At 34.4% G+C, this 132,663-nt stretch overlaps 6 protein-coding genes across 7 annotated transcripts; 3 read left to right on the top strand and 3 right to left on the bottom strand.

Annotated features, from left to right (window-relative positions):
• The first annotated feature begins 20,840 nt into the window (after nt 1–20,840).
• On the top strand, nt 20,841–22,373 carry LOC111421592 (dolichyl-diphosphooligosaccharide--protein glycosyltransferase subunit 1). Its single transcript, XM_071198446.1, has one exon. It carries the CDS (start codon nt 20,910–20,912, stop codon nt 22,278–22,280), a length of 1,371 nt encoding a protein of 456 aa, XP_071054547.1. The 5' UTR covers nt 20,841–20,909; the 3' UTR covers nt 22,281–22,373.
• A 30,416-nt stretch (nt 22,374–52,789) lies between these two features.
• LOC111419816 (uncharacterized) lies at nt 52,790–67,352 on the top strand. 2 transcript variants are annotated; one of them, XM_023052686.2, is made up of 7 exons: nt 52,790–52,879; nt 53,584–53,741; nt 57,726–57,882; nt 58,025–58,137; nt 58,196–58,422; nt 64,990–66,218; nt 67,112–67,352. In XM_023052686.2, the coding sequence occupies exons 2-7, from the start codon at nt 53,589–53,591 to the stop codon at nt 67,261–67,263; spliced, it is 2,031 nt and encodes a 676-aa protein (XP_022908454.1). In that variant the 5' UTR covers nt 52,790–52,879; nt 53,584–53,588; the 3' UTR covers nt 67,264–67,352. The 2 variants fall into 2 exon arrangements, with proteins under 2 accessions (XP_022908454.1, XP_022908452.1); XM_023052684.2 differs by having other exon boundaries at nt 57,947–58,137.
• A 5,224-nt stretch (nt 67,353–72,576) lies between these two features.
• Nucleotides 72,577–87,356, bottom strand: LOC111419812 (regulator of G-protein signaling 17). The gene is made up of 5 exons (XM_023052681.2): nt 86,783–87,356; nt 86,288–86,346; nt 74,781–74,965; nt 74,652–74,726; nt 72,577–74,587 (listed from the first exon to the last, which is right to left on the bottom strand). Exons 2-5 carry the CDS (start codon nt 86,342–86,344, stop codon nt 74,158–74,160), a joined length of 747 nt encoding a protein of 248 aa, XP_022908449.1. The 5' UTR covers nt 86,345–86,346; nt 86,783–87,356; the 3' UTR covers nt 72,577–74,157.
• Nucleotides 87,357–87,759: 403 nt separating this feature from the next.
• LOC111419811 (zinc finger transcriptional factor charlatan) lies at nt 87,760–106,065 on the top strand. Its single transcript, XM_023052680.2, has 4 exons — nt 87,760–87,889; nt 96,748–98,204; nt 98,265–98,357; nt 104,332–106,065. The coding sequence occupies exons 2-4, from the start codon at nt 96,793–96,795 to the stop codon at nt 105,371–105,373; spliced, it is 2,547 nt and encodes an 848-aa protein (XP_022908448.1). The 5' UTR covers nt 87,760–87,889; nt 96,748–96,792; the 3' UTR covers nt 105,374–106,065.
• A 3,091-nt stretch (nt 106,066–109,156) lies between these two features.
• On the bottom strand, nt 109,157–110,310 carry LOC111419809 (tubulin polyglutamylase complex subunit 2). The gene is made up of 3 exons (XM_023052678.2): nt 109,923–110,310; nt 109,515–109,870; nt 109,157–109,459 (listed from the first exon to the last, which is right to left on the bottom strand). The coding sequence occupies exons 1-3, from the start codon at nt 110,170–110,172 to the stop codon at nt 109,172–109,174; spliced, it is 894 nt and encodes a 297-aa protein (XP_022908446.2). The 5' UTR covers nt 110,173–110,310; the 3' UTR covers nt 109,157–109,171.
• A 1,578-nt stretch (nt 110,311–111,888) lies between these two features.
• LOC111419817 (N-alpha-acetyltransferase 35) lies at nt 111,889–118,366 on the bottom strand. The gene is made up of 9 exons (XM_023052687.2): nt 118,261–118,366; nt 118,111–118,196; nt 117,901–118,049; nt 117,609–117,832; nt 117,400–117,550; nt 113,427–113,616; nt 113,191–113,369; nt 112,940–113,137; nt 111,889–112,884 (listed from the first exon to the last, which is right to left on the bottom strand). Exons 1-9 carry the CDS (start codon nt 118,275–118,277, stop codon nt 111,955–111,957), a joined length of 2,124 nt encoding a protein of 707 aa, XP_022908455.1. The 5' UTR covers nt 118,278–118,366; the 3' UTR covers nt 111,889–111,954.
• Nucleotides 118,367–132,663: the final 14,297 nt, after the last annotated feature.

The raw sequence follows: 132,663 nt of genomic DNA, 5'->3' as shown, positions 1-132,663 counted from the left end.
ATAACAAAAATTATAATTATAAAACAGGACAAACTGTGGTCCTGTTCATCATACTTGGAAAGCTGTGATAAGTGCTCCTCAATCATGTTTTTAGACCATATTGCATAAATATGCCAGATTTATTAAAAAAATCGGCTTCAGCAAAATATTCTTCACCTTTGTATTCTTCTTCAGATGCCTTGACGCAAACATTATAGCGTCTCGGCCACAAACGAGCTCGGCTACGCTTAAAATGAAAAAAGTAAGTTTGATTCAATTTACCAGCTCTCGCAATATTTATTGAGATTAAGCTGCTTGTGTGGAAGCTTATAGTATATATCAATTTTACCACTATACAGGTTGAGTTAATATTCATTTCCCGTAGCCTCGGATACAAAAAACAGCTTCGAGATAAGATGGCAGATCCCAAATGCAAAACCAGCAGGAATAAGTATCTATATATCTGTGGGTGATACCGGAAACAACCACGAGACTTTATGAATGGAATGCTGCAATTAAAGTACTCCGGGAATTGCTTCGAATGTGAATTTCGTGAATTTCCAATACAAGTTGTATTTTAGAAGATATATATGAAGCATTGGAGAGTTATTATCAACATCTTACATTGAGGATGTTCTCTGTTTATTTATTTATTATAAATTTTTTCTCTTTTGGAGGTTGTATAGTATTCCTGTAACAATAATAATTTGTTTATTTTGGAAATCGATCCAAAATTTGTTACACCGTTTCGTAACTGGTTTTGTTGTTTGGTCATTAAATTTGGAATGTTTTTTAATTTAAATTAAAATATGCTAGGTATGAGGATTCACACAGTTTAGGTATTCTCGAGGTCTAGCCAACATTGTAAACTGCAAGAAAATGTTCATTGGCTAAATTCTAATTTTCTAGAAAATGTCTGAAATTGCACTGGCCATATACACTATTGCACTGGTTAATTGTGCTAACTAATTCCTTATTTCATTTTTATTACATACCCTCATCCTTTTAATTTCCTCATCCATATATTCACTTCTTTGGCATATACTTATAAATTCACGTATGACGAACAGCCATTTCGTAAACAAATTTGAATAATAAGCTTGCGAAGATAAATTTAAAACTGAGAAGAATGCCATGAACTGTTTCAACACGTATAAGCTTGCCGTGCAAAATCAAGCTCAGTCAGATTTTATCGTACCATGCCTAGACCTGACAGCGCCATCAGTTTTGGGGCATAGACGATCTCACTTCTTTGTCTGCATTAGCTCTGCATGCAAATGTGACAGTTTTGCATCATAGTGTTACGGGGGATGGATTGCGCCGAAGAAGAAACAACAGTTGTTGAATAAAACGAAATAATTTATTTACAAATATGTACAAAAAAAAAAAAAAACCCTCAAAGGTTTTTTTAAGACGAAAGGGGTCGTCTTCGAATTGGCGGTTGAAGTGCTGGCTTGTTGTCGCTGTTGTTGTCGCTTCGGAGTTCGGTTGGAATTGCCCGCTGATGGAAACCCGGCCGCCTTAAATAGGCGCCCTTGGGTAAAACCCTATCAACCGGGCGTTGTGGTTGGTTGGTGACCGTCCGATCCGTAGGTAGGGTTGACGACCAATGGCCAAGCAGATCGAACGGCGCTCAATTCGTACTTAGTGACACCCCCTCCCTCAAGGCGCTGGTTCGGGCTGCGCAGGTGGGTGTCGATGTGGTGGAGGAGCCAGACGTAGGTCGTTGATGTGGACTTTGCTGGGCTCTGCAGTCTGGTGTCTGCGGATCCAGTACGTTGTAGGTCCGGCCTCCTCTATAACCATGTGGGGTCCTATCCAACGAGGACCAAACGGCGTCGCTACATGAGCCCGCTCCATTACGAGCTGCCTTGGCAGGAACCGCCTGGGTGGTGGTACAGCCCCAGCGTATCGCTGGCGGTATCGGTGCTCGTTCCTGTGCGCTCGTCTTCTTCTCTCGGCTGTTGACCATCTTGGGGGCCCTCAAGAAACCATTCCCCAGGTCGCGGTAACTCGTATCCCAACAGCAGGGCGGCGGGGGTTTCTCTTGTCGCCGCGTTGCGCCGTGACCGAACGTTGAATAGAGCCCGATTGATGTGTCGATCCCAGGTCGTTGGATTTATGCCCTGGAGTTGGATCCGTATACATTTCTTTATTTCTTGAATCCTCCTCTCCGCAGGATTGGCCTGAGGGTGGTATATCGGCGTCGTCCAGTGGTGGCACCCCCAACGTCTCAGCGCGGAGTCCCAGTTGGCGCTGGTAAACTGAGGCCCGTTGTCGGATAAAATGGCCCTTGGATAACCATACCGGGGAAACACCTCACTCTCCAGGATATTTATGATTTTCGGAGCGCTGCTGGTAGCGGCCGGAAACGCCTCCACCCATCGACTGAACAGGTCGGTGACAACGAACACAAACCTGTTGTTATCTCGTGTTTTCACGTATGGGCCCATGAGGTCTACTGCCAAAACTTCCCATGGTTGTGTGGGCGCTCGTGGTCGTAATGGAGCCCGTTCCTGTAGGGGTCCCCGCTTGAGCGATGAGCAGGCCCAGCAATCCCGGACGTGTCTGGCCACGTCTTCCTCTACGCCGAGCCACCAGTATTTCCTCAGGATGACCCTCGTGGTTTCCTCAGCTCCGGGATGGCCTGCGGTGGACGCGTCATGGTAGGCGTGCAACACCTGGTCGTGCATGTCCTGTGGCACCATCAATCGGTTACCATCGGGATGTCGTCTCCACAAAAGCCCATCATGCACCAAATACTGGGCGGCGACTCTAGCTTCCGCCGGGTTTGCGGGACCCGCCTCGTTGATTCCGTCCAGGGTACGAATCAGGTTTTGGCTGTGGGGATTTCGTCGTTGACTGTCTTTTAAGTCGTCTGCTAGCCCAGGGAATTCGACACATGCGATGTGGGGTCGGACGTTTTTTGGTTCTTGTTCGGCGGATGGTGGAAGAAACATCCGGTCGACGTCAGCTGTGTGACCCGCAGGGGTCGTTGGCTCATGCCCGGGTTGGCGCGAGAGAAAGTCCGGGAGTTCGTTCTGTTCCCCCGGGACGTGTTGTACGTCAAATTTATATTCCTGAAGAAGGAGCGCCCACCGGGTTAACTTGGCGTTCCGGTCCTTCATGGTGTCAAGCCATAACAATGCTCTACTGTCGGTGCGCAGGGTGAATCTTCTGTCCTCCAGGTACGGTCGGAAAAATCGCATCGCCCAGACGACTGCCAAGCATTCCTGTTCGTTAGCATGGTAGCGCTGCTCAGTGGGAGACAACTTGGCGCTGGCAAATGCGATGATCTTCCTTCCCGGTTCTTGGTAGAGGACCGCGGCAATTCCCTTCCCGCTGGCATCGGTCTGTAGCACGAAAGGTTGAGTGAAGTCCGGGCGTCTAAGTTGCAGTGGGCGGCTCAGTAGCTGTTTAATCTCGAGAAAGGCGTTCTCGGCTTCAGCTGTCCACTTAAACTGTTTCTGGCCCCGCAAGAGATCTGTCAGCGGGGTTAACACTTCGGCGCAGCGTGGAATAAACCCGCGTAGCCAGTTACACAGTCCCAAGAAGGATCGCAGCTGCTTCTTGTTGGACGGTCTCGATGTGTCGCAGAGGGAGTTGACGTGGTTCGGTAAGGGTTCCACTCCTCCTGGTGTCATCCGGTGACCCAGGTAGTCGATGGTTGTTGCCCCCAAGTGGCATTTTTCCGGTGATAACCGGAGGTTGTGTAACCGGAGTCGTTCAAACACCAGGTGTAAGTGTCTAAGGTGTTCTTCCCAGGAGTTGCTGTAGACGATGACATCATCCAGGTACACCAGGGCGAATTTCCGGAGGTATCCAGGGAGCACTTCTTGCGTCATCAACTTCTGGAACGTCGCCGGGGCATTCTTCAATCCGAAAGGCATGACGCGAAACTGGTAGGTGGCACCGTCGGGAGTTGTGAAGGCGGTTAAGGGTCGAGACCCCTTCTCCATTGGGATTTGCCAATATCCGGACCGCAGGTCGAGGCTCGAAAAAACGGTAGCCTGGCTGAGGTCCCGCAGCGTCTCGTGGATGATTGGCAACGCTGAGGACTGTTTGCTGGTTTAATCGACGGTAGTCGACGCAAAACCTCTTGGCCCCATCTTTCTTCTCCACCAGTACGATCGGAGATGAATACGGGGAACGACTGGCTTCAATGACACCTTCCGCCAACATCTTCTCTACTTCACGGGCGATAAATTCCTTTTTGGTATAGGAGCAGCGGTATGGCGGTAGTCGAAACGGCCTTGCTCCTTCGGTGAGCTCCAGTTTGTGCTGAGTTGCCCCTGTGGTACTCTTATGGGAGTCGGTAAACACGTCGGGGAAGGCACGAAGCGTCGTTAGAAAGGCCTCTTTGTGTTTGTCCGGAAATTGGTGACGGATAGTACTGACGTCCAGAGCGGGCAGTGGCGCAGTGGGGCTGCCCCGTCGGAAGTACATCGTGGTCCTCTTCTCTTTCCCGAAGTGAAAACAGCCTCGTTGGAAATCGAGGATCACCCCTTGGTCGCGGAACCAGGGATCCCCAAAAACAAACGGGGTGCTGAGTCGGGGAACCACCAAAAACTGCTGGGTGCCTTAAATAGGCGCCCTTGGGTAAAACCCTATCAACCGGGCGTTGTGGTTGGTTGGCGACCGTCCGATCCGTAGGTAGGGTTGACGACCAATGGCCAAGCAGATCGAACGGCGCTCAATTCGTACTTAGTGACAATAGTGTATGGGCCGGTATTCTCGTGGTCTCTATGTTCGTGATGTTTAGGGCGTGATGTGAGGTTACATCAACTCACACTCAATAATAATAATCTTTATTCGATGCAAATACATAAGAAATTGACATACAAAACAAAAACAAGGAAAAAGAAAAGAAAACAGAATAATTCATCCTATACATCTTTCGAGAAATTCATTTATCCTGTATATTGGGTTTTGCGCTAGGTAATTCTTAACGAGCGAGTTCATTCTTCTAGAAGGCAACTGTCTAACTGACTGTGGTAAGTGATTGTAGAATTTTGTGCCCCAATATTCGGAGTTATTTTGAGTCTTTACTAGACGATGGCGTGGAACTCGCAATTCGGATAATTCGTCTTCTCGGATAATTGTGGATATCTGAATTCTTCGTGAGGTTGATCCATTTCTTCTTCGTTGGTTTAATACCACTGAATATGTACACAGACGGTATGGTGAGAATTTTGTGTATTGCAAAATGTTCTCTACAACTATCTCTACTCTTTAAATTGAGAAGTGCGCGAATTGCCCTCTTTTGTAATAGAAAAAAAGTTGCTACGCTGTAGAAACTGGCATAATATGTGAGTTTAGCCGCTTCTATGGTACTGATAGCTCTCATTCTCCGTACACAGTAAATTGCGCCATTTAGCTTCTTGGCAGTATTATCTATATTGGTGTACCATTTGAATTTCTCGTCTAGATACAGACCTAAACATTTTAGGGATTTAGTTTCGGTATTGTTGTTGAAGGTTAAACCATTCTTTTGCAGCGTGCATGGATTTGAAATTATTTTGAACATCTTTTATTGATTCGCCCGTTGAAACGATAGTTGTCTCGTCTGCATAGAGGCAAAGGTCTCCATGTGGTATAATGCTTGGCATGTCATTTATGTATATGATAAAAAGCAAAGGACCCAATGCCGAACCTGAGGAACACCCACTGAGACCTCTGTAGCACTAGATCTTCCTCCACTTACCATCACGATTTGAATTCTAGCATTCAAGTATAACTTCAGAATGTCATGTGCAACACCCCGAATACCGTAGTAATACAGCTTATCTAGGAGTAAGGCATGGTTTACACTATCAAACGCTTTTGATAGATCAACTCCTACCAACTCTACAAATTTTCTTTTATCTATTGCTTCCAGTATTTTCTTTACGGTAGCCGTGTTGATATTTAGTGAAAAACATTCTCTTTTCGAAAAAAATAGCAACTCTATCTGCTATTACGCACAGTGCCGCCGCGTGTTCATGAGCCGCCATGTTCAAATTGCTTTTCTTTCCTCTGCTAACATTTGGAAATGTAGGTTCCACATCTAAACTTTCAGATATGTCCTTTGCAGAATTCACAATTGATTCAAATTTGTCATCTATTCGGTTGTCCTTTAGATATACTGTAATTTATTCGATCGATTCCATAACGGTTTTCATGTTATATGACGGATCTTGCCTCATTTTGTTGACAACATTTATAATCGTTAAAATATACCGTATAAAAATGCTACACAAAAATTTCACGCCTACCCATCTATTTGGTCATTGACAACGGCTTCAAAGTTAAATTTTGACATCTGTCTTTAGTATTGCCCATCGTTTAGTGGAACTTGTAACTTGAAAAAAATAATCCAACTTGAATAACATCAAAAAAATTAACATTTTCGAATAATATTTTTGCCGCATCGTCCACTACATAGTTAAGTAAGTGGTTAGAACATGGAATAAAAAAGGCTCTTGAATTTGCTTTAATAATTTTTTGCTGAAACCCATTGTGTTTGCCCCATTGCCATATCCTTGGCCTCAATATCTTCGAAACTACTGATTTTTTCAAATCAACGTTGATAAAGAAAGTTGCACAGTTTTCTATGTTCTATCACTCGCACCTAATAGAAACTTTGTGTTGAAAGGAGACTTTGTTTCTTCTGACTGCGCCACCTTTATTTTTGTACAATGAAAAATAACAATACTTAAGAACTGAAGTCATTTACGAACTCTAGCAACAACTTCTTACAAAACTACAATATCTCCTCAACCCATTCCAGGATACTTGACATGGTAGTTTTAAGTGAAACGCTCTATATACAGTTAATTCTGCTTAATTTCAATAAAATGTGAATCTGTATTTTTTGTTTTTTGAAATTTTCTCTTATTTGCTCAAAACGCCGCCCCTTCAATACCATATTTACTTTTTGAAATATTTTATGCGCATTGTGTATATATATTTCTATAATGTGTAAAGCAACCTTTTTAGGCCACCAGTTTCAAATCGTGTCGAGCGGTTAAGGTTTTTAAAAAGAGTTTATTTTATTTAAATTCAAATTAAATCAAAACCACTTTTGAACTTGAAACTTATTTGTTTTATTTTATTGGAAAATTAACATATGACCCGACGCGCACGGTACAGCGATTAAAAGTAGACTTAATTAATTGTAGTGGTGCATCTTATTATATAGAAGCTGCTTATCTATAACTCCTACTTCTTATTTTATTGCAACCCTACAGGATTGGCGAATGTAACTCCTCCTTGCCTAGATTGAGGATCCTCCTGGATTCTCTTAACTTTAAAATTTTTGCTTTTAAAGAACTTTTTCATGAAATACACAATTAGTACGAAAACAATTATAACAATAATTATATAGAGTATATAACTATGGGTTTCGCCAAAATTTTTAATAGAATTCAATTTTTCTAAATTATTACTGTTAACAAATGTAAGATTCTCCAATTTTAATTTATTTTCATCACATGTTATATTTAATACATTTTTATTTATAATTGGTATTGATATTGATGGCGTATCCATACTAACAGTATAAAAATTACGAATCATAATATCAGCTATCTTAAAAACACATTGATTTTTTCGATTAATTAAATATGTGCCTTTTAATTTATGAATTTTTATCATTTTATTACAAATTTCTGACATTTCTGTTTCTTTAATTAATACAATTACCGTACCAAATTCATATTCAATTATTTCAAAATCTACTATCATTAAATTTATTAATTTACAATTTACATTTACAATATTTCTGACTACTAACTGATATTCGCAACTTTGCAAATTTTTACTTTCAATCTGTTGTTTACACAAATACTGTTCTTCAAATAATTTTTCACAAATAGTATTACCAGTAATGTATTTATTTTCGTTTGATGCTATAAACTTAAATTGATTTTCAATTTGAATTAAGGTATCATTGACAATAGTTGGCAATGGATGAATTTCGTAATACTGAAATATTTCATTACTTATCAAAGGTATCTGTAAAATGATCGTGTATTTATCGTTCTTTTTATATGCTTTTACTTCCGTTATTCTGTCAATTATATCAACTTGTTCTAGTAATAAATCGAAAGGAAATTTATGGTTATCATCCAAGTGTATTAATTTAATTTCTTCTATCAATTTTGAAGGAGTTATTAATAGAGGGTGTACAATTCCCTTTTTCGCATAATTTAATACGTCTATAAGTTCGTTCAAATTTCTTGCTGTCATTTCGTAGCATTCAATAATTTCATTTACATTTTTATCGAGCCATAATAACCCTAATTTATCGTCTAATCTTTTGATTTTATTTATAATCAGATCGAAATTATTTTGAACTTGAATATTAGTTTTATTTACCAATTTTGCCAAATAATGTAAACTATGATCAAGTTTTTCTTGATTTTTATCTAATTTTGTTATCAAATTGTCATACCTTTCTGCATCTGAATCATCAAGGTTGCCTGTAATGGCTTTTATTAATTTCCCTGCTATATTTATTAGTGCTCTTTTATTTCTTTGTTTTAAACTCAAAATTTCCAACTTATCGCGTATTTCATTATGTAATTTAAAAATTAATTCTGCACTTTGGTTGCTAAATCTTACGTCTGAATTAATGAAATTAAAATTAGTGTTTATAGTATTAATAACTTTTCTTAAATCTATTTCTAATACTAATTCCGCGTCTGAATGACTGTTATATGCGATTCCTAACTGATGTATAATCGCTCCATTAGAATCTTCTAATCTTATTAGTTCGGGTCGTCCTGTGCTGGCATAGCACCTGTAAAAAGATGATGTTTTAATTCTTTCATGTGTGCCACTCTAGTTCCTTTGATATTTTTAGATTTTAATTTTACTTTATTATTTGCTAGAATTTCTATAATTTCATATGGTCCGATATATTTTTCTTTTAATTTCTCTCTATTTTTCTTGTACCAGTATACTTGCTGTCCTACTGTAAATTGAGATTCAGGTATATTCTTGTTTACTTTCTCATTTACATTAGTTTTTCTCGCTTTTTCTTTTTCATTTATCTTTTCGTAAACTAATTGGGTAATCTCCTTTTGTTTATTGACATAATCTTGTGAGGCTCTATGCTCATAATCTATGTTGATTGGATCTAAATTGTCCAAATGTCCAAAATGTAAGTTGAAGGGTGTGAATCCGGTTGATGAGTGGATTGTTGAATTGTATGCCAAAATTGCTCTATTCATCGCAATGCGTAGAAAAAGATTTTTATCCATTAATCTTATAAGTCGTAAATGTTCTATAAGTGTTGAATGAAATCTTTCAATAGGTGAATTTGAATTATGATGACCTATTGTAGTAAAATGTACATTTATTTTATATAATTTTAATTGATCTCTAACTAAATAATTGTTAAATTCACTTCCTTGATCACATACGATTTCGCTTGGTATTCCGAATTTGCTAAAATGTTCAGTTAATTTATCAACAATAGTTATGGCGTTTTTATCGTTGAGTTCATAGGCTTGTCCTAATTTAGAAAATTTATCGATTACTGTTAAAAACAATGTTCTTTCTGTTGAAAATGAATCTATATGCAAAACTTGCATCGGTTTTGTGGGTGTTACAGTAATTACTTGTCTAATTTCAGGTGGATTTCGATCATATTTAGTTAGCTGGCATTGTTGACAATTATTTACGTATTTATTTACCATCTGATTTAAGTTTTTCCAACTAAAATTTTTTCTTATTTCCTTAATTGTATGTTCTATTCGTTCGGACGTTGCTTGCATCTGTGGTGATTATGAATGGTCTTGTAAAATCGGGATATTGTAAAATGGGATCGTTGCACAATAAATTTTTACACATTTCGAAACAATTTTTATATTCGGATGTGAATTCAATTTCTTTATCCTTGGCCAAATATTGTGTTATTGGTTTTAATAATTTCGCATAGTTTTTAATGAATTTTCGATAATATCCCAATATCCCAACCCAGTGAATGATTTTATTTCACGTTTAGTTCTTGGTAAGGGAAATTTTTGTATTGCTTCGATTTTCGAAGGATCAGGTTTTATTCCTTTTTCGGTTATTAAGTGTCCCAAATACTTGATCTCCTTTTTTAAGAAATCACACTTGTCTAAAGATATCTTAACTCCATTCTGCTTTAGTCTTTCAAATACCTTTTGCAACCGTACTTTGTGTTCTTGCAATGAGGTACTGAATAATATATAATTAATATCGTCAAGATACACGTGACATATATCCTCGGTAAGTCCTCGTAACATACTGTTCATCGTCCTTTGGAAGGTTGAGGGTGCGTTACTTAACCCAAATGGCATTCTCTCGAACTCGTATTGACCTTGATTTGTAATAAACGCGGTTTTATGTTTATCTGATTCTTTTAGTTCAATTTGATGATAGCCACTTGCTAAATCTAAACAGGAAAAATAGTTTGCTCTTCCCAATTTATCTAATATCTCGTTAATATTAGGCAAGGGATACCGATCTTTTATTGTTTTATCATTGAGACGTCGATAATCGATTACCATCCTCCATTTAGGAATTCCGAATGCGTCTAACTTCTTTGGTACCAACGCTATTGGACTTGCCCATGGGGAACAACTATCTCTGATGATCCCTTGTGATTTTAAATTTTCAATTTGCCTTTTTGTTTCTTTTTGTTGAACATATGGTTGTCGATATGGCTTCTGGTAAACAGGTACTTCATCTGATAAATTTATTTCGTGTTTTACTTCCGAATGAAATGTTAAAGGAATTCTTTCATCATGTATAATTTCTGGATATTGATGTAACAAGTTCTTTATCATCGATTTTTCTTCGTTGTTTAGATGATCTAACCGTAACTTTTTACTAATGTTTTCTCTTTGAATTTTAATTACTTGTTGTTTTGTAAGTGTTTTGCTTGTTTCATACTGTTTTACGTCAAGTTCTTCAAGTTCCACAGGATTACAATTTAGTTGTACAGGATATTCGTTAAAGTTTGTTATTTCTACTAAACATTCGTAGTTATTAACACTTACTAATGCATTAGGTATTTCTACGTTCTTTATTATTTCGCAATGATTTATTAAAAATTGTCCTTCCTTGTTAGTTGCAGGTATTTTAACAATTTGTCGTGTTCGTTGGGGTAGATTAATTACAGTTTTATTAAAATAAAATGGTATACTTGCATTTTTAGTTTGTAACGTTTTTGATTGATAATCTAATTTAGCTCCCATCATTTCTAAATGATCGCTACCTAGGAATCCATCGAATTTTTCAGAAAAATCTATTATATTGAAACAATAATTGTTTTCGTAGTCACTGAAAGTTTTAAAGCTGGGTAAATTCAATTTATAATAGTGTTTTGTTAATCCATGCATAGTTTTTACTACATATGGTTCATAATAATAATACTCTTGAAAATAACTTTTTGCTAATTTTGAAGATATAGCCGAATGTGTTGCACCAGTATCGATTAAAATTTTGACATTATCTAACTCTGGTAACATGATATAAGGTAATTTTGAAGAGTTTTGAAAATTTACTTCAACTACGGATTCTGATGTGGTGAGGCTGTTATAGGAAAATTTGTTTCAGAGTCTACTTCAGAAATTTCAGGACAAGAATTATGAGTTTCTTCATCTGTAATCTCTTCTTGTGTTGAATTAAAATTTTCATTTGATGGTGTTTGCAAGTAAGGATCGACGTATTGGTAGTACATTCCATTTTCTTCATCATAAAATAGATTTTCGCCTTCAATGTTGTTTATTTTAGATTTATTTAAACTATAATTACTCATGGTGGTATCTACATCCATCGGAGTTGGCATGTGTGGCTTTTGTTGTACAAATGGTTTCATATTTTGTTTAGAATTTGGCTTTTGATATGGATATTTTTGCATATAATTTGGTTGATTAAATTGAGGTCTTGGAAAATTAAATTGATTTTGATTGAAATTTGGTTGTGCAAAAGTTGTGGGTCTTGGTTGTATACTAAATTGTGGAGTTCGACCTAACGGATTTCTATTGAATTGTTGTGGATATTTATCAATTGCTCTTATCCTATTTAAATTTGATGATAAATTTAAAGGATTTGTTTTGTTTTGTGAATTTTGAGATAAATTTAAATCTTTTCCCGGAATTAATAAATTTTGCTTTGGTGAATTAAATTGATTTATTTTTGATGATTGTTTACAATAATATTGCCAATTTTGTTTTTCTAAAATATTTTGCATAGCAGTTTCTAAATCTGCGGGATTTTTTAAATAAATATATTCTCCATAATCTGAATATTGCATCAATGAACGCATGTACGTCTGTAATGCAGTTTTCTTTTATACATACTGATTTTTAATTGTCTATCAGCAAGTTGATGTACAGTTAACTTAACTTTTGTCAGCAAGAGATTTAAAACATTTCTAATTCTATTACCTAAAGAATAAGGATTTTCGTTTGTAGTAGGCAAAATATTCATTAAGTCAGTTAACAAACAATCTTCTGATCGTTGGTCACTATAAGCTAATTCAAGGCATGATTTTATGTCAACCCAGGTATTTAATTCCCGTGATGCAATTAAATCTTGCGCGTCTCCTTCAAAACGTGATTTTATAATTTGCAATATATAAAAATTAATTGGATCATCTTCATTAACCCTATTGGCTCGTCTGTTTATTAAACTTTCTGATGCTTCAATAAAAAGCGGTAAAGATATAGGATTACCAGAAAATTTTGGAATAATATTAACCTCAACAGTTGTTATCTGATCTATTCTATTTATGTTCGCAACAGGTTGAACTGGATTTGTATTTGCCATTTTTAATTTTAAATTTTTGAAATTTGCCAATAATTCGTCAATTTTGAAAATATCAGTTTTACAAAAATATAAAAGAAATCACTTACAGGACTATGAGTAAGGCTATGGTCCTTGTGGTGCACATAAAGTTGATGTTGTTGTTGTTGTCGTCAGTTGCGGACGTGGAAGCTGTTTTCTTAATTTCTAAATTGTTTTCGGTTTTTGTCTTCGTTCTTCTTTGTTCGTTTCTTCGGTTTTTCTTTGTTGTGGTCGCTGGGAAATTCTATCCTCTGGACTGGGGGGTGTGTTGCGTATGGGAAATATTATCCTCACGCTGTGGGTGTCGTGGGTATAGGAAATATTGATCCGACCCTTTTGTTCGTTGATTTCAGGAATTTTACCTTCCACCGTGGGTCCCTTTTTCTTTCTTCGCTAAGTACAGTGAACGCCTTTTTAAGTCACCGTTAAGTTCCAATTGTTGTATTCGCTTGTTGAAGAATTAAAATTCACCGAACACTTTCACTAAATTCCAGTATTCGTACAAGTTATCCGAATGACTGCGCCAGTTTCAAATCGTGTCGAGCGGTTAAGGTTTTTAAAAAGAGTTTATTTTATTTAAATTCAAATCAAAACAACTTTTGAACTTGAAACTTATTTGTTTTATTTTATTGGAAAATTAACATATGACCCGACGCGCACGGTACAGCGATTAAAAGTAGACTTAATTAATTGTAGTGGTGCATCTTATTATATAGAAGCTGCTTATCTATAACTCCTACTTCTTATTTTATTGCAACCCTACAGGATTGGCGAATGTAACTCACCTAATAGTTTTTCTTAGGCATGTGTAGTAAGCCAGCATTTGATCTGATCGATCAATACCAGACATTCCTTTATTATAATCTCGAATTATATTTGGTTTCGTCGAAAGTTTACCATTGCGATTGGATACCTCCACCATTTCAACAACATGCATGTTTGAAATAGTCAAGACTTCTCGTTTGTCTTTCCATTTACATACAGTAACGGGACCGTTTCGCTGCCATGTAACTTCCCCTTTTTTCAGCTTTCGATTTATCACATCTTGGGGATTCTCCTTTCGGTTCTTTCGTAAAGTTCCACATACATAAGTTTTTCGGGTTGTCAGTAATTTTGTAAGTGTAACAGAATTATAAAAATTGTCCATGTGTAGTGTATATCCCTTATCGAGATAATCTTCAGCTAAATGTAAGACTATATCAGTTGTGTGACCTAAATTATTGTCAGTTTTCTCAGATTTTCCGCTATAAATTCTTATTTTCATAACAACACCATCGAACTCGCATAATTCATACAGTTTGATACCATATTTATGTTTTTTATTTTTTATGTATTGGCGAAAATATAATCTTCCACGCCATAACAGCATTGATTCATCAATACAAATATTTTTATTTGGCACGTAGTTTGGCTCATAATATCATTGAAATGATTTAGTATAGGTCTTATTTTATATAATCTATCAGAAGATGGTACTGAGTTATCAACTAAGTGAAAATAACGCAGTAGCAATTGAAATCTATTTCGACTCATATGCGATCGCCAAAACATTACATTATATAGTTTATTTCTACTCCAATAATGCTCTATTGAAGGAAATGTACAAGGGCCCATTTGTAACAAAAGTGCAATAAAAACTTTCATTTCTGACACTGTCACATCTATAAGTACGAAGGCTTTCACGGCCGGTGTGAATTAAACTAAGATTAGAACTAAAACTAGAAACTTTCGGGTTTTGCCGTGCGTCTTTTAATAAAAGGTTTGACGTTTCGGATGCCATGTTGCAACCTTCTTCAGAAACTGGTTCGAAGTGACGAGATCAAAAAATCGGTGACTATATATGTCGGAAAAACTAATTAATAATCAGTTAACGCTAATTACAAACTAATTAATAACTAATTGCGTCGCGTCCGGTGTGAGACGGGAAGAGGTCTTCGTGTTCACCACCATCTTCCATGTTCTGCTAAGCTCCCAGCCATCCTCTCTGTTGACGTTATTTTTATGTCGGTGAATCTCTATGGCTTCTCTTGTCAGTCTTTGGTGGTATCTGTTGTCCCTAGCCAGCACCTTTGTTTGTTCGAAGTCTATTCGGTGCCCCTCTGCATGGCAATGTTCCGCAACCGCCGACTGCTGGATCTTCTTCAGCCTTACATCCCTCTCATGCTCCTTGATGCGGCACTCGACGTTGCGTCCAGTTTGGCCAACATAAACCTTCCCACAACTACACGATAGTCGATAGACTCCCGCTCCTTTTAATGGAGTTAGTTTGTCCTTGGCTATCGGGAGTGTGTTCCGAATTTTGCTGACCGTGCCGTACCGCACTACGATGTCGTTCTTCTTGAGGTGCCTAGCAATTCGTTCCGTTACACCTGAAACATAGGGAAGACAGATAAATCCAAGTGGTTTTGTACTTACCGTGTCCTCTTTCTGCTTTCGCTGCTTGATGGCCTGGTTGATGTCCCTCGAAGTGTATCCATTCTTCTGCAGCACGCCTCGTAGAAAGTGTTGCTCCTTCTTCAAGTTCTCTCCTTCACATAGTCTCGCTGAAATAATGTACGGATCACGGACCTCTTCTGTTGGGGATGATGATGTGAACATGCCTGTAAATACCTGTTGGTATGGGTCTTCTTTCGGTATACACCAAGTTCTATATCTCCATTTGTCGTCCTGGTGACCAACACATCTAGGAAAGGTAGTTTTTTGGCAGTTTCTGTTTCCATGGTGAACTTAATCATAGGATGTTGAGAGTTCAAGTGATCCAAGAACTCTTGGAGCCGTTTTTGACCATGTTGCCATATCACAAACGTGTCATCCACATATCGGAGCCATAGTTTTGGTTTCCACTGGCTCTTCTTCAAAGCGTCCTCTTCGAATAATTCCATGTAGAAATTAGTTATAACTGACGATAGTGGAGATCTCATGGCTGCCCCTTCGAACTGCTCGTAAAATTCTCCTTTCCAGCTGAAATACGTCGACGATAAGCAATACTCCACCAGATCTGGCACGTATCCTGGTAAACCCTCCGGAATGAGTTTTCGGCGAAGACCCTCTGCAGCATCCTTAACTGGTACGCTAGTAAAAAGGGATTCCACATCGAAACTTACCAACATATCCCCAGCATCCAGCTTTACACCTTTTACCGATTCCACAAAAGTCTTCAAAAACTTCGAACAAACAAAGGTGCTGGCTAGGGACAACAGATACTACCAAAGACTGACAAGAGAAGCCATAGAGATTCACCGACATAAAAATAACGTCAACAGAGAGGATGGCTGGGAGCTTAGCAGAACATGGAAGATGGTGGTGAACACGAAGACCTCTTCCCGCCTCACACCGGACGCGACGCAATTAGTTATTAATTAGTTTGTAATTAGCGTTAACTGATTATTAATTAGTTTTTCCGACTTATATATAGTCACCGATTTTTTGATCTCGTCACTTCGAACCAGTTTCTGAAGAAGGTTGCAACATGGCATCCGAAACGTCAAACCTTTTATTAAAAGACGCACGGCAAAACCCGAAAGTTTCTAGTGTTAGTTCTAGTTTTAGTTCTAATCTTAGTTTAACTGTCACATCTATCCACTGTGACGCCCTGTTAGATTTTTTTATCTTTTTAAGATTTGAAATTTCTTGCTTAGCGTATAAATTAGTTTGCTCAACCAATAATGCAAGAAACTCCTCCGAAAAAAATAAGTCTACCAGCGTTTGCACTGTAAGATTTGTCGTATCCAATTTAAAACCAACGTTTTCTTGGAAAACAAATAATTCAGGGTTTTGTGGAATTTCTGTCCACAAATTGTCACCCGTACTTGATGTGCTTGCTTCGGACACATCATTATTATCTTCAGTTTCGGAGACTACTTCATAATCACTGTCCATTGAATTTTCAGAAAATTCGGAATCGCTACTGTCGTTACTACCCTCGTCCAATTGTGAATCGCTGGGATTGTCGTAAAAATCAACTTGTTTTTCAGTCCGTCGTCGTTTCTTATCCATATTGAGATATTTATAATTAATTAATAATATTAATTATAAATAAAAATTATAAAGATACACACTCAAGAAAGACGTAAAAATGTAATGTACTCCACTATATCTGATTTTCTACTGACGAAATTAGACGCATCAAGCGACAAGTCGAAGAGTGCGGGAAGTTAGCCCCCCATTTTTTTATTTTTAAATTTTTTATTGTTGTTCTAGATTGTTCTAGAGTTGTTCTACATTGTTCCAAAGCGGCAAATCGAAAAAATAAAAACTCCGCGAGAAAACCGAAAAAACAGGTTTTTTGACTAGCCCACCATTTTTGGAAATATCTAATATTCTTTGTTGTTCTGGGTTGTTCTAGTTGTTCTAGTTATTGTTCTAGAAAATCAAAATTATGGGATTCAGCATTACGAAGTTATAACTAAAAATAGGTTTGGCCGCCGAAATGTCTACTTGATTGCTGTGACCATAGTTTTTCTATTATCAATTCCATATTACAAATATATACTTATTATAGCTAACGCAATCTGGAACAGCTATTATTTTCACTAGAACAACTTTCTAAAGGGCACTTTACTCTTTGAAAATTAAAGTTTTTGGAAGTTTCAGTCAGTAATTATTGTGTCAGCGGTTTTATATTACACAATAAGAATTAAAAAACATAGAACAATCTAAAATAACTCAATCTTTGCCGATTCAAATTGTTTAGATGTTTTACTTTTAACATGGACATTAATTTTGCAAAATCACATATTTTTTGTTGCTCTAAATTGTTCTTGTTGTTCTAGGTACTTAAAATGTTTATTTAATCACTGCGGCTTTAGTTCTTTTAAAGTTTCATATTAAAAATTAGTACTTACAACAATTAAAACAATTCAGAACAGCTGGTATTTTCACTGGAAAAACCTTAAATTTGAGTTGTTGTGATATCGGATAGGTTTTGTTGAATCAGTGAACCCAACTTTTAATATAATAATAGTTTTAAAAAACTAAAAAAATATGGAATAATCTGACCATCCTAATTTTCTAAAAATCACAAGTTTCACCTTTCTCTTTCAACTTATAATAGTAAAACATAAGTTGCGATTTAAAGTGTATTTTATTTTGTATAAACTAAGTAATAATAAACTAAACTAACAAATAAAACAATAACTATTCGATCAGTATTACTATATTAGTACAATAACTTATTCTAAGGTAAACTATAACTATAAATAAACTAATATCATGGAATATACGGTTACATCACTTTCCTCGTTTATAAACATATATGCACATTTGTGCATTTATTTCAGTAGCTTCTTCAACTTGTACGGATTTTTTTCGTAAGTCATTAAATAATATCCAATTGGCATTGTTGGGCACAAATGCTGGGTACTGTCCTACATCATTCAAAGATTGAGTACCTTCGTAACTGATGATACCTGCAGGGATATAGAATTTGTTGTGGAGTAACAAATTGCGTGCGTAATCACTCAATTTTGTTTTATTGTTCTCTCCATTCGTTGTTTCTATAAACAGACCACATTTTTTTGCAATTGTTACTTAGAGTTTGCATGTGGTTTTCTATTACTTGCTTTAGCTGTGCATAGCAAAATATTGTTACGATGTCAATATCGATTGGTAAAATTATGTTTTTATGGAAAGTAACGTTTAAACTATTATTGCAGTTTTTAGTCCTACAATAACTAAATTGTTCTTTAAACAGTTGTGTGCAAAGAAACGCAATATTTGAAATAGCATTCATTATTATTACGCCGGCTATTTTCTGGCTTCCAAAATAATTTATTCCTGTTAATAGTTCAGTTCTTTTTTTATATGTTGCTTTACTAGAACCGGTTTTTAAAAATAATTTTAGGAAACTAAAGCAATCTGTGCAAACATTCTCAATGATTTCTAAATGAATTGTGTGTACGGGCAAATGCTAAACTATGAAATATGCTGTCGAATCCGCAAGTATTTTGAACAATATATTTTTTATTGAAATAGATATTAATGAAACTTACTTATGAACTTATGAAAGAATTACTAACTGAAACTTCCAAAAATTTTAATTTTCAAAGAGTAAAGTGTTCTTTATAGAGTTGTTCTAGTGAAAATATTAGCTGTTCCAGATTGCTTAGGTATAATAAGTATATATTTGTGATATGGAACTGAAACTAGAAAAACTATGGTCACAGCAATCAGCTAGACATTTTGGCAGCCCAACCTACTTTTGTTAGTTTATTTATTAATTTATTACTTAGTTTTGCAAAATAAAATACACTTTACATCGCAACTTATGTTTTATTATTATAACTTTAAAGAGAAAGTGATTTTTAGGATATTAGATGGTCAGGTTATTCCATATTTGTTAATTTTTTAAAACTATTATTATATTAAAGGTTGGGTAGACTGATTCAACAAAACCTGTCCGATATCACAATAACTCAAATTTAAGGTTTTTCTAGTGAAAATAACAGCTGTTCTGAATTGTTTTAATTGTTGTAAGTCAAATTTTTAATATGAAACTTTAAAAGAACTAAAGCCGCAGTGATTAAATAAACATTTTAAGTACCTAGAACAACAAGAACAATTTAGAGCAACAAAAAATATGTGATTTTGCAAAATTAATGTCCATGTTAAACGTAAAACACATCTAGAACAAACAAAAACTTTAATTTTCAAAGAGTAAAGTGCCCTTTAGAAAGTTGTTCTAGTGAAAATAATAGCTGTTCCAGATTGCGTTAGCTATAATAAGTATATATTTGTAATATGGAATTGATAATAGAAAAACTATGGTCACAGCAATCAACTAGACATTTCGGCGGCCAAACCTATTTTTAGTTATAACTTCGTAATGCTGTATCCCATAATTTTGATTTTCTAGAACAATAACTAGAACAACTAGAACAACCCAGAACAACAAAGAAAATTAGATTTTTCCAAAAATGGGGGGCTAGTCAAAAAACCTGCTTTGGAACAATGTAGAACAACTCTAGAACAATCTAGAACAATAATAAAAAATTTAAAAATCAAAAAATGGGGGGCTAACTTCCCGCACTCCTGGGATTGTCGTAAAAATCAACTTGTTTTTCAGTCCGTCGTCGTTTCTTATCCATATTGAGATATTTATAATTAATTAATAATATTAATTATAAATAAAAATTATAAAAATACACACTCAAGAAAGACGTAAAAATGTAATGCACTCCACTATATCTGATTTTCTACTGACGAAGTTAGACGCATCAAGCGACAAGTCGAAACGTGTTTGGTATGTACGAATTAACTCGTAATTGGCTTCTGCGAAGAGTTTTTTGTAACAGAAGCCAACTACGAGATAATTCGTATGATCGTTATTTTCTAAAAAACACATTCCCTACGCTTTTTGATTATTTATATTAACCCTAATTTAGAGTTTATAACAGTATAACATAATAAAATTAATTTGTCTTTTTGGACAGGAATCCTGAAAATTGTCGTGGCAGTCAACGTGTTAATACATTAGGCATGAGGATTCACAAACTTTAGGTATTCTCGATGTCTAGCCAACATTGCAAAGGGCAAGAAAATGTCTGAATGTTCATTGGCCAAATTCTAATTCCTTAGAAAATGTCTAAAATTGCACTGACTTCATACACTATTGTACTAGTTGATTGTGCTAGCTAATTTTCAATCAACTCGTTCGTGACATTTGAGGTTATTTGACGCAAGATTTGAAATTGCAAGAAAGAGATTTTTCTCAAAATCTTTAATTTGCTATTTAAGTAATAAATTAATTTTTTTAAGCCCATACTAAAAATTCTTTCGAAACACTACCGGTTAGGATCGTTAATCTTAAATAATTTGACATATTAAATCTGAATAAATAAAAGAAGTAACTAATTCCAGTTTTTGCCTTTATTAATAGATGGCACCACCATCTCAAGATTTCTTTACACATCGTTGCGATTTAACAATGTATTCTTTTATAATAAACTCTTTTAATTGATTAAAATTAATTGGAATCATTTCGAAAAATAAATACAAATTAAAAAAAATAAATAAATGCTTTAAAAAAAGTCGATATTAAGAAAGGTGAATGTCGGTAATGTCACTCCCTTCATCGAAACTTTGACGTGTAAACTATTTGGATGTAGAAATTTTTACAACCTTTAAAAATGTGGACGTTTCTCGTGGTTTTAGCCGTTTTGTGCGGTTCATCGCAATCAGAATCGATAAATAAGAACCTGGTAAATAAAAACATCGAGAGAATAATCGACCTCTCATCACAATTAGTGAAGATAACCTCAACTATAACCTTAGAAAATACCGGCACCGATCCCGTGCTGGCTTTCCACGTTTACACAGAACCCAACACCATCGGATCACTTTCGTTCATCTCAGCCCGAGATTCCGATAAAACCGAGTTGAAATTGACGAAGATTAAGGATGGTGAGGATATCTACAAAGTAAAATTAAATTCGCCATTAAATGCTGGACGTACTACCAATGTGGTCATCGAATACGTTTACACCAACGCTTTAACGCCTTATCCTGTATCAATCACCCAAAAAGATAGGCAATTGGTACGCTATTTTGGGAGTCATTATTTTTATTCACCTTATAAAACCACCAAACAAAGTACAACATTAACATTAAATTCTCGCGCAATTGAGAGTTACACAAAATTAAAACCGGTGAGCCAATCTGATTCTACAATTAATTATGGGCCTTATCATAACATAGAAAGTTTAACCCATGATCAAATGACTGTTCATTTTGAAAGTAACGCGCCGTTTTTGTCGGTAACCCGCATCGAAAGATTAATTGAAATTTCTCATTGGGGTAACATAGCCGTACAAGAAAATATTGAAATTTTGCATTCAGGCGCGAAATTAAAAGGGGCTTTTTCACGTTATGATTATCAAAGAGATACAAGTGGATCCCACCATAGCATCAAATCTTATCATACAGCTTTACCAGCTGCAGCCCATAGCATTTATTATCGGGATAGCAATGGAAACATTTCAACTTCGCAAGTTCGTATTAAGAAGGATTGGATTGAATTGGAGTTGCGCCCAAGATTTCCTCTTTTTGGAGGATGGAAAAGTTCTTACACTTTAGGATATAGCGTCCCGAGTTATCAATATTTAATGAAATCGGCTTCTGGACAATATTTGTTGAGAATGCGCCTTTTGGATCACGTTTTTGATGATATGTATGTTAAGGAATTGGAAACGAGCATCGTTTTGCCGATTGGAGTTCAAAATATTAAATTAAATTTGCCGTACGATGTTGAACGCCTTCCTGACACTGTTACTCATAAATATTTGGATACCATGGGAAGGAAAGTGATTAATATAAGAAAAACAAATCTCGTTGAGCAACATATACAAGATTTAGAAATTATTTATAATTGGCAACCTTTGTTGTTACTTCACGAACCTATTTTGCTAACTTTAGCTTTGTATGCACTCTTTGTAGTTGTTATCATTTACGTTCGGTTAGATTTTTCCATTCATAAACCGGAACACTCCAAAAAAGAGTAGTAAAAATTTTGATTTATTCAACTTTTTCCTTGCTTGTTTGGTGTAATAATTTTGGCTCACCATTTTTTTAATTAAATAAAGAATTTTTTACAATTTATTGTGTTTTATTTAAAAGTGAATGGAGAAGAAGACCAGATACTACTTGAGGACAAAAAAGAAAAAGACCGTTATCGAGTTCAAAAAAAAAAGTGATGTGGAAGACCGATGCACCGAAATTGCGGCTGATGGTACAGTTTGGCAAGAAATAGAAATATAATATTATATATAAATTTATAATATTTTTATATATTTTAGGTTCTAGGCCCGACAGCATATGCCAAACGAAATATTATGAAGAGGAAAGTGGGAAATGCATTTAATTGCTTATTGACAATGATGTAATGGAGCACTTAAGAAAATGCGCAGAAGAAGAAGCCTCTCGAGAATTAGGAACTAAATGTAATCTTACTCCTGCAAAACTAATTGCTCTTCTATATGCACGTGTCGTATATCAGGCAAACGATTTCAACATCTCATATCTATGGTCAGACAGCTTATGGCTAATTCGGTGAGGACGTCGAATCCCGTAAATCATTCTAAGACAGGAATTCTGCAGTTTTTGTAATCTGTCTTTATCCCTTCTATACAAAAACTCACCATAGACCGTGTTCAAATAGTTCAAGTTGCTAAGCACTAAAGATTCACACAGCATGACCCTACAAGCCTTGGAGAAAGCATGCCGGTGATGAAATATGGACTTAAGAGCGCTGTACGACTTACTTATTAAGTAAAAGATATTCTGAACAAAACGTAGATTCCTGTCCAAAAAGAGACCGAGTTAATCCCCGCACCCACGGCCACGTGTCGGCCCGAACAAAATAGCTTGTGATTTCGTTGGGTTCAGCACAAGACAGTGTGTCATCCTTCAAAATGTCATACTTGTGCAGCACCGACATAGCGAAGGCGTCAAAGTGGGCCGGTCTACAATAGTACTAAATACGGTGTAGACAAGAGGGATCAGATGGCAAAAAAATACTCCGTGAAATCGAAATCGCAAACATGGCCGGCGCAGAAGGTCTATTTATACAAAAAATATCAACTCAGTTTCAAATGCAATAAATACGTGTGTGGAAAAATATACAATAATTTGCAAAATATGCGGTGAACATGAATAAAGTATTTTTTTAAAATTTAATAAATAAACAATTTTGAAGCGTTATTTGAAATAAATTGTTTTATTCATGTACCAAATTGTGCTAAATGATATATTTTTTCGCTATACATAGTAATATGTATAACATTTTAATACAGGTAAACGTCGTTTTACGCCGGGGTTTCGTTCCGGGAGACACCGGCGTAAACAAAATCAGCGTAAAATGAACACAAATATAATGGACGATATAAGGTTAGGTTCCATGTCAAAATTCTAAGAACAATCTAACATGTTTATTTAATACATATTCTATATATATTCCAATTTCATTTGCATAAGGTCGAACGGCAGCTGTGACACTTCTTTTAACATTTGCGCTTCGATTGTAATCCCCATCTATCTCAGAGAGCTCACCTGTTAATCTTTCTATAGAGGAAAGGATACGAGTTAGATCATCCGTTTTTAGGATTTTTCTATCATTTTCTTTCTCATCCTCCTCTTCTTCTTCGGGATTTTCTGATTGAGAGCGATCAAATGTCTCGATCAACTTTTCTAATTCTTGATTTGCGAGTGGTTGGTCATGCACGTCTAACAGTTCGGTCACATCTTCAGTTGTTACGTCTTCGAATCCACATTCCGTGTAAGCCTGATGTCCTCGTTTATGTTAATGTTATTTACCACTTCTATACTTGCACCTTGTATAAATCCAGGCAAAAGTTTACGTCAAATGCCGCTTAAACAATTGTTTGTCACTTCGTCCCAAACAGACTTTAGATTATTTATTCCTTTTAAAATGTCGTATGATCGCCAATAATCTTTGACGGTCCCATTGGAATTAGTATCTATCGCCTTAATCATTGATTTTAATGTTATTGGTCCATGTGTTATAAAACGGAGATTTTGTTAGGGGGCATGTAAATTACCTTGACGTCCAATTCCGTGTCTAAGGTTTCAAGATTTTGCTGATGTCCTAGGGTCCTAGGACATTGTCTAATAGGAGGATTGCTTTCTTTGGAAGGTTATTTCGGTCACAAAATTTAAGCACAGTAGGGCAAAAATAATTTTTATACCAGTCTGTAAAAATCTCCTGTATGAATCTCCTGGAGAATCCCACGCCGGTGCCAACCGGCGTAATTGTGAATCGGCGTACATCGAACCGGCGCAAAACGACGTTTACCTGTATTTAATACTTACTTTATTGCCTAAACAATACAAAATAAAGTGTTGGCTTGTCGAAAGTATTACATTAATTTAAGATATAATATTAACATGCAATATGTTGAGATATATCCATTACATTGACATATATTCATCTATGGAATAAAATCCATCTCGAAGCAATAATTATTGAGGAATATTTGCCTGCAACTTTCCCGGTAATCCATTCCATAAAGCACCCTTACAGCTTCTTTTTGTTTCAGAAACACTTTGCTTGCAGATATTGATGATTCCCATATTAATATACCGTATGTGGCCACAGAATGAAACAACGAAAAGTAAGCACAATGCGCTGCTTCGTAGGTTGCAGTTTTCCTAAGCATTCGGATGGTGTAGATAGCACTACTTAGCTTCGCCGTGACATTCATGGTTTTCAAAGGTAAGTTTCTGGTCCAGTAGAACACCAAGGAATTTTATACATCTGTTGCCACCTTCCATCTTGGTCGTAAACTTTAATATTTCTTCGTTTCTTCCGTCTTTTGGATTAGTTGTGTCTTTTCCTCACAATAATTACGAAACGATGTATCATCGGCGTACTGAAGTATGACAGAGGCGTTTACGTTTATTGGCAAATCGTTGGTGTATATTAAGTAGAGCAACGGACCAATAGCACCTATATTCATTACAGTTTTTGTAGAGCTTTGTTGTTTCCATTCTACAAATTGTTTTCTGTTTATCAGGTATGTTTCTATTAGTTTATTAGTGACACCTCTAATTCCATAAAAATGCATTTTTCTGAGTAATATTTTGTGATCCATGGTGTCAAATGCCTTGGTCAAATCACAGAAAATAGCTTCCACCTTCCTGTTTTTATCAATAGCTTCGAATATGCATTCAATCATATGTGCCATAGCTGTTAGTGTGGATTTCCCTTTTCTGTAACCGTGATGGCTGCAATTCCAGAAGTTTTTACATTAAAAATAACTATTTAGACGATCTCGTGTGGCCACTTCCCAGATTTTTGATATAGCAGATTCCGGTGCGAAATTAAAAGGGTTATGCACCGAAATTGCGGCTGATGGTACAGTTTGGCAAGAAATAGAAATATAATATTATATATAAATTTATAATGTTTTTATATATTTTAGGTTGTAGCCCGACAGCATATGCCAAATGAAATATTATGAAGAGGAAAGTGGGAACTGCATTTAATTGCTTATTGACAATGATGTAATGGAGCACTTAAGAAAATGCGCAGAAGAAGAAGCCTCTCGAGAATTAGGAACTAAATGGAATCTTACTCCTGCAAAACTAATTGCTCTTCTATATGCACGTGTCGTATATCATGCAAACGATTTCAACATCTCATATCTATGGTCAGACAGCTTATGGCTAATATGGCGCGGACGTCGAATCCCGTAAATCATTCTAAGACAGGAATTCTGCACTTTTTGTAATCTGTCTTTATCCTTTCTATACAAAAACTCACCATAGACCGTGTCCAAGTAGTTCAAGTTGCTAAGCACTAAAGATTCACACAGCATGACCCTACAAGACTTGGAGAAAACATGCCGGTGATGAAATATGGACTTAAGAGCGCTGTACGACTTACTTATTAAGTAAGAGGTATTCTTAACAAAACGCAGATTCCTGTCCAGAAAGAGACCGAGATCCTTAACACAAGTCAACCCGAGTTAATCCCCGCACCCACGGCCACGTGTCGATTCGACCAGAATAGCTTGTAATTTCGTTGGGTTCAGCACAAGACAGTGTGTCATCCTTCAAAATGTCATACTTGAGCAGCACCGACATAGCGAAGGCGTCAAAGTGGGCCGGTCTACAATAGTACTAAATACGGTGTAGACAAGAGGGATCAGATGGCAAAAAAATACTCCGTGAAATCGAAATCGCAAACATGGCCGGCGCAGAAGGTCTATTTATACAAAATATATCAACAAATCCAAGTTCGGATTCTCGTGTGTAAATGCGAAAAAGGCGTTAAATAGGTTTTTGCAAAAAAAACAACACTACAAAAATCTGTTTCAAATATGTGTTTGGAAAAATATACAATAATTTGCAAAATATGGTAACAACTTTGTAATTGTTATCATTTACGTTCGGTTAGATTTTTCCATTCATAAACCGGAACACTCCAAAATAGAGTAGTAAAAATATTGATTTATTCAACTTTTTTCTTGCTTGTTTGGTGTAAGACATAAAAGTGATGTGGAAGACAGTTTGGCAAGAAATAGAACCCAGCTCAAGACCTGGACGACCGTCAATTTATAATACTTTTAGGGAAGTTGTAGGCCCAACAGCATATACCAAACGAAATATTATGAAGAGGAAAGTTTTCTTTGCTTATTGACAATCATGTAAGAAAATGCGCAGAAGAAGAAGCCTCTCGAGAATTAGGAACGAAATGGAATCTTACTCCTGCAAAACTAAATGCAATTATTGCTCTTTTATATGCACGTGGCGTATATCAGGCAAACAATTTGAACATCTCATATCTATTCAACAATAAATGGGGTCCTCCTTTTTAAATGGCACCCTATGTTTTTGATTGCAAAATCTGAATCTATGGATAAAAGTAAAATAATTTAAAAAAATTACCGTGTGGTTTTGCCAGTACAACGGCGAAACATCTTTTGTAGACAAAATCTAAATAATTTTTTTGTATAACATGTATAAAATTTATAATAAATGTTTAAATATTACCCCACCCACTTCAATACATTTATTAACCCTTCTACCATTGACTATTTTATACCAGACTGCTAACCACTACGTAAAAATTGGTAACGCGTAAAGTGTTATTTTACGATTTGTCCGCTATGGGGGCGCTGGTGGATTTTCTAATAATAATGGATATGATTAAGAGATGGCAGCACTATTTTTAATTTATATTCCCCCTCTTATGTTTTGTTGTACTAATAATAAAAATTGTTAGTTAATAATTGTTATATTTCGAACCTACGTTCTAGGAGGAGGTTGTTGAATCGGCAAATTTATACTACTTTAAAATAAAAATAAAAATAAAAAAAAAATAATTTGATATTAAAATAGTATTATTTTACCATTTAAATGACTCCATATATCTACCAACTGGAAGTCTAGTCCCCAATTAGAAAAAATTAATTTTGATTAAAATCGCTATAACTAAAGAACGATTTGACCGATTAACACGTTAAAACTTCTTATTGGTAGTGGTGTTCATGTTGCTGATGACTGTTTTATGAAGTTTGATAAGGCTTTTAAGGGTGGGTATCAAAGGGTTCATTTCAATGGAGTTGTATGGAGTGATGTAAAATTTTTTTAAATAATGTTGATCATTTAAAATGTTATTTTCTTTAAAAATGTTAATGTCTTTTTTATGTATGACTCTTTATCCAACACAACAAGGCCTGCATTTTTGTCTCCCATGGTAACAATAAGATTTTCTATTTTCTATTTCAGATTTTTAATGTTGAATTGATTTAGTATGGAAAGATTTTATGTTGACGTTCTTAATCCCACTTGTTTTCCCTCACTCTTTCACCTTTATCATCTGGCGAACGTTCCTTATGACCTCAGTCTAATTTCACCCCTCATCATGCTGACTCAAGTTATTTAATTTTAAAGGAAATTTTTACGTGTTAATTGTAAGTTTAAAAATTTTCTTTCTTTTTTGATTTCTTATATTTAGTTATTACGGTTCTTTCTCTACAGGTTTGGTAATTTGTTTTGTCGTTAATTTTTAACATTTATTTTTGAAAAACGAGATTTACAATGAATGGAGAAACGCCATTTTAATTTTTTGGATTTTTCAATTTACTCGGAGAGTAAATTCAGGTTCTTTACTTTTGAATTTTTCGTAAACGGAATCTCTTTGAAGAAATTCTCTCCGATGCTTGAAACAATACTCTCGATGCTCCTACACCGACGGTAATTATCTATATTTTTTATCTGTGTTTTTGTTATATCTGAATGTTCCTTTGTTCCCATAGTCGTGCCTGAAGAAGGACGATAATCGTTCGAAATCTTCGAAGATAGCACCGAAATAAAATATTTTAATCGTTTATACGACTTCTAATTTTTTTTGCAGCAAGAAACCCTACAACTTACCTAGAAAAAACCACCAAATCGATAATAAATAGAGGCATCTCCAATACACCCCGAGATCAAGAAAACCTTAATCCCTCGGGAAAAATCAAACAGATGCCCCAAACTCTATGGTGTGCCCAAAATCCCCAAAGCCGGATTTTTCACCGGATGTCGCAGGTGGTGCGGAGGGTTCATTAACCTGCTCTCTGGAACCTGACGGTCCATCTCTCAGGAAGGCTGCTCCGGATCAAGGTTTATATATTAATGGTTGTCTAAATTCCTATGCTACAATACTTTGATTTTAGCTGGTGGGCGAGGGGCAAGAGCAGGAGTGTTTCGTGACGTAAGCGATCACGGATTGCGCACGCAACCTCAGGGCCATGTGGTGCTCCATGCATTTGTTTAATTTGAATTGCTTGGCGGTATTATTTTCCACATGTGACGTAATGCGCAGTATGGTTGCGTACGAACCTAGACAACCTTTTATATATAAACCTTGGCTCCGAATCGGGGACGGTGTAGGACCTCTCTCTTGTTGAAGGTACCGTTCTTCTCTATTTCGATGGACTCGCGGATGAGTCTGGTCCTCCAATGTGGAACGTTGGCTATTTCCATATCTGAAGCTGCTAGTTTTCCATATATATGTTACGGGTGATGATGTAAACCGGTCATTTACAATCTAAAATATGTCGTTTATGGACCGGGCAATATCGTTAAAAGCCATTTCTGTCGATTTTTACGTTAATGGCCGGTCGGTAACGTAAATTCCCTCTAATAGTGGGCAATGTTGTTAGATGTAAAACACATTCGATACAATTAACAACAACGACTGGGCACTGTCGTTAATGACCACATCATGTTAGACAATGATGAAAATAAGCAGGGTGTTATTGTGCTAATTGTCTGCTTTATTCTCACAAGGCAGGCTTCCATGGCATTTTGAATTACATAATATTCCTGTCGAGTTACATAAACATTTCTTGGTCTTGCATTTGGTTTTGCACTGACATCGTTGGTATCCCTGAGAACCAGAGGGACTAGCGCAAGCAGCAGCTTCACGCAATGTGAGTAATGTTTAAACTCTTCTTTTCATTTCTGTATGATTTCTTTATGGGTTTGGAGTGTAATTTATTTAAAATAACTTTTTTCTTTACTTTCTTTATTTATTCTTACGACGACTACATTACAGGTCTAAGTTTTGCTTACTTCTAATTACCAATATAACAATCACAATTTATTTGTTGAATTGGCGAATATCGCACAAGTATGCCTACTCGTGCGTTTTTTTGAGTTTATTGACTTGATTAATTATTGTGCAATATTCGCCAACTACAAATACTTTACTTTCCATTACACCTTCCTCGCTAACAAAGAAAATAATAACTATCGCGAATATTATTATTTTCTTTCTTCAACGTTAATTTGAGGTTTCTTTCCATTACACCTTCCTATTACATCTAATATTCTTAAATCTACGTCCCGGGTTTCTAATTTAAAACTAAATAACAACTAAATTTATTTAATTATGATATGGTTTTACGCGGTTTTTATGCACTTCCACAGTTTTATTTTTTACTTTAATAATTACATTGGGTGAATTTTCACGAATGACTTTATAAGGTCCGATGTATAAAGGTTCTAATTTACTAACACCTTCACTTTTTAAGAGCACTTTATCATTAAACTTATATCTAACACTATTAATACTATTATCTACCCTAAGTTTTCTTTTATTTTTTGATTCAATGAGGTTATTTCGCACATCGTCCCAAGCGCTTTGTAAGCGAAATTTTAATTCTGTTGGGTAATCGTTGAAATTATATATGGGATCAATTTTTGTTAATAAATTTGACGGTAAATTACATTTTTTTCCAAATACCAACTCATACGGCGTATATTTCGTCTCCGTATGCACTGTATTATTAAATGAAAAGCACCAAAAGGGCACCCATGTACTCCATGTATATGGAAATTTATTTGTTTGGGTACGTAAGTATGCCCCTAAGCATTTGTGAGTGTTTTCTAATGATCCCAATGTTTCATGGTGGTAAGCTGTTGAAGACAATTGCTTAATACCTAAAAGTTTTGCGGACTCTTTAAAGACATTTGCCAGAAATTCTTTAATGATTTTGTTCCATGTTGCAAGTGTGAAATATATAAATAAAACAAAGAAAAACTTCTTACTTGCTTAGTTTAATTAAATTTACTGTCGTACCGGTTTCGGGAACATTATCCCATCATCAGCGACAAGAGTCAAAAGAAGCGTACGATAATTCGGAAAAGCACAAACATTAAAAGAGTATACATATCAAACGTGAAGCGTTAGGATATGTGATAAGATAAATGAATTAAAAAATTTTTTTGCAAATGTTCGGACGTTATATAATATGGTGGAGCGAAAACTCAGAAACGAGTTACGCTTGGATGAGATTGTTGTCTCATTGAGATGAGATGCGACAGTCGCATCTCATCTCTTCCAAGCGTAACTCGTTTCTGAGTTTTCGCTCCACCATATTATATAACGTCCGAACATTTGCAAAAAAATTTTTTAATTCATTTATCTTATCACATATCCTAACGCTTCACGTTTGATATGTATACTCTTTTAATGTTTGTGCTTTTCCGAATTATCGTACGCTTCTTTTGACTCTTGTCGCTGATGATGGGATAATGTTCCCGAAACCGGTACGACAGTAAATTTAATTAAACTAAGCAAGTAAGAAGTTTTTCTTTGTTTTATTTAGAAATTCTTTACCCTGATCTGTAACAATTTCCGTTGGAATGCCTAATTTTAAAATGAAATTATTTACGAAAGACTGTGCTACCGTTAAGGCTTCCTTGTTTATCAATGGGTAAGCTTCTACGAATTTAGTGAGTTCACATTGTGTTGTTAATGTATCTATATGTATCTATGTATCTATTACCATCGTTATCCTGAACAAGTGGACCCGCCAAATCCAAATAAATTTTTTGAAACGCCGACAAAGAAGTAGTGGTGATTGACAAAGGTTCCACATTAGGTTTTGAATGCTTGTACCTTTGGCAATCATCACACCTCTTCACGAAGTTAGATACATCATTTCTCAGATTTTCCCAAAAATAATATTTTTTGATCTTAGCGTACATTCGATTAATTCCTGAATGTCCTCCGGTAGGAAGCAAATGAAAATTGTTAAGGATTAATTGACGCGTTTGTTTACATTTAATTCTTTCTGCTTTAGCAATAACGCAAATTTTTATATTGTATTGTTGAAGCTTTATCGATGCTTTTGAAAATAGAGCAATTAATTTCTCATTTTGTTCACATTTATACACGTACAATTTTGGAATCAACAAATATTATTCAAGTGTCTCAACTCTGCGTCTAGGGCAGAAGCTGATAGACAAGTTTTTATATAAATTACTTTTATTTTGATATCATAATATATATTACCCAATTTAATTATGTTTTTATTTAAGTACGTTTTATTATTTAATTCTCGAATTTCTACCGAATTGAGGGGCGGTTTCAATACTTCAACAATGCTAGGATGGCCAGTCCCGTCATTGCTTTCATCAATTGAAGATCCTCTAAAACGAGTAGACAAATTTAAATTTTTCTTACTTTGTGCTCTGGTAACTATAAATACATTATTTGCTAATTCTTTTAGATCGTTTGAATCAATTTTAATTCCTGATAAAGCATCAGCAGGTGCGTTATCTTTTCCCTTCACAAAATTCACCTCGAAATCAAATTCCTCCAGTACCAACCTAAATTTTGGTGGATGGTCTGTGTATATTTGAAATTTACGTCCAAAAAGGTAAACGAAAATGATTCACTGACCAAACAATAGCTAAAAGTTCTTTTTCGATAGTGGCATAATTAATTTCGGATTTGTTTAGGGCTCTGCTGGCGTATGCAATTGGTTTATTGTTAGAATTACATAAAACTGCCCCAATTGCATAACCAGAAGCGTCCGTCCTTAGAATAAATTCATTTTCCGGGGAGAAGTTCGGATATTGCAATAAGGGTGGATTTATTAGATATTGTTTCTTCATCCCAAACAAATTTGACTGCTTTCCGAGCTAATCTGTTTAAAGGTGTAGCGATTTCCGCAAAATTTTTAATAAATTTCCTGTAATAGTTAACAAACGCTACGAATCGTTTTGTTTCGTCTGCTGACTTAGGAATCGGATAATTTCTTATAACACTGATTTTATTCGGATCTGGTTGAATACCTTCTGCAGAAATATAATGTCCTAAATACAAAACTTCTTTTTTTAAAAATTTACATTTTGTCGGATTAAGTTTTAAATTAACTTGACGCAATTTCTCAAGAACTTTAACTATATTCTGGTTATGGTTCTGTAATCCATTTCCGAATACAATTAGGTCATCTAAGTATACAAAGCAAGATTAAAAATTTAACCCAGATATTGCTATTGTCATTGCCCTTGAAAATGAACTCGGGCTGGTTTTTAAACCCATAGGAAGCCTAGTCATCTGAAACTGCCCCTTATTGGTTGTGAAAGCTGTATACTTTCTGCTTTCTTTATCAAGCTCGATTTGATAATAACCTTGGGGAAGGTCTAAATGCGAAAAATAAACTGCTCCGGCTAATGAATCCAAAATCTCGGTTATGTTTGGCAATGGAAATCGGTCATCCTCTATGTTTTTATTTAAAAGTCTATAATCTATGACAACTCTCCACTTTTTTTCTCCGTTGGAATCTGATTTCTTGGGAACAATTAAAAGAGGTGAGGACCAACTTGATTTGGTTTCCTCAATAACACCCTCGTTCAACATTTTATCAATTTGCTTGTCGATTTCTACCTTTTGGTTATGAGGATACGGTTTAACATATATTGGTTGTACGTTTTGTTTTAATCGAATATTTTCTTTGAGAATGTTTGTCACGCTTATGGGATCGTTTTCTAATAGAAAAGTGTCTGCGTATTTTGCGCAAATTTTTTGTATTGAAAAAATCCATCGGGTTCGGTTTGATTGTTCTCAGCAGGTGAATCTACATTATTATCTGGGGTTTCCGCGACATATACATTTCTAAGATAATTTCCGCGACCTCGAAAATTACCTCGACCCCGAGAAGTATTATAATTACCCCGATTGTTATAAGGTCTTGATCGCACAGAGTTTTGATCGCGATTGGTTTGGTAGGTTTGATGATAATCTACTTTTGACCTATTGTTAAACCCTCTATAATTGGAATTAAATGGTTTACGAAAATTTGGGCGATTTCTACTCGCATAGTTACCATTTCCTCGAAAATTTCCGCGATTATTAAAATGAAAAACATTTGATGTTGAAGGTTTACTTTTTTCCTCATCTTTAGCGGTATAAATTACCTCTTTCAAAGTAGCACAATGACGAGCTTTGACAATTATCCGAACATCGTGATTTCTTATCCCGTTACAAAAAGAATTAATAGCGATTTGTTCATTTACACTCCGCAATGATTTCAACAAAGTATCATCGCTTCCCGCTTGAGCTAAAGTTAACTCGCTAAGTAATTGTTCTACTTCGCTTCCAAAATCATCAATTGACTTTTCTAATTGCCGAATTTGGTGAAGTTGGTTTGAGAGAACGGCTGCTGATTTCTGAGTGATGAAATTAATTCTAATGTCTTCAGCAAGTGCCTCTAAAGAATCATAACTTTTATTGAGTCTTATTTTTGCGTTTTCTGAAAGACGCGTTTTCAATACGAATTTAATTAAAAATTTTGTATGCTCGGGTTTCAACATTTCTGAATATAACATCATTGAATCAATTAACGCTTTATGGTATTTTCTTCTCCATTCATAACTGGAAGAAGGCTACCAGCAGTTTTTAAACAAAATGATTCTCCCATATTGGTTTCAATATTTTCTAACCTCTCGTTAAGAATTTTTCTAATTTCCTCAAGTAATAATTCTATTGCTTTATTATAATTCTTAATTTCAGAAACTATGTCTATCTTTTGAACATCCTTTATAGCTAAACATTTTAAATTATCTAACCTTGAACTAAAACCAGCTACTTGACTAATTCGACGATTTATTAACTGTTTATTATTACGCTTATCTTGATTATCTTTAATTCTATTAACTTTAAATGCCTTAACTTCATCTAATAAATTCTTAATTTCTTTTAAAATATCCATAAAATAATAAACAATTGTTTACTGACCGTTACAAAGACCAATCGGCACCCAAATTCACGAGTTAATCTCTACGAACGTTGAGTTCCATTAGTTCCTGGCTCCTGGTGATCTCTCTTCGAATTTTCTTCTCCATCCTCTTGTTGCATTTTATCCACACAAAACGACCAATTATAATGATGAGCAGCAATCCCACAAGGAAAACTCCTATTTCCCACATTGTAAATGTTGTCCCAGGGGTTGTGGTCGTGGTACCTCCGCTGTTACCGGCTTGAGTTATAATGACTTCCTTCTCTTCTTTTGACTGATTGTACCCCATTGTATGTATGTATGTTGATAATTTATTTTTTTTTTCACTTTATTTTTTATACTGTTTCGTTGACTTTTTATCCAAATCTGTTTTTTTTTCTAATGCCAATTTATAATTGAACTGGCAGGGTCGCCATGTAATGTTTAAACTCTTCTTTTCATTTCTGTATGATTTCTTTATGGGTTTGGAGTGTAATTTATTTAAAATAACTTTTTTCTTTACTTTCTTTATTTATTCTTACGACGACTACATTACAGGTCTAAGTTTTGCTTACTTCTAATTACCAATATAACAATCACAATTTATTTGTTGAATTGGCGAATATCGCACTCCTCGCACAAGTATGCCTACTCGTGCGTTTTTTTGAGTTTATTGACTTGATTAATTATTGTGCAATATTCGCCAACTACAAATACTTTACTTTCCATTACACTGTGGCTCCGTGCAAAAGTTGGTCTTTATCGAGAAGTTTTTCTTTACAAGGATTGAACTGGAATCTGGTGTACTTGGATTTTAAGACACCGCTTTCTGTACCTAAAAATAAAATAATGAACTTTACAGTTTCAATTTTATTCCTAACTTACAAAGCTTGTACAGATTATCCTCAACGTGAGTGATCACTGCTAGCACATTTCGTGGCGATCCACGTGCTCTGTCAACATCAGGTACAGGAACACGTACAGTGGCCCCCACATCCACTTCCGAAAATTTTTGATTCGATAACTTCATCATTTTTTGCGCTTGCTTTTCCAAACATTCTCTAGATTTCTTTCTGTGACTGACGATATTTTCTTGAGTTCTGCAGTGGAAACAAATTCCTTTAATATCCGTGTCGCCATCCGGTAGTAAAGTGTTGCATGTATTGCATTTCAGTGAAACCTGTGAGGCTAAAAAATATGAAAATAAGTATAACTTTAGCAAAATCTGTCTCAGTTACTTACGCTCCAAATCTTTATCTCGCTTGTTTATTTCTGGATCCGATTCTGTTTTCTTGGTTTGTTTAGGCGCTTTCATTTCAGATGATCGGACATATGTTCATATGAACTTTTTTATTACAAATCACCTAAACAACATGCTCCATTAGTGCCGGGAGAACTTCATGAAACACCCTGTATATACAGGCTGTCCCGTTAAGCGTACGGAGCGGCTGTATCTCAACAACGGTAAGGCCTAGAGGTTTGGGAAAAAAATCCTTATAAGCAAAGTGGGCAAGAGAAATACCTGGAAATTATTTTGAAGTTCGTAATTCGACCGCTACGGGACGTAACTGCCATAGAGAAACATAAAATTCCCGCTATCTCAGAAAGTTAGACGATGAGCTATAACGTTGACAAGATCATTTAGTAGCTTGGATAATACCGCATCGCTTTTGTTTTGCGATATTTCTCATATCTGTCATAATAAGGGAGGGGGAGGCCAATGCGTTTTCAAATGTTTACATTTTAATATCTCCTGGACCATTCAACCGATTTGAATATTTTTGGTCTTGTTTGAAAGAGCATTTGATGCTCTTTTAAAAGATATTTTCAGTAAGACCGCTTGGTTTAAAACAAATAAGCTAGAGGGCGTAATCTGCAACGGTTACATATTTTTGTGATTTTTGAAAAAAAGTTAAATGGAACGGTACTATTTACTTCACAGACCGTTAATCACCATAAAATTTGCTAAATATTAGTGAAAACCTCATCTCGATATCTCCATCCATTCTCGAATTATAAAAGAAAATGTTAAAAATTCGTATATCTTAATCGGATCAAGTTACCTTGGGAAACAAATAAGAGAGAACAAAAATTTTATTATCTAGAACCTTCCTTCACACTTTATCCAAGCTTAGAACTGCTTCAAAACTACTTTTGAGGCGTGTTGAAAAGCCAACGGATCAATGAAACATCAACAATGATAATAAAACAAAATAAACCAAAACACTTAGAATAACTTACATTTTTGCCAAAAATAACTCACTAATGTGCGAAATGCCTTCCATAAACCTCGATGCATTTATTTAATCTAGTTTCGACGAAAAAAAAGAGCGCTGCTTAAGTCTCGGCCCTGGACACGTTTCTACTGGTATTTAGTGTTTTGTCATATTTTTCCTGGTTATTGGTTTTTCTTGAAAAGTCAGGTCGTTTAGTCTACCGAATAGATAAAGGGGTGAAAGCAATGTGGGTTTTGCTCAAACCAAAAAAAAAGAATGCATATTATGCAAGTTTACATCAGCTTGTGGACAGATGCTTCATGCATCCATAGCATTTGTGATAAAAGGTTTGGATTTGCCCAAATCATATTTAAAAGTCAATGGTAATACACTGTTGGAAATAATTCACGAGCACACCCTATATAATCTGAACGCGTGAAGATAAACCCATAACATTTGCGGAGTACAAAGGTTTACTGTAGACGAGTTTATTCAGGGAGTTTCGAGTTGTTCCGTCGCGGCATTGTTGAGTAAGCCGCTCTTCCAAGTGGAACATTCCGTCGCTATGGAGATCGTTTTTAGTGTGGTGTGAGGGACCACATTGTTATCTTACTCTGTGCGCAATGGATGGGCGATCGCGTTACTTAAGCGAGTTTGGGCGAGGAATGTTTGTGGGTATGCACATTGAGGGTGTATCGTTCTGTGAAATTGCGCGTCGTAACGAGCGGTCGTTATCGGCAGTGCAACGGGCATGGTGAGAATGGTCTGAGGTAGGACATAGGTACCTTCAGCCGCGGCCGGGACGGCCCTGCGCGTCCCCATCACACGAGCATCGCGCTCTTGTGCTCAGTGCTTTAGCGTGGTATGTGTCCTTCTCTAAGCAACTTGGAGCTGTTTGGCCACTGGCAGGGGAAGGCGCACTCACTACGCGAACAGTACGGCGGCGTTTGGTAGATAGTGGACTGGCGCGCGCGTCGTGCGATACAGCGGATTGCAGTAACACCCAAGCACCGCAGCATACGTCACGAGTGGGTCGACGCTAGGCATTAGTAGGTTGAAGAGTAGAGGGACATTTTGTTCTCCGACGAATCAAGATTCGAATTGAGCACCGGTGATGCGCGAATTTTAGTTCGTCGGAGCCGTGATGATCGTCTACTAGAGCAGTGTGTGCAAGAACGCCCTATCCACCGACAACCGAGCATTATGGTATCGGGTGCGATTACATATGGTGGACGTACACGTCTGCTGCGTGTATAGCAGACCATGACGGGTCAACGATACGTCGATGAGGTGCTACGGTCCGTTGTGCTTCCCTACGTTCGGCGGCTCCTAGGCCTGCTATACATGCACGACAACGTACGACAGCACATCGGGCGTGTTGTATAGACCTTTGTGGAAGAGCACCGTATACGAATGCTTCCATGGCTAGCTCGGTTTCCGCATCTGAATCCGATTGAACATGTTTGGAACATGACTGGTCGGAGACTTCTACGTTATCCGGCTTCCTCGGCTAACGTTGAGGAGCTATGGAGGCGAGTTGAGGTGGCATGGTTGGCCATCCCTCTCGCTACAATATAGCGACTTATAGACTCCATGCTACGTCGTGTAGAGATGGTACGCGAAGCTCACTGGGGCTACTCTCGCTATTGATGTTTCTCGTCCCAGCAGAGTTGTGCCGTTCTCCTTGTGAGAGTAAGTTACACTACTTTAGTACTCCTTCCATACCAAATTTTATTGCGCTAGACACACGCGTTCAGATTATACAGGGTGTGCTCGTGAATTATTTCCAACAGTGTAGTTCAGTCTGTTATCATAATCGGTATCTGTTAAGGCCTGATGTAAAACAACGTGGTGGAAATACTATTCTCTTGAGAACTCTTGTGGACAATTGTTTTCGGAGTTCCCAGATTATGTGGGATCACATTGCGCACCAATGTGACTTACGAATTCATAGAGATGTCTGAATGGGCTACACGTTGCCAGTTTTCCGTAATCGCTAAGTCAATATTAAAAACACTTCTAGAGAAAAATGTCTTTCTTTGTCGTAATTGCAGTGCACATTTTTGCCATGCAGTTGCATCGTATTCTAAACATTGTAAATAAATCATCATACGCTCTATCATACGCTTCTGCGTTAGTAAATGACATGTTTACAGTTACCATGGTTATGTGATTTGTTTTTCTCGATGAGGTAACTGGATCCGATTGATGGCACTCGAGTTTTTAACATTTTCTTCTATAACTCGAGAATGGGTGGCGATATCGAGATGCGGTTTTCACTAAAATTTAGCAAATTTTAAGGTGACTAAGGGTCTGTGAAGTAAATAGTATCGTTCCATTTAACTTTTCTTCAAAAATCACAAAACTATGTAATCGCTGCAGATAACGTCCTCTAGCTCATTTGGTTTAAAGCAGACGGTCTTACTGAAAATATCTTTAAAAACAGCATAAAATGCTCTTTCAAGCAACACCGAAAATATTCAAATGGGTTGAATGGTCTAGGAGATATTAAAATGTAAACATATGAAAACGCATTAGCCTCCCTCTCCCTTATTATGACAGATATGAGAAATATCGCAAAACAAAAGCGATGCGGTATTATCCAAGCTATTAAATGATGTTGTCAAAGTTATAATATATATGATATATATGTTTATTGATGATGCAACAAAGAATTTACAAGCCCACAAAAAAAATACAAAAAATAATACATAAAAGTAAATAAAATAATAAACACTCTGAAATTATCAACAAAACCGGACTTAATAACAGCGCATCATCAAAAAGAGCCGAGTCAATGCAGACATAGCTTGTCTGCTATTGTTTTTCATCGGCCCTTTTGTAATAGAAATAATAAATAAATTGGTTTCAAACAAGATAGCACTAACTATATATATATATATAAAAAAACTATATTAACAGAAGTAAGCACCTAAATTAGTTAGCAATGAAAAATAACAATAATAAGGAATAATAAAAAAAAATACAACAAAATTAAAGAACAAAAACATAGCAAAATGAAGAAAAGGTTGAACAAGCTGCCGCGAACAATCTCCCCCTGCCCTGTTAGGTCATACAATTCAGAAATGTAAAAAGTGAATATTACCTCTTAACAAGAACTTAAATTTAAAATTTAAATTTAAATGCTGTTCTGCTCAATCAAAAGAATTTTTTTATAATATGACTTGAAACTTCGCTCACTCAGCTGCTTGACTGAATCAGGAAGGCTATTCATAATAGTAGTTACATTATAAGAGTAAGATCTTTTAAAGATTTGAAGTTCATGGCGTGGTATGCATAACATGTGCCGATGTCGTATATTAATATTGTGCACGTCACTGCGATACCTGATTCTATTGGCTAAGTATGGTGGACATTTATACATAATAATTCTGTGAAAGAGGCAAGCACTGTGAAGGATTCTACGACGCGTCATATTCAACCAATTTGCCCAATTCAGAGTGTGTGATATGTTTTCCCGTCTTTTAATACCATATATAAACCTCAGACATGAGTTCTGCACTCTTTGGATACGCACTTTGGTTACAGAGTTTAAGCATGGATGATATAAAGCATCTCCGTAATTGAATATGGACAGAACAAGAGCTTCACATAATTGGATTTTCAAACGTTGGTTAAGTAAGCTCCTGTTACTGTACAATAATTTAAGCGTCACGTAGGCTCTACGAATTAGTGAAGAAACATGTCCACGGAATCGGAGTGCGGTATCAAGACGTATACCCAAATTACAGCACTCGTCCGTAAAATTCAATTTAACACCACCCACTCCGACACTCAGAGACCCCTTGACCCTGTTCACCACACCACCACTCCCATAACTGCTGATTTAGACGGATTAATAATCAAACAATGATTTGAAGCTTCGTGGGCCAATTTGTCTAAATCAGAATTGATAGCTCTTTCAGCCTTGTCAATGTTATTCTCATTGAATGAGTAATAGACCTGAGTATCGTCAGCATACATGTGAGCAGTGCAATAGTCTAGTACTTTTGGTAAAGCAGCCGTATAAATTAGATAGAGCAGAGGGCCAAGAATTGAACCCTGCGGCACGCCTGAGGACACCACTGCTGCTGAAGATTCCTTTCCATGAAGCTTAACAGTTTGTGACCGATTCAGGAGGTAACTATTAAAAAACTTTATGGCACCCTCCGAAAGGCCAATATGGTGGAGTATTGCTAAGAGAGTGGGGTGGTGAATGGTATCAAAGGCCCTAGAGAAGTCCAAGAGAATTAGGATCGTGGCGCTTTTTTGGTCAATTGCATGGAAAATATCATCCGTGACATCGAGAAGGGCTGTCGTACAACTGTGTCTTGAACGAAAACTAGACTGACGGACTGGTAGAATATTAAATTTATTTAGATGCTGGGTAAGTCTAGTAGCAACCACTTTTTCCAGAATCTTGGACAATATAGGCAAAATACTTATGGGGCGGAAATCTTTAAGTTCCCGAGGGCTGGATGTTTTTGGAATTGGCGTGACTTGAGCAATCTTCCAAAGGTCAGGAAACACAGACAATTCAAGGCAATAGTTCACAATATGACATATATACGGTATAATTATAAGTTATAGCTCATCGTCTAAGTTTCTGAGATAGCGGGAACTTTATGTTTCTCAACGGCAGTTACGCCCCCTAGCGGTCGAATTACGAACTTCAAAATAATTTCCAGCTATTTCTCTTGGTCACTTTGCTTATAAGGATTTTTTTCCCAAACCTCTTGGCCTTACCGTTCTAGAGATACAGCCGCTCCGTACGCTTAACGGGACACCCTGTACTGTCATTATCGTCTCTATTGTTTTCTGTAGTATCTCTTGTATTATCATATGTACTATCTTCTGCATTATCTGCTGGTATGCGTAGAGTAGTTTCGTTAATTTGCTGATCTTCTTGTAGTGCTGCTGTTGCTGCTGTTTCGAAATCTTCTTCAGAATTAAGGTTTGGTATTTCATCGTAAGGGATTCCAGCTGATGCCAACCCCACCCTTGCTGAACACCCAAACATCGCTTCGTAAGGTGATCTGCCGATACCTTAAACATACATATCTATCACTTAACATTCATAAATAAGGAAACGGATTGCCGAATACCTTAATGAAAGGCTCGATTTTTCTGAAACTGTATGTATTTTAAGCCAGAGGGCCAGTCATTACTATTATTTTCTGCCATCCAAGTAGCCAACATTTCTTCAATGTCTCTGTTGGCACGTTCCACCGAGCCTTGGCTTTGGCTATGTCTCGGTTTGCCGTGTACGACTTTTATGTCGTTCCACATAGCGTGAAGTTCTGTTAGGACGGAGTTAACGAATTCTCGTCCATTATCTGAGTGTAAAATGACGGGTGCTCCAAACGTAGTATAAATGTCGAACAAATAATATGCAACTTCTTCCGCCCGTTTCGTTTTCAACGCTTTCAGAAGAACAAATTTTGTTAAATGATCTTGGTACACCATTATGAAACGAAAGTCGTAATAGCTTTGGGATTGCATATCGATGAGATCTACTTGAGCCCGGGAATTTAATGCAGAGTGCAATATAGGCTTTGTTACCAGACCTTTCTTTGGATGATCGATGAGTCGCAATACGCCATAATTGTTTCTTTCGTGATATTGCAGTACTTCGTTTTTAGTTCAGCAACCATTCTGTTTCTGCCGCCATGACCAATAGCAGAATGCGTAGAATGAAGAATATCAAATAAATCTTCGTTTGGAACATAATACAGTACGGGTACTGCATTATCTGATACAGGTTTAATGAGACGTTCTTTGCCACCGATCATCAGTGTGTCATATTTTCGTACCATCCTATATTCTTTCACTGTCTTCTTTGATCCAGGCGTGGTGAGTATCGTTTTAGATTTTTTAACCGCTGCTATACGGTTGTTATATTCGGCCAGGTTTAAAAAGGCTTTGTTATCATCACGTTTACCGCTTATAATAGACAACAGAGCGTCTTCAAATCTTTTGCGCATGTCAACGACATCCATATTATATATATATCCACTTGGTGCAAGAAACAGTTTCACTCACTGCGGTCTTTTCACCACTTTTCACACACTGTAATCCACACATCCACTGCCCACTGCGTCTGTCAACACGTCCGAACACGTAAACATTCCGCAAACTGCTGGCAACGCAGCCAGGCCCGAGTAGTTCCGGGTAGTGACGATAACAACCGGCCCATCTTGTAATTATCAACATTGACCAGTATACCTGGCCATTGTCGCAACCAACCGGCTAATGTCGTTACTGACCGAAATTATCGGACGTTAACGTTATTATTCTGTTTTTAACGTTATTGTCCTAGTTTACGTGTTTAACCGTAACATATATACATAGAATAATCATGCAAAATAGTTTGATATTAAAATAGTATTATTTAAGTGTTTGCCTAACCTATCCTTTGATATGGACTCCCTCCGCTGATAGAATGAGGGTCATTCGGCTTGCGCATACTACATATCAATCCTATTATTCCACGTGGAAAATAACCATGATGCTCTGATCTCAATGAGAGTTAGTACTTTCATGGAGGCATGTCGTTAGCGAGGCTTACAAACCCTCCAGCATGCCTATGAAGTGGGTATATTTGCATCATGGTTATTTTCCACGTGGAATAATAGGATTGATATGTTGTATGCGCAAGCCGAATGACTCTCATTCTGTCAGCGGAAGGAATCGATATCAAAGGATAGGTTCGGCAAACACTTAAATAATACTATTTTAATATTAAATTATTTTGTACAAATGTTCTATTCATATGTACATATGGTACACTAGCTCAAGATATAGAAGTGTTCAGTATATTTTCCACGAGGAATAATAATAAAAATTCCATATGTACGTATAGCTAGAATATTCGTGCAAAATAATTTGATGAAAAAATGTGTAAAGTATATTGAACACTTCCATATCTGAAGCTGCTAGTTTTCCATATGTACATATACATAGAATAATCATGCAAAATAATTTGATATTAAAATAGTATTATTTAAGTGTTTGCCTAACCTATCTTTTGATATAGACTCCCTCCGCTGATAGAATGATAGTCATTCGGCTTGCGCATACTACATATCAATCCTATTATTCCACGTGGAAAATAACCATGATGCTCTGATCTCAATGAGAGTTAGTACTTTCATGGAGGCATGTCGTTAGCGAGGCTTACAAACCCTCCAGCATGCCTATGAAGTGGGTATATTTGCATCATGGTTATTTTCCACGTGGAATAATAGGATTGATATATTATATGCGCAAGCCGAATGACTCTCATTCTGTCAGCGGAAGGAGTCCATATCAAAGGATAGGTTCGGCAAACACTTAAATAGTACTACGTTAATATTAAATTATTTTGCACGAATGTTCTATTCATATGTACATATGGTACACTAGCTCAAGATATGGAAGTGTTCAATATATTTTCCACAAGGAATTAGGATTGATATGTGGTATACACTAATAATAGTAATAATAATATTTTATCTACAACTATTGAATTATCTATTCGTTATACATTTGATTTTTGACGAGTAATGACACGCATTACTCATGACTGACAAAGTGTTGAATAATGAAGCCATTATTCCACAGTTCTGACACTGCCTACTAATCAAAAAATAAAATATTAACAAAAATGACAGTTTTCTTATATTGAGGTTATGTCTAAAATGGTTATATCTATCAAGTTTATTTTTTTTCCTTTTTCGATTTTCAACTTCCGTTTTATTGTTTGTTGCTACTTTTAGAGGTGAGTTTAATGTTGTATTTTTCAAAAATATTTTCAATTTATTATTTATGTCTCCTGATATTCCAAAGCTATGTATGTTTTGTTATTGTTTTCTTGTTTTTGGCTTAGTGTTGTTACATTGTTGCGTGTTTCCTTGTTCTTCTGTTTTTCCATGATTTTGTCAATAATCTCTGGTTTATAACCATTGTTCTTACATATTTGTTTAATTATTGTTGTTTCTCTCTTCATTTCATTTTCTTTTAACTTTGTGTGTAGTGTTCTGTGTGTATAGGCCCTAAAAGCTGCTAATTTGTGTGTGTATTCGTGACTCGAGTCTTGTGGTATAACTATGTCTGTTTGTGTTTTCTTTCTAAAAATCTCAAATTGAAGTTCGTTGTTATCTTTTTTAATGGTTATGTCCAGAAAATTTATTCTATCATCCTGTTCTGTTTCTAAGGTAAATTGAATGTTTTTATGCAACGTATTAATATATGAGTGTAAATTCTTTGTAATTTTGTCTTCTTTTGAATTTAAGATAACTAGAACGTCATCTACATATCTCTGCCACAAAATTATATTATTTTTATATGGATTTATGTTGTTATTAATCATTTTTTCTTCTAAATCGTTTAGAAACATATCGGCCATCAATTCGCTAAGTAGTGCGCTGAGTTACCAATGGGATGGTAATCCTTTGTCATATGTGTAGTATTGTTCATCAAAACTGCAGAAGTTTTGTTGTGTGCAAACTTCAAATAGTTTATATATGTTCTTACTGTCTGTTTCATTGTTCAGTTTTTCATCCAATATATTCTTTAAAATCTGTAGTGTTTCTGTTTCTGTGTTTCATACGAGTTTGTTACACTTATTATGAATCGCCCTGTATACCTATATAATTATGATACAGATATTTATTTATTTATTCATATTCCGGACACGTACAGGAAAAAATCCCAAAAAAGTGTCTAAAAAAAAAGTGTTTAAACCGCTAGCAACGTATGCCATATAGAAAGAAGTAATGCAGCGGACGTTAGTAAATGGACGAGAAATCCTAATGATAAATCCTAGGCGCTTAGTAGCTTCAGAAACGATAGAAGTAATATGATCGCAATAGAGTAGTCTAGAATCCAGAACAACGCCAAGATCTTTAACTGAAGAGGATTGAGTAAGATAATGCGGACCTATCATATATTTGAAGTTAACATTATATCTCTTTCTACTGAACGTGATCTGACAACACTTATCAGGATTTAGAAATAAGTAATTTTGTGAGCAATAAGAATCAAATCTGTCAATGTCATCTTGCAACCGAATACAGTCAGAAGCAGACCTGATGCTAGCAAAAATTTTACAGTCATCAGCGAAAAGAGTAAAATTCGAATAATGAAAGCACTCAGAAACATCATTTATATAGGCTAGACATAAAATAGGTCCAAGATGGCTACCTTGAAGTACACCAGATGTAACAGGAGTAAAACTAGATATGAAATTATTTACTTTCACTGCTTGAAATCTCTTAGATATATAGGACGAAATCCATAGAGACAGCCCGTTAGATAGGTTAAACTTGTTCAGCTTATCCATAAGAATGTTATGGTGAAGCTTGTCAAAAGCTTTTGTCAGATCGGTGTAGATAGCGTCCACCTGAGAGTTATCATTCATAGAATCCTGAATGTATTGCAGATATGTTAAATTGCGCGTAGATTCGCCCTGCGGTTTTAATTAAGTTTAATAATGCATTACCTACAACTTTTGCAGCAATAAATGTGAAACCGAAGAACCAGTCTATGCCAAGGTATTTTTGCATAGATACGAATACTAAAAGTTCATGTATTTTTTATTTTGAATGTCATATAATCATTATTTTGGTAGGTATTATCTTTGATACTTAACCTAACCTAACTTTTAGTTTACAATCAAAGACTTTGAATCTATGTGTGTAAGAGTAACAGATGAAATTGTGGGAAATTCTAGGGAAAAGAGACGGATGTATTTGGGCGATTTTGAAGAGCAAGACTTGGAATGTCCCAAAAGAGCCAAAGTAATGTGGTCAATAAGCAAGAAACAGATAGACGCCAAAAACAGGCAACTGAAAATGCTGCGCATAAAGAATGCGCGTCTTCAGAATTTAGTTAAACATCTCAAAGAAAGTAACAAAATTTCTCAAGATTGCGAATTTTTATTGAATGCAAGTTTGTAGTATAAAATAACATAAATAATTAATGGGCTTTGTTCTACTGGTGCTTGGGTACTGCATGATTGTGATACACGGTTATCATGATTTTGCATGCATATTTTGTACAATCGAAGGTGGATGACTTTTTTGCTTTGATCTATTTTTACTAGAATTGGTTTTAATTTTGCAGGAATGTAAGCCTGAACATTCGCTTTCAGATGTTTAACTTATTATAATAATTATAATAATAATAATAACTTTATTATCCCAACAGAAATTTGTTTTCCAAAAAGAGAGATAATATTATAAACAACATAATTAAGCCTATGAACGTACATTAATTGACATAATAAGAAGTAAATATATACAAACAAAAAGAAAATGAAAAATGAAAAATCAAATAACAACAATTTAACAAACTGCTAAGTTAAACATCGAAGAATGATACACATTCGGTCGTATTAGCAGCTCGCATTAATTTGTTGAATGGGGAATTTAGTCCAATATTTGTATGACCGCGATTGGTAGTAAAAACATTAAAGTCACGAGCACCAAACCTCGGAACTTTTATATTCAATTGCGACAAAACACCCGATGCAACCATCACATCCCGAACAAATCTTGCTGACATACACTTCCTTCTGTCTTCAAGGCTCTGGAGTCCATAACGATGTGAGAGATATGGATAGTTCAATTCCCCTCGAGGCGGATAATGACCAAAGTCCAGGAAATGCATGAACCTAACAAATTTACGTTGTACCCTCTCGATGGTGGTGATGTACCTTAAATAAGATGGTGACCAAACAATACAGCAATATTCAAGTTTGGTTCTTACGAGTGTAAAGTAGAGTTTTATTATTGTGTTTATATGAGCAAATTCCAAACTATTTCTCGTTATAAATCCAAGTGTTCTGAGGGCGTTCGTCGACGTCTTGTCAACACGTACATTGAAAGACAAACCAGTCAAAGACAAAACAACAAGACAAAACAGAAATGCGCGATAGGCAGTCAATCCCAAGTTCATAATCAAAATTGATGGTGTTACGTTTCTGGCTATATGTCATTACCTGACATTTGGAAGTATTCAGAATCAATCTATTAGTAGTACACCACGAATAGAGTTTATTTAAGTCCAACTGAAGTGAAATGCAATCCTGTTCACTACCAATAGTAGTAAACAACTTCAGATCATCTGCGTACAATAGGGCATTCGTGCTAAAGCTCATTGGTAAGTCATTCACAAAAATATTGAACAGTAGAGGGCTAAGTATGGATTCTTGAGGTACGCCACTAGTAACGCTATTTTTCTACGTATTCGGTAAAACTCAACAGGTTAGTGGCTGTGGATCTACCTTTGCAGAAACCATATTGATGTTCAGACATTCGTGCTTTGGTGTAGAATTCCATCTTGTATGCTACGATTTGTTCGAACAGCTTATAATAGCTATTGGCCGATAGTTGATCACACGGCACCTATCACCTTTTTTGAAAACAGGACAAATTCTGCTCAATTTCCAGGTTTCTGGAAATTCAGAGTTCCTTACAATTAGATTGAAAATATGTTGCATTGGTCGCAGAAATGCAGATGCACAGTCTTTAACTATAAATGCAGGAATGCCATCTGGCCCGGTTGTATTTTTTGCCTTAAATCTATTGAAGGATTCCACCATTTCGCCATAGCTAATTTCATTATGGTTTCTTTAGGAAAGCTTGAATGATACGCAGAGAAAATTAATGCTTCGACAGTTGAAAACCACATCTGAAAGATATTTTCCGCCTGAGATACCAAGTTTTGCATTAACGCGCCACTTTGACTCAAGTAGTGCGTATTATTATGTAAGGAAGATGTTTGAGAAATGTTTATCGCACCCTTCTACTCTAAGAAAATGGATATCCTCGGTTGATAATAGAATTTAAAGATTAATTTTAAGAATTTAAAAACAAAATTATTGCAAGTATGCAACCAATATCGCAAATCGCGTATTGCATACTGTTATATTGGTTGCATACTTGCAATGATGCCGTCGGGTACGATAATTAATTAACACACTCTATGTTACGAAGAGTCTTGATTAGTAAAAATATTGATTTTTTCTTGCTTATTTATTGTAATAATTTTAAATTGCAAAATTCGAAAAAATTGTCGATTATTTCAAAAATTTATTTCTCAAGAACTAATAGTGATTTTTCAAAACGGCTTTTTGCATTAAAAAGAGGATACTTTAATTAATAATTGGTGATATTTCCACGAAGATCCTTCAAGAAATGAATTTTATAACGAATTTTTAAAGTTATCGATGAAAATTGCAATTATCAAAATTTTAAATATTGTTTTCTCAAAAACTAAAAGTTATTTTTCAAAACGGGTTGGTTCATTGGAAAGAGGTCACTTTTATTAACACTTTGGGAAAGTTTCAAACTCATATTCCAAGAAATGGATTTTATACGAATTTTTAAAACTTAATCGGCGTAAGTTGCGAAATTCGAAAAAATTGTCAATCATTTCAAAAATTTATTTCTCACGAAATAAAAGTGATTTTTTAAAACGGCTTTTTGCATTAAAAAGGGGATACTTTAATTAATAATTGGTGATATTTCCACAAGGATCCTTCAAAAAATTAATTTTATAGCGAATTTTGAAAGTTATCGATGAAAATTGCAATTATCAAAACTTCAAATATTGTTTTCTCAAAAACTAAAAATTATTTTTCAAAACTGGTTGGTTCATTGGAAAGAGGACACTTTTATTAACACTTTGGGAAATTTTCAAACTCATATTTCAAGAAGTGAATTTTATGCGAATTTTTAAAACTTAATCGGCGAAAGTTGCAAAATTCGAAAAAATTGTCGATTATTTCAAAAATTTATTTCTCACGAAATAAAAGTGATTTTTCAAAACGGCTTTTTGCATTAAAAAGGGGATACTTTAAGTAATAATTGGTGATATTTCCACAAAGATCCTTCAAGAAATTAATTTTATAGCGAATTTTTAAAATTATTGATGAAAATTGCAACATGAAAATTTAAATAAACTTTTGCAAACAGTATTTAAATCATTTCAAGCAGTATCTATTATTCTGCAGTGAAAATCAGTTTTGCTACAAGCAATTTATTAATAAATTATTCAATATGCGAATGATGAGACTGTAATAAAACCAGCAGCTATACCACTTCTAAGTAAAAACTTGCAGAAGACCAAATTTGCAATATACAGGATGTCTCACGTAACTGGTTATTTAGAACTTTCGTATCTACCTTTGCAGAAACCATGTTGATGTTCAGACATTCGTGCTTTGGTGTAGAATTCCATCTTGTATGCTACGATTTGTTCAAACAGCTTCGCGAAGTTATTTATAATAGCTATTGGCCGATAGTTCATCACACAGCACCTATTTTCATCACCTTTTTTGAAAACAAATTCTGCTCAATTTCCAGGTTTCCGGAAATTCAGAGTTCCTTACAATTAGATTGAAAATATGTTGCAGTGGTCGCAGAAATGCAGGTGCACAGTCTTTAACTAAAAATGCAGGAATGCCATCTGGCCCGGTTGTATTTTTTGCCTTAAATCTATTGAAGGATTCCACCATTTCGCCATAGCTAATTTCATTATGGTTTCTTTAGGAAAGCTTGAATGATACGCAGAAAAAATTAATGCTTCGACAGTTGAAAACCACAAAAAGACATTTTCCACCTGAGATACCAAGTTTTGCATTAACGCTCCACTTTCACTCAAGTAGTGCGTATTATTATGTAAGCAAGATGTTTGAGAAATGTTTACCGCATCCTTCTACTCTAAGAAAATGGATATCCTCGGACGAATATTTTACTCTTCTTGGACAGGGAAAAGATACCGCTCCCGGTTATGATAACATCACAAGGAAACTGCTGAGATGTCTAGATCTTAACATCCATGGCTTTATCAGAAAAATAATTAACTTTTGCCTTACGACTCAGCATTTCCCGCGCGACTGGAAGACGTCAATTATAACTTGTATTCCCAAGAAGGATTCTTCTCTATCTGATCCAGCCAACTATCGCCAAATCTCACTGCTCCCCGTAATTGGAAAACTCTTCGAGACGCACTTGAAGAACAAGCTGCTGGCTGCGGTATCAAAGAAAATTCCGCCTTACCAATTTGGCTTCCAATCCGGCAAATCAACGTCCCAGCCACTAACTATTCTGGTTTCCAACTTCCAGGCGGCATGTTTTGTAAAACTGAAATCTGCAGCAGTGTTTCTGGACGTCCGAAAGGCCTTTGACTCCGTGTGGCACAAAGGACTGCTATTTAAACTGGATAAGCTAAAAACGCCATACTACCTTCTAACCCTGATAAACCAATTCCTGCCGAATCGCTCCTCCATCGTGAAGTTGAAAAATCACTTCTCCCACAGCTTCTCCGCTCAGCAAGGCCTTCCTCAGGGTTCGCCTATCTCTCCCTCTCTATACAATCTATTCTACCACGATCTTTACAACGACAACCCAGACGCCTTTAACCTCACCGCATACGCACTACTTTATCACTTCCTCGGTCCGTAAGCTGCAGACACTCATAAACGAAACGGAAAATTGGTACCGAAAATGGCGCATCCTACTTAATCCCACAAAAACACAATTTTTTGTCCCATTCCTCTCACCCCGCTCTCCCTCTCCCACAATTACAATCCAATCAATGGCAATCTCCGTCTCACTAACCTGCAAGTATCTTGGCATAATACTTGACAGAACGCTTAAGTTTTCCACTCATGCAATCAAGGTGAAGATGAAAGTAAAGACACGCGCCAAACACTTTAAATCTCTCTCGTTCAGCGGTCGCGGAATCTCTACCTCATGTGCCTCGCACATCTACAAGACCATATGCAGGCCCATCATAGAATATGGATCAATACTGCTAAGCAACGCACCAAGAAGAACGAAGTACCACCTGGAAGTAGCGGAAAGATCTGCACTGAGATCCATCACCCGAATTAGAAACCCCCGTAATCCCCTCTTTAACCCTAGCAATGATCTGCTATACCAACTTACCGATATACTCCCTATCCATACCCGTCTTCAATCTTTGTCCGATAAATCCATTCTAAATTTTCCTACCAACGCCTTGCAACACATGCTTATATCGCCTCGATTACTCCACCCTCGCAACAACCCACCTCTTCTCTTCCAAAAACTCATGGTCGTCAGAGAAGACTGAAGCAAGCCGCCGACTACAAAAATCACGGGCAGAAAGACCTTGGTCGGTAGCCCTATTCTCACCCCTTAACTTTTTTATTTTTGTTGTATATACATATAGATATTTTTATTGTTATTCTTATTTTTATGTAGTGGGTACAGAATAAAATTTGTTTTCTTCTGGATATCCTCGGTTGATAGTAGAATTTAAAGAATAATTTTAAGAATTTAAAAACAAAATCATTGCAAGTATGCAACCAATATCGCAAATCGCGTATTGTAATACGCATACTATGATATTGGTTGCATACTTGTAATGATACCGTCGGGTACGATAATTAATTAACACACTATGTTATGAAGATTCTTGATTAGTAAAAATATTGATTTTTTTCTTGCTTATTTATTGTAATAATTTTATCTCGCATTTTTTTAAAAATTAAATAACGAATTTTTTTATAATTCCTTGTGTTTAATTTGGAGGTGTGTTTTGTTGAATCGGTATGCGATTTATCGAACAAAAAGTGTTAGTAAAAATGATTCTCGTGTAATTGAAGCGTCGAAAACCCGCGCAGGCGCTTTAAAAGCGACGTACCCGACGCAGAACGTCGAAGGTAAGTAGTAGCGTCGGATCCGACGACGGAGCTGTGAAAATCTGACTGTTTTTTTCGTTTTACACTTATATTAGAAACCATGTACAATAGAGAAATCATTAGTTTTTAATAAAAAAAAGTCTGTGGTTCCTGTTATTTTTGTTTAATATCTAAGAAGAAATACAAAAGAGGTAAGTAAATAAATATAAAGTGTTTGTTGAAGTAAACTAATTTGTTTATACGAAAAGGAATGCAACAAATTTAGGTTCTTTGAAAGTTGTTATTTTCAAATTATTTTTAATTTAATGTGTTAATATTATTAAGTTTCGCGTTTCACGAACAACACGTTCCTTTTTAATTTAAAACAATAACATTCTTTTCTACCTGTGCCTATATTATATTAATTAACAGATAATATATTGATTAGTCAAAATTAGACGTGATGTTACTGTAAACATCACCACCTCTATATTCGACAGAACGTAGTCTCCGCTTTAAAAGGGAGTAGCTACCATAGCAACGAATGTACAGTTCGTCCTAAAAGGAAAATCTGCATGAATTTTTATACCCCACTTCAACACTTTGCATCTTCATTTTTATTCTTTGCATAAATCGAAAACGATTTTTTTGCAATCGTAAAAATTGTGTCAGTGTACCCCCGTTTTTTTCTCGCTCAACAACATTGTTAAAGGGGAATCGACCCTATTTCATCCCTATCCTTTTATACTAAGTAGTAGCTAACGAAGTTATGTGTCGCATGTTTTAAAAGGGTTCATTATAATTGCATTCATCGACTCAAAATAGATTTACATTTAAGACTACTACTTGAGATAAAAACCGATTCGTGTTCTCAAATTAGATTCGATAAATTTATTAAGTTATGTTGTTTTTTTAGGCAAAATGTTGGGGAGTAAATTACGTTCGTGGATGGATATCGTTAGACACAGAAAGAAGCAACAAAGGAAGGATAAACCGAAACACAATTGTCCGGTTTCAAAACAAGCTCCTATTTTAAAATCGGATAAATCATTTTCGTCGGAAAATGAAATTTTGGTAAGATACAAAACGTGAAATTAATAATTTTTTTGAGTTTAATAAATTGCCTGCAACAAACTTAATATTCACTACAGAATAATAAAACGAGTACTGCTTGAGGAGAATCAGATATTGGTTAATTCAGTACCATAATACTTTTTCTTTTGAAATTAATAAGAAAACTGATAAGATATGTCAACTTATTTGGATACAAAATGAATTTTTTTCTCAAAACTAAAAACTTCAAATATTGTTTTCTCAAAAACTAAAAGTTATTTTTCAAAACTGGTTGGTTCATTGGAAAGAGGACACTTTTATTAACACTTTGGGAAATTTTCAAACTCATATTCCAAGAAATGGATTTTATACGAATTTTTAAAACTTAATCAGCGAAAGTTGCAAAATTCGAAAAAATTGTCGATTATTTCAAAAATTTATTTCTCAAGAGCTGAAAGTGATTTTTCAAAACGGCTTTTTGCATTAAAAAGAGGATACTTTGATTAATAATTGGTGATATTTCCACAAGGATCCTTCAAGAAATTAATTTTATAACGAATTTTTAAAGTTATCGATGAAAATTGCAATTATCAAAACTTCAAATATTGTTTTCTCAAAAACTAAAAGTTATTTTTCAAATCGGGTTGGTTCATTGGAAAGAGGCCACTTTTTCAAACTCATATTCAAAGAAATGGATTTTATACGAATTTTTAAAACTTAATCGGCGAAAATTGCAAAATTCGAAAAAATTTTCGATTATTTCAAAAATTTATTTCTCAGGAACTAACAGTGATTTTTCAAAACTGGTTGGTTCATTGGAAAGAGGACACTTTTATTAACACTTTGGGAAATTTTCAAACTCATATTCCAAGAAATGGATTTTATACGAATTTTTAAAACTTAATCGGCGAAAGTTGCAAAATTCGAAAAAATTGTCGATTACTTCAAAAATTTATTTCTCACGAAATAAAAGTGATTTTTCAAAACGGCTTTTTGCATTAAAAAGGGGATACTTTAATTAATAATTGGTGATATTTCCACAAAGATCCTTCAAGAAATTAATTTTATAGCGAATTTTTAAAGTTATTGATGAAAATTGCAATTATCAAAACATCAAATATTGTTTTCTCAAAAACTAAAAGTGATTTTTCAAAACGGTTTGTTGCATTAAAAAGAGGACACTTTAATTAATAATTGGTGATATTTCTAAAGGAATCCTTCAAGAAATTAATTTTATAACGAATTTTGAAAGTTATCGATGAAAATTGCAATTATCAAAACTTCAAATATTGTTTTCTCAAAAACTAAAAGTTATTCTTCAAAATGGGTTGGTTCATTGAAAAGAGGTCACTTTTATTAACACTTTAGGAAATTTTCAAACTCATATTCCAAGAAATGGATTTTATACGAATTTTTAAAACTTAATCGGTGAAAGTTGCAAAATTCGAAAAAATTGTCGATTATTTCAAAAATTTATTTCTCAAGAACTGAAAGTGATTTTTCAAAACGGCTTTTTGCATTAAAAAGAGGACACTTTAATTAATAATTGGTGATATTTCTAAAGGAATCCTTCAAGAAATTAATTTTATAACGAATTTTGAAAGTTATCGATGAAAATTGCAATTATCAAAACTTCAAATATTGTTTTCTCAAAAACTAAAAGTTATTCTTCAAAATGGGTTGGTTCATTGAAAAGAGGTCACTTTTATTAACACTTTAGGAAATTTTCAAACTCATATTCCAAGAAATGGATTTTATACGAATTTTTAAAACTTAATCGGTGAAAGTTGCAAAATTCGAAAAAATTGTCGATTATTTCAAAAATTTATTTCTCAAGAACTGAAAGTGATTTTTCAAAACGGCTTTTTGCATTAAAAAGAGGATACTTTGATTAATAATTGGTGATATTTCCACAAGGATCCTTCAAGAAATTAATTTTATAACGAATTTTTAAAGTTATCGATGAAAATTGCAATTATCAAAACTTCAAATATTGTTTTCTCAAAAACTAAAAGTTATTTTTCAAAACGGGTGGGTTCATTGGAAAGAGGACACTTTTATTAACACTTTGGGAAATTTTCAAACTCATATTCCAAGAAATGGATTTTATACGAATTTTTAAAACTTAATCGGCGAAAATTGCAAAATTCGAAAAAATTGTCGATCATTTCAAAAATTTATTTCTCAAAAACTAAAAGTGATTTTTCAAAACGGCTTGTTGCATTAAAAAGAGGATACTTTAATTAATAATTGGTGATATTTCTAAAAGAATCCTTCAAGAAATTAATTTTATAACGAATTTTTTAAATTATCGATGAAAATTGCAATTATCAAAATTTCAAATATTGTTTTCTCAAAAACTAAAAGTTATTTTTCAAAACGGGTGGGTTCATTGGAAAGAGGACACTTTTATTAACCATTTGGGAAATTTTCAAACTCATATTCCAAGAAATGGATTTTATACGAATTTTTAAAACTTAATCGGCGAAGATTGCAAAATCCGAAAAAATTGTCTATCATTTCAAAAATTTATTTCTCAAAAACTAAAAGCGATTTTTCAAAACGGCTTGTTCCATTAAAAAGACGATACTTTAATTAATAATTGGTGATATTTCCACAAGAATCCTTCAAGAAATTAATTTTATAACGAATTTTGAAAGTTATCGATGAAAATTGCAATTATCAAAACTTCAAATATTGTTTTCTCAAAAACTAAAAGTTATTTTTCAAAACGGGTTGGTTCATTGGAAAGAGGTCACTTTTATTAACACTTTGGGAAATTTTCAAACTCATATTCCAAGAAATGGATTTTACACGAATTTTTAAAACTTAATCGGCGAAAATTGCTAAATTCGAAAAAGTTGTTGATTATTTCAAAAATTTATTTCTCAAGAACTGAAAGTGATTTTATCAAAACTTCAAATATTGTATAAATAAACTTTTGCAAACAATATTTAAATCATTTCAAGCAGTATCTATTATTCTGCAGTGAAAATCAGTTTTGCTACAAGCAATTTATTAATAAATTATTCAATATGCGATTGATGAGACTGTAATAAAAGCAGCAGCTATACCACTTCTATGTGAAAACTTGCAGAAGACCAAATTTGCAATATACAGGATGTCTCACGTAACTGGTTATTTAGAACTTTCGTATCTATTCGTAAAGCTTTGAAATTTGGCGTCACTTAATTAACACCAATTATAGCATTCCATTTAAACTAACGAAGTTGTGGTCTACTTTTGGTAGACTAGAAATGGCGGCCATCTTGAATTTAACGAACCAGTTACGAGAGTAGTGATGGGTTGGGTTGGGTCTTAAAATAAATGTATTTTCCAAGAAAAACATAACATATATTCGCTATTCTTATCAAAAACATTTTAAATCTGAAGTCAAAATAACGATTACAAAATTATTTCGAAACCTTGTTTGATTTTAGACCTAAAGTTCTTCGTCTGTTTCGTCTTCGGAGGCAAAGACACCATATACAGTGGATAGTCCTCTGTACTTCCTTCGATGGGTTTGTTTGTAGTTGCCTTTGTTTGTGCCCCCGTTTCTGTTACTTCAGAATTCCTTAATTTCCAATTATTGGCAATAAATGTAATTTTTCCAGCCTATGTATCCACGAAAATGTGCTGAATATCCTAACAGCAACCTTAATCAGATTGGAGCTGCTCCACCATGCAATTGGATTCATGTTTACTACACTGGTCCACAAGAATCTTTTTGCCAACAATCTATCATTTGATTTATAATCTGCCATTACATCCAAGTACATTACCTCCGACGGTGATAAACTGCTTCCTCTAGAACAAGGATTCAGTAATCGGAGTTGTAACAAATTCCTTTTGAGTTATTGCATCTTCCTCTTCCTCAGATGTGCAAAAATCATTTCTGCCCATTACTATACGTGACACACGCTGTATATATTAAAATAATTAATATTTAAATTTAACATTGTGGATATGTTTAAAATGAACTTAATAAAATGAAATAAATTTTAGGATGAAGATGTAAAGAAATCATCAAATATTGTAAACAGTTCCGTTAGGTATTCCGGCACGAACTTGTCTTCCCCCGAATCAGCATATTCCACAGGTTATTCTACAGATGGAACATCTCCAGGTGCTCCACCAGAATATTATATTAATATTAGAACAGGTATAGTTATAATTAAGAAAAAGTGTAATTTGAATAATAATATCGCGTAAATATTGATAATCAGGTACGCGATATTTTTCATCTGGCACAGAAAAAGAACCCCCAAGAACCCAAAACAATAACATATCATTGGTTCCTAAAGAATCGGCCAAAGCTGTTTTGGTTCAAACGCCGAAACATCAAAAGTCTGTTGAAAATGATTATTATTCAACATTAGCCGTTAGAGTAAACGGTGACTGTACAACTGTTTCCATGGCAAGTCTAAACGCGTCATAAAAAATATTGTTTTTAACCCAAATTTAAATTTTTTTAGACCCAAGATTATAACCGGTGCAAAAATCAACAAACCAAAGTCGCCCTGCATAATAATTTACCATCGGTTCCTCGAGTCGCTGAAGTTATCGTCAATTCGAGCATTACATCCCCGAGGCAAAGAAACCGCATCAGAACAAATCCATGGCTTCCAGGATCAAATTTAAGTCCTTGCAAAATTAACCCAAACCCACATTCCACTTCAAAAGTTCATGTTGCTAATAATAAGTAAGATTATATTGAATAATTTAATTTTTTTTTATATTATGCATAGCACAATTGTATAACACCTAGTTAATAATTAGTTACTTATTTTTAACACCAAATTAAACTAGAATGATGCAATTTCTGATGACACCGATACTACTTTCAAGTCGCGATGGAGGTCGGTGTTTCTTATATACCAAGGTGTATGTGTATATGTCTATTTTAGTTTTAATACTTGCTTGTATATTAGCAACTTATTTCTTAGTGATAGCGTTGATTTTCTGCCAATAAGCCAGAATAGGTGTCTAAATTTGATATCAAGTTTCTCACGTTATTTTTTGACGTGAGCTTTCCATTTGGTCCAGCTTTCTATTGAATTTAAGGCCAATTGTAACTTATTTGCTGCAAGTACTTCATTTTCTGCAACAGCCAAAATCGCTGTGTCATCTGCGAATGTAGCTGTTAAAGTTTCTGGTACCTGAGGAAGGTCGATTGTGAGTACTTGAGGAACTCCGGCTCGTATTTCATGCAGTGGTGAATAAGCGTTTTCGTATTTTACTCTAAAACATCGATCAGAAAGATACGATTTTAATAGTTGATTATATGTTGATGGTAGTATTTGGAATAGTTTGTTATTCGTGTCTCATTTTCGTTACTGCTCTTAGACTTGTTCTTTCGCCAACTTCCAAACTCCTTGGTGTGCATCGTTTACTATCATAGGTCAATAGGCTTTCATGCTCTAAAATTGGTCTACAAATAGTCTTATAAATATGCGCAGCGCATTTGATGTTAATGCCTTCTGGAACTTCATTTTGCTGTCAAAGATTATACCCAGGTATTTGATGTTCGCTGAAGGACTGATTTGCGTATACTGTCGGTTTAATGGTATTAGAAATTGTGTTTTTGAAGCTTTTATGTTAATTCTCCAGGAAGCACCATATAGTTATTTTGTTAGTTGCTTCTTGTAATGTTACTATGGCTGTTTCAAGTTTCTTTCCATGCGCTATTAGTGCAATGTCGTCGGCATATTGCAGCATATAGCATAGATAGTGCGGAAATTTCCATCATGTCATATGCAAAAGCATTGTATAGTATTGGTGAGAGCGGCGAGCCCTGAGGAAATTACGATCTTTTCAAAAATTTGACAGTAATTTAAGTAACTCCGGTGGAACGTTTAATTTGTGTAATTTGTAAATTAGACCATTATGCCACACTGAGTTAAACACTTTTTGTATGTCTAGAAAAGGAGCTGCTGATTTTATTTGCTGCAAGCGACAAATGTGTAGATTTGAAGTAAGAATAGCTAGTCGATTTCCCTGATCTAAATCCAAATTGATGATTAGCAGTCGTTTTTTAATAAGATTTTCAAACATTTTCCCGATGACAGAAAGCAACGATATAGGACGATAACCAGAAGGCGTGTATTGATTTTGGAAATAAAAGTTGAATATGTCTCTTACATGTGCATGAGTGTTAGGATGTAATTGTCTAAAAATTGTTCGTGTCAGCTTATCATAGCCGGCCGAAGTATTTTTTTCCCTTGCTTAACAATTCCCAGTATTCATCTTCGTCGATTTTGTTACTAGAAAGTTGTATTGTGTTGTCAAACGCAGTAAACCAGTCTTCAATCTGATAATTGATTGTAAAGATAACTGATTTAAAACATTCTTCGAGATATTTAGCATGCACTTGTTCCTTTTCGAAATCAGTGTTACAGCTGGAGCCATCAGATTGATCTATAAGATAAACGAGCTGGATGTTTTTTTTTGTATTTTGATAGATTTTGACTTCATTCCAAAAAGATCTTCCCTTATTTTGGTTGATATTATTACAAGCTTCAATAAATCTGGAAGATCTGAATTGCCATATTAACTTGTGAATACTTTTATTAACCTCATTAATTCTCTTCTTGGTGTCAACATCTTCATTTCTTCTGAATTCGCGATACCTGCATCTTTTACGTTTAATTAACGTTAGGATATAAGAAGGGAGTGGGACTTTTTCGATAGTTTTCGTTATTCTATGCACTTAGTCTATTGTTACATGTTTATTCCGAAACCCAAATTGATGTATTGGTATTAAGGCTTTTCCTTCTATGATAGATTTTAGTCTTTTTAATAGTAATTTTTCAAGCAGTTTTAATAGTAAGGGTAATAATGAGATTGGCCTATTATTATTTCAGCAAATTTCCATATGCTTGGGATGTATTTCTGTTTAAAAGCAGCATTAATTATGTGTAATAGTTTTGTAATCCCATTTTGGTAGATGTTTCAATGTTTCTCCATTAATTAGGTCATAGCGTACCGATCTTTTTATACTTTATTATTATTATTATTGCTGCTGGGCTGAGAGGAGCGGCCCCTCTCGTTACCGCAACCTATAAGATCTATTGTAACTTTAGCCCTCCAATGGTTTAGGGCAAATGTAGGTCCTTGATGAACCTTAGTATTATCCTGAGGTCTTGAACCTTTATGTGTGTAGGTGTCAAGAGAGTTTTACCGAAAATGTTGTGTCTTAGACTCTGGCGACGCAATTGCGCAATATATGTTCAGCAGTTTCTGACTCGTCGTTGCATCCTCAGAGCGTCCTTAGATCCCCTTTGCTGACGCATCAAACCTCTTTGGTTTTGTTTTGCGACGAAGTTATCATACTCTTCGCTTATCTGTGACCTAGAAGTTCTTTCCAGCATAAGGCTACCTTTGAGACCTCCCAATTGTTGATTATTTGTTTTAGGTGGCTTTTCTGTGACCTGGAACCCACCAAAGGGTAACATCATTGCCCCTAGCGAGTTCTCTTAGGTTGCTGGTACACTCTCTGATCAGTTCGGAGTCACACGTGTATGCCTGAATTGCCTGTGAAAATGTTTATGGATGCACCTTTCTGGCCCTTCTGTAGGTTCAAAGCGGTGCAGAAGTTTATAGCAAGAACTTCTGCTTTTAAAATTGTTATGTCTGGTCTGAAGGGCAGTTTAATGTGGCTATTTGGTCCACTGATGCCCATACCTACTCCGGATCTAACTGTTTTTGAAGCATCGGTGTACCAGGCTAGGGCTCCTCTTTTTAGTGGAGCCCAATCATCCCTGCTTCTAAATATGACCTTATACATCTGGTTGAAATAAAATAAATTTAATTTCAATCAGGTGATTAAGACATGGGTCCTTGAGGATTTCGAGGTGTCCTCTGAGGTTATCCTGCATCAACTCATGATGAGTTCATGAAGCTGCCTCCTTTTGTATATAGAGGCTGTTTTTTTAAGCTAGATAGAACTTACGAAAAGGTTAACTGTCAAACGAACTGTGATACTGCGCTCACTTTTTGATATTTATGATCAGTATACTCTGGCAAATCATCATGAACAGATTGACGCTTGAACAACGCTACCAAATTATCCAGATTTACTTTGAAAATCAGTCATCAATTCGCATAACTTATAGACGACTTCGTGATTTGTATGGCGCACATAATCGTTCATCTGAGCAAGCCATCCGTCGAACTGTGGATAGATTTCATACCACATACTCTCTAAATGATGCAATAAAATCAACACGTCGAAGAAATGTGCGTGCTGAAGAGAATATCGCCGCTGTTAACGAATGCGTGGAAGAAGATTCAAATTTATCGATTCGTCGTCGGTCGCAGGAATTAGGGCTTTCTCCGTCCACTACGTGGAAAATTTTGCCCAAAGATCTTGACCTACACCCGTTTAAGATCCAGCTGGTGCAGGGATTAAAACCACGAGACCATCATATGCGTCGTTCTTTCGCCGATTGGACTCTAGAGCAGTTGGAAACTGATCCGATATTTTATCGCAAAATTGTGTTCAGCGATGAGGCTCATTTTTGGCTTGATGAGCCGCATATGGAGTGAATCCAATCCACTACAGACTCCATTACATCCAGTAAAATGCACCGTTTCGTGTGGTTTGCACGCTGGTGGCATCATTGGACCTTATTTCTTCAACAATATAGTCGGAGGTCGCGTTACGGTCAATGGAGATCGTTACCTCACCATGATCAATGATTTTTTGTTTGAAAATATGGATGATATTGATCCGGGCGAAATGTGGATTCATACGTGCCATACAGCGACCGCAACCATCGACTTATTGAAATCAAAATTTGGCGATAAGTTGATTTCGAGAAATGGACATGCCAATTGGCCTCCAAGGTGGTGCGATTTGACACCTCTCGATTATTTCCTTGGTTTATACTGATAAACCAGCAACAATTGACACCTTGGAGTTTAAAATTTAATTTTTTGTGTTACTTTTTTCAATTTAAAGTTCTATCGGGCTTAAAAAAACACCCGTTATAAATGGAGCGGTATGAGACCGAGTAGGGCTTCCAAAGCAGCCGTCGGACAGGATCTCATTGCACCCGTTATGTTAAGACATGCTAACCGCTGGATTTGTGCCAGCTGTTGTTGTGCTGTCTTATGTTTTATTTTAGGTAGATCTGGTTTGCCATGATAGCCTTTTTCCTCACCTTATCTATGTGTGAGTTCCACTTTAGTTTACTGTCTAGTATTACCCCTAGGTATTTAACTTATGTTTTGAGGTTAATAGTTCTGCTTTTAATGGAGGGTGCTTTTATTTCGATTTTGTACTGGTGAGTAGTAGCTTTCTGCATTAGTTTATTTATGATAATCTCATATTTACCTCGGATTATGATTATCAGGTCATCAGCATACCCTTGTAATAGAGGTGATAGCACTCCCTCTTGGGGACATCCTCTTACTCGCCTCCCAGACTGGTTGTGATATGCTGACTTTTAAACATGGCTATACACCACTTGATTGTCGACGGATGTATATCTTTTACGGTTAGAGCCTTCTCTATAGATTCATAGGAGGTGTTATCAAACGCACCCATGTCTATGAAAGTACATAGGGCTATCTCTTTGGTTGTAATTGCCTCCTCTAAAGTGCTAATCAAAGTATGGAGAGCGGTAATTGTTGATTTTGCTTTCGGGTAAGCATGCTGGCTAGCTTGGAGTGGATTAGTGACAAGCACTCCATTCCTAAGGTATTGATCGATTACCTTTTCCATTCCTTTGAGGAGAAATGAAGTTAGGCTAATTGGTCTCTATGCCTTGGTCTGTATTACCACCTTTAGGTATGAAGACCACCGTTACTTTCCTCCATAGTGTGGCTACAAAGCTGTAGCTAGCTATATATAGGGATATTATTACTGGGAGAAACTCTTCTAACCCTTTTTGCAGAAAAATAGGCAGAATTCCATCTCCTCCAGGCGATTTTAGGGGCTTGAAATTAAAAATAGCCCACCTTACTCTGTTGGGTGTAAAAATGTAAAAATGGACGAGTTATGTCCATTACTTCAGGGTCGGCATCTGCGTGGGGGCAGACTTTTGAGGGAGGAAAGTGCGTACTCAGTATATTTAGATCAGTGTTGTGATCTTTTGCCAAGATCTTATGAAGACGAGCAACTATAGGAATATTGTCTATGCCTTTTTCTTTTGGCTTTGCCGATATCCAAGTTATATTCCGTTAGGGCTTTCCTATAGAAGTCCCATGTTTACTCGAGTTTGGAATTCCTGACTTTATTATATGGTCTTCTTACCATGACTCGCTGTTTTCAAGGTCCTTATTCCACCAAGACACATTGGATTGTGCTCTTTTGTGTAATGTTCTTTATATTTAGTTTTTGTATTTCAGTATTGGCATCGTCAGTAAGGTCTTTTAAGTAATTTTGAATATTATTTTCTTTGTGGCTATCTGTTAATGCTCTTTTTATAATAATTGCACTTCCACCTCGAGCCGCATTACTCGGGTGAATTCTCGTGTAAAGTGAATTTCGGAGATTAGATATATCAATATTGTTTTAAGTATTATTGGTACTGTGTTTTGATGCTGTCGAAGACCATTGGAATTCCACAGCATTATTTTATTCTTTTTTGAATCGCTCCTTGGTTCAAATTGCTTTCAATGAAATCTAGACGTGCATATAATGTTTTTATTGTTTCTTCTTGTTGGAGTATTTTTTCTAGTATTTGATCTATTTGATTGGATTTTTTTGGCAGTAAGCTTTGGTGTGACACCTTTTGCACTGAGGCATTTGTTTTGGATTTATTTACTCTTCGATTTTGACACACATTCCTAATATGTTTGTTATTTCATGGATTCTTTTTACATCCTATGACGGTGCAAAATCCTAGATGCACTTTCTAGGTACACTTTCAGATTTCTGGTTTGCTTATTTTCATAAGTTGACCAGGACAAATTCTTTTCAGTAAGCATCTTTGATACTTCTCTGTACTTTTCTTCCGAATTAAGATTCCAAGGTTATTACGTGTTATTTATTGTTATAAATCGCGTGTATGATTTATCACTATCAAAAATATTGTACTGTTCACACTATTTTACATTATTTATATCATCTATAAACGATTTATAAAGCCTAAAATAAAACACTTGATGCACGATCGCAAAACACATCCGCTCTTTAGCGATGCACAAATCGAACTTGCTCATACTTGTCTTGCTATTTTAGTGCTATGTTGGTTGCATACCCGACTGGCATCACTTTATTACTGAATGATTTAATGGTTATTATTTTATGTTTAAAATTTAGTTCCCCACATTATTACGATAATTCAACATTAAGGAGTCCCATAAATAAACCTCGGCAAAGAAAAGGTTCAACATCATCAACTTGTTCTTCGTTGAGCGCGTCAAGTTTGAATTGGAGTGGAAACCTACGAAGGAAACCATCTGATAGTGAAGAAGATTGCACCTTAAATGAAATGATGGGGAAATACGATGAGAGTTACATTTACGAGAAAGAAACTGACATTTTAAGTGATAGCGATCCAACGGATTGCGACACTGACATAGATACGGGGCAAGATGGCGGAGATGAAGAAGAACCTCTCGAACGAGAATTTGATTTTATCGACAACAGCTCGTTTCTGGAGTTCAACATGAAAGATGATCGAAATACAGGTCATTGCACTTATTATAACTTTGAAACGCATAGGAAGTTGTCGAAAAGGAGAACTTCACGGAAAAGTAAGCAAGAATTACCTGGAACTTGTAGGCAAAACAGAAGAAGGTCGTCGTCTTCGAAGAAACGGCAGAAAAATGATGTTAAATCAGAAAATGGGCAGTTTGATGGCAGTAGAAGTGCAGGCGCAACTCCGATTTCCAGCCGAAAAACAAAACAGCACCCTATATCAAAACTAGCAATCGAAGATCATCTAAAAAGGCGGTCCAATTCGGTATCTTTAACTCGAGATCCAGTAAATACATTCGACCAAAGAGACAAAGAAGCCGATCGAAAATACAAAGAGCTCATTGTTGAAGCAGAACATATTCTTATGAGCATGAAGCAAAGCGGTTCATCACCCAGAAGACTTCCTGGTCCAGCAAACAAACGCGTCGAACTGCTCAAAACCGAATCAGCAAAGGCAGAAATGTTGAAGATGAAACAGCCAGTTGACGATGGCTCGAAAATTCCGTCCAGCAATTTTATCAGGCACAGTCCCAAAAGGAACCACATCACTAATTTTATCAACAGCAACGTACCAGTTACCATGAAAAAGCAAGATGAGATATATTCACCTGGCACGAAGAAGAAGCAATACAAGCAAGGATCAAGAAGTCCTAAATACAAAAGACGATCCAGGAAAATTGTTGAAAGTAACAGTTCCGATGAAGAAATCCAAAAAAAAAGTTTAACCGTTCGAAACACTGAAAACAACGCATTTTGTTGCCCACAAAGCGAACCGGTTAAAAGAAAAGTTTATCATCAATCAAAAACTGTTGCTTTTAATTTAAATTACGAAAGCATTTGCAATTTAGGTAAAAAAATGAATTAACATAACTTTATTTGTCCACGACTTCCTTATGAATGAGTTTTCTAAAACAAAATGGTAGGCATTTTTCACGGAGTGAATAATAATCATTATTCACGGGTAGCCACCTTGACCAGACTAATATTAATTATTTGAAATAACGTCAATTTAATTCAATTTTTTAGGAGTTTCTAAATGTTTGACATTAAAAAAACTTAAACAAATTCGTTTTTTCGTATGATTTAAGCATAAATTAATTAATTTTCGTAAAGAAAACGACGTTTTATAAAACTGACACTTAATTTTGACAAATTGTTGTGAAGTTGGGTACAGTTAGTTACATTGAATTTGTGTCACATTGACGTTTAATTCAAAAATTTATTTAAAAATAGTATATTATTCAACAAGCGTATAATGGCAGCTGTTACCCACGAAGATGAATCTGAGTGGGTAACATCCATTATACGCAAGTTGAATACTATACTTTATCTACAACTATTTAATTTTGAAAAAAAAATCAAAAAAGGAAAAAAAAATAAACTTGATAGACATTTCAGACATAACCTCAATATAAGAAAGCTGTCATTTCTGTTAATATTTTATTCTTTGATTAGTAGGCCGTGTCAGAACTGTGGAATAATGGCCTCATTATTCAACACTTTGTCTGTCATGAGTAATGAGTGTCATTACCCGTCAAAAATCAAATGTATAACGAATAGATAATTCAATAGTTGTAGATAAATGAATTTATGGAATCAATTTCAATAGTCGTGGACAAAGTATAGTATTCTACTCGCATGTAATGAGCTATTATTCACTCAGGTTAATCGTGAATAATACCCCTCATTATATGCTCATATAATAATATACTATTATTTATTTTACATGTATTTTTTTTAGAATCTCGAAGGCCTAACGAAAGAAGAAATAGTACAGATAATTTACGCCAACAAGTCCTATTGAATACAATAACAAACTTGAAACGGAGTTTGGAGAATCAATCGGCCTCTTTAAAACAAGTTTACAACAGCTCGCAAAACGTGAGGTTGTAAAAATATTTTTCTACAGCGTTTGTTGACTATTTGTTAATGCGAGTGTTAAGCGTAAAAAAGATAAGAACAAATATCAAAAAGAAAAAAAAAATCTGAAAAGTAGGGTCGTTATTTTTGTAAGCGATTTTCGTTTTGTGTCTTCCTAAGCTAAGAAGTTATTAAAAAAATTGGTGAATAACGACTCTTTAAGGTCTCTAAAAAAGAAACAAAAAGAATGTTAAAACGTTAGGAATTAATTTTATTCGTTTTTATTTAACTAAACGTGTGTAGAATCGTAGATCCGAATGTTTGGTTATTTATTTAAAATACTCGTACTGATATTAGGAGGCTAATTTATACGGATTTAGTGCAATGTAGTTCATATAGCAACGTTTAGATAGTGGACAACCGTAGTCTCGTCAAAATTGAGAATTATTAATTAATGGGAAATTATTGTTAAAGGTCTCGTCCAACTTTTTAATTGTGAAAGGTACTCTAGCAAATTCATTTTGTTAACAATAATTTTCTAATAATACCTTTTTATATTGAAACAGACTGATTAGGTCGTATTAAAACATCATTTTGTTTTATTCAATTCTAACTTTCCGTCAAATCTTGTGAAACAAACACAAAATATTGTTATTTGTTTACCCAATCAAGTTAAATAAACTATTGACAAGTTTTCCATCTTTTCTTTTCTTAATCCTCAATAATTAATATAACAACAGCTTCTCTATATTTATCTACATTTATAGTTTCCACCAAAAAGTTTTTCTTTGCGTTATTTTTGATTTCTAAATTTCACAATTTCTTCATTAATAATCCTTTCCTGAAAATTTTAATAATATTATATCATAGTTTTTATATCATATCATAAACTACAATCTTTAAGCTTCAATTTAACATACATATCATATGAAGATCCTTAAAAATGTGATAGATATGATTTTTTCTAAATTTCGAATCTTTATTGATTTATAAATTTGACAATTTCTTCGTTAATAATTATTTCGTGGAAATTTCAATAATATTATCTTATAGTTTTTATATCGTATCATAAACTAGAATCTTTAAGCTTCAATTTAACATACATATCATATCAAAATTTTTAAAAATGCTGCTGATATGATTTTTTTTAAATTTCGCCTTATTAACTTATAAATTTTACCATTTCTTCTTTGACAATTTTTTCCTGGAATTTTCAATAATATTACCTTATAGTTTTTATATCATATCATAAACTAGAATCTTCAAGCTTCAATTTAACATACGTATCATATCAACATTATTATAAATACAGTCGATATGATTTTTTGAAAATTTCGAATTATTTTTGATGTATAAATTTCACAATTTCTATTTCAATAATTTTTTCATGGAAATTTTAATAATATTATCTTATAGTTTTTATATCATATCATAAACTAGAATCTTTAAGCTTTAATTTAACATACGTATCATGTCAATATTCGTAAAAATACAGTAGATATGATTTTCTAAAATTTCGCGTTATTTCTGATTTATAAATTTCACAATTTCTTCTTTAATAATCTTTTCCTGGAAATTTTAATAATATTATATCATAGTTTCTATATCACATCAAATAGTAAAATGTTTAAGCTTCAACTTAACATACATATCATATTATCATTCTCAAAAATACGATAGATATGATTTTTTGAAAATTTCGCGAAATCTTTAATTTATAAATTTGACCACTCCTTCTTTGACATTTTTTTCCTGGAATTTTCAATAATATTATCTTATACTTTTTATATCATTTCATAAACTAGAATCTTCAAGCTTCAATTTAACATACATATCATATCATGATGCTTAAAAACATAGTCAATACAATTTTTTGAATTATTTCGTAATATTTTTAATTTACAAATTTCACAATTTCTTTTTTAATAATTTTTTCCTGAAAATTTCAATAATATCATTCATAGTTTTTATACCATATCATAAACTGGATTCTTTAAGCTTCAACTTAACATACATATCATGTCAAAATTCTTAAAAATGCAGTCGTTATGATTTTTTTTTTAATTTCACCTTATTATTGATTTATAAATTTGACCATTTCTTTTTTGACAATTCTTTCCTGGAATTTTCAATAATATTATCTTATAGTTTTTATATCATATCATAAACTAGAATCTTTAAGCTTCAATTTAACATACGTATCATGTCAAAATTCGTAAAAATACAATAGATATGATTTTCTGAAAATTTCGCGTTATTTTTGATTTTTAAATGTAATCACATCTAATAATTTTTTCCTGGAAATTTCAATAATATTGTCTAATAGTTTTTATATCATAGCATAAACTAGAATCTTTAAGCTTCAATTTAACATACATATCATATCAAGATTCATTAAAATACAGTCGATATGATTTTTTGAAAATTTCGCGTTATTTCTGATTTATAAATTTCACAATTTCTTCTTTAATAACCTTTTCCTGGAAACTTTAATAATATTATATCATAGTTTCTATATCACATCAAATAGTAGAATGTTTAAGCTTCAATTTAACATACATATCATATCAAAATTCTTAAAAATACAGTCGTTATGATTTTTTTTTAATTTCGCGTTATTATTGATTTATAAATTTGACCATTCCTTCTTTGACAATTTTTTCCAGAATTTTCAATAATATCTCATAGTTTTTATATCATATCATAAACTAGAATCTTTAAGCTTTAATTTAACATACGTATCATGTCAAAATTCGTAAAAATACAATAGATATGATTTTCTGAAAATTTCGCGTTATTTTTGATTTTTAAATGTAATCACATCTAATAATTTTTTCCTGGAAATATCAATAATATTGTCTAATAGTTTTTATATCATAGCATAAACTAGAATCTTTAAGCTTCAATTTAACATACATATCATATCAAGATTCATTAAAATACAGTCGATATGATTTTTTGAAAATTTCGCGTTATTTCTGATTTATAAATTTCACAATTTCTTCTTTAATAACCTTTTCCTGGAAACTTTAATAATATTATATCATAGTTTCTATATCACATCAAATAGTAGAATGTTTAAGCTTCAATTTAACATACATATCATATTATCATTCTCAAAAATACGATAGATATGATTTTTGAAAATTTCGCGAAATTTTTAATTTATAAATTTGACCATTTCTTCTTTGACATTTTTTTCCTGGAATTTTCAACAATATTATCTTATACTTTTTATATCATTTCATAAACTAGAATCTTCGAGCTTCAATTTAACATATATATCATATCATGATTCTTAAAAACACAGTCAATACAATTTTTTGAATTATTTCGTAATATTTTTAATTTATAAATTTCACAATTTCTTTTTTAATAATTTTTTTCTGAAAATTTCAATAATATCATCCATAGTTTTTATACCATATAATAAACTAGATTCTTTAAGCTTCAATTTAACATACATATCATCAAAATTCTTAAAAATACAGTCGTTATAATCTTTTTTTTAATTTCGCTTTATTGATTTATATTGACCATTTCTTCTTTGACAATTTTTTCCTGGAATTTTCAATAATATTATCTTATAGTTTTTATATCATATCATAAACTAGAATCTTTAAGCTTCAATTTAACATACGTATCATGTCAAAATTCGTAAAAATACAATAGATATGATTTTCTGAAAATTTCGCGTTATTTTTGATTTATAAATTTAATCACATCTAATAATTTTTTCCTGGAAATTTCAATAATATTGTCTAATAGTTTTTATATCATAGCATAAACTGGAATCTTTAAGCTTCAATTTAACATACATATCATATCAAGATTCATTAAAATACAGTCGATATGATTTTTTGAAAATTTCGCGTTATTTCTGATTTATAAATTTCACAATTTCTTCTTTAATAACCTTTTCCTGGAAATTTTAATAATATTATATCATAGTTTTTATATCACATCAAATAATAGAATGTTTAAGCTTCAATTTAACATACATATCATATCAAAATTCTTAAAAATACAGTCGTTATGATTTTTTTTTAATTTCGCGTTATTATTGATTTATAAATTTGACCATTCCTTCTTTGACAATTTTTTCCAGAATTTTCAATAATATTATCTCATAGTTTTTATATCATATCATAAACTAGAATCTTTAAGCTTTAATTTAACATACGTATCATGTCAATATTCGTAAAAATACAGTAGATATGATTTTCTAAAATTTCGCGTTTTTTTTGGTTTATAAATTTAATCACATCTAATAATTTTTCCTGGAAATTTTAATAATATGATATCATACTCTTTATATCATATCATAAACTAGAATCTTTAAGCTTCAATTTAACATACATATCATATCAAGATTCATAAAAATATAGCCGATATAATTTTTTGAAAATTTCGCGTTATTTTTGATTTATAAATTTCACAATTTCTTCTTTAATAATCTTTTCCTGGAAATTTTAATAATATTATATCATAGTTTCTATATCACATCAAATAGTAGAATCTTTAAGCTTCAATTTAACATACATATCATATCAAGATTCATAAAAATACAGCCGATATAATTTTTTGTAAATTTCGCGTTATTTTTGATTTATAAATTTCACAATTTCTTCTTTAATAATCTTTTCCTGGAAATTTTAATAATATTATATCATAGTTTTTATATCACATCAAATAATAGAATGTTTAAGCTTCAATTTAACATACATATCATATTATAATTCTTAAAAATACGATAGATATGATTTTTGAAAATTTCGCGAAATTTTTAATTTATAAATTTGACCATTTCTTCTTTGACATTTTTTTCCTGGAATTTTCAATAATATTATCTTATAGTTTTTATATCATTTCATAAACTAGAATCTTCAAGCTTCAATTTAACATACATATCATATCAAGATTCTTAAAAATGCAAGTTTTTTCTAAATTTCGAATTTTTATTGATTTATAAATTTGGCAATTTCTTCATTAACAATTATTTCGTGGAAATTTCAACAATATTATCCTATAGTTTCTATATCATGTCAAAAAGTAGAATGTTTAAGCTTCAATTTAACATACATATCATATCAACATTATTATAAATACAGTCGATATGATTTTTTGAAAATTTCGAATTATTTTTGATGTATAAATCTAAAAAATGTAAAATTTAAACTTTTCTTGAAATATTAATAATATTAGTTTATTATAGAGAGTTAAGATAATTAAGGATTATTTTTTTATAATAATTTAAAAAAATATATATATAAATTAAAAGTTTATTAATTTGTTTTTCAATTTTTTAGGAATCGAAAAACTATAAATAAATAAGTACAACAAATATACATTTGATATTTATTATGTCCTCACAGTGTCATATTAGTGTGTACTACATAATAATGGTATATATAATGTGCAAATAGAATCCGAATGTGTTTTTCGTTTATATGCGTAGAGCGGATTTCAATTCTCTCTTAATTTCTTCATATTTTTCATTGTCAACCAGTTTTTTGTTTTTAATTTTTTGTTATATCACACGATCGTATGATGACGAATCTCGTTTAAGTCTTACAGCCGATTCCGTATTAAATTCTTTTTAAAATTAAATACAGAATTTTCTATAATAATCTAAGACTTCCATTTTACGTTCTTTTTGAGTTTAATAAAGTCATAAATTTGTTACATTTTTTTAATTAAATTTAAAAAGGGATTTGCAGATTTTTTTAATACTACTTTTATTTGGTGATAGTTTTTTTTTGTTGTTGTATTTTTTTAAAGCTATGTTCATATCTAAGAAAAAATAGCCCTTATTTTTATTACTGGTACTTACATCATTTTTTTAAATTTTATTATTAGTATTTTTTGTTCGCAACAGCGTATATTTTTTTTTGCTTTATATGTTTCCACCTACTATCTACAGTTACGTTTGTATTTTTTGCAATTTTTGTTTTTTTTTTGTTGGGAGGGGTTCGACGAGAGTTTTCCTTTTATTTATTTGTTTTATATACACAAACACTAACTAATCACGTTTAATTCGAATTATCGCCAACGAATCCGGAAAATAATAATTAAAAAATGAATTAATTAATTCGAATTAAAATTGAAAAATTAAAAAGATTTCGTCATCTAAAGAAAGGTGTTACGTTTTCTTCGCGAAAATTTTTGAATGTTAAAGTGATAATCGGAATGATGTTTTCTGTATATTAATCATTAAAATTTGAAAAGATGTGCGGAGGGAGAGAGGGAAGGGGCGATGATTGTTCCACGACGCGGGATTTTCTTTTTACATTTTCTTATTATTTTTTTACCCGATAGATTTTCCTCCTAATACTTTTTTTAGGCCGTCGCGAGCGGCTGTTATTGTCATGTACGGCTGAAGCTGATATCCGGAAGGGTTTGGGAAGTGTCCAAACGGAATTTGTGCGTATCCCATTTTTTAAATTATTGAGAAAAAAGGAAATGACTAAGAATCGGGCTGATTCAAGGAATAAACTTATTTATTAATAATTTAAATAATATACATTATTTATATACAGCGTGTTAATTAATTATCGGTTATGCAACCAACACTGCAAATCGCGTATTGCAATACCACTACTGTGATATTGGTTGCATAACGTGATAATTAATTAACACACTATTATTATTAAGTTTATTTTAATAAATAAATTTACTTTTAAATCTTGAATCTAGAAGTGTTTTAGCCATTTCCGATATTTACTTAACTGGATATCTTATTCTGTTCCATAAATAGAATAGATACATCTACATATTTATTTTTATTATTTTTTTGTGACATTTTAAAAAATAATAAATTTCCTGTTATTTGGATGTTAATGAAATGTAAATGGTGAAGGTGGAGAGTAGGCCGTCGAGTTTAATTTTTATTATTTTTGGGGTCGTCGAATGAGACGCTCTCGACCCTTAACCTTGGCGTGGGGTTTCTGCGTCAGTTTCGTTGGTCTGTTGCGCTAAAGATTTATATAGAGGCGAGTTTACGAAACGTGGGTAACTGTCGCGGTGCATCAGGGTGTAAATTTGCAACTGAGCTTCGTCGAACGTATGCGGCGAGGGCTCGACCATGTTCCGATTAACGATCTCGCGCACCCTTGAGTCCAGCGACACCTCCTTCGGCGACAATATCGAAATATAATCCTCGTAGATGACCCTAGCTTTCGGTTCAACCGCTTCCGGGTTCGTCTCCTTCTTTAAATCCTCGCACGCCAACCAAAAGAGGATGTTCTCCTCCGAGTACTCGCACCTCAGGAACTCCCTGAACACTTTTCTACCCGCCGAACTCTTCATCAGCTTATCGAACGACCTTCCCCAACTTCGTATCTCATCCAAAGAAGGACTACAATTTTTAATTATTTATTTATTAACACTATTTTATAATTAATTTACATTTTTATACTTACACTGGCTCTCCATCGCATGGAACCAAAGGATCATGCTTATGAAGACCATCCTCGTTCGATTTTGATGATGTGTTGCTACGAAACAATTCAATCAAGTCAAGCATAAAATTTTACGCAAAAATTCCTTACCAAATACAACTACAACAGCAACACCAGTACAGGCAACATGGCTTCTTCGGGTAGCCTGTGGGAGAGTGACAATGAGATGTTAGTTTAGAGTTGGATCGAGCCAGGCTTGGATTCGACCCTCTTAGACGACAACTTGCAGTCCCCGCCCTGTTTTCTGGAACTAGCTCAGTTAAACCGCAGGACATCTAATAAAACAAAATTAAATATGTATATTATATACACACTGTGTTAATTAATTATCGCACCCGACGTCATCATTGCAAGTATGCAACCAATATGACAGCGCAATACGCATCATATGCAAATCGCGTATTGCAATACCAATACTGTGATATTGGTTGCATACTTAGTTGTCACAGCAGATATGTTGTTTATTGATTTATACACATTTAAAATACTATTATCTGCCATATCGATATTTATGCATCTGAGAGCAAAGGTGAAAGACAATAATATTGTTAAGAATAAAGTTTTCTTCTAAATTTTTTTTTATTGTGGCTTCTCAGGCATTGTCTAGAATTTGTGCAAGTTCAAGATCTGAGCTGCACTCGATCAATTCTCCCAAAATTAAAATTCGTGTTTCAGACTGACGTTTAACAGTTTTCTTTAAAGCATTTTTTAGTAATTCCTATCGTGATGTTGAACGTGAGAAAAAGAGATAAGAGTATATGTTTTCAATTATTCCAAAACATGTTATTAAACATCCTACTAAATTTAAAGAGTGATACCCGTCTTGAGAAACGTGCGGCTAAACCCGAATGTTTCTAGTTCTAATGTTAGTTCTAGTTTTACACTAGCACTATTACTGGAACTAACACAAGACCTAGAACTAGAATCATTCGGGTTTAGCCGTCTTGAGAGACGTGCGGCTAAACCCGAATGTTTCTAGTTCTAATGTTAGTTTTAGTTTTACACTAGCACTATCACTGGAATTAACACAAGACCTAGAGCTAGAATCATTCGGGTTTAGCCGTCTTGAGAGACGTGCGGCTAAACCCAAATGTTTCTAGTTCTAGGTCTTGTGTTAGTTCCAGTTTTGTACTAGAACTAGCAGAACACCTAGAAGTAAAATCATTCGGGTTTAGCCGTCTTGAGAGACGTGCGGCTAAACCCGAATGTTTCTAGTTCAAATGTTAGTTCTAGTTTTACACTAGCACTGTCACTGGAATTAACACAAGACCTAGAACTAGAATCATTCGGGTTTAGCCGTCTTGAGAGACGTGCGGCTAAACCCGAATGTTTCTAGTTCTCGGTCTAGTGTTAGTTCTAGTTTTATACTAGCACTATCACTAGAACTAACAGAAAATCTAGAACCAGAATCATTCGGGTTTAGCCATCTTGAGAGACGTGCGGCTAAACCCGAATGTTTCTAGTTCTAGGTCTAGTGTTAGTTCCAGTTTTGCACTAGAACTAACAGAACACCTAGAACTATAATCATTCGGGTTTAGCCGTCTTGAGAGACGTGCGGCTAAACCCGAATGTTTCTAGTTCTAATGTTAGTTCTAGTTTTACACTAGTACTATCACTGGAGAAGACGGCTAAACCCGAATGATTCTAGTTCTAGGTCTTGTGTTAGTTCCAGTTTTGCGCTAGAACTAATACAACACCTAGAACTAGAAACATTCGGGTTTAGCCGTACGTCTCTCAAGACGGCTAAACCCGAATGATTCTAGTTCTAGGTCTAGTTTTAGATCCAGTTTTGCGCTAGAACTAACACAACACCTAGAACTAGAATCATTCGGGTTTAGCCGTCTTGAGAGACGTGCGGCTAAACCCGAATGTTTCTAGTTCTCGGTCTAGTGTTAGTTCTAGATTTATACTAGCACTATCACTAGAACTAACAGAAAATCTAGAACTAGAATCATTCGGGTTTAGCCGTCTTGAGAAACGTGCGGCTAAACCGGAATGTTTCTAGTTCAAATGTTAGTTCTAGTTTTACACTAACACTGTTACTGGAATTAACACAAGACCTAGAACTAGAATCATTCGGGTTTAGCCGTCTTAACAGACGTGCGGCTAAACCCGAATGTTTCTAGTTCCCGGTCTGGTGTTAGTTCTAGTTTTACACTAGCACTACCCCTAGAACTAATACAAGACATGTTTCTAGGTGGCCGGCAACATCTCGAATTTTCCTAGTGTAAGTTTTGCTTAAAACTTTGCAACCCTTCTTTTTGGTGCTTCAATTTAAAAACACTCCTCCGAATTAAAACCGGGTTTGATGTAATAAAATTTAATTAACAAACAAGCTCATCAATTTCATCAACAAAGCTCAATTTGCTAAATATTAGTGAAAACCGCATCTCGAATTATAGAAGACAATGTTAAAAACTCGAGTGCACCTCATCGAAAAAAACAGGCCTTATCGTTGTCGAGATACAGCCGCTCCGTACCATTAACGGGACACCTGTATATACAGGTGTCCCACCTAAGTTGCCTCGATCCATAACCGAATTATGATTGAGTTTTTCAAAAAATGTTTCAGATAAAAGTTGAATCGAATCATATCGTACATATTTTAAAATTAGTTTCAATAATGGCGGACTTCCGCTTCTACCGGAAAAAGGATATCAACTTTGTTATTTTAAATGGAACATCCTGTATATTATTGCATTTTTGGATTCTTTGTGAGATTTCAATGGTACTTTGTTAAAGATAACTTAGGTCTAACGGGTTTTAATCATGGATAACTTAATTTTTTTAAATGGAACAATATACCAGTTTTTGCATAACTGGATGTAAAAGTTAATTCCCTTTCAGTTTTATACAGGTATCATGCTGTTTATCTTCAATGGTTTTGGAGATATTCCCGACTTTTCAGTTTTTTACGATAGATATGTATTGCGAAGTAGGTTTAGGACTGGTAAAATGGAAGGTGGTCGACGCTTTGCAATACTATTAAAAGTTGAAGTAGGCTTGGAAAACAAACTAGGTAAACTGTCATTGGTGCTTCACGCATTAGAACTGGTTTTCACAGTATTATTTGTTAACATAATACACTGTTGGAAATAATTCACGAGCACACCCTGTATAATCTGAACGCGTGTGTCTAGCGCAATAAAATTTGGTATGGAAGTAGTACTAAAGTAGTGTAACTTACTCTTCCATGCAGAGCGGCACAACTCTGCTGGGAGGAGAAACATCAACGTACAACTGTATTGTAGCGAGAGGGATAACGTTGAACCAGTCATGTCCCAAACATGTTCGATCGGATTCAGATACGGAAAACGAGCTGGCCATGGAAGCATTCGTATACAGTGCTCTTCCACAAAGGTCTGATCAACTCGCCCGATGTGCGGTCGGACGTTGTCGTGCATGTATAGCAGACCTGGGCGCTGCCGAACATTGGAAAGCATAACGGACCGTAGCACCTCATCTAGGTATCGTTGACCCGTCATGGTTTGCTATACACGCAGCAGACGTGTAGGTCCACCATGTGTAATCGCACCCCATACTATAATGCTCGATTGTCGGTGGATAGGGCGTTCTTGCACGCACTGCTCGAGTAGATGCTCACCACGTCTCCGACGAACTAAAATTCGCGCATCACCGGTGCTCAATTCGAATCTTGATTCGTCGGAAAACAAAATGTCCCTCTATTATTATTATTATTAAACGCCGCCGTGCAGTTCGCGTAGTGAGGGCGCCTTCCCCTGCCGGTGTCCAAACAGCTCATGCTAAAGCGCTAAGCACATGAGCGCGATCCTCGCGTGCTGTGGCCGCAGCTGAAGGTACAGTCATGTTCACGGGAAATGCACACTCAAGATCAAGCGCTGTTATGAGATCCGACATGGCGCTGGCTAAACGGGCTGAACCGAACGCCCACGAGTCACGGGCTCGGCTCAGCCCGTTTAGCCAGCGGCATGTCGGATCTTACAACAGCGCTTGACCTTGAGTGTGCATTTCCCGTGAATATGTCACTTCGGTCTCCATAGCGACGGAATGTTCCACTTGGAATGACAGCTCAGTCAACAATGCCGCGACGGAACAACTCGAAACTCGCTGAATAAACTCGTCTAGAGTAAACCTTTGTGCTCCGCAAATATTATGGATTGATCTTCACGCGTTCAGATTATATGTATATGGTGTGCTCGTAAATTATTTCCAACAGTGTAATTAAAAATGTCACGCGGAAAGAATTAGTAGTTTTAAGAGTTTACGCACAACAATATCCAGATAGGAGGCATCCAAATAGGAGGGCATTTCTGTCCTTACTGGAAAGATTTACAAATACGGAATCCGTAAAATGTACTAAGCGCAACCGTAATAAGTTGCACGTTAAGCTGTGCAAAAAAATGCACAGAAATGCAAGCACAAAAATGCTTGTGGATTTTAAGAAAACATAATTATTATCCGTATCGAATCCAGTTGCACCAGGAAATTAGTGAAGGTGATTTCGAAAGCAGGCTGTTATTCTGTCAGTGGGCAATTGAAAGAACTAATCTTGAGGCGAATTTTTTCGAACAAACTTTTCGGATAAAGCTACCTTTCACAAAAATGGGTTTGTGAATCGTCACAATTGTCATTATTATGATACAACAAACCCCATCGATAGCATGCAACGCATAACCAGTACAGATGGTCAGTGAACGTGTGGGCAGGTCATAATCAACGTTTGACGGGTAGGATTTATTTAGAATTTTTAGAAAATAATCTGGGCGTTCTAATATTCCACTAGCTATTCGTCAGTGGATGTAGTTCCAACACGATGGTTTGGAAATTTTGAACATTTGATGCAATAGTGTTTTTTTACTTGCGTTTTGTTTCCAGTGGTCTTGTTGGCCACTTTTTAAGCATGCCAGTAATATTTCTGCCAGTCCCAAGTCTGGTCATCCATGATTAAGAGCCATGTTCAGCCATCGTTTCAAATTTTTGTATGTTTGTTACATCAAAATTTCTATTTTTTTTATATAGTTTTCAGTGATGCATTTAGTTTTTTCAAAAAATGTCGCGTAACGTTTCTAAAATCACGTTTTAAAAAAATTTTGAATACGGAATGCATCACCAGGTAGTGAAATGTAAAGTAAATCATATTTAAAGAGTTCAATTTTTTTATTAAATGCTGCAAATTTAAATAAAATGGGTTTAAAACGTTTAGTCGGTTTTGATTGCTTGCGGAGTATAAATATGGCAACATCGCAAATATTGCTCCGTTCCAAACATTGAGCGAGACATAGTGGAGCTCGGTATTCTAGCTTCTTAATTTACGTAGAATGCAAAACAAAGTGTGGTAATAAATTTTTAATAATGAGAATATTTGCACAATTATCTGATCTAATTATTAAAATAAATACAAAATAAAAATGTAAAGAATATCACCAAAGGTATATTTTAAAATAAATAATACAATATAAATAATAAAAAAAATATAAACTCATAAAAAACTAACAATTTTCTGCTATAAGGGTACTAAAATTTTACATCATTGTAAAGAGAAAAACAATCTCTATCAAATGAGCCTAACGAATTCGTTGCTCATTTATTTTCTGAAATCTAAACAATTGAATGCTGTCTTATTATGGCAAATAAAATATTAAACAACTTTTGTATAAAATGTTTTTTTATAAAGTTGATAATTACCAAAATATATACTATATTCCATAAATAATGGACACCCTGTATAAAAATATATGGTGTTTCTGTAAGTGGTGGCATAATTTCAACCTAGAGCAAAAATTATGACAACTAGTGTAAACATTTTTAATCTTTAAATACAGGGTGATTTATTCACCCTGTATTCATCAAAGTTTGACATATAAATAAAAAATAAAAAATGTTAGTGAACATATGAGTTGTCTGGTTTCAATATCCCCTAAATCCATTTTTGGGCAAAAATGAGATATATACGCCATCTGTTAGAAAAAGTTGTTTTCTATAAAATACTCAATGATTTGTATTAAAAAACGCGCGAATCCCTTAAAAATTCAAATCAAATAGACAGCCTTTAGATATTAAAGAGAGCTACTTTCGATTTATTTTTAATACTTCCTTCAACATCGGCTTTGGATCTCCTAGCACCGATGTTTGCTCTAAGTGTTTTGAACTCCAGGAAAAAATTAAAAATGAAAAGGTTGCATCTATTAAAACAGTGCTAACTACAGAATACCGAATACATAAGCTCAGGGCCAAAGCATTTTTTGAACAGCTAAAAGAGAAACGGGACGGCCTTCTGACAATTTCTTTTGATTGTCAGAAAAACTTGGTATTGCCCAAAATACCAGATCAAAGTACCTATTATAGTAGACAACTGTACATTTACAACTTCACTACTGTAGTGGGGCACTCACATGCTCCGTTAACAAAAGATAATGTTAAAATTTTCACGTGGACTGAAGATGAACATGCCAAGGGCGCCAACGAAATCGTAAGCTGCGTCTTTTACACTTTAAACAATAGTAACTTAGAGGGAATAGATACACTTTGATTGGTCGCCGGTGGATGCGGCGGCCAACATAAAAATACCATTATGATATGTATGTTGTTCAAATGGCTAAGCAGTATAAGCAGTTCTATTAGAACAATCGAGCTGGTATTCCCAGTGGTTGGGCACTCCTACATTCCACCTGACAGGGTTTTTGCTACTATCGAAAAAGAAATAAGAAAGAAAGAAGAAATTGTAATGCCAGAAGAATACATAAATATTTTTCAAGAACATGCTACTGTTTTTAAACTTGGAAAAGATGTTCCCGATAGTGATTGGAAAGGTGCTGGTCAAAAAATCCTTAAGCCAGTGTCTCAGTGGCATTTTAAATTTAACCAATGTAAGAGATATATTATATGACGTGGCAACAAAAACGTCATCACCATTCGAGGTGAGTTATCTTACCGTTCAGACACCGGAACATTCAAAGGAGTTTTTAGGAAAAACCAAACCGCCATGAATATCCAGCCAAAAGAAATTCCTACCGGAGTGAAACCAAAAGATCTGAAAATGAGAGATGTAAATAACTTGTTCAGCAAACATTATGGAAAGAACTGGAGAGCGGTAGAAAATTTGGCTTATTATAGAGATGTGTTGGGAAAATTTCAGAACAATAATATTCCTGGCGATTCCCAAGAAGACAGTGGGGACGAAGAGCCTAGTTTATGTGAATCAACCGAAAATATACCTGATGTTAGAGTTTAAGAGTTTTTTAAGTACAGTTTTTAAATAACATATCTTTCAAAAAATAAAGTTTCCTGTTATTAGCTACAAAGAGATTTGATTCACTTTCAATTCATGCCTAATCCATTTTGTTCAGATTCAAATGAGCCTTAATCCACAGTTTGGTAGCAAACGCAACCAAACACCATTTTTAAATCCACTTTGTGATTTTTATATCTATTTCAAAAGACGTGGTTATAGAATTTTTGAAACTACAGTAAGTCTTCTAATAACAAATAAATTATGTTTGAATTAATAACGCCAAAATCATCCCAAAATACTTTTTGCCGTTTTCTCAAAATCGAAAAATTTGGACTTAAGGGTATTTGAAACCAAACAACTCATATGTCCTATTTCAATTATTTACGAAATTATAACACTTTAAAGTTTTCTGCAGCGAATTTATTAATAGTCAGTAAGATCAAACATTCAACAAAAGAGTATGCTGATATACCGGGTGTTTCATTTAAAATGACATGTGCTTATATCTCAAAAACAAAAACTCGAATCGAAAAAAGTTTCAAGTAAACATTTTTTGGTGAGAAGGGAGACACATTGTACACATGAACAGAATATTTTTCAGGGTTGCCTAAAGACCCTTCTAACGTCATTTTTAATTTTTCAAATGGTACATATACTTTTTTCTTTCAAAGTCTTAAACAACTTGACAAACTGATTACATTTTGCTTAAAATATTTTTTCTTAAACTCTCCGTTATGACAACAAAAACAAAAATTAATTAGTAAAAAAAACGATTTAATTAATCGTAAAATAATATTAAAAGTCTTCTTAACTTTTGAAATCGTCTTAGAACATTGATAAAAAATTTTTTTTTAATGTTTATAAATCGAGTAAACCATTGTGATCAAAGCAAAAATGGAACACTTCTCTACTCCACAGAAAATTCAGATGGTGTTAGCTTACGGTGAAAATTTCGCTGAGACCCATCAAAATTTCTGGAATGTGGTAATGTGGAGGAAAAAGAACGAATACGTGCAAGATCGATTATGAATGAACAGAATCAAATAGCTGTTTTAGCAGCTGTAGATGTTAATCCTCATGTAAGTTGGCGTCAATTGTCAAAAGATTCAGGCATTTTATTAACGAGTGTACATCAGATTTTGAAACTTAATAAGTTTTATCCGTATCATGTCTCTCTACACCAACAATTGTGCAATTTTGTACTTGGGGCATGGAAAAATTTGCCTTTTTCTTCAACGTACTATTTTCCAACGAATCCTCTTTCACCAATCACAGCCAAGTAAATCGTCATAACATGCACTATTGGTCACATGAAAATCCTCGTTGGCTAAAACAAGTTGATCATCAAAAACCATGGTCAGTTAATGTCTGGTGCGGCATTGTTGGCAATAAAATAATTTATTGATGGCAATTTGAACGGCAGAAAGTATCGGAATTTTTGTTGAACGATTTACCGGTTTTGTTGCCTCTGGAGCGAAGACTTGCGCTATGGTAGTAGCATGATAGATGTCCATCTCATTATGCTCTAGCCTAAATGCTTCGCAATGTGCAGAGAATGTTTTCAATGAGAATTCAGAAATGTTTAGAAGTGAATGGTCATCATTTTGAGTATAAAGGTGACTTCATAAATTTTAATCAATGTTCTAAGGTCATTTCAAAAATGAAGAAGAATTTTAGTACTATTTTAGGATTAATTAAATCGTCTTTTTATTAATTAAATTTTTTAATGAAATACTATTAATAGCTATGTTCTAAAAAGCGACCCCAACTCGTATTCACATGGAGCGGTGTTGCCGCATTAGGCAACAAATTTTTCTAGCTTTCACAGTTTCGGCAATATTGCCAAATTTATAAGACGCTGCAAATGTCATTTTTTTTTAAATCGTCATATAATTCAAAAACGATACCAGTTAGACCTAAGGTATCCTTAACAAAGTACCATTGAAATTTCGCAAAGAATCCAAAAATGCAATAATATACAGGATGTTCCATTTGAAATAATGGCTATGGCTATGGACCGAGGCAACTTAGGCACCTGTATACAGGGTGTTTCGGTGACTCGGGGAACAAATTTAACCATATATACTAGAGTGAAAATGATGACGATTCATGTAAAAAAAATTAGTAAAAGTCTTCAAATTTCGACGATACAGGCCATCAAAGTTAGGAAATTTTAACACATTTTTCCAAGTATCTTAAACACTATTTACAGTAAAGCGTTGAAATTTGGTACAGTGTAAATCAATGTCATGTAAAATCGTTAGGCAATTTGTGAATTGGATCGGTCATCGAGAACAATGCTGTACAGGTGTTCCTAAGGTTTGTTTGTCCAGAACTTTTTTATTCTATCATAACCGTACATTTATATTTGCAGTATCTAATAGCAAATTTAGTTTAGAAACATATTTATTATTTAGCAATTTAGCAAATTGAGCTTTGTTGATGAAATTGATGAGCTTGTTTGTTAATTAAATTTTATTACATCAAACTCCGCTGCACAGTCATCATTTGTAACTAATTATAGTATCTAATTATACAAAATCTTCCTCTATGTGGTCATGTTGAAAATATGGTACAAATGTCAAACTTGTAGGTCAGTTTGATCCACTACTATAGTCTATTTTTTAATTCGGGGGAGCGTTTTCAAATTTAAGCACCAAAAAGAAGGGTTGCAAAGTTTTAAGCAAAACTTACACTAGGAAAATTCGAGATGTTGCCAGCCGTCTAGAAACATGTCTTGTATTAGTTCTAGTGATAGTGCTAGTGTAAAACTAGAACTAACACAAGACCTAGAACTAGAAACATTCGGGTTTAGCCGCACGTCTGTTAAGACGGCTAACCCGAATGATTCTAGTTCTAGGTCTTGTGTTAATTCCAGTGATAGTGCTAGTGTAAAACTAGAACTAACATTAGAACTAGAAACATTCGGGTTTAGCCGCACGTCTCTCAAGACGGCTAAACCCGAATGATTCTAGTTCTAGGTCTTGTGTTAATTCCAGTGATAGTGCTAGTGTAAAACTAGAACTAACATTAGAACTAGAAACATTCGGGTTTAGCCGCACGTCTCTCAAGACGGCTAAACCCGAATGATTCTAGTTCTAGGTCTTGTGTTAATTCCAGTGATAGTGCTAGTGTAAAACTAGAACTAACATTTGAATTAGAAACATTCGGGTTTAGCCACATGTCTTTCAAGACGGCTAAACCCGAATGATTCTAGTTCTAGGTCTTGTGTTAATTCCAGTGATAGTGCTAGTGTAAAACTAGAACTAACATTAGAACTAGAAACATTCGGGTTTAGCCGCACGTCTCTCAAGACGGCTAAACCCGAATGATTCTAGTTCTAGGTCTTGTGTTAATTCCAGTGATAGTGCTAGTGTAAAACTAGAACTAACATTAGAACTAGAAACATTCGGGTTTAGCCGCACGTCTTTCAAGACGGCTAAACCCGAATGATTCTAGTTCTAGGTCTTGTGTTAATTCCAGTGATAGTGCTAGTGTAAAACTAGAACTAACATTTGAACTAGAAACATTCAGGTTTAGCCACACGTCTTTCAAGACGGCTAAACCCGAATGATTCTAGTTCTAGGTCTTGTGTTAATTCCAGTGATAGTGCTAGTGTAAAACTAGAACTAACATTAGAACTAGAAACATTCGGGTTTAGCCGCACGTCTCTTAAGACGGCTAAACCCGAATGATTCTAGTTCTAGGTCTTGTGTTAATTCCAGTGATAGTGCTTGTGTAAAACTAGAACTAACATTTGAACTAGAAACATTCGGGTTTAGTCACACGTCTTTCAAGAGGGCTAAACCCGAATGATTCTAGTTCTAGGTCTTGTGTTAATTCCAGTGATAGTGCTAGTGTAAAACTAGAACTAACATTAGAACTAGAAACATTCGGGTTTAGCCACACGTCTTTCAAGACGGCTAAACCCGAATGATTCTAGTTCTAGATCTTGTGTTAATTCCAGTGATAGTGCTAGTGTAAAACTAGAACTAACATTTGAACTAGAAACATTCGGGTTTAGCCGCACGTCTCTCAAGACGGCTAAACCCGAATGATTCTAGTTCTAGGTCTTGTATTAATTCCAGTGATAGTGCTAGTGTAAAACTAGAACTAACATTAGAACTAGAAACATTCGGGTTTAGCCGCACGTCTCTCAAGGCGGCTAAACCCGAATGATTCTAGTTCTAGATCTTCTGTTAGTTCTAGTGATAGTGCTAGTGTAAAACTAGAACTAACATTCGGAAATATACAGGAACTACAGAACTAGGAATATACAGGATGTTCCATTAAAACTTACTAATTTTAAAATATGATTCGGCTATGGACCGAGTTAACTTAGGTGGGACACCCTGTATATATTTCTTTTATTTCTTATTTTTACCTTCTTTGGAATAACTGTAGAACTGCATAATACCGTGGTTGAAACGACTGCTCCCATCCCTGAAAATATAATTAAAGAGAAAAAAAATTAATTAACCCCAAAATTGTATGATCATAACAAAGCCCATTTAAAATTAGGAATAAAATAAACGAAGTTACTTTTAGATTAGTAAAGCAGATTTAGTTTGTAGTTTACATTGCATTGAATAATTGACTGTTAGTTTTCGTATTTGAATGAAGTGGAATTAATTTAGATGTGGTGAAAATATTTCTTTTGAAGATTTTATGAATGAAGTGAAGATCAAATTTGATTGGGGTTATCAACGTCGCGCAATCAACAAGTGGATGTTTACGGCTCGCCGGGATAGCAATAGATCAATACCTGCTAGGAAGCGAAGGTTAACTGCCAAATGGTGCCAAACTGTAGAAGCGCTTTGTTTGGAAAATGGATTGTTGGGCAAAAAAATGTTGGAAAATTTAGTCTAGTATTAAGTACCTTTGTCGGTCAACGGTCGTAGATGCCGGTAGCTGCTTTAGCGGCCATCGTAGCGAAGTAACCCCTTAATTGGGGTCGGAAAACTCGCCACGACCGTGAGGCGGTTGACGAGGCCGAAGTAATCCCATAACTGAACATAAGGGCGTCTATATCTGTCGAAACTGACACTTTGAAATAAAACAAAATTGAACACAGTTTTAACACCCGTTAGCACACACTACCGCAAAGGTCCGGCGGCCATTTCGGCGGAAAACCGTATTTTCCCCTGGCGAACCTTCATAACATGGCGTCGACGACGTCCAAAACGACGTCCGGCGTCTTTCCCCACTCCCTTCACCTGGTGAAGCGACGTCTGCGTACGCAATAGTAGGAGGACTGAATGGCACCAGCGCCTCCACTATGAAGCTTAAACTATTTAGGCGTTCAGACGTGTCAGAATCGATCGGAAAACATCTGTACTTGCGCCATTCGTTCCGACGGATGTCGCGACGTTCCGGATAAACAAAACAAAAAAAAACAAACCTAAAATATGCCTAAATAACCTAAATAACACCAAACACCAAAGAGAATTTTCGCTGAATCCGAAAAAGATCTATTTATACAACCGAGCCGTGAATTTACTCATCGCCGGGCGCTGATATAATGTTTAAAGGTTCTTGTTTCACGTGGGAACGTGGTATTTCGGATACAAACAGACCTTAAAAAATACCGTAAATATTTGCCGATTTCGTGCGCACTTCAATACTAAATCAAGATGGAAAAAATTTGCTGCAAAAAATAAAATCATTTATTATTTTTAAAACGGGGTTGTAAAACGCAATCGATATGGAATCGCTAGAAATCGTTACGTCGGTGGGAGGGGGTCGGCAAAAAAAATTGATGAACACGGGGTGGCATAAGGAACCGTTATTCCTCCCCCTTTGAACGTAGGGGTTGGGGTGGGGTGATGCGACAGGGGTGGAAAGGGGGGGTGCTACCCCGGGCGGTACAACGCAGGGTGGGTCAGATATCTCGTAGAGTGTTGTTGCTGCAGGTGTATTTGTCAAAATATCTAGCGATTCCACCAAATATCGCCCGAAACGAGGTGAAAACTCTACAACTTTAGGGGTGAGTTACCTTCCTGTCATTCTATACACCCGTTGACACCCAAAAACGACGCCTGTTAACCGTTAACCGTTATTTCAACACCAAATAATATTATACAACCTTATTTTCATTTATGTAATAATTACCACAACATTGTTAGGTTCATGGGTGTCGCTTTTAAGGGTTTCCCAATGTTTTTATTACGGGTTTCGTTAAAACACGATAGGTGGCTAATATTACTTTTAAACATTTTCGCTTTCTTAATTAATTTTATTAAATTCATCCCTAGATGTGTAACTAACCTAAAAACACAACATTACCAAAAATCCATTGACTGTTACGAGGACATGTTTAAAGAGATGAAGAGAAAGTTGTACGGCGTAGCCATTTATACCTAAAGACATTAGAGTCGAATTCTGTATTTCTTAGATTAGAAGATAAAACACCTTCCTTATCAGCTAGATATGAAGGTCCTTTTAAAATGTCGTACGTGGTTTATATCAAAACCCTCCCGGCATAAAAAAAAATAGCTAGCACAATCAACTAATGCAGTAGAGTGCAATTTCAGACTTTTTCTAGGAGTTTATAATGTTGGCTAGACATCGAGGATACCAAAAGTTTGTGAACCTTAATATATAGCGTATTGCATGAAATTCTCACATTCTGGAAAACGATTATCGCAAAATTTAGTAAAATCCAGATTTTTCTGGCCAAAAATGAATTCTGATATTTATCACTGGACAAAATCTTGTATCAAATGTAAAACTTCTAAAATAAAGAAACATGCAAAATCGTCTTTCCAACAGTTCAACATTCCAAGATGCCGTTTTGAACATATTCATAGTGACTTAATTGGCCCTCTAACGTTCTTACTGTAACTGAACGTTTTACAAGATGGGCAGAAACATATCCTCTTTCGAACATTAAATCTACTACTATTGCAAAAACTCTTTTAATTCATTGTTTTTCACGTTTTGGAATTCCTCACGACCAAGTTTTATTCTATTATTTTATTATTCTATTGCTAGAGGAAGCTCAGACCGTTGGAAACATGATCTTCCAATCGTTCTACTTGCTCTCAGATCTTGTTTAGCAGAAGATTTAAGTTGCTCACCTGCAGAGCTAATTTTTGATCAACCATTTGTGAATTTTTTAGCAAATCACATAGTAGCATTGATACTTATCCTTTACTGATTAGTTTACGAGAAACATTTGCAAATCTTAGACCGACCATGACGTCTCATCACATCTCAAGAAAGCCATTTATACATAAAGACTTATTAGAGTCAAATTTTGCATTTTTTAGATTAGAAGGTAAAACACCCTCCTTATCAGCTAGATATGAAGATCCTTTTAAAGTGGTTAAAAAGTTTTCAAAAATTTTTGTTATATTGAAAAACAATAAAAAGTATAATGTTATCATTTCCAAAATTCAATATCTGCTCAATTCTCAAAAAATTAAAATTAAAAATGTGTTACTTTAGGCATCAGGATTACTATGGTTCTGGGTTCATGATGCTTGGAGACGGCCGTGATTACTATCATACATGGTTTATATCAAAACTCTACCGGCATAAATGAAAGTGAAATAAAAAATTAACTAGCACAATCAACTAATGCAGTAGAGTGCAATTTCAGACTTTTTCTATGAGTTTAGAATTTGGCCAACGTACATCCAGTCATTTTCTTGTCGTTTATAATGTTGGCTAGACCTCGAGGATACCAAAAGTTTGTGAACCTTAATATATAGCGTTTTGCATGAAATTGACTTAAGAAGTAACTTCGGCCGACTTCGAAGACGTCGGCCGCCCCAAGTTACAAGCATTACATCATTTTTTCCGTTAGTTTTCTCACATTCTGGAAAACGATTATCGCAATTTAGTAAAATCCAGATTTTTCTGGCCAAAAATGAATTCTCATATTTATCACTGGACAAAATCTTGTATCAAATGTCAAAGTTCTAAAATAAGCAAACATACAAAATCATCTTTCCAACAGTTCAACATTCCAAGATGCCGTTTTGAACATATTCATAGCGACTTAATTGGCCCTTTAACATTCTTACTGTAACTGAACGTTTTACAATATGGGCAGAAACATATCCTCTTTCGAGCATTAAATCTACTACTATTGCAAAAACTCTTTTAATTAATTGTTTTTCACGTTTTGGAATTCCTCACGACCAAGTTTTATTCTATTATTTTATTATTCTATTTCTAGAGGAAGTTCAGACCGTTGGAAACATGATCTTCCAATCGTTCTACTTGCTCTCAGATCTTGTTTAGCAGAAGATTTAAGTTGCTCACCTGCAGAGCAAGTTTTTTATCAACCATTTGTGAATTTTTTAGCAAATCACATAGTAGCATTGATACTTATGCTTTACTGATTAGTTTACGAGAAACATTTGCAAATCTTAGACCGACCATGACGTCTCATCACATCTCAAGAAAGCCATTTATACATAAAGACTTATTAGAGTCAAATTTTGCATTTCTTAGATTAGAAGGTAAAACACCTTCCTTATCAGCTAAATATGAAGATCCTTTTAAAGTGGTTAAAAAGTTTTCAAAAATTTTTGTTATATTGAAAAATAATAAAAAGTATAATGTTAGCATAGATCATTTTCAAAATTCAATATCTGCTTTTTCTCAAAAAATTAAAATTAAAAAAATTTTACTTCAGGCATCAGGATTACTATGGTTCTGGGTTCATGATGCTTGGAGGCGGTTACTATCATACATGGTTTATATCAAAACTCTACCGGCATAAATGAAAGTGAAATAAAAAATTAACTAGCACAATCAACCAATGCAGTAGAGTGCAATTTCAGACTTTTTCTATGAGTTTAGAATTTGGCCAACGTACATCCAGACATTTTCTCGTCGTTTATGATGTTGACTAGACCTCGAGAATACCAAAAATTTGTGAACCTCAATATACAGCGTATTGCATGAAATGGACTTGAGAAGTAACCTCGGTCGACTTCGAAGACGTCGGCCGCCCCAAGATACAAGCATTACATCATTTTTTCCGTTAGTTTTCTCACATTCTGGAATAGGATTATTGCAAAATTTAGTAAAATGCAGATTTTTATGGCCAAAAATGAATTCTGATATTTATCACTGGACAAAATCTTGTATCAAATGTCAAACTTCTAAGATAAACAAACATACAAAATCATCTTTCCAACAGTTCAACATTCCAAGATGCCGTTTTGAACATACTCATAGTGACTTAATTGGCCCTTTAACATTCTTACTGTAACTGAACGTTTTACAAGATGGGCAGAAACATATCTTCTTTCGAACATTAAATTTACTACTATTGCAAAAACTCTTTTAATTCATTGTTTTTCGCGTTTTGGAATTCCTCACGACCAAGTTTTATTCTACTATTTTATTATTCTATTGCTAGAGGAAGCTCAGACCGTTGGAAACATGATCTTCCAATCGTTCTACTTGCTCTCAGATCTTGTTTAGCAGAAGATTTAAGTTGCTCACCTGCAGAGCTAGTTTTTGATCAACCATTTGTGAATTTTTTAGCAAATCACATAGTAGCATTGATACTTATCCTTTACTGATTAGTTTACGAGAAACATTTGCAAATCTTAGACCGACCATGACGTCTCATCACATCTCAAGAAAGCCATTTATACATAAAGACTTATTAGAGTCAAATTTTGTATTTCTTAGATTAGAAGGTAAAACACCTTCCTTATCAGCTAGATATGAAGATCCTTTTAAAGTGGTTAAAAAGTTTTCAAAAATCTTTGTTATATTGAAAAATAATAAAAAGTATAATGTTAGCATAGATCATTTTCAAAATTCAATATCTGCTTTTTCTCAAAAAATTAAAATTAAAAAGGGTGTTACTTTAGGCATCAGGATTACTATGGTTCTGGGTTCATGATGCTTGGAGGCGGCCGACGTCTTCGACGACGGCCGTGGTTACTATCATAAATGGTTTATATCAAAACTCTACCGGCATAAATAAAAGTGAAATAAAAAATTAGCTAGCACAATCTACTAATGCAGTAGAGTGCAATTTCAGACTTTTTCTATGAGTTTAGAATTTGGCCAACCTACATCCAACATTTTCTTGTCGTTTATAATGTTGGCTAAACCTCGAGGATACTAAAAATTTGTGAACCTTAATATATAGCGTATTGCATGAAATTGACTTAAGAAGTAACCTCGGCCGACTTCGAAGACGTCGGCCGCCCCAAGGTACTAGCAATACATCATCTTTTCCGTTAGTTTTCTCACATTCTGGAAAACGATTCTCGCAAAATTTAGTAAAATCCAGATTTTTCTGGCCAAAAATGAATTCTGATATTTATCACTGGACAAAATCTTGTATCAAATGTCAAACTTCTAAAATAAAGAAACATACAAAATCATCTTTCCAACAGTTCAACATTCCAAGATGCCGTTTTGAACATACTCATAGTGACTTAATTGGCCCTTTAACATTCTTACTGTAACTGAACGTTTTACAAGATGGGCAGAAACATATCTTCTTTCGAACATTAAATCTACTACTATTGCAAAAACTCTTTTAATTCATTGTTTTTCACGTTTTGAAATTCCTCACGACCAAGTTTTATTCTACTATTTTATTATTCTATTGCTAGAGGAAGCTCAGATCGTTGGAAACATGATCTTCCAATCGTTCTACTTGCTCTCAGATCTTGTTTAGCAGAAGATTTAAGTTGCTCACCTGCAGAGCTAGTTTTTGATCAACTATTACGAGTCCCAGGTGAATTTTTAGCAAATCACATAGCAGCATTGATACTTATGCTTTACTGATTAGTTTACGAGAAACATTTGCAAATCTTAGACCGACCATGACGTCTCATCACACCTCAAGAAAGCCATTTATACATAAAGACGTATTAGAGTCAAATTTTGTATTTCTTAGATTAGAAGGTAAAACACCTTCCTTATCAGCTAGATATGAAGATCCTTTTAAAGTGGTTAAAAAGTTTTCAAAAATGTTTGTTATATTGAAAAATAATAAAAAATATAATGTTAGCATAGATCATTTCCAAAATTCAATATCTGCTTTTTCTCAAAAAATTAAAATTAAAAAAAGTGTTACTTTAAGCATCAGGATTACTATCGTTCTGGGTTCATGATGCTTGGAGGCTTGGTGGTTACTATCATACATGGTTTATATCAAAACTCTACAGGCATAAATGAAAGTGAAATAAGAAATTAGCTAGCACAATCAACTAATGCAGTAGAGTGCAATTTCAGACTTTTTCTATGAGTTTAGAATTTGGCCAACGCACATCCAGACATTTTCTTGTCGTTTATAATGTTGGCTAGACCTCGAGGATACTAAAAGTTTGTGAACCTTAATATATAGCGTATTGCATGAAATTGACTTAAGAAGTAACCTCGGCCGACTTCGAAGACGTTGGCCGCCCCAAAATACAAGCATTACAGAATTTTTTCCGTTAGTTTTCTCAAGTTCTGGAATAGGATTATCGCAAAATTTAGTAAAATCCAGATTTTTCTGGCCAAAAATGAATTCTGATATTTATCACTGGACAAAATCTTGTATTAAATGTCAAACTACTAAAATAAAGAAACATACAAAATCATCTTTCCAACAGTTCAACATTCCAAGATGTCGTTTTAAACATATTCATAGTGACTTAATTGGCCCTTTAACATTCTTACTGTAACTGAATGTTTTACAAGATGGGCAGAAACATATCCTCTTTCCAACATTAAATCTACTACTATTGCAAAAACTCTTTTAATTCATTGTTTTTCACGTTTTGGAATTCCTCACGACCAAGTTTTATTCTACTATTTTATTATTCTATTGCTAGAGGAAGCTCAAATCGTTGGAAACATGATCTTCCAATCGTTCTACTTGCTCTCAGATCTTGTTTAGCAGAAGATTTAAGTTGCTCACCTGGAGAGCTAGTTTTTGATCAACCATTTGTGAATTTTTTAGCAAATCACATAGTAGCATTGATACTTATCCTTTACTGATTAGTTTACGAGAAACATTTGCAAATCTTAGACTGACCATGACGTCTCATCACACCTCAAGAAAGCCATTTATACATAAAGACTTATTAGAGTCAAATTTTGCATTTCTTAGATTAGAAGGTAAAACACCTTCCTTATCAGCTAGATATGAAGATCCTTTTAAAGTGGTTAAAAGTTTTCAAAAATTTTTGTTATATTGAAAAATAATAAAAAGTATAATGTTAGCATAGACCATTTTCAAAATTCAATATTTGCTCAATTCTCAAAAAATTAAAATTAAAAAAAGTGTTACTTCAGGCATCAGGATTACTATCGTTCTGGGTTCATGATGCTTGGAGGCTTGGTGGTTACTATCATACATGGTTTATATCAAAACTCTACAGGCATAAATGAAAGTGAAATAAAAAATTAGCTAGCACAATCAACTAATGCAGTAGAGTGCAATTTAAGACTTTTTCTAGGAGTTTAGAATTTGGCCAACCTACATCCAGATATTTTCTCGTCGTTTATGATGTTGACTAGACCTCGAGAATACCAAAAATTTGTGAACCTCAATATACAGCGTATTGCATGAAATTGACTTAAGAAGTAACCTCGGCCGACTTCGAAGACGTCGGCCGCCCCAAGATACAAACATTACATAATTTTTCCGCTAGTTTTCTCACATTCTGGAATAGGATTATCGCAAAATTTAGTATAATCCAGATTTTTCTGGCCAAAAATGAATTCTGATATTTATCACTGGACAAAATCTTGTATCAAATGTCAAAGTTCTAAAATAAACAAACATACAAAATCATCTTTCCAACAGTTCAACATTCCAAGATGCCGTTTTGAACATACTCATAGTGACTTAATTGGCCCTCTAACATTCTTACTGTAACTGAACGTTTTACAAGATGGGCAGAAACATATCCTCTTTCGAACATTAAATCTACTACTATTGCAAAAACTCTTTTAATTCATTGTTTTTCACGTTTTGGAATTCTTCACGACCAAGTTATATTCTATTATTTTATTATTCTATTGCTAGAGGAAGCTCAGATCGTTGGAAATATGATCTTCCAATCGTTCTACTTGCTCTCAGATCTTGTTTAGCAGAAGATTTAAGTTGCTCACCTGCAGAGCAAGTTTTTTATCAACTATTTGTGAATTTTTTAGCAAATCACATAGTAGCATTGATACTTATGCTTTACTGATTAGTTTACGAGAAACATTTGCAAATCTTAGACCGCCCATGACGTCTCATCACATCTCAAGAAAGCCATTTATACATAAAGACTTATTAAAGTCAAATTTTGTATTTCATAGATTAGAAGGTAAAACACCTTCCTTATCAGCTAGATATGAAGATCCTTTTAAAGTGGTTAAAAAGTTTTCAAAAATTTTTGTTATATTGAAAAACAATAAAAAGTATAATGTTAGCATAGATCATTTCCAAATTCAATATCTGCTTTTTCTCAAAAAATTAAAATTAAAAAAATGTTAATTTAGGCATCAGGATTACTATGGTTCTGGGTTCATGATGCTTAGAGGCGGCCGACGTCTTCGACGACGGCCGTGGTTACTATCATACATGGTTTATATCAAAACTCTACAGGCATAAATGAAAGTGAAATAAAAAATTAGCTAGCACAATCAACTAATGCAGTAGAGTGCAATTTCAGACTTTTTCTAGGAGTTTAGAATTTGGCCAACGTACATCCAGACATTTTCTTGTCGTTTATAATGTTGGCTAGACATCGAGGATACTAAAAGTTTGTGAACCTTAATATATAGCGTATTGCATGAAATTGACTTAAGAAGTAACCTCGGCCGACTTCGAAGACGTCGGCCGCCCCAAGTTACAAGCATTACATCATTTTTTCCGTTAGTTTTCTCACATTCTGGAATACGATTATCGCAAAATTTAGTAAAATCCAGATTTTTCTGGCCAAAAATGAATTCTGATATTTATCACTGGACAAAATCTTGTATCAAATGTCAAACTTCTAAAATAAACAAACACACAAAATCATCTTTCCAACAGTTCAACATTCCAAGATGTCGTTTTGAACATATTCATAGTGACATAATTGGCCCTAAAGACTTATCAGAGTCAAATTTTGTATTTCTTTGTAGTTCTGGGTTCATAATGCTTGGAGGCGTGGTGGTTACTATCATACAGCCAGTGCAATTTCAGACTTTTTCTAGGAATTTAGAATTTGGCCAACATACATCCAGACATTTTCCTCAGAAATGGACTCAAGAAGTAACCTCGGCCGACTTCGAAGACGTCGGCCGCCCCAAGTTCAAAGTATTGTGAAATTTTGTCTTTTACAAGCATTACATAATTTTTGCCGTTAGTTTTCTTCAAATAATATGCGGTCTGTGTCAGTCTTTTAACAGTTTATGGTGTTGTGTCAGCTGTATCATATTTCTTCTTTGACATTATTCATTCCATTATCCATCCTCATCTTGTTCTGAATCACTGTTCTCAACTTGCTCCTCAACTAAATCTTCTTCGCCATCTGATACTCAGTTTTGCAATTTTAGTATTTTTTAGTCATCTTCTTTTTGTCGTCCACGACGCTTGGACCAAACAAAATATAATATAGCAAAATCTGCAAATCTAGCAAAAAATTAAAATTTAAAAAAGTGTTAATTTAGGCATCAGGATTACCATGGTTCTGGGTTCGTAATGCTTGGGGGCGGCCGACGTCTTGGACGATAACTTCAATTTCTTCTAAACAAGCAAATTAGTAAGACTGCAAAATTTATTTATCAGAAGAATTTTGCTTTTAACCATATTTATGTATTTATGTACCAATCTTATTACGTTTTGCTAAGTTTTGATAAGTAGCTAATTAATTTTATTAATTTCATCCCCAGATGTGTAACTAACCTAAAAACACAACATTACAAAGAATCAAAACCATGGAAGTCCCCATGCCAATGGCAGGTAATGCCATTGACTGTTACGAGGACATGTTTAAAGAGATAACGAGAAAGTTGTACGGCGAAGATGGTCTTCCAGAGTTAAACACCCTCGATAGACACAACGGCCAACAAGATCGAGGGTTAACCCCCATCGACTACGATGTGGAGACGCCGATTTTGAAGTCCGAGGAACATATAACCGCTTTTGGATTAGCTGCGTTGATGCAAAATGGATTCCCACCGGCGAGTATATTAAATTCGCAGTTTCAACAGCACAGATCAAATCAGAATTATGAAGATAAATGGGTGGTGAACGAGGATGGTTTGAATTGGACCCAATCAAAAATTGCAAGTTACAACGGTGCGCAAAAGCTGTTTAGATGTACCGAGTGCGAATGCGTTGGCTACATGCCCAGGGTGGTTGAGCATTGGTTGGGAACCCACTCAAATCTAAGAGTCTTTCAATGTTCGCAATGTCCGTACGAAAGCGCGTGGGTGAAATGCGTGAGGACGCATTTAAGTAGACAACACAACATTAATTCTGAGGAAACGATCGATTTACTCCTAAAAAATAATTTGGTACATCAAGAATTAACAAGGTACCTCCAACAATTAAAAAATAAAGTCGATAGTACCTACCTTAAACCAGCTTCTTCAACAACATCCTTAGACGAATACCAAAACGTTAACGTCAACAGGCAACCTCAACAAAATCAGCACGTTTCCAGTAACGAAGCTAATGGAAGCGGTGGAAATAAACGATATTCTTGTTCTTATTGCCCATATGCAACAGATAGAAGGGATTTATTTACGAGGCACGAAAACATCCACAGAGAAGAAAAACCATTTCAATGTTACATCTGTCAAAAGCAATTCAACAGAGCAGATCACGTAAAAAAGCATTTTTTAAGAATGCACAGAGAACATCCTTACGACTTAAACAGGATAAGAAGACATCCGCCGAAAAACGCCTCCGGGATGTCGTATTACCAAAAATATAATTCAACAGGTATCCAAGAACCAACGGAACAAATGAATTTAAACCTAGGAATTAGCAACTCTTTAGCAATCGCCAACAGCTTCAATAATTTAGCTAGAAACTCACAAAATCGAACGACTGACGTCAAACCCGGCAATAAACCCCACATCAAACCATCGGGGAAGAAAAAAGGCGAGAAAAGATTCAGCTGCTGCTACTGTTCTTGGTCCGGAGTAGATAATTGGTGCCTTAAACGGCACATGAACACCCACCTTAAGCCTTTCGTTTGCGGACTCTGCGATTACAAAGCTGCAAGATCCGAACGATTAGCTACTCACGTTTTAAAAGTTCACAACAAACGAAGTTGTGGGAAGTGCAACTTTTTGGCCGATGATCCAGCCCAACTTTCTGCTCATCAACAGGATCATCAGTAAGTATTTGAGATTTGAGGTGCTTTTTTCTTTAACCTTTTGATTAATACTACTTTTAGTCCTTTAGATCAAAGAAATGGACGAAACGGTAATGTTTTAAGAAACTCCAGCTATACTTCAAACGTACCATCAGCCAATACAACAACTACTAAGTAAGTTATCAAGTAATTTTAGTTTTAAGAAATATGCAAGATGTTCTACGTAACTTTTTTAGGTTCCACCAAACTTAATTTTTACACGACGCTTGGATCAAACAAAATAGAATATAGCAAAATTTGAATTTGAGCAAATGGCTGCTTTATGCATTTATAGCCCATCCTCATTTTTTGCAAATTTAGAGCAAATACTCTCGCCCATCCTTGTAAAAAGGCTCAATTAAAGTTATCTTATTTTGTCAGAAGAGCAAATTTCACTTTCAAACATAAAACTTTGGTATGAAATTTTTAGGATTTTTGTACCAATCTCATTACATTTATCCTGGAATACGATTATCGCAAAAATCCAGATTTTTCTGGACAAGAATGAATTCTGAGATTTATCACCGGACGAAATTTTGTATCAAAATTTAAAAAAATTTTACTTTATGCATCAGGATTATCATGTTTCTGGGTTCGTCTGGGTTCGTCTGGGTCGGCATAAATAACAATGAAATAAGAAAAAGCACAATCAACTAATGCAGTAGGGTATTTGGCCAGTGCAATTCCAGACTTTTTCTAGAAGTTTAGAATTTGGCCAACGTACATCCAGACATTTTCTTGTCGTTTATAATGTTGGCTAGACCTCGAGAATACCAAAAGAAGTAAGCTCGGCCGACTTCGAAGACGTCGGCCGCCCCAAGTTACAAGCATTACATAATCTTTTCCGTTAGTTTTCTCACACTCTGGAATACGATTATTGCAAAATTTAGTAAAATCCAGATTTTTCTGGACAAGATTGAATTCTGATATTTTTCACTGGACAAAATCTTGCATCAAATGTCAAACTTCTAAAATAAACAAACATACAAAATCATCATTCAACATTCCAAGAGACCGTCTTGAACATTAAATCTACTACTATTGCAAAAACTCTTTTAATTCAATGTTTTTCACGTTTTTGTATTCCTTACTAGCAAGTTTTATTTTATTATTCTATTTCTAGAAGAAGTTCAGACCGTTGGAAACATGATCTTTCATGATCTTGTATACCTTCCTGTACTCTCTCCGCCTACATCAACCAGCCTAAGGAATTTGTTGATTGGGAGTATAAGTTCTGTAAAGCCCTTGTTCTGTAAAGTATGGCTTATATTTGAATACTGTAGTACTTCCCATAATTTAGTTAGTTAATTTAGTGTTATACACTTTAGTTAGATCTACGAATAATGTATGGGTTTCTTGGTTTGAGGCGCTCCTTGGTTTTCAATAATTTGTTTCATACAAAATATGTTACAATTGCATGATCTGCTCTATGACCCACTCTATTCTTCTTTATCCTCAATCTCTCCCTCGTATGTATGTAGGAAAGGGGAGGGTATGCTTACGCATACAGTACCTAGGCACCAAGGCTCCTGGCTATATCAACCAGCCTAAGGAATTTCCGAAGGCTAGGATATAGGTCAGAGGTGTGTTCCTGATGCCATCTGTGGTCGGCCATTCCTCCCCGAAGGCTCTCATTCTGAGATTACAGTTCGTAGAGCGTTTCTTACGAAAAACAAGGCTGCCTCTGCTGAGGGATAATGTAATACTTCCTTAGACAGATGACACCCCTTAATCCTATTCCAGCAGTTCATAAACTTTTTGTGGGTAAAATCTTTAATTATATCAATCTGAATTGATAAGGACGGAGCGATTATCGGTTCAGCCTTTTTGTTACCTGAACAAGTGGAGTGTCCTTTTGTCCATTGAAGTATAACATTTATGCAGTGCGGCCTTCTCCAATGTCAGATGACAACCCATAACAAGTTCTGAGGTAATTGTTATTTTACTCAGGGCTCCAATAGCTTGTCTACTCCGTATGACTGTATGACGGTGGTACTTTTACCTAGAGGTTCAGATACGTGGAGTCGAACGTCGTCTACTTGAACCATCAGTGTAGATTTTAAGTCTGTTTTTTACCTCTACTTCTGTGGGACTTGGGTGGGTGAGATATTTCTTCGTAAAAATGTGTTGTAGGGGTGTGAAGTCTGTTATACATTCCAGAATTGACGAGTAGTCCACCATTTCATTCCAGAGAATTGCATTTTTACTATATCTCTCATCCATTAGAATTCCTGCTACTCGCAGTCGATTCATGGTTCACCTCTTGGATGAACAAACGAAGTGGCTTTAGGTTCAACATGTTTTCTATGGCTGCAGTGGGGGTAGTTCGCAGCGCACTTGTACAAACACCCAAGTCTCTATACTTTATTAAGTAAGCCGTCTTACCTATAGCCCTCCGGCATTGACGGAATGCAACGTACGCTTTTTTTACTCTATTATCTAGGTGGGCTCTCCATGTCATTTTATTGTGAAGTGTGATGTCCAGATATTTGACTTCTTTTGATAACACCAATGGAGTATTAGCAAGGGATGGCATTCTGGACTTGCCAAACTTCCTCATCCGTGTGAAAAGAATCAACTCTGTCTTCTTAGGATTCACTCTATCAATTTGAGAGCTACTTGCATCCTATCAAAAAGCACGTTTATGTACTTGCCTTTGACGAGAATGGTTAAATCATCTGCGTAACCAACTGTGCTAAAGTTGGCTTCAGCGAGGCGTTTCAAGAGTGGGGATAGTACACCCCCTTATGGACAGCCTCGAGTAACTCCTCCTTGAAGACTAACATCGCCAGCCTTAAGCTTAAATATCCTATGTTTGAGAATGTTCTCAATCCAACAACAAAGAGTCGGTGGAACATTATGCTCTAACAAGGCATTGTTAATACCAGAGAAAGTTGTTTTATCAAAAGCTCCCTCTATATCTATGAAAACACCCAGGGCGGACTCGTTTAGGTCCAACAAAGCTGGTCCTTGAGTGAAGAGCCGTTAATGTGGACTTGCCCTGAGTGTAAGCGTGTTGATTAGGATTAGAAATCTCTAATGTAGCGATCACACAAAGGAGGAGAGACTGATTGGTCTAAACGATTTCGGTGTGAAATAATCAAGCTTACCCGGTTTTGGTATGAAGTTCACTGTGACCTCACGCCACCGACTGGGTATATAGCGCAACGCCACGAAGATTTCCACTAGGTGAGGTACTAAATCCTCCAAGCCCCATATAAAAGGGCAGGTATAATACCAGCAGGTTTTGAAACTGTTGATGGCCCACCGTCTTTTTTCCTCCCTGCAGATCTCTTCGGCTGAAATCCAATCATCTGCAGTAGGTTCATGGTGACGGAACTTCCGGAACCCAAAAAATGCATCTCCATTAATAGATGAAGACTCTCCAAAAGGTTGTCGGCATAAAAACCGTCAACCTTCTTTTAGTAAGCCAATTCGTCGTTCAGGGTCTGAAGTCTGGCCGATTTAGCCGAGAAACTTCGCTGCAGGAGAAAACTTCCGCACAAAATTTCCTCCACGTTTCTCGTTTTCTATGACGAACGCTTTTTTTGAACTCCGCTAATTTTCCTTTATAAAGTTTCCAGTAGGAGTCTAATTTCGAGTCTGTTCTTGCTTTCTTTTTGAGTTTCCCGAGCTCAGGGTACCACCAAATGGTAGCACGCCCAGAGACGGCCTCTGATCGGAGGAGACAGACCTTTTTATAAGCTTTAATTAAGGAATCACTAATAGTATTTAAGTACTCCTCAACTTCAAACCTTTCAGTTGGCTTACGCAACCCAATATTGCTCAAACACCCAGTTAGCAAAGATCTAAACACGCACACATCCGTCCTTCTGGGGTTACGCTTTAGGTTCTTTCCAATCTTTATGGTACCAAGATCGAAAGTGATCCATCTATGGTCCGACATTGAAACATTGTCGGAAACCGTCCAATTGTGGATCGAAGACGAGATACCCATCGAAGCAAGTTTGATGTCGATGAATTCAAGAAGGGACTTACCTCTTCCATTATCATCAGCACTGCCCCAGGCAGTTGAGTGTGCATTAGAGTCACATCCGATGACAAGATTCCAGTTACCTTTCCTCTATTGCACGGTGTCCGGGGAGTGCATAGAGGCAATCACCAGTATGCCCCCCTTGATTTGCTCGTGGAAGAGAGACATAAAATAATGGAGAAAGGAAAAGAATGTAGAGGAGAAGCTAGAAGAGAACTTATGGTCAAGTGGCAGGAAAGATGGGTCAAGTATGAGAGTTGGGCGAAAACATTTATCCCAGGTGTTGAACAATGGGCAGTAAGAAAGTGGGGCGAAGTGGACCATTTTATGACACAAGCCATTAGTGGACACGGAATCTATGGAAGTTATCTCCTCAAAATTCGCAAAGCAGACACAAACGAGTGCTGGTTCTGCAACAACGAAGACAACCCGGAGCATACAATTTTTAGATGTAAGAGATTTAAAGCGGCGCAAGAGGTATGCAATAAAGAGTGCGGTCGTTCGATCACCACGGACAATATAGGCCACTTGCTGTTGGAAAGTGAGGGACAATGGAAGGCCATAAGGACTTTCATGAGAGAAGTGTTCCAGGAAAAGCAGAGCGAAGAGATGAGAAGAGAGACTTTGGAGAGAGATGGTCATGGAACAACAACGAGAGTGGCAATGATTACGAGACTTTTTCTGTTTTTTTTTTACCCGAAGTAATGCCCTGATGGGCGGTTCCGGGAAGAGTTTTAGACGGTCGGAATTTCCTCCAACCCGTCACTATCTGGCCCCATGATAACTTAGGCCGGGTGTCTGGAAGCAGATTTCCTAATCCCCTCTATAAAAAAAAAAAAGTTACCTTTCCTCGCGTCATCGGCCAGCCTTTACAATCCTTGAGATGGAGGCTGGTCTTCATACGGGAGGTATACTGATGCCATCGTTATTTCCTTAACCTTTCGGTTGATGGTCTAATCGACGTAATATCTCTGCCTGTGTGCTGAGGCAACAGGTGAGTGTTTGCGTGTTTTGGTACGTAAATGGCAGTTCTGACCTTATTAGTGGCAGGACAGTTAAAAATAGAACCGCAGACCTTGGATTTTAAAACCCAAGGTTCTTGGATCAGCGCGATAGTGTTAATCATGATATCAAGGTGGCAGTTACCTTGTATACACCACCTTTTCCGTTCATTTCGAAGAGGCGAGTTGATCAGCTGATGCTGTTCTGGGCGGAGGTGTATCCAGGATGGATTCATCTAACTCCTTGCTCGAAGCCGAGGTTTTGGGGTTGGCGTCTAGGTTGATGAGAGTGTCCTCATCTTCCTCAGCGGTTAGAACATCAGCTGTTTCCATCCACCCTGCCGTGTTTCCCTCCGCGGCTGCTCCATCGCCCTGCTCGGGGTCTTTTAATCCGCCAACGCGGGCTTTTAGAGTGTTGAAAAGGTAGCAGATTCTACCTTAATGGGTTTTAAGTCATTCGGCGTCCTTCTTCGTTGCCCCGAAGACAATGAGGCGACTCACAGGGTCAGTCCTCACTTCGTAGCGGAAGACGCACCAGTTGGCGACATCTAGCTGTCTAGTTTGGGCCTGGTGTTCACATCCACTTCAGTATCGGGAATCCAAATGTGGATTCTTGAGAGGGTAGGAAGATCAACTTCCCTGACAACGTTACTCTAGGGGCGGTATCAGCAGTACTGCAGCCTTCAACCACGTTAGAAAGTGGTCATCATTGCAGGCGACCTTCAAGATCTCTCCTTAGACCTAGTATGATGGTCTCTCGATAGACCATCATACTGTCTATCAACTAATGTAATAAGGTATTTGGGTAGGGTATTTCTAGGAGTTTAGAATTAGGCCAACGTACATCCAGACATTTTCTTGTTGTTTATAATGTTGGCTAGACCTCGAGAATCCCAAAAATTTTTGAACCTTAATATATAGCGTATTGCATGAAATGGACTAAAGTTTGTGGTCTTGTGCAAATTTTTGCAAAGAAGGCTTATTGAATCCGAATCTGCTCTGAATTACTTGTTTCTCAACTAAATCTTCTTCTCAGCCAACTGTACAAATAGTGGAACCTAAAAAAGTTGTAATGAAGTTAGTTGTATTGTAATTTGTTATTTATTTGTTTCAGTCAATCTTCCATAAAAAGTCACGAATTAAATCCAGCTTCCGTACTGTTACAACATAACAATCGTCTTCTTCAGCAAGACTCAAAATCTTGGAAGCCTCACACTCCAAAACAACATGGTGCAGCAAGATTATTTAATTACATGGAGGCAAGCGACGGATCGGAACCGGAAGCAGACTCGAAAGGTGCGGAAGATATGAGTAGAGTGAACTTAAGCCATAGGATACACTCGGATTTTCCTGAAGCGGGAGATGTTGGTAGCTCTCTGGACGAGTACGAGGAAGACGAAGTGGAACTTCCATTGTTCGTCTGTCACACGTGCGGCTGCGAGTTCGAGGACGACGGCTCTTTGGCGACTCACAGTCACATCCATAACCACGGCGCCGCATCTCCCGCGAAATTCGACGATTCGAAGGAGAATATCAACCCCAGGCACAATTACAGATGCCAAATTTGCAAGTCCACATTCGTTAATCAACAAATGGTGATAACACACATGAATACGCACTCGACGTTGTCACACAACTCCCAAAATTCTTCGCAAAAAGAAATAAAAAGACCGAGAAAACAAAGTCAGCCGAAGAAGGTGTTGTCGTTGTTTCAAAGTCAGTCCCAAGTTTCTGGAAAAGGATTGGGCGAATTGGTTGACAAGCACATGGCCCAATTCGTAACGGCAAAAACGTATTGTTGCAGGAAATGTAGAAATGCGAAAATATGTCAGTTTAGGAGAAAAACAGGTCTGATGTTGCACGAGTACTGGAGACATTCGAAGAGGAATTTCGCTTGCGAACATTGTAACGTTAGTTTTAAACACCGTTACCAAGTAGTTTTACATTCAAGCAGGGTTCATGTAAAAAGACCGTGTAAAAGTGGCTCTGACGATACGTTACCTAATCATTTAAATAACGCGGTACCTGATATTCCTTCTTCAACAAATAGCGTACATAAACTGGGCGTACCATTCTTCGATCATTCGTTTTTACATTCGAACACTGGAATTAACAATCACATGCCTATTATCATCCCTACGTTTCCACCTAATTAATTTCGTCGTTCTTATCTAATGAAGAAAACAGATTTAAATGCTTTTTGATTGGAAGTATTGTTGGTTGTAAAATGGTGGGTATAGTTCCGAGATTAAATATAAAAAATAAAATAAATGGAAGCAAAATTAACAAACTTAACGAATAAAAAACCATTGAAAATCATACAAGAAAGTGACCTTTGTGAATTTTTTCAATAACAAAGAAATATTCTGTAGAATAGCTAATAAAGAAATATAAAAAAATGAACATATTTTCTAGTACGTTTGTCGAAATGATATATGATGACACAAAAATAGTTTTGCAATATACAAGCTCAAACTACCGAAGGGGTTTCAAACGTTTACGACGAGTGGATTACGATAATAAAGACGTATACGTTTATTATATCGCATTTAATGTCGCATTACGGTTATATTATTACAGTATTTTAATCGATATCATTGGGATTATTATTTATCTTGTTTACAAATATTTGTTTTATTGTCTTTGTTATCGCGAACGTGCAATTTTGTTAAAATTATAATCCCGTTTTTGTTAACATTTCATTAGTTTTGCTTATGTGCAATTACTTTATGTACTATTTATCGATTTATTATTAGACTTATATACGGAACAAAATCATAAAAAGACTGTATTTTATTTATATTATTTATATATTTATCTATGAAATAAATCTCGGTTTAAAATGAAATTTTTGTTAACTTTATTTATACCAGGTTTGTCACTTTGATAATTAAGAATTTTCACTTTGACAATTTTCGCCGATTAAGTTTTAAAAATTCGTATAAAATCCATTTCTTGGAATATGAGTATGAAAATTTCCCAAAGTGTTAATAAAAGTGTCCTCTTTCCAATGAACCAACCCGTTTTGAAAAATATCTTTTAGTTTTTGAGAAAACAATATTTGAAGTTTTGATAATTTGCAATTTACATCGATAATTTTCAAAATTCGCTATAAAATTAATTTCTTGAAGGATCCTTGTGGAAATATCACCAATTATTAATTAAAGTATCCTCTTTTTAATGCAACAAGCCGTTTTGAAAAATCACTTTTAGTTCTTGAGAAATAATTTTTTTAAATAATCGACTATTTTTTCAAATTTTGCAATTTTCGCCGATTAAGTTTTAAAAATTCGTATAAAATCCATTTCTTGGAATGTTGGCATGAAAATTTACCAAAGTGTTAATAAAAGTGTCCTCTTTCCAATGAACCAACCCGTTTTGAAAAATATCTTTTAGTTTTTGAGAAAACAATATTTGAAGTTTTGATAATTTGCAATTTTCATCGATAATTTTCAAAATTCGCTATAAAATTAATTTCTTGAAGGATCCTTGTGGAAACATCACCAATTATTAATTAAAGTATCCTCTTTTTAATGCAAAAAGCCGTTTTGAAAAATCACTTTTAGTTCTTGAGAAATAAATTTTTGAAATAACCGACATCTTTTTCGAATTTTGCAATTTTCGCCAATTAAGTTTTAAAAATTCGTATAAAATCCATTTTTTGAAATATGAGTATGAAAATTTCCCAAAGTGTTAATAAAAGTGTCCTCTTTCCAATGAACCAACCCGTTTTGCAAAATAACTTTTAGTTTTTGAGAAAACAATATTTGAAGTTTTGATAATTTGCAATTTTCATCGATAATTTTCAAAATTCGCTATAAAATTAATTTCTTGAAGGATCCTTGTGGAAATATCACCAATTATTAATTAAAGTATCCTCTTTTTAATGCAAAAAGCCGTTTTGAAAAATCGCTTTTAGTTCTTGAGAAATAAATTTTTGAAATAATCGACAATTTTTTCAAATTTTGCAATTTTAGCCGATTAAGTTTTAAAAATTCGTATAAAATCCATTTCTTGGAATATGAGTATGAAAATTTCCCAAAGTGTTAATAAAAGTGTCCTCTTTCCAATGAACCAACCCGTTTTGAAAAATATCTTTTAGTTTTTGAGAAAACAATATTTGAAGTTTTGATAATTTGCAATTTTCATCGATAATTTTCAAAATTCGCTATAAAATTAATTTCTTGAAGGATCCTTGTGGAAATATCACCAATTATTAATTAAAGTATCCTCTTTTTAATGCAAAAAGCCGTTTTGAAAAATCACTTTTAGTTCTTGAGAAATAAATTTTTGAAATAACCGACATCTTTTTCGAATTTTGCAATTTTCGCCAATTAAGTTTTAAAAATTCGTATAAAATCCATTTTTTGAAATATGAGTATGAAAATTTCCCAAAGTGTTAATAAAAGTGTCCTCTTTCCAATGAACCAACCCGTTTTGCAAAATAACTTTTAGTTTTTGAGAAAACAATATTTGAAATTTTGATAAAATTTCCGATGTTGCAATTTTCATGGATAATTTTAAAAATTCGCTATAAAATTAATTTCTTGAAGGATCCTTGTGAAAATATCACCAATTATTAATTAAAGTATCCTCTTTTTAATGCAAAAAGCCGTTTTGAAAAATCACTTTTAGTTCTTGAGAAATATATTTTTGAAATAATCGACAATTTTTCGAATTTTGCAATTTTCGCCGATTAAGTTTTAAAAATTCGTATAAAATCCATTTCTTGGAATGTCAGTATAAAAATTTCCCAAAGTGTTAATAAAAGTGTCCTGTATCCAATGAACCAACCCGTTTAGAAAAATAACTTTTAGTTTTGGCGAAAATGATATTTGCAGTTTTGATAAAATTTTCGATGTTGCGATAATTTTCAAAATTCGCTATAAAATTAATTTCTTGAAGGATCCTTGTGAAAATATCACCAATTATTAATTAAAGTATCCTCTTTTTAATGCGAAAAGCCGTTTTGAAAAATCACTTTTAGTTCTTGAGAAATAAATTTTTGAAATAACCGACAACTTTTTCGAATTTTGCAATTTTCACCGATTAAGTTTTAAAAATTCGTATAAAATCCATTTCTTGGAATATGAGTATGAAAATTTTCCAAAGTGTTAATAAAAGTGTCTTCTTTCCAATGAACCAACCCGTTTAGAAAAATAACATTTAGTTTTTGAGAAAATGATATTTGAAATTTTGATAAAATTTTCGATGTTGCGATAATTTTCAAAATTCGCTATAAAATTAATTTCTTGAAGGATCCTTGTGGAAATATCACCAATTATTAATTAAAGTATCCTCTTTTTAATGCAAAAGGTCGTTTTGAAAAATCACTTTTAGTTGTTGAGAAATAAATTTTTGAAATAATCGATAATTTTTTCAAATTTTGCAATTTTCGCCGATTAAGTATTAAAAATTCGTATAAAATCCATTTCTTGGAATGTTGGCATAAAAATTTCCCAAAGTATTAATAAAAGTGTCCTCTTTCCAATGAACCAATCCGTTTTGAAAAATACCTTTTAGTTTTTGAGAAAACGATATTTGAAGTTTTGATAAAATTTTCGATGTTGCAATTTTTATCGATAATTTTCAAAATTCGCTATAAAATTAATTTCTGGAAGGATCCTTGTGGAAATATCACCAGTTATTAATTAAGGTATCCTCTTTTTAATGCAACAAGCAGTTTTGAAAAATCACTTTTAGTTCTTGAGAAATAAATTTTTGAAGTAATTAACAATTTTTTAAACGACAATATCCGGATATTCGGACCTTTTCGCTAAATCACTATCCGTTCCATCACTAATATTAACTATACGTGTATTTTATATTTTGTTTTATACTCTGTATATGTCACATTTATGTTTGTTTTAGGCGAAACAGCTCTTGGAAACTTTAAACACGATCACGATTCACGATGGGGAATAAATAAATGAATAAGATATTTTTTTGATGCTTTATTTGTTGCTTTTTATAATGATGTTATTGCCCCCTTTTTTTAAATATCTACTTTTTACCCAATAATATTTCTTTTTCCTCGGCGATTTTGATGGTGAAGGTGTTTTATCTCGCCGAACAACCGTTGTGGTTGGACGAATGCTTTTTGTGTGATATTTAAAAACGTTAACGTCTAATTTATTAACGGGGTAGTTATCTTGTAGCTTTTTCGAGCGATCCTTTTTTATTACTTCAACGGTTTTTGTCCGTTTATTTAACATTTTTGGGTAAAATAATCGTATAAGAACCTAAAAATGTTTTTGATGTGAGTTAGAATGAGTTAATTATATTATATATATTAACTTTAGCCCATTCGGGAATTCCGTGGGGAGTGTATAAAAGCTGCCAATATGGAAAGCCTAAGTGAGCTATTGCCATTCTAAAATACATTGTGAAATTGTCAGCTAAATAATAAAATTGCATGTCTTGAGTGCAAAGCCATATGGTTGGGACAAATCTAGTTGTTAAATAAACGACGCAAATTTTGGTGTTTTCTAGTTGAGAGATCTCAAAAACTTTGCTGTTTTGTCCCAATTTTAATTTATATTTAACTCCGTCTAATTGGACTCCTGGGTCGGTGTGTGTTCGGTACCCAACAACTTGAATAACTTTATTTAACGGGGATATTTCCAATTTCCCCGTCACGTTTGTTTTTCGCACTAAAATATCGGGTAATAATAAAGATGGAAACGGTAATTGTGATTTACTTACTTCCGTATTCGCAAAACCAAGTGTAACAAAACCCGTCTGTTGATGAATAAAAATTTCTGAGATCCTCCGGAAACAAAATCCCATTTTTTTGCTCCCAGGCGCAAATTTCAGTGTTAGGCACCGGCTGGTGTCTCATCAAATACAACTTTTTAATCCCAAATCTTTTATTTTTTTCTAAAACTTTCGGTAAACCTAACAATAAGTTGGAGTAAAACGAATCTGTTGATATCGTTTCTACGACAAAATCCATTTTGTTTTAACGTTACTATGGTAATAATTAGTGATGGAACGGATAGTGATTTTGCGAAAAAACAGATATTCGGCATCCCCTCCGGCCGGATATCCGGTTATCCGGCATATCTATCCGCCCATTATGGTTATAATTTCTAGTGCATTTCTGAAGTGATATTTATTTCTCAAGAACTAAAAGTGATTTTTTAAAACGACTTTTTGCATTAAAAAGAGGATATTTTAATTAATAATTGGTGATATATCCACAAGGATCCTTTAAGAAATAAATTTTATAGCGAATTTTGAATGTTATCGATGAAAATTGAAAATTTTATCAAAACTTCAAATATTGTTTTCTCAAAAACTAAAAGTTATTTTTCAAAACGGGTTGGTTCATTGGAAAGAGAACAGTTTTATTAACACTTTGGGAAATTTTCATACTCATATTCCAAGAAATGGATTTTATACGAATTTTTAAAACTTAATAGGCGAAAGTTGCAAAATTTGAAAAAATTGTCGATTATTTCAAAAATTTATTTCTCTAGAACTAAAAGCGATTTTTCAAAACTTCTTTTTGCATTAAAAAGAGGATACTTTAATTAATAATTGGTGATATTTCCACAAGGATCCTTCAAGAAATTAATTTTATAGCGAATTTTTGCTGCGAATATTTCTTTACTTTATTTAAGATATTGTTTTCTTTCTTTTTTTTTATTTTTTGTAGAGTTAAGGATTATGATGTATTTCATATCTCTCTAATAATTGTCAAGGCTTGGATTGAAAATCACTTAGTATACAACTGAATCTTTGCCTCATGATTGCACTATTTCTTTTTCTCTTGTTCTTGTTCTTTTTTTCTTATTTTATTTTATTTTTATTTGGTGTAATACTTTACTTTACTGTAGTACATTATTTTATTAATTATCTCATTATCTTTTTATTATAATTTGTTTTTACTTTTATTTTTGTAATCAATTATTTATAATTATTTTTCATTTTTCCTGATGAATGTGCAATAAAGGCTATTATTATTATTATTATTAATTTCGAAAGTTATCGATGAAAATTGCAACATTGAAAATTTTATCAATACTTCAAAAAAACCGTATAGTTGCCGGATATCCGTTCCACCACTAGTTAATATAAAGTGTACGAACAGCTATATGTTGATTGTCAAGTTATTAATCCATTCGAAAAAGTCATCCAATCCACCGATAGTTCGCAGTTCTCCTTACCGTAGTCAGACATGGGGTTCGGGGTTTTGTTCCATGTATGGAACATATGTTTTAACTGACTTGCTAAATATTTTATATTTGTTCAGGTGTCGGCTTACTCTATCTTAAAATTCTCATTGTATAAAGTCGCTTGGGTGTAGTCTTCTCAGCTTGGGAGGTGGAATGTGGTTGAGCGCAGAAAGCTAGTGTATAAGAGTAGTTTTTTTCACATAATTTCTAATATTGTTTCTTGCGCATACTTTAGCTGTTATCTTTTTGCAGGTAATTTGGAATTAGTGTAGTTCAGCTGACGTGTGGTCTCTCTTTGTTATTAAGGTAGAAGTATGTGCACTTTATTTTGATTGGATTAGGTATCAATCTCAAAAAATCTCCAAGTATTCTATCATACAGTCTGCTAAGCAGGCCATCGAGATTCCTCTATAGTTTCAATGCTAATTTTATACTTTTTCCGTCTTGATTCTGACTAATAGGGTAAAAAGCAAATATTTAAAAAACTGAAATAATCCTTTATGTTATTAATTTATTTATACACACAAAGCCTGAAATGTACACAAAAATAATATTTCCTAAGTTAACTTTAAAATCGGAAAATGCTTATTGGTTTTAAATAAAAACTCGGGTGGAACAGACGAATCTTTACGATGACCACCAGCTAATAATTTTAAAACAATAAAATTTGTCTTTGCGATTCTGAGTAATTCCAAAATTTCGCCATCCGTTGAGTTTAAAGTTTCCAAGAGCTGTTTCGCCTGATGAAAATGTTTACAACCAGAAATATACATATACATGCTATCAGCTGATTGTTGTTGATATCTATTCGAAGCTATAAGATCGCGAAATTCAACATATTGAACGGGGGGTGGCGTTAAAAGATTTTGAAACGGCGCAAAACGGTGTTCATAACGAACTTGTTCGCTGTCGAATTGGGGGTGCGGCATGGTTAGTTTCCCGTCCATTCGAAATCCCATTAAAGCCTTATAATACCCGCCACACATATTTTGTAGCGCTTGATAAAACAATATGTCTCTGTTATGCGGCCTCGTTTTCTTTTTAAATTTCATCTTCTTCTTATTTGTTCCTTTCGTTTTTTGTACGTCCATTGCGCGCTCTTGTTCCATCAAAAAAGTATCGGCGCGAGTTAAAGCAGATATTAACCAACCGTAAAGGAATTCATAAAGATACCAATAAATATAATAATATTCATGTATGCTATATAATTCCAATTCGAACCCGGATAACAAATACATTATCATTATTCTTAATGTGTGATACAAAATCCAAGTTCCAAAACACGCTAAATGCGGCCGGGAATACGCCACAGATATGTTATGGAGGTAAGCATCCACTCTTTCCCCTTCATCTTGAAGCGCCGTAAACTCTTCGAGAAGATGCGCCAATTTATCCCGTTGGCGCGCTCTATTATGACCACATAATTGGAGAAAATTTGCAAACGGCCTCGTGCAATGAGCAAAAAATGTATCCACATAAATCCTTGCCTACAAATTAAAATTTTCACTTTAAAATGATAAAAAGATTTTTTAAATTAATAACCTGTTGGTTATTATGTAAAATAGCTTTAGAAACCAACGCGGGGGGCGAAATAAATTGTTTAGCAGCATCCCTTAAAATATCCTTCAAAGCCATATAATTAGCAGTCGTTAAAATGGTATTATTTGGAACATACAGCAATTGGAGCGCCGATCTCGATAAAATACACGGCGCCACTTTGCTAAATTCAATAAAAAAATCCTACAAAAACAAATTAATCACAATTAAAAAAAATTTAAAGAATTAAATCTCACCAAAGCTTGATGCAAAGAATTAATTGATTGTATTTTAGTTAAATTTTTAAATCGCTCGATCATAATTTCAAAATAAACCATCGCTTCTTTTCGTGGTTTGATCTTGGTGTATCTAGGAAATGTTGGGGGAAGCAATCTTTGGTTTATGAAAGGTTGGAACCCCATCATGTGGGAGTTTTCTACGAATAAAAATAAATTATTAATAAAAATAATTAACTAAAAAAAATAAAACGAACCATCTGGAGGCTGAATCCCAAGTTCCACAGTCTTCTTCATCACAAATAACATATCGGAAGCAGCCGCCAAAAGTCGATGACAATCGATTATCATTGGGGAATCATCTTTGCGCTGAATCAACATTATTAAAACTTGGTACAAAACTCGCATAAATTTTATTCGGGTAAATAAAGCCACCAAGCCTTCAATCTAAATAAAAAAAATCGTTTTAATTTTATTTAACACTAGAACTACCACAGCACACAAAATGACCATTTTGACAATCTTATTTTAAAGTTTTTATTTAATATTATTTTTTTTTTAATTAAAAAAAATCGTGTTAACTTTATTTTTTAGAGTTAAGAAACGATTTATATCACAAGTGGTTTCTTTGATGTATAATAAAAATTTTAATAATTAATTAATTTTAATTAATTAATATAATAAAATTTTAATAAATTAAGAAGTGATTTATATCACAAATTGAAGATAAAAGATGATATTTCATGACATGATTTAAAAATTGATATGTTAATAATAAAAATTTGTAGAAGGAAGTTCTTTAAAATTAATTAACTTGAATTAGGTTATGTTCGAAAACGTCAAAATTAAAAAAAATCATATTAACTTTATTTTTTGGAGTTATGAAACGATTTATATCACAAGTTGAAGCTAAAATATTATATTTTCGGATGTGGTATAAAAATAGTTGTGTTAATAACAAAAATTTGTAGAAAAAATTAAAAAAAATAATCTCGAACATGCCAAAATTAAAAAATCCCCTTGACTTTATTTGTTGGAATTAAGAAGTGATTTATATCACAAATTGAAGATAAAGGATGATATTTCCTGATATGATTTAAAAATTGATATGTTAATAATAAAAGTTTGTAGAGAAAAGTTCCTCAAAATGAGTTAACTTGAATTAGGTTATGTTCGAAAACGTCAAAATTAAAAAAAACCGTATTAAGTTTATTTTTTGGAGTTATGAAACGATTTATATCACAAGTTGAAGCTAAAATATTATATTTTTGGATGTGGTATAAAAATAGTTGTGTTAATAATAAAAATTTGTAGAAAAAGTTAAAAAAAAATAATCCCGAACATGCCAAAATTAAAAAAATCGCCTTGACGTTATTTGTTGGAATTAAGAAGTGATTTATATCGCAACTTGAAGATAAAGAATGATATTTCATGATATGATTTAAAAATTGATATGTTAATAATAAAAGTTTGTAGAGAAAAGTTCCTCAAAATGAATTAACTTGAATTAGGTTATATTCGAAATCGTTAAAATTTAAAAAAATCGTATTAACTTTATTTTTTGGAGTTACAAAACGATTTATATCACAAGTTGAAGCTAAACTATTATATTTTTGGATGTGGTATAAAAATAGTTGTGTTAATAATAAAAATTTGTAGAAAAAGTTAAAAAAAAATAATCTCGAACATGCCAAAATTAAAAAAATCGCCTTGACTTTATTTGTTGGAATTAAGAAGTGATTTATATCACAAATTAAAGATAAAGGATGATATTTCCTGATATGATTTAAAAATTGATATGTTAATAATAAAAGTTTGTAGAGAAAAGTTCTTCAAAATGAATTAACTTGAATTAAGTTATATTCGAAAACGTCAAAATTAAAAAAAAACGTATTAACTTTATTTTTTGGAGTTACGAAGCGATTTATATCACAAGTTGCAGCTAAAATATTATATTTTTGGATGTAGTATAAAAATAGTTGTGTTAATAATAAAAATTTGTAGAAAAAGTTAAAAAAAATAATCTCGAACATGCCAAAATTAAAAAAACCCCTTGACTTTATTTGTTGGAATTAAGAAATGATTTATACCACAAATTGAAGATAAAGGATGATATTTCCTGATATGATTTTAAAATTGATATGTTAATAATAAAAGTTTGTAGAGAAAAGTTCTTCAACATGAATTAACTTGAATTAGGTTATTTTCGAAAACGTTAAAATTAAAAAAAATCGTATTAACTTTATTTTTTGGAGTTACGAAACGATTTATATCACAAGTTGAAGCTAAAATATTATATTTTTGGATGTAGTATAAAAATAGTTGTGTTAATAATAAAAATTTGTAGAAAAAGTTAAAAAAAATAATTTCGAACATGCCAAAATTAAAAAAATCGCCTTGACTTTATTTGTTGGAATTAAGAAGTGATTTATATCACAAAATGAAGATAAAGGATGATATTTCATGATATGATTTAAAAATTGATATGTTAATAATAAAAATTTGTACAAGAAAGTTCTTCAAAATTAATTAACTTGAATTAAGTTATGTTCGAAAACGTCAAAATTTAAAAAAATCGTATTAACTTTATCTTTTGGAGTTATGAAACGATTTATATCACAAGTTGAAGCTAAAATACTATATTTTTGGATGTGGTATAAAAATAGTTGTGTTAATAATAAAAATTTGTAGAAAAAATTAAAAAAAATAATCTCGAACATGCCAAAATTAAAAAAATCGCCTTGACTTTATTTGTTGGAATTAAGAAGTGATTTATATCACAAATTGAAGATAAAGAATGATATTTCATGATATGATTAAAAATTGATATGTTAATAATAAAAGTTTGTAGAGAAAAGTTCCTCAAAATGAATTAACTTGAATTAAGTTATGTTCGAAAACGTCAAAATTAAAAAAAAATCGTATTAACTTTATTTTTGGGAGTTACGAAGCGATTTATATCACAAGTTGAAGCAAAAATATTATATTTTTGGATGTGGTATAAAAATATTTATGTTAATAATAAAAATTTGTAGAAAAAGTTAAAAAAAAATAATCTCGAACATGCCAAAATTAAAAAAATCGCCTTGACTTTATTTGTTGGAATTAAGAAGTGATTTATATCGCAAATTGAAGATAAAGGATGATATTTTATGATATGATTTAAAAATTGATATGTTAATAATAAAAGTTTGTGGAGAAAAGTTCTTTAAAATGAATTAACTTGAATTAGGTTAAATTCGAAAACGACAAAATTAAAAAAATCGCCTTGACTTTATTTGTTGGAATTAAGAAGTGATTTATATCACAAAATGAAGATAAGGGATGATATTTCATGATATGATTTAAAAATTGATATGTTAATAATAAAAATTTGTACAAGAAAGTTCTTCAAAATTAATTAACTTGAATTAAGTTATGTTCGAAAACGTCAAAATTTAAAAAAATCGTATTAACTTTATCTTTTGGAGTTATGAAACGATTTATATCACAAGTTGAAGCTAAAATACTATATTTTTGGATGTGGTATAAAAATAGTTGTGTTAATAATAAAAATTTGTAGAAAAAGTTAAAAAAGAAATAAGTTGTGTTAAGTCACACTCAAACATGCTAAAATTATTTGTTGGAAATAACAAGTGATTTATATCACAAGTTGAAGATAAAGGATGATATTTCATGATATGATTTAAAAATTGATATGTTAATAATAAAAGTTTGACCGGAAGTGGCAGCCATTTTGAAAATATTTAAGATCGAAAGTTCCAAATTAACAACCCATGCTACATGAGACATGTAAATAGAGGGTGTCTCAGAGATTAATCAAAGTAAATCTGAAATTAGATTTGTGCCAATTAAAATAGAAATTATTAATTATTCTATTATATCTAACACTCAACAATGTGTAATATATGAGCTGGACTCAGACCACCTTCCAGTAGTAATTAAATATGATATAACACCCTTAATGGTTCCAACAAAATTCTCTTATAAATGGTAAAATAAATTGCTATAAGAGTGTCTGAAATTTCACCAACAATCACTAAAAGCGCAGAAAAAGCAAGCTATGGAGGACTAACAAATTTATATATCATTGTGAACAAGAAGTCCTCTTTTAAACCTGAATGCATTGTACTACTTTATGCTTGCAAAATCTTTTGGTCATTCTTTCAGTCATTTTGGCTGATCTCAACTGTTGGTAGTTCTAGTCTTAAAAATGAAATACGTTTTTACATCATTTTCACGATCTCTATTCTGCATCTTGCGATGGAGTTCCTCTTCAACTTCTCGTAACATTGTGATAATGCGTTGTTCAGAAATATCAGGATTTAATTGATACCCATACTGCATGGGCTGAAAATCTTCTTCTTCATAAACCATAGCCCTAAAAAAATATTTAATTAAAAATCGAAAAAATTAGAAAAAAATAAATAAAAACTTGCTTATGAATATAATCCTTTATAATCTCTAAAAGTTTGTAAACTGTTAAACAAAAAGCTTTTAAGGGTCGATCAGCAATTTGATAAGAATTATGGAGATATAAATTAGTAAAAACAGTTTGTGCCAAAGAATGACCCTCTAACCAAGACACAATGCAAGCTAATGTTTGGTCAATTATACCAATTTGTTCCTCATAACTCAATCCTTCCAATTTTAAACTGTTATCCTAAAACAATTTTTACTTTCTAATTAATAAATTTGTTTTAAACCTCCAAACAAACTGAATTAAACAACCTTAACAGCTTGATCAAAAGATTTTGCTTTTTTAGTGCCTCTATTGCATAACATCCCTGCGTCCATTTTTGGGTCCATCATTTCAATAGCTGACATTGCCTCAAAGAGCCCAAAAAGATTATCATGGAGCAATTCTCCAAGCTGCAAATCTACAAAACCCAACATAACCTCAACTTTACCATAAATATAACCAAAATCTTATAATCAAACCTTTCACAGATGTTAAAAAATCTTCAGTGATATCTACCCAGTTGTAATTAACCTTTGTGGAATGGTGTACGGCCCCATTCATGTCCCTGTTTGTTCAAAGAAACAAAATTTGTAGGTTAGGACTCATTTTAAGTTTAAATTTGTACTTACGGCTCTAGATAATCCATTTTTTTCTATAAAGAGTTACTTTTTGATGAGTTATGATTTTAAAAAATAATAATGTAATGTTTTAACATTTAATGTTGAACACAATCTACACCAAGATTACTGTAGGGTTATTAAACATAAATAAGAAGAGGGTAGGCATCCAACTTTACACCATCATAGTAAATTAATAATTATATTATGTTATAGTTTTTATATCATACTAAGTATAAACTAAGGGGTGAGGGTGCTTGTTTTGCTGTACTCAGGGTTCTTGTCTTATGACTTGAATCAAGACTGACACTGCACTTTTTACCGCTCCTTCACGAGGTGCCCCTGTACCATACCAAAAGTGTCGGATCTAGACTTGCCAGTCGATATACCATGCATGCTTATTGTTTGTGGACCTGTTCCACGAGCAGGACATGCTGGGGATCTTGGATTAATTGCTTGGGTCAAGAGGAGACAACCTCATTAAAACAATCTAGTCATCCGGGAAGTGATGGCTGCTAATAAGCGGACTCTGGAGACCTGTCGACCTTCAGTTTCAATAGGCTTATCGGGGCTTATATATGGGAGCACTGCCTCGATGGACTACCCTTTCTGCCCTACTCTTGGGATTAGTATGGAGACGCCCAGTAAAAATAAAACCATGTTGCATGCGCAACATTGGCAATCCTAGACTGCCAACGCTTGCTAAAACTCCACTTAAACTGTCTACAGAAGTTAAGTAGGTACTTAGGCTCAATAATAGAAATAATAGAAACGTGGAAATCCCACTGTGGCGTTGCACATATTCCCTGCCACATTGATTTTACTACCTTTTTAAAAAATCAAGAAATCTGTTTTTACGTTACTATGTATAACTTCATTTTTTTTATTAATTATATAGACTTCAGCAAAAGAGAAAGTCAGTTATTTTATTTTCAAAATACAAAATCTTTTTCAAAAAATACTATTATTCTATTATTTTATAATATGTGAGAAAACCCCCACACCCACCTAGATAATAAAGTTAATAAAGCTTGGTATGGTACGGTGCGGTGGTATGATGGACTAGATCTTCTAAGTCTACTGCCACCACTGCAATCAATAGAATACAGAGATTCGCGTGTCTGTATCTTACAGGTGCGCTGCGATCAACCCCACCGCGGCCATGGATGTCATCTTAAATTTACCACCACTCAACCTACATATTCAGGAAGTGGAATTGGTAACCTTAAAAAGACTACAATCAGTAGGAATTATGAAGGATGGGGACGCTGGCAGCAGTTCAACACTCTAGAGGAGAGCAGTGTTAGACACACCCCTACTCGAGTGTAAGACTGATCACAGACCAGCAAAATATGTTTTCTGAAAGAAGCACGTCACCCCGGATTCGCCTCTCAGAACCTTTAGGGTCTAGCACCACCGTCATACAAGCGGAACTGACTGCTATTAAACTTGCTGCCGACTGCATTGTTGACTCCAACAAGCGGGGTAAGTGCTTTACTATTTTTACAGACAGTAAACAATCTCTTTTAGCTTTAAGCAGAATTATTATAACATCTGCATTAGTAGTGGATTGTCTCACACACTGGAGGAGGCCTGGAAATATAATCGTGTCAGAATCCAATGGATTAAGAGGCATTCTGGCTCCAAGGGTAACAACCACGCGGACATTCTAGCCAAACGTGCTGCCAGTAGAGCGCCCGGTGCACCCGAACCGATAATTACCACCTCTTTAGCCGCAACAACTCACTGTAAGGTAAATAATCACCTTCAAAACATGAAGCTTGTTGACTCCCCTTTCTGGCGAGCCTATGAACAGGATAACGAGACGGTTAAACACATCTTGTGTGATTGCCCCCCTCTGACCCACCTCAGAATGAGGAGGTTCGGGGAGGAATGCACCTCTAGGAGCTGTCGTAGCCTTTGGAAAAACCTTAGGCTGGTTGATGTGACCAGAGTGTGCAATGGGAGGATGCACAAGGGGCCCAATGGGGTCTAAGTGTGGTGTGCGGTAAACGCACGCGCTCCCGAATCCATACATACATAGTCCTCCATCACAATCTAAACTTGTGGTAGCCGGACCGTCCGCGCCCTAGTCAAGTTCTTCCTCTCTGGAAGAGGAGCAGGTTCTTCTGCACTCTGAAGGAGAGGAAGATGAAGAGGAGGAGCGGGGTGCCTTATGAGACCGCCCTCAAGCAGGTGCCCTTTGGCCAAGAGGGTGTGCTCTGATGGGTGGACGCCTGAGCAAGTGGCTAAGAAGCCCAAGTGCAGATCTGCAGCAGCAGATTGTTTTCTTGCAAGTCTAAACTTGTCCATAAAAATAATATTATAGCGTATAACTCGTACGATTTGTGTTTTGAGCAAATTCCTACAAATATAGACCCGATTTTTCTAAGAAAGGCAATTTATTATTATTTGATTTCTGAGAATTTTGCTGAAAAAAATCGTACGAGGTGGGGAAATAAGAACTAAAAAACTGCTGTGAGCGGTATCAAGGTTGGATTAATCCACCCAGATTATCCCGCCCAACAGTTCAATGTAGAACAGGTGGGGTTGCAACGGAGGGAAGTTATTTCAGCCGTAGACAACATCAGATTTTTAGTTACCTGCGCGAATGCTTACTCGAAGGACTGGCTTGTGAATACAGCCAACAGCCCTCATCCATGGAAGGGTGCCCAATTTAAGGCGGTCGAGGGGATAGATATTCGAAGCCCGCACGTCTGTGTAGCATATATCCCAGACGATGAAGCTAGTGTTCCTAGTGTGACCATGAGCGCCAGGTGTAAAACCCGGCAGAGGTAAGATTTCGGCACGTGCCGGGGTGTCCAGCAAGGGGTGTCGTGCAGGTGCTCATTCAGCACCACGGAGAGTGGAGGAAGAGGAAAGTCCTCGAATCCTGCCCGAGACTCGAGAGGGCGCGTTGCAATGAGAGGGGCCAGCTCCATCCTAAGAGAGAGGTAAGTAGGGAAAACTGTACCCAGCTTAGTGGATAAGTCTTAAAACATAATATTTTTGTATATTCCCGTTTGTGTTATCGTTTATTTGAATTTAAGGTAGTTTTTGTTTAACACATGCGAGGTGGGGATGTGAATTTGTGAGGGTCCTTCGAGTCTGGTTTTGATTTCGTTTTCCACATTGGTTTGTGACACCAGACTCGAGTGACCTCTTGGGAACTTACAAGATATTTTTTGTAAGCTGTTTGTCCTTGTGCTCAGGTTTGTCATAATTAAGTTTGTATTTTCAATTAATTGCTAATTTTTGCATTTTATTCAGAGTTTGGTTAATAAACCACTTTTCCTTCGGAATTTTAACATTTCATTCTTCCACCTTATCCGGAAACCACATTCCACGGAATTTTCCGCAACAGTCTATTAAGTGTTTACAGGTAAACCTGCAGCACGCTACGGCTGTCCTTAGCACAACCTGGATGAGTGAGCGAATTTATATTGCCCTCATCCAGAAATCATGGCTCGCCAATACCAGGGTCATCAGCGGACTCGGTGAGTTACTTTGCTCAGGGGATAGACTACTTATCAGGAACAACATTAAAGCTTTCTTAATCTCAGAGCATAGCGACCGCGATTGTGTGGCTGCGGTTCTGAGAATCCAAGGGCTGGACAGAAATTGTCATCTGCTAGGCATACTTCCCCGGAACGGATAATGATCTTCCCCCGGCCGCAGTGCGAGACATAATTTCCTACAGCCGGAGGAATAACCTACAAGTGGTTGTTAGATATGACGCCAATGCGCACCACACGATATGGGCAAGCACCAACACAAATGAAAGAGGTGAGTTGCTTTTTGACTACCTATTAGAAGAAGGGCTTACTGTTAATAATGTAGGCGCCAAACCAACCTTGACATTATGTTCAGCTCAATTATATTCAGCTCCAAGATAATCTCCTGACTGTGATCAGATTGAAATAGCCACGGGCAAATTTCTGTGGCAATTCGTTCTGCCTATCACAGTAGCAGTCCGCTGAAGGTGAAAAATAATAATCGGGGCACACTCTGGTGTTGTGAGGGAGTAAAAGGCACTACCCCTGGGCTCACTTAAGCGGCCTGACGGTAGTTTTACGGACTCTAGCAGAGCCTCGTTAGAGCTTCTCATGCAGATTCACTTCCCAGGAAGCTTGATGATGAGGGCTGATAATGCCCAAAACGCTCCTCAAATACGGATTGGAGTGTGGCTTGAAAAGTCGTCACTTGCACATCCGTGGACTAGGCGATTCAAACGTTTAAGCCTGCTTTGTTACAGCAAGGAAGGTCACTGTTGTTGCCTATTTTGGTAAAAATTTTCAGAGCGAGTGTCACCTGGAAATATGTACCGGCAAAATGGACTAGAATTAGGAGTTCAGTCCCTACTCCTAATGCCTTTCGACCCATCAGTCATGGAATGGACATTTGCAGGAAGTTTTGCACAAAGTTAGACTATCCTAGTGGACTTGTCGCAGTGTTTATGGAAAAAATTAAGGTCTTGCCCCTGAAAGACTGTACTGGCTTTATGTGACTGTGGTTAGACTTCAGTTATCAGTAAACTTTCACGAATTCAACAAGTAGCTGGATTGGCAATCTCTGGTGCAATAAGCACAACGTCAACTCTAGCAATGGAGGTTCTGCTTGGCCTATCTCCTCTGTATTTGCATATAGAGAAAGTGACTAGAACAACCATTTACTGTTTTAAGCAATATGCTCAAAACTGTTCCGACATGTCCTACCAATGGGCTGCGGAAGACATTATAAGCACTGATACTGTGCTATCAATACCGTCAGATTTGGCGGGGTCACTATTAGTGATTAATGCTCGATACCAGATTGTACAGTCTGAATGGCAGTCCTGGATCGAAAATGAAAATTCTCTGGTTCAGGCAGATATTTGCATTTTCACAGATGGATACCTCGAATTAAGCAAGCTTACAGCCTGGGTACATACTGTACTGTATTCCAGACGGAAGTATTTGCTATTGACATAGGTGCTAAAATTCTTCTTGAGAAATTGGTGAAGAACATGACAACCAAGCGCTGCATGCCGTGAAAACGAGTTAATGATTGCAAGAGAACATTAAACACATTGAGTTGCGATAACACAGTTTCTCTGATCTGGGTCCCGGGTGACTCTGGGGTTGCTGGCAGATGAGCTAGCACGAGATGGCAGCGCTGAAGCGTTTGTGGGGCCGGAACCAGCAGTTGGTGTATCATTTGCGATGGCCAAATATAGGATTGGACCGAGGGCTGAAGAGAGATTTCGCCTATTCTGGACCAGTTCTCTTGGAATGAGACATGCTAAGGTGTTTATTAACATCGCCACTGTCAAACCCGGGAATAAAAGAGATACTAATTCCTGTTGATGATGAAGTACTAAGTAATAGGTTTTTAATATCCGGCCAAAATCGGATAGTTGCCGGATATCCGTTCCACCACTAGTATATACTCTTGACACTCAGCAAATGTTAGATATGATTCTACATTTCGAAATATTATTAAAGTACTTCAATAAAACTTAAAATTCACTTACTTTTGTATTAAATCAATTATTTTTACCCAAATAGTTTAATAATTCAATTTTCCCGCGTAAAAAATTACATGCGACCTCTACAATGAACGCTTCGAATTACGATCTATGATTTGGCGGGATTGTTCTAGAAGCGACGCCATTCTTTTTCATACTCTTCACCTGCACTGTAGCCAGATTCTTCAATCCAAAAATTTTTATATTAAATAAGTTTTTAACGGTTAAAATGGAAGGAGAAGGTGTTATTAGTGTAATGGAGAGGGCGGAATTGAATATTATTGAAGAAATCGCAACGAACGAGGGCGGGGAAGACAAAAGGGGAATTGCAGCACCGCATGGCGAAAAAGAAAATTCCAACGGAGATCGCCAGAATGAAAAAGGTGAGAAATGATAACTTATTTGATAGTTTTTCGGTAATAACCGTTTAAAAAAGGTGATTAAGTAATTTTAAAATTTTTAACGGTTTTTTTCCTCAAATTTGTCGGCCATGTTGGAAGACGCCAACTCATCGGTTTTTACGAAATATTTTTATATAACAGTTTTATTTTAATATTAAATTTTTATTCAATTATTTTCATCAAAACTTATTATATATAAACTAAATTAATAATTTCTTAATTAAATAAGTTATAGGAATGCAAAACGCATGCGTTGACGCATGCGCGGTTGTGCGTGCACCTGCATAGTTCTAAACAGCAGCAGATTGTTTTCTTGCAAGTTTAAACTTGTCCATAAAAATAATATTATAGCGTATAACTCGTACGATTTACGTTTTGAGCAAATTTCTACAAATATCGACCCGATTTTTCTAAGAAAAGCAATTTATTATTATCTGATTTCTGAGAATTTTGCTCAAAAAAAATCGTACGAGGTGGGGAAATAAGAACGGATTCGGGTAGAGAAGCAGGTGACAAAACATTCACAAAATAAATATATCCGGTTGTTTGAACGTTTTTATAAACTTGATGGTATTTTTATGCTAAATTATTTCGATAATAAATAAACCATTTTCAAATTAGCCAGGTTACTTATGACGCTGTACACTTCGTCGTCTTTTTTCTGGGACGGACTCTGCCCAAAATGATTTTTAGTAAATATTAATAAGTGTTTATCTCGGAAACGAACTTAATGACACCACGTGTTTATAAGCAAAATTGTTTTTATTATCATGGACTACACTCTGTATATTGATGCGCCTCGGCTGCATGCAACTTCGGCTTTAACCCTCCAGTACTAACATCGGTCTGTTAGACCGAAAAAAAGTTTATTATTATTATTAACTACCAAAACGTGCTTTTTCTTCGTTTCTTTACATATACAAGGTACATAAGATGTTAAAACATAAGGATAATATATTTGAATGATAATTAAAGCGCTCCATAACATAATTAGGTTCTGTAATAACTATTTATTAAGACTTTTTAAAAAACAACATTTTCTTAAACAAACTTAAAGTAAATCTTTTTCAAAGTCAATAATGTATTAATGTCTAACGGTAACATGTTCTGAACATAAATTTTTTTTACATCCAGTATACTTATATTTTATTGCGATTTTTTTGCCCTGCATAAGGAACATCTACCATACTCTGTGTTTTGCTCTTGGGTAGTGATGGAACGGATAGCGATTTTGTGAAAAGCCGGATACCGGATATTCGGCATCCCCTTCGGCCGGATATCCGGTACTTAATTATTAATTTAAAAAATTTATTTCTCAAAAACTAAAAGCGATTGTTCAAAACGGCTTGTTGCATTAAAAAGAGGATACTTTAATTAATAATTGGTGATATTTCCACAGGGATCCTTCAAAAAATTAATTTTATAGCGAATTTTGAAAATTATCGCAACATCGAAAATTTTATCAAAACATCAAATATTGTTTCCTCAAAAACTAAAAGTTATTTTTCAAAATATGTTGGTTCATTGGAAAAAAGACACTTTTATTAACACTTTTTGAAATTTTCAAACTCGTATTCCAAGAAATGGATTTTATACGAATTTTTAAAACTTAATCGGCGAAAGTTGCAATATTCGAAAAAATTGTCGATCATTTCAAAAATTTATTTCTCAAGAACTAAACGTGATTTTTCAAAGCGGCTTTTTGCATTAAAAAGAGGATGCTTTAATTAATAATTGGTGATATTTCCACAAGGCTTGTTCAAGAAATTAATTTTGTAGCGAATTTTGAAAATTATCGATTTAAATTGCAAATTATCAAAACTTCAAATATTGTTTTCTCAAAAACTAAAAGTTATTTTTCAAAACGTGTCAGTTCATTGGAAAGAGGACACTTTTATTAACACTTTGGGAAATTTTCATACTCATACTCCAAGAAATGGATTTTATACGAATTTTTAAAACTTAATCGGCGAAAATTGCAAAATTCGAAAAAATTGTCGATCATTTCAAAAATTTATTTCTCAAGAACTAAAAGCGATTTTTCAAAGCGGCTTTTTGCATTAAAAAGAGGATACTTTAATTAATAATTGGTGGTATTTCCACAAGGATTGTTCAAGAAATTAATTTTGTAGCGAATTTTGAAAATTATCGATGAAAATTGCAAATTATCAAAACTTCAAATATTGTTTTCTCAAAAACTAAAAGTTATTTTTCAAAATAGGTTGGTTTATTTGAAAGAGGACACTTTGAGAAATTTTCATACTCATATTCCAAGAAGTGGATTTTATGCGAATTTTTAAAACTTAATCGGCGAAAATTGCAAAATTCGAGAAAATTGTCGATCATTTCAAAAATTGTTTTCTCAAAAACTTAAAGCGATTTTTCAAAACGGCTTGTTGCATTAAAAAGAGGATACTTTAATTAATAATTGGTGATATATCCACAAAGATCTTTCAAGAAATTAATTTTGTAACGAATTTTGAAAATTATCGATGAAAATTGCAAATTATCAAAACTTCAAATATCGTTTTCTCAAAAACTAAAAGTTATTTTTCAAAACGGGTTGGTTCATTAGAAAGAAGTCACTTTTATTAACACTTTGGGAAATTTTCATACTCATATTCCAAGAAATGGATTTTATACGAATTTTTAAAACTTAATCGGCGAAAATTGCAAAATTCGAAAAAATTTTCGATCATTTCAACAATTTATTTCTCAAGAACTAAAAGCGACTTTTCAAAACGGTTTTTTGCATTAAAAAGAGGATACTTTAATTAATAATTGGTGATATTTCCACAAAGATCTTTCAAGAAATTAATTTTATAGCGAATTTTGAAAATTATCGATGAAAATTGCAAATTATCGAAACTTCAAATATTGCTTTCTCAAAAACTAAAAGTTATTTTTCAAAACGGTTTAGTCCATTGGAAAAAGGACACTTTTATTAACACTTTGGGAAATTTTCAAACTCATATTCCAAGAAATGGATTTTATACGAATTTTTAAAACTTAATCGGCGAAAGTTGCAAAATTCGAAAGAATTGTCGATCATTTCAAAAATTTTTTTCTCAAAAACTTAAAGCGATTTTTCAAAACGGCTTGTTGCATTAAAAAGAGGATACTTTTATTAATAATTTTTGATATTTCCACAAGGATCCTTCAAGAAATTAATTTTATAGCGAATTTTGAAAATTATCGATTAAAATTGCAACATCGAAAATTTTATCAAAACTTCAAATGTTGTTTTCTCAAAAACTAAAAGTTATTTTTCAAAACGGGTTGATTCATTGGAAAGAGGACACTTTTATTAACACTTTGGGAAATTTTCATACTCATATTCAAAGAAATTGATTTTATACGAATTTTTAAAACTTAATCGGCGAAAATTGCAAAATTCGAACAAATTTTCGATCATTTCAAAAATTTATTTCTCAAAAACTAAAAGCGATTTTTCAAAACGGCTTGTTGCATTAAAAAGAGGATACTTCAATTAATAATTGGTGATATTTCCACAAGGATTGTTCAAGAAATTAATTTTGTAGCGAATTTTGAAAATTATCGATGAAAATTGCAAATTATCAAAACTTCAAATATTGTTTTCTCAAAAACTAAAAGTTATTTTTCAAAACGTGTCAGTTCATTGGAAAGAGGACACTTTTATTAACACTTTGGGAAATTTTCATACTCATACTCCAAGAAATGGATTTTATACGAATTTTTAAAACTTAATCGGCGAAAATTGCAAAATTCGAGAAAATTGTCGATCATTTCAAAAATTGTTTTCTCAAAAACTTAAAGCGATTTTTCAAAACGGCTTGTTGCATTAAAAAGAGGATACTTTAATTAATAATTGGTGATATATCCACAAGGATTGTTCAAGAAATTAATTTTGTAACGAATTTTGAAAATTATCGATGAAAATTGCAAATTATCAAAACTTCAAATATCGTTTTCTCAAAAACTAAAAGTTATTTTTCAAAACGGGTTGGTTCATTAGAAAGAAGTCACTTTTATTAACACTTTGGGAAATTTTCATACTCATATTCCAAGAAATGGATTTTATACGAATTTTTAAAACTTAATCGGCGAAAATTGCAAAATTCGAAAAAATTTTCGATCATTTCAACAATTTATTTCTCAAGAACTAAAAGCGATTTTTCAAAACGGTTTTTTGCATTAAAAAGAGGATACTTTAATTAATAATTGGTGATATTTCCACAAAGATCCTTCAAGAAATTAATTTTATAGCGAATTTTGAAAATTATCGATGAAAATTGCAAATTATCGAAATTTCAAATATTGTTTTCTCAAAAACTAAAAGTTATTTTTCAAAACGGTTTAGTCCATTGGAAAAAGGACACTTTTATTAACACTTTGGGAAATTTTCATACTCATACTCCAAGAAATGGATTTTATACGAATTTTTAAAACTTAATCGGCGAAAATTGCAAAATTCGAAAAAATTGTCGATCATTTCAAAAATTTATTTCTCAAGAACTAAAAGCGATTTTTCAAAGCGGCTTTTTGCTTTAATAATTGGTGGTATTTCCACAAGGATTGTTCAAGAAATTAATTTTGTAGCGAATTTTGAAAATTATCGATGAAAATTGCAAATTATCAAAACTTCAAATATTGTTTTCTCAAAAACTAAAAGTTATTTTTCAAAATAGGTTGGTTTATTTGAAAGAGGACACTTTGAGAAATTTTCATACTCATATTCCAAGAAATGGATTTTATACGAATTTTTAAAACTTAATCGGCGAAAATTGCAAAATTCGAAAAAATTGTCGATCATTTCAAAAATTTATTTCTCAAGAACTAAAAGTGATTTTTCAAAACGGCTTATTGCATTAAAAAGAGGATACTTTTATTGATAATTGGTGATATTTCCACAAGGATTGTTCAAGAAATTAATTTTATAGCGAATTTTGAAAATGATTGATGAAACTTTTTGTTTCTGGCACAGTTATAGTTTTTGAAATCTTCATGCTTACCATTGTGTTGGATGAAATTAAAGACAATTTTGCACTTTTGCAATGGAAAATCTTTTATTATTTAGCTTTTACCGGTTTCGCCCTAAGGGCATCTTCAAACAGTTATAGTTGGCACATATTTGGTCGACCCTTTGTTTTAATTTCCTCTATGTTATCATCGTCATGTATAGTGGATACGAGCAGGACATTTTTCCTTATTTTTGGAACGTGTGACGCTAATATACAATTTTCTGCAAATCCAAACATACTTGTACCTGCTGGTGTTGACCAATTATAAGCTCACGTGGTAGTTCTCGCTTGTTCTTTTTTATGGTGCCGAACACAGCTAACTTTTTTTCAGCAGGCTTTCGCGTAATACTATACTAGTGAACAAGTTATCTGTGGTGATGTTTCTTTTTCTGGAAACTTCCATATTAACCCTTGCTCTCTTTGCCCTCAACTCACTACACTCTCAAACATTAATTTCCTTTTTGCCACATCTTGATATCTTGCTCTTCGGAAGTTAAAAGCATTTAGACTTTTTGAAATTGTTCCATCCTTTTCAGAAACAGTTTTGGAGTATTTTTGCCACATCTTCAGAAACGAGCCCAGAAAAAATATTCTTTAGTTGACACATTTTTTCATTATCTTATCACATTTTTTCTTTATTTTTGACACATTATTCTGGTGACATAAAAGAAAATAATTATAATCAAAATTTTTTAATTTTAGATTCTCCAAAAGAACTTGAAATGTTTGCATTACAAGATATTTTGGATTTCATAAACAGTATTGACTTAGGAAATGGATATCTTCAAATCCATGAAAATGAATTTGTTGTAAATGAAGTTAATATTACCGAAACAAAAATTGAAGAGAATTTAGTGAGCGATGAAATTTCTCCACTTGAAGAAAATGGATATAACCATCAACAATCTACGTCTTTAATGTCAAATGAATTTTTAAAAAGTTTTGGCGAGGAATATTTTCACAAGATGACCGACCCATACTTTGTGAACTATTTGATGTATTATTCTGGATTGGGTGTCACTGTGGATATAATAATGTAAGTTAAACTGATTAAATTTATAGAAGTAGTAAATTAAACAAAATTTTTAAATTTCACAGAGAAGATGATTTTCAAAAATCTTTAGGATTAACTTTGAAATGTGGGAAAACTCCCGCGGAATTGATAGAGAAAGTTCAGCGTTGTACAACATTAATAGATTTCATGTACAAAGACACTACAATGTTCTTTTTGATGGCATTGTACGACGAAGGCGATATCTTAAAAAGTCATCCTTTAACTACGACATGTACAAAACTGTTTGTCGAAACTATTTATTTCCGTTTAAAATCTGAATTAATATGGGTGCCATATTTAACTGATCTGATATCTGGGACTTATACTATTTCACAACCGGAACTAAGTCTCAATGCTTACTTCTTTTTTAACGAAACCCGATCAACTTGGCAAGCATTCAGTCGGTGTTTTCACCCCAAAATTTTTTACCCGCAATTATACTTAGAATTTTTCACCACCTCTCATTTCGTCATGATTCGTTATTTGGCTTATATTGAAGAATTTTACAACCGCTGTGTTGTTCGAGCGGGAGTTCTCTCGTTCGCGTTGGATATCTTAACCGACATCGAAAGATTGAAATATTACGCAGGAATGGGCGCGTTTACAGATAGCGAAAGGAGCATTTACATCGATTTTGTAGACTCTTATAACACCGAGATATTGCAATTGGCCGATACTATAGACAAAAATTTCAATCTGTGTTATTTGCGCATCCGATGTAGCTATATAACGGAATGTGTACGTGATCTTGACCAATTCCTTAATTTGCAACCGATGATTTTTGAATTCGCGGAACCCCGCGCAGCTTCCTCATCCCCTAGTAGATATATAACGATTATTGTACGAGAAATAGCAAATATTTGGGACGAATGCGAAAAACGTCCTTTATTGGGAATGTCTGGAGAAAGAATCATCAATGGAGTCATACAAAAATTTACTTTAAGGTGAGAAAATAGTTATTTATATTACAAGTGGGGTAAAAACATAATTACTGTACGAGTGTGAAAAATTGTATCACACGAGTGCTGTAATTATGCTACAACATTTTATCTACGACTGCTAAAAATTACTTAAAAATTTATTAAAAAAGGTCTATTTTAACATTTATAAAAATATTTTGAAATGATTGCTAACAATTTTGAATTAATGTCAGTTTCAATAACATCTGGAATAAGTGTTTCGAAATATAAAAACATAACAATTAATTAATAAATAGTATTGTTTCTCTTTAAATAGGTAGCACTTTTTCTTTTGTATTATTGCTCGTTTCAATAAATTAAGTCTGTTCTGATTGGGCTAAAAATGCGTTACGTAATGAAACCAGTGCGGTAATGAACTTCATTACGCAACTCAAATCACCTCAAATGGAATGCGGGAAGTTAGCCCCATTTGTTGATTTTTAAATTTTTCGTTGTTGTTCTAGATTGTTCTAAAGTACATTATTCCAAAGCGGCAAATAGAAAAATAAAACCTCTTACTTATTATACCTAAAGCAATCTGGAACAGCTATTATTTTCACTAGAACAACTATATAAAGAGATTAATATCTCAAACTTTGCTGATTCAATTATTTTCAAGGTCAAATGAAGGTCACGGCCAATTTTTTAAATGGCACCAGTTTTTGATTGCAAAATCTGAATCTATGGATAAAAGTAAAATTGCTTATATCTCAAAGCAATTTTTGAACTGAAATTACATATGTAATTGAAATGCCATTAATCCAGCTCCCAAAACACCACCTCAGTTGTTTTTGTTAAGTGTTTTTGAATAAGAAAAATGTATTTACAAGAAGAAACATTTATTTATAAATAACAAATACATATTCTATAAAAACGTAATAATAGAAAATGTGAAGTGCTTACGGAAGCGCTTAATTTTCGTCACTGGTCTTCGCTTTTTTTGTCACGCTTTGCTCATTTTCACCTGCAGTTCGTTTAAAAAAACTGTCCAAGGAGGTTTGTTTCTTCCTCCATTTCAGAATATTGCGGAAATGAGTTAGGCTAGTTTCGTTGAACAACTCCAATGCATGACCAGTTGCAACTTTTTCGGGGTGATTTCTCTGGCTCCTGTTCAAAACAAATTTTTCGTTGCACTCCTCGATTGTCAGCTCCTGAGACTGTTCCTCGACGAGTTCGTTCACATCTCTCTCATCCACTTCCAGACCCATGGATTTTCCCATAGAAACAATCTGCTCTACCACTGACACTTCGGGTTCCAATCCTTCGAAGGCCCTGTCAGCTACAGCCTCAGGCCACAGCTTCTTCCATGCAGAGGTTAAGGTCCTCGTTGTAACACCCAGCCAGGCCTGATCAATAATTCTTAGGCATATCACGATGTTAAAGTGGTTTGGTTTAAATGGTTTGTGTTCTCCGTCACCTCAAAGCAGCGCCGAAAAATGTGCTTGATATATAACTTCTTAAAATTAGAAATCATCTGCTGATCCATGGGCTG

Source organism: Onthophagus taurus, chromosome 8 (genome assembly GCF_036711975.1).
Source record: "Onthophagus taurus isolate NC chromosome 8, IU_Otau_3.0, whole genome shotgun sequence".
NCBI classification, from domain to species: Eukaryota; Metazoa; Arthropoda; class Insecta; order Coleoptera; family Scarabaeidae; genus Onthophagus; species Onthophagus taurus.
The sequence above is the reverse complement of the archived record's forward strand: the minus strand, read 5'-3'. Positions and strand labels throughout refer to the sequence as shown.

Bases quoted from the DNA above. Each gene is read 5' to 3' on its own strand.
- LOC111419811 (XM_023052680.2), top strand. From the start codon at position 96,793: ATGGAAGTCCCCATGCCAATGGCAGGTAATGCCATTGACTGTTACGAG. The intron at 98,205-98,264 runs GTAAGTATTTGA...TACTACTTTTAG, and splicing joins GCTCATCAACAGGATCATCA to TCCTTTAGATCAAAGAAATG. The intron at 98,358-104,331 runs GTAAGTTATCAA...TATTTGTTTCAG, and splicing joins GCCAATACAACAACTACTAA to TCAATCTTCCATAAAAAGTC.
- LOC111419816 (XM_023052684.2), top strand. From the start codon at position 53,589: ATGTTGGGGAGTAAATTACGTTCGTGGATGGATATCGTTAGACACAGA. The intron at 58,138-58,195 runs GCAAGTCTAAAC...AAATTTTTTTAG, and splicing joins ACTGTACAACTGTTTCCATG to ACCCAAGATTATAACCGGTG. The intron at 66,219-67,111 runs GTAAAAAAATGA...TATTTTTTTTAG, and splicing joins CGAAAGCATTTGCAATTTAG to AATCTCGAAGGCCTAACGAA.
- LOC111419809 (XM_023052678.2), bottom strand. From the start codon at position 110,172: ATGGATTTTGTCGTAGAAACGATATCAACAGATTCGTTTTACTCCAAC. The intron at 109,871-109,922 runs GTAAGTAAATCA...CCGATATTTTAG, and splicing joins TTGGTTTTGCGAATACGGAA to TGCGAAAAACAAACGTGACG. The intron at 109,460-109,514 runs GTTAATATATAT...AAACATTTTTAG, and splicing joins GAATTCCCGAATGGGCTAAA to GTTCTTATACGATTATTTTA.
- LOC111419812 (XM_023052681.2), bottom strand. From the start codon at position 86,344: ATGGGAGCAGTCGTTTCAACCACGGTATTATGCAGTTCTACAGTTATT. The intron at 74,966-86,287 runs GTAAAAATAAGA...TTGTTTTATTAG, and splicing joins CTACAGTTATTCCAAAGAAG to ATGTCCTGCGGTTTAACTGA. The intron at 74,588-74,651 runs GTAAGTATAAAA...TAAAAATTGTAG, and splicing joins CCATGCGATGGAGAGCCAGT to TCCTTCTTTGGATGAGATAC.
- LOC111419817 (XM_023052687.2), bottom strand. The intron at 113,617-117,399 runs GTAAAAACGTAT...TTTTTTATTTAG, and splicing joins ATAGAGATCGTGAAAATGAT to ATTGAAGGCTTGGTGGCTTT. The intron at 113,138-113,190 runs GTGAGATTTAAT...TTGTTTTTGTAG, and splicing joins ATTCTTTGCATCAAGCTTTG to GATTTTTTTATTGAATTTAG.
- LOC111421592 (XM_071198446.1), top strand. From the start codon at position 20,910: ATGTGGACGTTTCTCGTGGTTTTAGCCGTTTTGTGCGGTTCATCGCAA.